The 144,179-nt window shown below is 38.4% G+C and overlaps 2 protein-coding genes and 1 long non-coding RNA gene across 9 annotated transcripts; 1 reads left to right on the forward strand and 2 right to left on the reverse strand.

The window, feature by feature from the left end:
* The first annotated feature begins 276 nt into the window (after window positions 1–276).
* On the forward strand, window positions 277–18,936 carry OC90 (otoconin 90). 2 transcript variants are annotated; one of them, XM_021542317.3, is made up of 15 exons: window positions 277–312; window positions 3,896–3,904; window positions 4,162–4,231; window positions 4,433–4,492; window positions 4,747–4,921; window positions 6,085–6,197; window positions 7,582–7,710; window positions 9,152–9,193; window positions 9,544–9,600; window positions 12,360–12,410; window positions 14,653–14,799; window positions 15,157–15,246; window positions 16,805–16,979; window positions 17,981–18,087; window positions 18,562–18,936. In XM_021542317.3, exons 1-15 carry the CDS (start codon window positions 277–279, stop codon window positions 18,870–18,872), a joined length of 1,572 nt encoding a protein of 523 aa, XP_021397992.2. In that variant the 3' UTR covers window positions 18,873–18,936. The 2 variants fall into 2 exon arrangements, 1 of the variants encoding a protein (XP_021397992.2); XR_013340440.1 differs by lacking the exons at window positions 277–312; window positions 3,896–3,904; window positions 4,162–4,231; ... (9 more) ...; window positions 17,981–18,087; window positions 18,562–18,936 and adding an exon at window positions 15,779–16,032 and having other exon boundaries at window positions 15,205–15,246.
* Window positions 18,937–22,329: 3,393 nt separating this feature from the next.
* On the reverse strand, window positions 22,330–100,288 carry EFR3A (EFR3 homolog A). 5 transcript variants are annotated; one of them, XM_021542365.3, is made up of 24 exons: window positions 100,213–100,288; window positions 95,797–95,849; window positions 77,527–77,603; window positions 75,599–75,726; window positions 74,108–74,258; window positions 63,744–63,865; window positions 61,887–62,036; window positions 57,332–57,466; window positions 52,683–52,761; window positions 51,587–51,722; window positions 50,244–50,408; window positions 47,883–47,997; window positions 45,977–46,028; window positions 42,467–42,639; window positions 41,942–42,017; window positions 39,220–39,381; window positions 37,886–38,017; window positions 37,348–37,415; window positions 36,032–36,159; window positions 31,527–31,615; window positions 28,210–28,258; window positions 27,118–27,221; window positions 26,459–26,508; window positions 22,330–25,297 (listed from the first exon to the last, which is right to left on the reverse strand). In XM_021542365.3, the coding sequence occupies exons 2-24, from the start codon at window positions 95,804–95,806 to the stop codon at window positions 25,192–25,194; spliced, it is 2,457 nt and encodes an 818-aa protein (XP_021398040.1). In that variant the 5' UTR covers window positions 95,807–95,849; window positions 100,213–100,288; the 3' UTR covers window positions 22,330–25,191. The 5 variants fall into 5 exon arrangements, with proteins under 5 accessions (XP_021398040.1, XP_021398037.1, XP_077638134.1 ...); XM_021542362.3 differs by having other exon boundaries at window positions 57,332–57,469; window positions 100,213–100,287; XM_077782008.1 differs by having other exon boundaries at window positions 57,332–57,469; window positions 77,527–77,667; window positions 100,213–100,287.
* A 6,732-nt stretch (window positions 100,289–107,020) lies between these two features.
* LOC110476979 (uncharacterized) lies at window positions 107,021–126,996 on the reverse strand. 2 transcript variants are annotated; one of them, XR_002466498.3, is made up of 5 exons: window positions 126,747–126,996; window positions 126,458–126,648; window positions 109,496–109,542; window positions 108,846–108,880; window positions 107,021–108,701 (listed from the first exon to the last, which is right to left on the reverse strand). It is a non-coding gene; the product is annotated as an uncharacterized LOC110476979 (long non-coding RNA). The 2 variants fall into 2 exon arrangements; XR_013339683.1 differs by lacking the exon at window positions 107,021–108,701 and adding an exon at window positions 118,316–118,398 and having other exon boundaries at window positions 108,759–109,542.
* Window positions 126,997–144,179: the final 17,183 nt, after the last annotated feature.

Below are 144,179 nucleotides of genomic sequence, written 5' to 3' on the forward strand. Positions count from 1 at the left end.
AAATATTGTTAGTCTGACTTTTAGACAACATTGGTAAAATAAGGATATATAAGGTTCATCATTCTTGTAATATATGCATTTATATTACTATGAAAAGGGTAAAAACTGAATTTTATCAAGCAGAAATATATCCAGGCTACAAAAGAATGATTTCCCAAGATATTGTTTTCTCACTCCCAGACTGAAGAGATAACATTCTGTCTATTATTGTACTTAACTCACCAGGCACACCAGTCTGCTGTGTGACTTTTTTCTTGTCTTTGGATTAAACAAAAAATGATTGTAATTCTGCTGATGTCTATGTCCATGGTGGTGTACACTGGTAAGTGGCAATGTATTTTTATGATTATTTGATATTATGTCAAAATACTATTTTAAGTATGAGCATTTGGAAACAATCCCTTAGAAACACACCTTCTCTCTGCTCAAATTTTGGTGTTCAACACCCAGATGTGCTTGAAGACCTTTCTTTATGAAGTACTCATAAAATATTTTTCTCAGGACTTGTAGTGAAGCAACAAAAAATGTAGTGGGGTTAAAAATACAACAAAAAAATTTGCAACTTCTTTTTGCTAGCACTTTGTCATTATTTAAGCCATTAAGACTCCAAATTTATAAGTTTCATATAAAGAGATTCTACTCATTAAATACATTTTTATTGTCTTAATTCTCCAAAACATTCAGTACATCCTGAAAAATAACCTAAAGCTCCTGTTTTGAATTTTAGTATGAATAGCTTTTTCTTCATATAACTCTTTAGATTTTATTGTCATGAGTGAATGAACTTCCTTGAGTCAGGGATGAACAAATATCTCAAATTTCTGCAGTCTCTGCTCTTTGTAGGAATGTCAGTAAGAGTTATGATGTACAAGTGACGGAAGAACTCTTAGAAGGTCTGTCACAATTTCTGGTCAATCCATGGGGATATTTCTAAAGGGAAGAGAAAACTCAGGACCCCAGCATAGAAAAATTCTGCACTGACCTTCATCAACTTGACCAGTTGCTTCTCTTCTGAGGTGTTGCTTACATTGCAATTCAGAAACCAAACAGGTCTAACATGAAACATATAGGCTAAAATTATGAAGCTGAACCTTAAGACTCCTACAATATGGAAAGTAATCAGAAAGAATATTCACATTTCTCACTGCAGTGACAGCAAATGCTCAAATACCTGCACTATCTATTTATTTTAAATGTATATATTTTTATATTGATACTGCGCTCAAAAATATCTGGACATTCATATATTTTTCTGTCAAAGCATTTGAAAAAATAATTCCCCCAAATCTTAAAAGGATGTGCAACAATGTTTCCCCCTAGCTAAATACAATCAGAACATGAATATTTAAAGTGCTACCATGTTTAGGTTTGGGAAGAATTATTGATTTATATTTCTGTGGGATTTATGCTGCTGATCTCTGCTTTGAGACTGAAGCAAATATCTATGCATGAAACAGCATCTTTGAGAGGAATTAATGTGACTTACCTAGAATAAATCAAATAGTTTGGGTTTGCTGCACCCTGACGTTTTCTGGTATAGTCAAGGTTTTTGCTTCCCAAGGATTGTAAGGAGTGCATCCATGACCTGTATCAGGACATTTTAGTGAGCCATGGCTGAAAAAGACAACTGGAGGTGCAGTGATGTTTTTTGATGACCTTTTTTTTACACAACACTTCAGGAAATTGTTGTCAGGTAGGAAAAACACAGATGCAGTCCAGAAACAATTTTATATGTACCTGAACATTAAAAGAAGTTCTATAGATAAGATGTACAATGGGAAAGCCCAAGAGCTGATGTATCATACAAGTCTCCTCAAAACTTACTGAATTTTTTAACAGGTTTTAGAGAGAGGTGAGACAAATTGGCATCCCCAGAATCTTCTGAGATTTAAAGGATTGATTTTTGTAGCAAAATCTTTCACTGCCTCTACGGGGAATGACATAGGACAGTAGTTCCAAATACATGATACTAAAAGAGGAAAAGATAATAATTAATCCAGAAAGTATTTTCTCCTTGTTCCTCCCACTCCCAATTTAAACAAAAGTAAGCAATCTTGTTAGCAAATATTGGTTCATTGATCTTGACTTGGTGACAATTAGAAAAGTTTGTCTTTGTAATTAGAGGATTAGAAGGGCCAATGATTTACCAAACTGCTGAGCAGACATTCTTCTCCAGAAGAACTTCAAACATTTAAGTGTTAATTGGGTGCACACAGTTCAGTTTGCTCAGAAGAACTAATTGCAAGAGAAGGATAGTGGAGCAATCACAGCTTCCAGTACCCCTGAATATGGTTTTGTCAATTTTCTCCTCTGACATATTTCCACTCCATGGGATTTTCATGTTCTCCAAACATTTTGCCAAAGGGACCAAATGACTAATGGCTCTTCATCAACACTTAGTTTGAGCCATGGTGCTGTGCAGTGTGTCAAACCTGGCTCCAGTTGCACTTACCAGAACCTGGCCCAAGTGATGTTTGTCATTGCAGAGGAAATACAGGCTTTAAGCCAGAAAATAAGGGTTAGTCTTTCTTTAGCAAGCACGTGTACGTATATAGCACTCAATGCTGGTTTTATGCCATTATTTTGCCTGAAGCTGAATTCCTCATGGCAATGTAGCTTTCAACAGACTTGTTCCAGTTCTGTGAAAAGACCAGCTTTTATTGGGAGACTTTTTCTGGTTTGTAGAAAGCAATTTGCTCTCCTTAGTTCTGCTGCAGAGAAGGACACTTTTGGTGTAATACTGTTTATCTAAAAGCTTCTCAAGAATTTCAGGAAAAAGAATAACACAAGAGGAAGCACCCCTTCCTGACTCACTGAATCCTCTATCCATATTCTTCAATTGAACTTGAGAAATTAATTGCTGGGAGGATATGACTATTACCATGAAAATCTTGTTCACATCACAAAAGTTGTGGACATCCTGAGAAAGCACTTATACATCATCTTAAAAAAGAAAATTCCTATTTTTCTTAATCCTTTACTAAACACAGAGTTAAGCTTCCTGTCTAAAAACCCCACCACTCTGCTTTACTCTTTTACCCTATATTTATTGCAGGAAAATATAACAGATGAGCAAGATGACTGTCAGCTCTTTCCCAGATTTGTTTTGGAGAAAAAGGACAGCTTTCCTAATGTCAGTTATTCTGAGACATAAGTTACGCCATGAATTTAACACTATGGGCTTTTTCAGTTTTAAATATATAGATTCTTGAGACAGCAAATATCCTTTACTTACTGCTTTTTTTTTTTCTTTTTTTTTAAGCCAAGGTTAAATAAATCCAAAGTAATACATTGTCTTCTGAAATCATGCAGAGAAAAAAAAAAAAAAAAACAGGTTACAAATTGGAAGTGAGAGAACAAATATTAGATTTTACTCTAATTCAGGATTTGGCCAACAGTAAAAATGGAAGTGTTGAAAAGATTCCAAATCTACCACCTCATCTAAAAAAGGAAGAAGAGATAATTAACTTAAAATATAAAGAATTATAGGAAGAGAGACAATGAGGCAGTGAGGCAATAATAGAATACCCAAGATGGACTCAGAAAAACCAAATCACTTCAAATAACACTGTTTCACATTATATGAAACTGTTTCACATCCACATTATATAACCCTGTTTCACGTTATAGCACAGGGTTACGGAGTATTTGGGATAGGTGGGCACTAAACCAATTTTATATAATTCTACTAATTTGTCCTGTAAGGGCTACTGTTCAGATGAGAACAGGAAGACAAGGGTTAGCTCATCCTCAGCAGCAATACCTGTTCAAGAGACTGGGTTTTGGGCTGAAGTGGGTGTGAATTACCAGTAAACACCAGTCCACACCAGTACAATTCTGACCTTTTCAGGGATGTGGTGGAGCTGAGCAAGTATTCATGTCTTTGATAAATCAGCTTACCAGTGTAGGAAGATATTCAACTGCAGTGTATCATAATGAAATATATGTGGCTGGTTAATTGTGATCTTTTTTTTTTTTTTTTTTTTTTTTTTTTTTGTTGTTGTTGTTGTTGTTGTTTGTTTGTTTGTTTGTTTTTGGTTTTTTGTTTCGTTGTTTGTTTGTTTGTTTGTTTTTGGTTTTTTGTTTTGTTTTGGGTTTGTTTTTTGTGTTTGTTTTTTTTCTAACATTTAAACCTTTTTCTTCTCAAATTTATTTGCTGAGGTAGGTGGCCAAGAACTGGAGCCAGCAGCATTCCTGCCAGAGCTGCTTAACACACCGGAAAGAATCTTGAGTAAGAAAGGTTTAAGCTTTACTTTCTGCATTATTGCATGGCAGTGGGAACCCTTGTATTCTAGAAGCTTCACAGGGAAGCAAATGGCTAGGAACTCATCTCCAAATGGTTTAAAAACTGAAGTGAGACTAGGGAAGTCTGGTAGAGGAAGAAAAATTTATTTTTTTTAAGTAAGCACTGTTTGTTTATTTTTTCATTTAGACAATACCACACTCTTCAATGGAGTCTTTCAAAATGTGGAAAGTGTTGCATTATTTTTTGGTATGTACCTGTTCCAGTTGTACTTTAGCACTGAATAGAAATCCTGTGGGGTTTGTTTTAATATATTTACTAAGATGAAAGAGGGATTTTTGTGGATGCAGATCTCCCCAAAGACCACTGTAACTCTAAACACTGCTGAGTGCCCGTTGTCACTGCCTTGTCTGGGCTCTGTGCTCACGCAAATATCGCCCGTGTGTCACCCACGCCTGCCTCACCTCCATTTACCAGCTGTTTTATGGCTGTTCTCTTTCCAGACTGCCTGGGTTCTCACTTCACCTGGTTACAGTCCATCTTCACCAACTTCCCTGCCCTTCTCAACTTTGTGAACAGAATGAAGTGTGTTACTGGGTTCTGTCCCAGGGATTTTGAAGATTATGGTTGCTCTTGCCGGTTTGAGATGGAAGGGCTCCCTGTGGATGAAGTTGATGAGTAAGTCATATCCATGAGAGATCCTTTTCTGCCCAGACTGGTAATAAATGCCATCATGCTCTGATTGTCCAAAGCATAACATCTGTATAAATTATTTAAAAACAGTAATAAAAAGATAGATTTATTTGTGGGTAAGTAGGATGCACATCATCTGACTCTAGTGAGAGGAAAAGTAATCTCAGTCCAGGACAATCAGATACTTGTTTAATTATATCAGCAGGAGATGTGAAAGGAAATTCTAAAAGAATCAAGATACATCCATGTCTGTCAAGAAAATGGGTTTTCCAACAATGTAATATATTAATTCCCTGAGTGAAGACAGCAGCGGCTCAGAAAGGGCTAAGCCTATAGATAGCTGGAAATTAATCCACCCACTCGGCAGCATGGAATGGCTGGGAAAATGGAGATCTAATTCTGCTACTGGAAAAAAGCCATGGAGTTTCTCTGTGAAAAGTTTTCTGAACAATTGTGATGACATCCTGAAATGGGACCTTGAGTCAGTTCAATGGATTGATACCCAAGAGCTGAGCACCTGGGTTTTTGCTTCACTCAGCTTCATTTTAGTGCAGAGCAGCACAAACCCAGAAACTGCAGAAACGTCCATCAGCAGGTTTGTCCTGAGAATCACCCACACAGACAGTTTGTATTTACAAGTTGTTTTGCAGCCCTGGGGTGAGGTTTCCCTGTCAGCACAGAATTCCTACTGCCATGTGCAGCAGAGAGTGATTGTTGCTTTGCCACTGACCGAGAGGTGTTTTTGGTTCAGGGGAGTCTCCAAACCTGTGGCTTGCCCGGCTCTCCTAGAGACAGTTCCCACAGTGTTGCAGTTTTTTTCACCAATTTTATTTCTCAGAAAATTGTTGTACAAATCTTGGGGCTTGTCTGTGCCATTTCTGTTCCACAGAAAAGGACTCAGTGCCTCACAGGAGGTTTTTAAGGCATGGGAAAGTACTAGTGCCTGTAAGACCAACCTTTTCCCATTTTTCAGAGTAGCTCATTGTCATCTCTAAATTAGGAGCCTCCACAGACTTTGTGACAGAGAAGCAGGCCCAGAAGACTATCCATGTCTTGCAATGATAGGGAAACAATCCCTTCCCTGCTTGCAAAGGGAAACCAAGCTAGGGGAACGAATGGTTTGACCTCTCTGTTATTTCCTTTTTAAGATGCTGTTTTCAGCACCGCAAATGCTATGAGGAAGCGCTGGAGATGGAGTGCACGTGGGACCCATCAAAGATTTCTGCAGATGTCAGCTGCTCTACTAAAAACCTGACTTGTGGTGAGATTGACCTTTCAAAAGAGCTTGACACTGGAGCCTCACTGTGACCAGAAGTTTGTTCTGGTCTACCTACCAAAAGTCATAGTCAAGTTCATCAGAAACCACCTCCACTTCCCAGAGCCCCTCCAACAGGCAGCCTCTTCCTGGGCTTTCCCTTACTTTGCAAGACCACTAAGCATTGCTTGAGATGTCTTTACACATCAGAAATGCAGCAGATGCTGAAGAGAAACCTGAAAAACAATCTTGTTCTGAGGCATCAAGGCCTGATTTTTCTGCACCTTGAGGGATCAAATTCTTTGTTCATAAGGTCACACACACTCCTCAGCTACAGCACTATCACCAGTGAGGGCAGAGATCATGTGTTATAACAGGAGCTATTCCATGCAATGTTGGTACAGGCCTGACAAGAGTGCAGTGGGGGTCTTTAATGCCTAATATCCTTTCATCAAGTATTGGCTCTCAGAAAAGACTATATGCTAGAACATGGTTTGAGGATACCAGCAAAGAGGAGCAGAATCCCCAAACTAATACCCTTACATCCTATTTAATCAACAATCTGATCCAATTTCCATTCCTTTTTTCAAATTAAAAACATTTTTGTTATTTAGGCCAATCTCTAATAGTCCAAGTGCATTTAAGCATTCTCTTTCTATATAGCCCCAATACAAAATAGAAGTGTGGCAGCTATGAAAAGTCAATTTTTTTTATACTCTGAAAGGTAGGAAATTTTGAAGAGAGAAAATAGTATTTCATGGGAAACTCGTTGTGTTAGGAAGAAATTTTTAACTTTGAGTGCAGTGAGGCACTGACACAGATTGCCCAGAGAAGTTGTAGATGCCTCATCCCTGGAAGTGTTCAAGGCCAGGTTGGATGGGGCTTTGAGCAACCTGTGCTAGAGGAAGGTGTCCCTGCCCGTGGCAGAGGGTGGAATGACATGAGGTTTAAAACACCTTCAAATCCAAGCTGTTCTAAGCTTCTCTTATTCTTTATAAGGAGCAAATCACATCTCACATGAAAGGCTTGGATTGTGGATTGTGACTTCGTGGAGTTAGGAGGAATATTTTAATGAAGGCTGTGAAATATTAAATGCAGTATCAGCTGGATTAAGTTTTCTATAGATAAACTAAAGCCTTGCTGTGTAGTCTTCAATACTCTGCAGACACCACCAAAGAGAAAATAATTTATTAACAGCCATGCCAGACTGCATCAACTGGTTTAAAGCAAGAGTTGGACTATGAAACTTGTCCATGTTTTGCATGGAGAAGCACAAAATAAATAAGTTTGGACTAACAAAATACAGACACAAACCTTACAGGGAGGAAAAAGCAGAAGGTGGAAAAGATTTTTCAATAGCACCTTGTTTGGATTTTTGTTTTATTTCCAGAGTTTGTGGATCCCTGTGACCAGTTCCTCTGCACCTGTGACAAAGATGCCATTGAATGCTTTGTGAATGCACAGATCAACTCTTCCTTGAGTGGGCTGGATGTCTCCTCCTGCCCATCTCCAGTTACAGGTAATAAGAGGGATCTGACGGAGTGCCCCCTCCTGCCAGGTTTTCTGCTGGCATCAAATGTCACCCAACGAGAACGAAGCAGGAGCTGGGTGCTTTCCTGCCATAAATCTGGTCTCTGTTTCATGTCTCCTGTCCATTTGCTGCTATTTGGGTGAGTAGCAGGAGAAAAGGTGGAGACAGGTGGATTGCTGTCCTGGAGCAGGGCCAGGAGAGGCTCCTGAGATGGGGAAGGGGGCTGGAGCCCGTGAGGAAAGAGGAGAAGGCTTGGGGAGATCTTTTTGCAGTTCTCAGTACTGAGTGGGGTGTGGTGAGAAGATGCAGCCAGACTCTTCCTGGAGGTGCACAGGGTGCAAGGAACTCAACTAATTCCAGTTAGATGTGAAGAAATTTTTTTCTTCAGGAAGCTTCTGCCACCTGGAATGAATGAGTGATACTTGTGATGATGTCACTAGCAGGAAATGATGAAATGATTGCTACCCAAATCTTCCCTTAAACCATTCAAAAACTGACTGGAAAAGCAAAAACAGGCTTACTCTGTTCAGTTACTTGGTTTCCATTCTGGAAGGAAAAACCCTGCTAAGGATGAAGGGGAGGTTTATCCCCATGGTCACACACTGATCTGAGCTCTGTAGCTGAAATTACAGCCCTGCAAGACCAAATGCCTGCCCCGTGGGAGCAAGCCTGGATTAAAAATTTCATTCAGATGGATTGCAACCAGAGCACAGCAAGGGCAGGACGTCTGGGTCCCCAAGCTGAGGGAGATGTGAAAAAGCAACATTAGCTTTTCTAATCCTTTGGGTCACAGTCACAGCCTCCAGTGCTAAGGACAGACAGACACACACAGCTGCATCACACCCTGGATGTGTGCATACCCTCCTGAATGCATCAAGGGAGAAGAAAATGCCCCAGGAATGTTTGCATCAAAACCAGGTCACTGTCTTTTTTTAAGACAGTAATCTTTCACTGGGATCAGATGTCTCTGATATACAGTATGGTAGATCCAACACACTAAAAATAAGGGGGATATTGTTCTTTGCCAACAGGAAAATTATGCTGATTTTATCAGTGCTGATGAAGACAGATTCCATTTTAGTTCACTGGATGTCTCTGCTAATTTTAGGTACTTGATTATATTTCTTGATGAAAAAAAAGCAACTTTTAATGAAACATTTTCACTTAGCGTTCACTCACATTATAATTCTTCTGTATAGCTGTTCTGTCCAATTCTGACTTTGGGAAAGAAAATAGCCCTATCTGATGAATCCATAGAAAAAGGATTTTGGTAGGTTCTTTATTGCAGAGAAAAATTTGAGTGAAATGTGCATGTATTTGACTAAATCTTTAATAGGAATACATTCAATGCACTCCTGATTTGTGCTAGTCAGATCAAAGAGTGAAAAAATCCTCTTCTCACACTTCATGAGAGATTTTTCTCTTTCAGAAACAACCAGCAAGAGAGAGCTGACAAGACAACACATGGAGGGTAGGTAACCTCTGTAATTCTTTGTCTGGAATGTATTAAATTGAGACCAGTTTATACTCAGAAAAATAATCTGAAGAAATGAGAATTTAAAGAATGCTGACTGACAGCCAATTCCTCTTGTTTAGGTTGAAACTCTTTGGGATTATTTTTATTATTATACTGCATGTAGCTCAATAGACTTTAGTATCAGTAGGGTATAAATACTAAAACAATATTTTAATACTGCTGCTGTAATCATAATAATATTTAGAAATAAATTCCTTTCTGATGATTCTGATCATGTTATTCGAGGATACAGTCTAAGGAGCACCCTATGCCACGAGTTTCTGGAGTAAATATTTTTTTTGCAGAATTGGTTCATCAAGGGACTGATGAAACATGGGCTGTGACTGCATCTGTGGAAGAAGGTTTGGGTTTGCAACTTAGAGTGAAAAGAGTCCTGCTTTCAGCTCCCAAAAGCTGAGAGAACACAAGATGTTTGCTTTCTTCCTGCCCTCCCAAAAGGACTGATGTAAAACTAGATGTAATGTTTTGGTGATGGAGTTCAAGATTGAATGGGAAGGTGCAATTTTTCAATTTGTGCATGTAATGTGTTTAACCAGTGTTTACAGTAAGTTTCCCAAGGGCTGAGAATGCTCTACAACAAAACCTGTTTTCATCAAAACAGCCTTTTGTTTCCCTGGGAACACAGGTTGGAGCAGATGATCTGGCTGGCAGAGATGCCCTCTGTGGGTGCCAACCACTGGACCCACAGCACATTTCTTGTCTTTAAAAGATATTGAATTAATTAAGATCAAACAGTAACAGGAGGAAATTCTGAGCATGGTTTGTGCCAACAAGCCACCAGTTTGGTGTTTTATTTACTTGTAGCAAAGAGATCCAGGCTGACACCTCCTCACTCAGGATCCTCCTTGGTGAGTCTCTAAACCACTTTGTGGCTCCATCACAAGAAAAGTCACACTGCTTCTAAGGGAGAAGAGGCATCAGAGCTGTTTGGAAAATGGACTAAGGGTGCTGGCCCACAGCTGCCTCAGTAGGAGCCAGTGTGTGCCCAGGTAGCCCAGAGGGCCAGGGGCATCTTGGCTGGCACCAAGGACGGAGTGGGCAGCAGGAGCAGGGAAGTGATTGCTCCTCTGTAGCCTGCACTGTGAGGCTGCACCTCGAGTGCTGGGCCCAGTTCTGGGCTCCTCACTTTAAAAAGGACATTGAGGTGCTGCAGAGTGCCCAGAGAAGGGCAGCAAGGCTCATGAGAGGACCAGAGAACATTTCTTATGAGGGGTGGCTGAGGCAGATGGGTTTGTTTAGTCTCGAGAAGAGCAGGCTCAGGGGGACCTCATTGCTCTCTACAACCCCCTGACAAGAGGGTGTGGGGAGGTGGGCACTGGGCTCTTCTACCATCCTGCAGGGAAACAATCAGGGGAAATGTCCTTCAGATGAGACAGGGGAGAGTCAGATTAGCTATTAGTAAGAATTTTTTCACTCTTCAGGTGCTCAGACATTGGAATAGGCTGCCCAGGGAGTCACCATCCCTGGAGGTGCTTAAGAGGCATCTGGATCTGGCACTGGGCAATGTGGTCTGGTGGTTTAGTGGTTCCAGGGGCAGGGCTGGGCTGCAGCTGGGCTGGGTGACCTGAAGGTCTCTTCCTGTCTTGATGATTCCGTGATTGCCTGTTCACAGACCCCATCTCTGCCAAGCACACAAACAACATGCACTGATATGTGCAACCAGGCCACTGCTTAACCCAGAAAATCACAGAGTGGTTTGTGTTGGAAAGGCCCTCGAAGATCATCTCATTCCAAAGCCCCTGCTGTGGGCGGGGACACTTTGCACTAGACCAGCTTGCATGGGGAGACGTGGAAACTGGATTTTTTTGAGAACCTAAGAAGCTGATTTCAAGCTTTATTGTGCTCCTTTATTGTGCCATTGCCCCAAGTGTGAATCTGGAATGATGAAAACCACATGGATTTTTTTTTTTTCTTTTTTTAAAAAAAGGTTTCTGACATTTAAAAGTTTGTTGGTTTTTTTTTTATATTTTTAAATAGCAGCACATGCCCAAGTGTAGGTACCTGAAAAGGCTTTATGCTGAATGTAAGTGCTGGCTGTTCCTTCATACCCGTCCTGTATTATCAAAGTAGTTTTTTTACAGTATTTTTCATTCTCGCCTAGCAGCTGATCCAGTGTTGGTTCATGCTTTTCTATCTGCTTCTGGGACACTTTGTAATAGAAAACAGAACTCCTGAAGGAATGAGAGCACCTGTATTTGCACTTCAGTAAAAATGTTTCCCTTCCTGAAAAAACAACTACTCCTGCTCCCTATTGAGGCACAGTCCATCATGAGGTTCCAAGTATTACCAATGAACAAAACCCTGTATTAGGAATTTTAGAAAGCTGAAAACAATATAGATACTGTTGCTAATCAGTCTTTGAAGGAAACATTTGGAGAACCACTTACTATTTAACTAGTTATCTTCCTGTTTAAGCCCAAATAATCTTCAACATTGACTACTGTGGAAGTTTCATTAAACCAAAGCTAAGTATCATTGAGAAACTCCTTCAAAGTCAAACTATTTATTCTTCCCATCACAATATCCTAACAACACAGAAAAAAAAATGTGGAGATGATTTTTTAGATCATTTGATTGATAGCTATTTTTATAATTGTTCAAAAGGCAACTGACAAATGAAAATCATTTTATCAGGTAAAGAAAACAGGTTAGAGATCAGGGAGGTATTTGGCCTTATGACTGCCCATCCTCACCTGACTCTCAGTGCAGGCAAACACAAGGTGCTCACAAGGAATGCAGCATCCTTTTGTGCACAAGACTGGGATGCCAGACCTAATCCTGTTTAGTCTATTTGGCTGTCAAATGGACTTAATATTGAATTTCCCAATTCATCCATATTTACACATCTTTCATAGAATCATAGAATCCTGTGTTAGTGCTGTTACATTATTAATGCTAGTACATTATTTACATGCAATGAGATTAATTTATGAGTATCACTTTGTAGCCATCAATAAATACACCACTGAGAAAAATAGGTAAATGTCTATCCATGATATATGTCTGTATCTTCCTGTTTCCAGAAAAAGCTCTTCTCAGCAACCTAACTGTTCATAACTGTTCATGTGTTTCCTGAGTTTATATTTTTTATTTTCAACAGTGGTTTCTTTTGAGCCCCCTGACACAGTCTTGGCAACTTCCAAAGCCAGAGGTAAGAGTCATTAAATTTTGTTGACAAATTTGGCACTCTTGACTACAGGTGAATATGGATTTTCATTTATGAAGGTCTGTGGTGTCACAGTCAAAAATCTTCAGCAGAGGATTTCTGGTTAATATTTCTTCTTCTGACTTGCACATCCTTCAGCAAAACACTTCGCTTCTCCTAATTACCATCTTTATAAATCCAGGCTCTTTGGTTAGGCTTTGTAATGCTTTAAGTCAAAGTAATTTCAGAAATGCACGGCAGGAATTCACCTGGCAGGTCACTACCATGATGCCTCTGTTTTTTTACAGGTACCTCAGGGAACCACAGAGGCACAGCTCCTGCTCCCCCCATTCTCTCAATAAAAGGTCAGTGACCCTCATTTTTCCTCTTTCTTTGACTGACATAGCAATTCTTCATCTAAAAGTATCACAGTTAAAATTCTGTGCATGGTAGCAACAGGGCTGCCAGAGAATCAAATTTAGATCAGGGTCAGATAGCAGATACACAAACAATAAAACTTGGCTGAGAAGCATTAGCTGTTCCTTGCCTCCAGCCACTCATTTGCACTCCTCATCCAAGTATTTCTGAAAGCCTCTTCACATAAGGTTTAATGATATAATGGTTGTTTCTGTAAATTACATTCACAGCATCTGCTGCCAGAAGGGTTTATTTTGATTTTGCTTCCTCCTTTATTATAGATAATTCCATGGAACTCTCTCCCAATCTAAAACTTGTTCCAGCTTTTGCAGGAGTCCATGCTTTGAGCACAGCCTCACCAGTAGGTCCAGCTGAAAATGGAGCACCTTGGTAGATCTGGAAGTTTCCTCTGGCCCCTTTTGTGTAGAAAGGATTATCTAGGCAGGCTGAAATCCACCAGAAAAATGTCAGGGAAAATTGATATTTATGGAGAGAAAAAAGCAGTAATTTTTGACTTTGATTCCACTGTCTGAACAATATCCCTGTCTCCCACCCCAATGAATTCAGCATTGCTGTACTAAGCACTGCTCAAAATCACTAAAGGTTCTCCTACATTAACTTAAATGTATCAGAAATTCTGTGCATTGTGTTGCAGGTCTGCATGGCTCCCAGGAGATTATTTGTGATATCTATTCTTAGCTAAGTGTAGAATTTCCCAAACTCTGGTTTTATTTTTTACATCCAGCAGGGATCACTTTCATTTCAACATTCCACTGCCAAACAAAGGGGCATAAAGCGTGCACCTTGCTGAGATATCAAAACCAGTGTGTGACTATTGATCCCTTTCTGCCACCTTTCATGGGCTTTGCTGCGTTCTTAGAGTACTTTAATTTCTTTTAATCTATTCTCTTATCCTATGACAGGTTATTTTCAACACATACTAAAACCACAACATCAGAGGGATAAGCTTAATGAATTTGAGTTTAGTCCAATCAATAAATTCAGTAATTCAAAAGGAAAGCTTTAAAAATATGAAAATACATGCCCATTAGTATTTTCAAAGTATTTCTTTTGTGAAATGCCACATTGTTCTCATTGACATTAAAAAAAAAAAAATGAAACCATTTGATGTGTTTTCATTTACAAATTATTTTATATAAAAAAAGGTTTAAAAAGTAAGAATAATATTTTAGTACCTCCAATTTCAACAAAATATTCCTGATCAACAATAAAGTGTCAGATAATCCAAAAACAAATATCAAATTAATTTTTAGGATAAAGAATCTCATGAAAACAATCTTTCTCAATTTATTTTCCCCTCAATATTTCCTTGTGATTACAACCCAGTAAACCCTTCAGTCACACAGCTCTGCATCAGTCAAATAACTTCTTCCTTTCACTGATGCTACTCAGTTTTAGCAGCTTCAGGTGAACAGACACTTTTTAAAGCAATTTACTCAGCAAATGACATTTCACCTGTACTTTATCTCTCAGTACAGCTGACTAAGCAGCAAAAAACATTATTTTCAGCACCTGGCAAAGTTCTTTGTCTCAGTACACAGAGAATTAAAAAAATAAACAAATCAGCAGTTAAATTTAAATTTATCATAATTAACTACAGTCCTTTCTTCTGAAAGGCAAGAGATGTGCATAAATGACCAGTGTGGATTCTCTGCTTTTCCAATTTTCCTCTTCGATACTCCTTCTCTATGACCATCAATTCACACTCATTCTGCCTGAGGGTATTAGTCTCACCAGCTATCTAAAATTAAAATCTTGCTGTTTATTTTCTATTTCTTCTTCTGCTTTATTTTTTCTGCTTACTTAGAAGAAGATGGATCTATGGAAGCTTTGGTCCCAGTGGAAGAGATAAGCACCTCCCCAGCCTCATTCCCAGGAGACAGTAACTCAATGCAAGTCAAAATTGTCCCCACCAACAAGAGTCCTGCAGGCACACCTGCAAGGACAAAAGGAAAAGGCAAGTGAAAAATGAATTACACCTTTTCTAATGTAGAGCACTCCCCTTTTCCTGTTTACAGCTATCTGAGGAGTCAGCATTTTTCATGGATATGTAGAATTAAACTATTTTGTTACTTAAATTTGGAGGTTACATACAATACAGGCTGAATAGCACTGATTGCCCTGGAAAGGGCAGCTCACTGCCACCTGACCAGGAAAGCTTCACTAACCTTTAATAAACAGCCTCCCACAAAGAATTAGCAAATTTTAGAAGACTGCAGTTGCTAATAGTTTAGAATATGCACTTTTGGACACACTGCTGAAAGAAGAGTTATTCTACCTTCACAAGTCTAATCTATGCATTTGTCTTGTCCAGAGACAAGCCCTGCAAAGGGTGGCCTGAGCACAGCTTCCTCTGGAATAGCTCTGGACCTGGGACTGTCTGAGAGGGGACCTGCAGGAAAAGGTAAATAAAGGAGTTTCTCCCCATTACATCTGATGAAATATTCAGCAACCTCTGTATTGAAAGCAGGTATGTATTACATATAAATATTATAGTTATTTTAAACCAGTTAGCTAAGCACACGTATTGGTATTTAGAAGGAGGTGGAGAACTCTGCAAAAACTTCCATCACTTTAACCTCTTCTGCCAATATGCTGTCAGTAACACTTATAAAACCTAATTATTAGCTTGTAAGGAATTTTTTTCATATAATACAGTATCTAAAATGAGCTCAGGGAATGTTTCTCTCTGCCTTTGTTGGTTGAAAATAATTTAATCACACATTTAGGTTACTTTGTTTTATAAGCAGCAGCAGCAATAGGAATTTTCCTGCTCTTCATTCTCACATTTTGCCACAGTCTTGCCAGTCAGACTTTTTCTCACCATTTGTGATTCTGTTCCAATTCCTGCTCAGGTATCCCAGAGATCCTAAGATATTTCAGACCTTTCATGGCTATAAATCCACACTCAAGGACTGTCTCATCCATCTTTTTAGGCTTCCCAATGGAGAGAAGCAGCACTGGAACTGGAAAAGAGCAGAAGAATCAACCCCACCTTTCACCAGACTGGAAAATACAATTTTAAAATACCAGCTTTTAGAGAGCACAAATCAATTCTCTGAACCTGTGGTTTATTCTGGGAATTAACATGAATGAGTCAAGACCCAAGAAGGCATATGGGCAGTATTTCCTGTTGGAAACAGTAATCCAGGATTGACCCTGACAGGAGCAGGGAATCAGTCTAAAGCTTCAGAGGGAAAGATGGGATTACTCGTGGGAGAAGGGAGGATGCAGAGGAACAGAAACCCTCCCTCCCTCCTCCTCCTGCAATCCAGCCATCAGCCTCTACATCCTTTCCCCTGCAAAGTCCCAGAACAGGCCCCTTTGATGTCTTTTTCCTGATATGGAACACTGTGTTCTTCCAAATCTTATGAATAATTCCCATAATATCAGTTCTTCCTGAGTAGAGGGAGCCACAGAGATATTAGGATTGGGATTTGGTGATGCCAAAACCTCAGCAGCACAATAACCATTACAACATTTGGTCTAGGGGTACTACAGCTCAAATTGGACTATATTTCAAATTAGAACAAAAAAAATATTGTTTCATTCAGGAAAACATGCCCAACTATCACCATGAAAGCATGAGAGGTTAGGACTGTATTTTCCAAATCACCAAGACAGAAACCACTGAATACTCATCTGAGTTTGAATATTCCAAAAGAAAAACTTACCTTTAAAGATGACAAAGGACTGCTAAATATCCTCATTTGTGTCCAATATGACTTGTGTGTTCTATCTTCATAGGAATCTCTCTCCCCTTTAAACTGCCTTGCCCTTTTGCCGTCTTGCTGAGTCAGCAGTACTCTAAGAGCCATAATTCATGGACTGAAGCAATAATTTAGAGGTGGTAAAATGCTGTCCTTCAAAGTTTCTCATAGCTCTGGAAACACTTCTATCTTCACAAGAGAGCCCTCAACCAGTGAAAACATGATGTGTCAAATAACAACTTTGCTTTGTAGTGTGCGAGCGATTGACCTTTGTGCAACAGAGGGGACGTGGAAGAGTGGAGAGGGAGCTGCCCCAGCTTGGAGAAATGCTGTTCTGCTTAACTGAGCAATGCCCAGAGGAATTTGAGTCTTATGGCTGCTATTGTGGCCAAGAGGGAAGAGGTGATCCCACCGATGCACTGGACAGGTGTGGGCTTCTCTCTATGTGCCATTAACTGTGGGTGCTACTGTTGTGTCCATGGACCAAGGAAGAGCAGTACATCATTCTCTGGGCATTCTGTAGCTATGTAGCAGTAGTCAAGTCACATTCTGGGGGAAAAAAATCCACTTAAACCACAAAATATTCCAATGTGACTAAACCACATTCTATTGTTGTGCCAATATTTTGGAGAGGCCTTACTAACTCCAAATAAGAAAGGAGAATGATGGGAGGTAAGCAAAGCAGAAGGAGGAGTACGTCAAAGGGATGAGGATAAGGGTCACTTGGCTAGGAGGAGGCTTGGAAAGTGACTTATGAAGAGAAGAATTAACACCCACCCAGGGCACACTGTCCTCCAGAAGGGAACACAGCTGGAGCTAAGTTCTGTCAGAGTTCTGTCAGAGTTTCTGTCAGTTCTTTTGGCCAAGAGCCAGCACGGCTGACAATGAGGGGCAATGCAGAGAATTCCACAAATAAAAGTGGCTCTGGGAGCGTTGTATTTACAGCTGAAAATCTCTTCCTCTGGGAAGTTCCTAACAGTTGGGGCATGTCAGGTCTAAGGAGAGCACACACCTTTTTCCTGCACTCACACACAAACAAGAAATTTTTTCATGCATGAAAAATTGCATTAGATGGCATGATCTGGGAATCATGATGCAGTTTTCAGATTTCCAGACAAGATCTGAACACTGGAAGACACTTCTCATGGCAGACTAGGTCAATTACAATTATAATTATGACCCTTAAAATTATAACACAACCCTGTCAAACACATGACACAAAAGGAAGAGGAAAGTGAAAGTAGGAACAGCTTGGGTTGTTTTTTGTTCTTCATAGAAAAAAAAATTCCAGGGCATGAAAACTAAATTTTTTTAGTTTTAATGGGTATTGAAAATAAATACAGACAAAAAATTGTGAGCATTCTGCGATTCCAGAAGAGTAAGTATTTTCCATTTCTATTTCTATTTCCATTCTACTGTTTATTTTAGATGCTGCTTCTCTCATCACTGCTGTATGGAGCAAGTTAAGAAACTTGGATGTCATGCAGAAAGAAATTTGAGATCTGAAGTTGTATGTTTTGATCACACACCAAAATGTAAGCTTGTGTGAGAGGAAATTCTCATATCCTGATGATAGTGTGTCAACATGATAGACTGAATGACACTATGACAGAGCTGCTGGAGCTGAAGAGACAAATACTTAGCTTACAAAAAATTAGCAATGTTTACTATAAACTTGAACTTTTTTCCTAGTTGAGATAAAGGTTATTACACTGCTGTGTATGTGACCAGCTCAGGCTGAGAAAATTACATTCAGACATTTTATAATTGCAATCAGAAGTCAGCTTTTTGTGTCTTTACATTCACAAATTCAACTAAAGCCAGCAGAACCTTCCACTGCCCGGCACCTTGGTGTCGGCTTTTGTTTAGGTAATTAATGGTGACTTTGGAGACTAAAATTCAAGGCAGATTTGAAAATTTTATTTTCAAAAGCTCATCTACCCATCGCAAATCATACATGAAGTAAGTTGAACAGCTTTCAAACATGAACTGTGAAACTTCTCTTCCAGGCGTTGGCTGGAGCACGTGTGAGAAGCTCCTCTGTGCCTGCGACATGGCCGCGGCCCAGTGCATGGCTTCTGCCTTCTTCAACGAGAGCCTGAAGCTTCCCCACGGGCAGGAGTGCCGAGAGGAGAAGATCTCCTGCCCGGAGGGTCCTGCTGGGAGGCCCCCAACAGGCACAGAAACAGGCACAGGGGGCTCCAGCTCCGAGGAGAGCAGCGAGGAGGAAGAAGCCCTGCGGAGCGGGTTCCGAAGAGCCGAGAGAGGGATGCAGCATCACGTGGGGAGCTCCAGAGCTGTGGGACACCAGGGCAGATGACCACCCACCTCCATGGGCTTGGGAAGGGGCAGGACAGCAGCCAGGCACTGAGTACCTGCCCTCCTTATCCCCTACACGCTGCCTCACTCTCTCCAGCACACAAATGACATAATCATAGACTAGGATTAGGTGTTAGGCTGTATTAACTCCTTACTGTGGGGAGGTCAGCACTATGGACCATCTACCTAGGTCAGATATTACCTTAAATAATTATGTGACAGTGTTCTATATAATTTCACTTGCTTTCTTATGTAAAAACTGTTGTGATCAGACTGACTTTTGTTAACTGTGCACTTCGTTCAGATTGGATCTTGCTGATGGTGGCCAATATTCCAGGTTTTTAATTAAACCAACCTGCAACTACTCTAACTCCCTCTGCAGACATTTTTCCTTTACTGAGCTTAGCAGGAAACACACAGAAGCAAAGCTAAAGTAATTATATGAAAGTTCAATTTTTCATCCCTGTCTATAGGTGTGTGCCTTCTGAAGGCAACAGAAGGTCCAAAATTCTGGACAGAATCTCCTCTTTGAGAAACCTCTTCCCTCCCTGGGGCCCAAGTAAAGGACATGAGCAGGAAACTTCCCAGCCTGGTACATCCCACAGACTGTTACTATTGTTCTTCCATGTTGGGGGTGATGAAGTCACAACATGCAATCCAAGAGTGATCAAAAGAGGCTTCAGCATCTTAGAATGGCTGATCAGGAAATGTGGAGCATAGGTCATTTTTTCCCCTATCCTTGCAGGAACAGACAGACTCAGCCTATCAACACCTGGCTCTATGACTGGGGTTACAGCAAGAATTTGGGTATTTTCTGTACTGGGGTGATCAGCACATCACCAGACTTGTTTGTGTCAGATGGGATTCCTATTTCTCACATGGGCAAAGGGTCTTTGCTCATGAGCTATCAGGATGAACTGACAGGCTTTAAAACAGACTTGAAGGGAGAGAGGTGTAACATTAGGCCATGAAAATTCTCTAAAAGATCCCTTCCAACCCAACCCATTCTATGATTCTATGAATCACCAGCACTTCCTGGAACAAAAAATGTTGCTACAAACTTCCCAGTCATTCATTCGGCTGCTCTGAAAGGTCTGGATTTCTTCTCCATCAGCTTGTTCTACAGGACTGAACTGTGTCACCAAAGTGTTCCTACAGACCAATGACTATAGCATGTATCCCTAATATCCAATGACTATAGCACGTACCCTCATGCTGGGTGCAGAGATGCTGCCTGTGTTCTTCCAGATCCTGCTGCAGTTCACCAAACCCAGCATGTGATCCTGTGTGAACTGAACAGTGTGAGAACAGCAGGTGAATGTTCTTGGATGAACAGTTTATATTTGATAAACTTCTGGCTGGTGATATGCCCCCTTCAGTATTTTTCCTACATTAAAAGTGCAAAGGATTACTACAGTGCAAAAACCCCCAAACAAACAAAACCCTAAACATTACCACCCCCTTCCCCCCACCAAAGCACAAACAAACCAACAAATCCCACTACACAAACTCCAAAATAAACCTCAAAGGTATTTAGCCAAGTGAATCCCTCTGGATCCCAGTGGCTACATTTTCAGCCTTAGTGAAAAAACCAACAGAATAAAAAGACTTTAAGGAAAGGCAGACGTCAAATAAGTGATGTGAGAAATTCTATTTGCAGACAAGATTTTAATTAACTCCCCCTTTATGCCGTACAGAAAAAGGACATCTCAGAACTGAAGCAAAATGCTAAAACTGCAAAATGTCCATTTTTGTCCTATGCTGAGGATGAGATCTGCATTACACTGCAACTTTTATTATAGGGATGAAAACTTATTTTACATTTCACAGAATTTATAAATAAATACTGCAATGAGAAAGTGAGACAAATGATGAGCTGAAATGTGGAAAACTGGCCTGTAAACAGGTGAATAAATTGCACTGCAGAGTAACAATAACATCAGTTAATCTCTTTGACAAGAGTGGTGCTTCTGCTCTGAACACTGCACCTTAAAATAAACTCCCATTCCTTTCTGCTGATTATTACTACCTTCATGGTTATGCAAACATTCACTCAACGATGCTGAATTTTCTGACTGCAGAAATAGGGATGGATCATTTCATCAATCAGGTAAAAGAGAAATAACAAGATAAATACGCTTTTGTTCAGGCAATGTTGTCATTAATTCCTTTGTGCTTTTCCCCCCAGTATCTCTGTTTCAGAAACAGTTTAACACACAAGTTGTGCCCTAATTACTACCGCATGAATTGTGTTGACAAAGTGAAGTCTTAAATAATCTAGTCATGATTAGCTACATTTATTCATAATCAGGAATCAGTGCTAAATTAATTTTAAAAATGACAAGCAGATCAAAAAGAAACATTTAGCATAGCTTTTTTCTTTCTTCACTCATTCTCATAGTCACTTTACACCATATTTTTCATAGATGTGGAGTACATCTGGCCAAAACCTAGCTGTTTATCAAAAGCAAATAACTAATTTATTAACTACTAACCTACAAATATTTCCTACTTCAATATTTTACCTTTTTAATCATTGAATTCTTTGCCTGTCCCATGGGCACCAACACTTTTCATTAGACCAGGTTGCTCAAAGTTCCATCCAAGCTGGCCATGAACACTTGCAGGGATGGGCCATCCACAGCTTCAGTGGGCAGCCTGTTCCAGTGCCTCACCACCCTCACAGGAAAGAATCTCTTCCTAACATCCAATCTAATCCTACTCTTTCAATCTGGAGCCATTCTTCCTTGTTTTATCACTGCATGCCCTTCCCAAAGCCCCTCTTCAGCTCTCCTGAATCCCCTTTAGGTAATTCAAAGTGCTATACGGTCTCCCCAGAGCCAGTGGAAATCATGTTCCACCAGGATGAGCAGCCCAAATTCCATCTGTCTCCACAGCAGAGATGCTCCAGCCCCTTACCCACTTTTGTGGCCTCATCTGGACAAGTCAACAACTTTCTTGTTTTGGGGGCTCCAGAGCGGGACACAGGACCTCAGGTGGGGTCTCCCAAGGACAGAGTGGAGGGGGACAATCCCCTCCCTTGCCCTGCTGCCCATGGGGCACTGGGTGCAGCCCAGGACATGTTTGGTTTCTGGGCTGCCAGAGCACATTGCTGCGACATGGAGCTTCTCACCCACCAGCACCCCCAAGTCCTCCCCAGGGCTGCTGCTCTCAATCCATTTTTCTCCCACCCTATGTTTGTCTTGGGACCGCCCTGACCCCAGGTGCAGGACCTTGTACTTGGCCTTGTTGAACCTCATGAGATTCTCACAGCTCCACCTCTCAAGCCTGTCCAGGTTTAATAGTAAATAAATGTAGCAGTTTAATAATGATGCAATACTGTAATATCTGCAAAAAACAACTGGGTGTGCAAATTGAGGGCTATTTTAAATACTAAAAAATTAGTAATTGACATATAAATTGTGAGCAATAAAAATTAACTGACACCTTAGAAAATATTAATTTTTAAATTTTGGTTTATTTTATTGCTTAAATATAGAATGCACAGTGTGTTCTTACATTTACTGAAACTAATTAATTACATAGAGTACAGAATATATTACCATTGGAACAACAGACAAATTAGCCCTACTCTGATTTTGGACAACAGGCTATTTCTACCTTTTAGCATGATCATGAATTTAATTTATTTTAAAGTGACTCACTACTAAAAGCTATATGTTTTCAAGATGACATAATAAGAAAGAGAACCCCAAGCAACAGCTGTAATACATTTAAACAATTATAACCATTAAGACAGTCCTCAGTGTGTTGCAGATAACACAGGGCCAGTTTGCATGAGGAGCTTTGAAGTTCTGCAGCTTGTCTGAAGAACATGAAGTGAAACAAAGCAGCTTTGTACAGTACAATAACCAGCATTCTTAATTCTTTTGGTTTCATTCATTGGCTCATATAACAATAACTACCAAACCAATACATTTTACAGTCACTCCCATCTCCCATGTGTCCAGAAAGGCAAGAGTGAACCAAATATCAACTTACAGACTCCCTGAATTTCCATAAAGGAAGAAATTAAATATCATGTGAACACAAAGAGTGTTACAAGCTCTTTACTTCCTGCACTACACCTGCAGAACACTTGCATTTCCCAAACTGAGCGTCTGAAACACAGAAACCTACCATCACCACAAAGGAAAAATACTTCACCAACAGAACAGAAAATGAAATGCTGAATCTAGTTTTTTTCACATGCAGCATTCATGCAACAGAATTCAATCACAGAAACAATCCTGTATTTACAGCACAGTCTCCATATTGCACAAGTGCAAACCGAAATACATTCTGTATTACTTAGACTCCTTTTTGTACAAAAGTGCCAAGTGTTATTCTTAAAAAAAATGACAGAGTGGGTAGATTTTTTTACATTGTATCCCTATGTTGGATTTACTTTTTAAAAAATTACAGTCTTTATACAGGCCAAAAACTATTAGTCTTACCTTAAAAAAAAAGAAAAAATAGTGAAAACTAAAAGCTAGAGTCCTATTTATGTGTAGACTGTGGTCTGATCAGGCTGATACGCTGCAGCAGTAAAAATCACAACGGAATGCTGTAGATAAGGGGCTGTTTCGTCATCCACTAACAGCTGTGATTGCACTGTTAAACTGAAAAGAAGGTCTCAATTACCTTTTGAGCTTTGTGAATGCTTTCTGAAACTCTCAGCATGTCATCTCATAGGTTTAAGTAGCTGATATTTCTCTAGGTCATGCCACATCAGGCTTTTAAATGTAGTCCAGTACAATATTGGACTACTGTTCAAAAAACGTAAAATCCTTTCTACAATTATTAGTAGGGCAAATAATCCTTCAGATCTTGAGTTATGCAATCAAAGATTAATTTAGGTTGGGACTTCTGAAATTCATCTAAACCAGACTCCTCCTCAAAGCAGGCCTAACTGAAGTTAGGTTACTTTGTTCATGTTCATTGTTCATCCAAAACACTCAATTAAAAGTCTACATTTATTACAGATATTTGAGAGCATTCATTCATGTTTGCCCTGCCCCAGTCAGATTCAGACAGATTAAGGGACTTCAAAGTTACTATTCCTGGCATCAATGATTGCTGTTTTTCTTTTTTTACTGGCAGGATTTAGTGAGTCATAAAGACAGCCTTGATAATTATCATCAAAGTCCATTATTTTCTCTATCAGTCTTAATTTATTTACATTTGAATAGCATATGCTCAGATACATAAACCTATGAAAGTTACCTTAAAGGTTTGAGAGATGAAACAAAAACAAACACAGAGATGCGTCTCTAAAAATGCTTTTGCTTGAAAATATATGTAATAAATTCTTGATCTTTAAATGGTTTCATTAAGTTTACTTTCAACTTCTAAAACATCACTAAAAAGCTGTTATAAACTATAGAGAAATGTCTCATAGAATATAGTTTTAGTATTTATGATTTAAAATGCCCTCAGTTTATTTTCTCCTATACTAAATATATCTCTCCTGTATTTATACTAAAGCAGACAGTAAAATACTACAGTGTTTTCAAAAGTACAGTCTGTAAACCATACATCTTAAGACATGAAATATATTGCACAATTCCGTGCTTCAAGAGGAGATTTCTCCTCTCTTATGCAAAGCTTAAGATTTAACTTTTAGCAAGAAACACAGTACATATATTGGATGTATCTATCTAAAAAGCATGTTATGTGATGCATCAAAATATACTTAACAAGTGCCCATTAATTCATTCACTGTATTTGAACACATGTAAGGTAACTGGTTTTTCTATCTATTCCAAACAAGTTGAGCAGCTATGACAGCAGGAACAAGAGGGAGCTCAGGTACTGCTCCCCTGGTTACACTGAATGAGATGACGCAAGCCAAAAGCATTCTAGTTTGACACAAAATTGAGGTGGAGTAAAAAAACCCAAACAAACAATCAACAAAACAACTAACCAGAAAAAAAAACAAAAGCCAAACCAAACCAAAAAAAAGGCTTTAATAGGTTTTCAGTTACAATATCTCAAATTAAAGGAATTTGAAGCAATACAAATTCCTAGAGTAACTGAAATATTTACCTATATGGCAAGACAAGTTTTAAATCTGACATTTACATGTACTCAAATATGAAAATGAAGAAACATGGTCTGTGAAAAACCTAACTCAAAATATATTACAGAATAAAACAATTCAAGACAGTTTAATGAATTTGGCTAAAGTAATCTGTATTTGGCTCATGTCCACCATTATATTAAAGTTAGATACAATAAACAAATAAAATTTGAAAACTCATCTTGTTCTTTCTATTGTACTCTATTCTACATAATGTCCAGCAGACTTCAGAAGACACTTAATACACACAAAGATCTGGAAACTTCATCTCATAGACTGGAACAGAATGGTAATGAGCATGTCCAGCAGTAATGGTCATCGTTCCTGAGGGGCTAGGCGGAGGACTGTGTGAGAAGCACAACCAATATACAGAATTTACAGTTATACGGATTGCTTGCATATAAATTTACACGCTTATAGGAGAGAAACAAGATTAAACTACCCCCCAATATATATACCAACAGTATATCATAAAATAATAAAATACCAACAGCATTTTATTCTAGTTCTTGAAATTCTAATGAAATTATCATGCCCTGAGGATTTTTATTTTCTTGTCTGTATCATCAATTTCACTGATGCTACCGAACTATCAAAATGCATCTTACTGCTAATAAATACTATTTATCCTGCATAATGCTGTATACAACTCTCTATAATAACACCATGTACTACTTGGGGTGCTCAATATCTAATTACTTTCTCAAGTAGATGCAGCAATGGGAAAACAACAGCAATACTACTGATAGACACAGAGATACTGTAAGACAATGATACAGTTTCTGGATATTCTCCACTATCAGAAAGATTCAAAGAAGTAAAACAATTTAAAAGTACTCTTTTTCAGTGCACTGGTTTAGCTTGGGTATTTTTTTTTACAGCAGTTGGTATAGGGCTGTGTTTTGGATTTGTGCTGGCAACAGTGTTGATAACACAGAGATGTTTTTGTTACTGCTGAGCAGAGCTTACACAGAGTCAAAGGCCTTTTCTGCTTGTCACATTGCTGGGCCAGGGCATAAACTGCAGGTGGGCAGGAAGTTGGGAGGGGACATAAATGGGACAGCTGATCCCAACTGACCTATGGGACACCCCATATCATATGGTGCCATGCTCAGCAGTGACAACTTTAAGGAAAGTAGGAAAAAAGGGACATTCAGAGTGATGGCATTTGCTTTCTCAAAGAGTTCTGCTTAGCTGATGGCTGAACCCTGCCTGCCCATGGGATTGAATGAATTTCTTATTTTGCTTTGCTAGCATGTGTGACTTTTGCTTTACCTATCACATTGTTCTGATCTCAACCCATGCTTTTTCTCACTTTTGCCCTTCCAGTTCTCTTCCTCATCCTTCTGAGGAGGGTAAAGCCAGTGGCTACATGGGGTCTACCAGAGTTAAGCCACAGCATTCAATTAAGGCAATTATTTTCTCCCTATTACCATCTGAAAATAGCCACAGGTGCTTTATAAGTCATTTTTCAGGTAAAATATTCTTCTTGCATAAAGCCTTACCGGATGGTGAGTTCCAGTATCTGTGCCAGTCTATCGTGAAGCAAGTTTGCCTAGGGAAAAAAAAAAAAGTTAAAATTGAATTATTAACTCCTAGATAATGACCTGAGCTACAATGGGTGTGCCAGGCCATACTCAGGAGAGTGTTCCACACTGCCACATGTAAATCTAGGCCACATTGCTTAATTTCCTTTCTCACTGCTGCAAGGATTTGGAGTCTTAAAGATGAATTTGAGATTAAGTGAGCCTGTCCTGTAGTGACAAGAATTACATAGCAAATTCTGCTGTTGCAGACAGGAGTTTAACAAAACTGAAATACATTTAGTTATTTAAGATACAGAGAGGGTTAAATGCCGCTCCAGTTATCCCAGAATGAAACAGGAATGGACTGTGAACCTGGATTTCAAAGAGAGCAAGGAAAATATTAAGGTGAAGAATGTACAAGTTATGCATTACTTTCCAAATGGTCTAGGAACAAACAAAAACACACTTCAAATTACTGTAGTCTCCTAACATCGACAGCAGTGGAGACAAAACAAAGAACTGAACTTCTAAACAAGTAACAGCAGCAGCAACACGGCAACTTAAATCCCCTTCAGTCAGCACATGCCCACTAATGCCTACACTGATATCCTCAGTGCTAACATTTTGCAGAAACTCACTTTGGTTTCACATTGAGCTGCGATTTCTTCAAATGGTGCTTTCTGGAACTTTTCAATCACAAGACGCCTTTTTTCCTTTTCCTGTTCTTCAAGTCCACTGTTATCTTAAAGGAATAATAAAAAAAATTAAAGACAAATGCAATCTTTGCCTATGAAGTACAAGAAATATCAACTGCACATTGCAGAAGTGAATAAGGATTGTGCCTGAAGAGATGCAAGCATTCTCAAGCAAGCTGTCATTGCACCTAAAGCAAAATACAAATAAAATTTCAGGGAGATGGTTTGAGGACCCAATTTTTCCCCTTTCTTACCAAGTCTTTAATTATAAGTAACATCCATGCTCCCTTTTTCCTTATTGCCTGCACTTCTCTCTGCACACAGGTTCGGATTCAGGAGGAAACAAGAATTTTCCAATATCACGCTGACAGGTGGCCAAACTTTTCTTACTCTTTAGAATGTGTCTACTGTTCTAAACATCAATGTTTAATCCATATTTTAAACAGGATTTTGGTAGACTGAAAAGCATTAATTAGCAATTACTTACAGTAATATGAAATAAGGAATCTGGGTAATTCTGTGTTCTCGCAGCCAGGTCATTTGTCAGAAAAATGTTCTTTTAAAAAAATCTTAGTACTGTGAAGTTCACAATGTGTTTTATAACCTATTTTTTGAATGCACTGAAGACCAAAAATCTTAATACATAAAAAATACTCAAGTTACCTCACAAGTCAATGGTAACTTGAGTATTTTTTATGTATTAAATTTTTTATGTATTTTATGTATTCAAGTTAATTTATGTATTAATTTGAATATTTCACATTTATAGCTTTGTCTGTACCACAAATGTGATAGATGACAGGCATTTCCAGATACTTTTAATTTACTCCCATTAACATCAGAAAAGGAATTCACTAACATTATCAAGATATAATTTCAGAGATTTAGAAATAAATAACTGGAGTTTTAAATAGATTTACTAGCTGAAAAGAAAAAAAAGTAATATTTTATGTTATTCAGGCCTCTCCCTTTTCTTCAGCAATTTCATAGTAATTGTGAACTTTTTTTCACAAACACAACTGTAACAAATCTTACCAATGGCTTTCTTCAAAGCTTCAAAGGTGATTTCTTCAGTATTATCAACCTAAACACATAGAAATAAAACTCCTTAATCATCACGTATAACATATAAGCTTCTAAAAAATAAGGAATATGATAAAACACAGAAGGCCAAAACAGCCAGAAGTTTTCTGCCTTACAAGTCTCCAATAACTTCATTTGGACTTTCTGTGACAACCAACAGATCACTAATTCATATTTTTAAGCCACTGAAATGAATGTGGAATTTTTCATCCAATGAGATCAAGGAAAACTTTCCAAATCGTACTCAAGATGCTCTATGGCAACAATACTTTATAAATGGATTTGGATTTTGGTAGAAGAGTCCTTTAGGTCAGAAATAAGCTATAGTTTTTCTATACTGTAAAATCTCAGTACTGGTTCTTCGGTAGCTGTTGCCAATAATGTCAGCTGCTTCCTGAGACTCCCTGAGTTACCAGCAATGTGATGCTAAAACAGGAGCTGACAGTGGAGTGCAGAGTAGAAAATGGTTACTGCTTTAGGCTAACTTTGTACCATGATGGATCCAAATAATTTGGTGCTTACATCATAAACACTGGAGTTAAGGGCTCTTCATAACAAGCTATGTCTGATACACTGAGAAAATCTGTTCATCTACTGATAAGAATATCCATTTGCTGCTGCAGATGCACTTCATCAGGAATTGCTTGGGGATGCAAAATTACCAAAGCATTTCAATTCGTTACAGACCTAGTTTCTATATCAGTAAACATATTTATAGTGAAGCCACCTTCTTGGGATGGCTTAGGGGAGAATGTTTAAATGGCAGAACAGTCTTCACCTGAACAAAACATGGTTTCTTGGCTTGAATTTCCCCACTTCAATCCTTCCAACATGTGACAAGGCAGAACTTTTATTCTTCCTGATAAACACTAACTCTTCAGAATGGTCCAATATGATATAAGATAAGAGGTAAAGTAGCAAAAAGTTCCTTTATTCCACTCAGAAGATTATAAGTTCTTTAAATGTTTTAATTTATTGTCTTGAACTACTGTTAAGGGAAAAGGAAGTAGCTGGTTCCTTTTTACATGAGTTATTTCATGAGATGCAGCTGAAAATTACATTTTTCTAACAGGTTTTACTCAATAAGCATGTATTCTCTACTTCTGAATAAATAAAAATTTATAAATAGTGAAACACCTTTTTTCTCAAATATTTCTGGATATGGCTAAAGACCAAGATTATTCAGGTTCTGAAATCATCTTTTATACAACTCATATTTGGTAAATGTTAGTTGCTTATGGCTGCCTTTCAAAGTTAACCTCCACATTAGTTGCTGCTATTACCTAGCATTATACTTGATTAATTAATATCCCAGAAGAATTACCTGCAGTTACAAGTATTTTCACCTTATGAATGGAGATAACTATGGGAAAACTCACCTTCCTGAACAAGATTCACTAAAAGACTTGGCACCACAAAAAACTGACAGAAGAATTGCATTTGTATAGTATAAAATAACGGCTATTTTATGGATAAACAGTCTTCTATCTCAGTGCAGATATGATATCATAGAACATTATGTCCTAAAATTTCCATTAATTAAGTAGGTAATCCCCTCAATATAAAGATTTATGCTTGTTCTTTTTGCAATTGAGTTTTGCTAATGGATATGTGTTGCTATACTGACTAATCTAGACAGCAAGAAAACCAGATTTCATACATAGGTATGAAGATGCAGTCAGCTAACTGGAAAATACTGTTTTCTCCTTTGCCTTGTAAACAAACCTCATAAAGCAAGTAAAGGAGGAATACTTTACTTCCTGTGTTCTTGATTAATAAAATTCATGTTTTAAGAGATAAAAAAGAATTCATTATCTAAGACACTGGACTACATTAAGACCACATTAAGATGAGAACCCATAAAAAGATTTTATCTACAACCACTACATCCACTTAAAAAAAGTCTATGATCTATGTATCAATGCTTGAACTAACATCAGCATAATTTGAGATCTGAAATGGAAACTTCTCTAATTCTACTTTCAAGGGAGTTTTTAAATTACATTTAACCACATATAATGCATGATTTTTAAAAAGAATACTTATGTCAGAAAGCCTAAGTCTCGTGAGGAGCATTTACTTGCTCCAGAAAGCTAGAGATCTGATTGTCTCACTTATTTTTCAAACACTTTTTTATTCTCTCTACTTTTATCTGTATCCTTGATAAAGCTGAAAAGCAAGAAGTGAACACAAAAGATCATCTGAGGTAAAATGAGCACAAAGCAAAAAGGAATAATAGCAATGGTAATAACAGTAATAATAATAATGCAAAACATATCACCTCTATCCAAAATAAAGCTTACTCCTTTGCTACAGCTTAATACTGAATTTTTAACTAACATTCAGGTTGACTCAGTTCACACATTTTGCTTTGTGTCTCTAGGCAGTTTGTGCTTGAAGATGTCAAAAGTAAGAACCATCTGTACTTCATGTGAGGTACAAACACCTCCATTTCAACAGCTAATCTCCATTGCAGCCAGCAGAAATCTACTTAATAAAAATCAGCAGAACCTTGAAAAATATTCAGTAGAAGTAGGAATTTATTTTAAGAAATACTGCAAATGAAGCGTTAAACGATGTGGGATAATTTTAATTATACTGTGGTCTTCCTAAGGGATAATTAGCATCAGCTCATGTACCCTACATACGAACTTTCTGTTGCTACTTTATACTTCCTGTGCTGCATGCCAAACTCTCCTGGAGAGGAACAGTGACACTGGTGCACACAGCCTGCCCAGTCTTCCCCTGTCCCTCTCAGAGACTGCAGCTCTTCCACCAGGCTTCTACTTCTCTAGGCTTGTATCTCACAGCCCCAGGCTGTTGAACAAGTCTCTCAAATACTTCAAATGATACAGGGATACAGATACTGGAATGTATTGTATCACTCAAAAGGCAAAGAAAACACTTTAGAATATTTACTTATAAAATACCAACTGTTCAGCATGTAAATAAATGCATTGCTACACCACAATCTGTAAAAACTGTAGTGACAAAATACTTGACCCTTTTAAACAGTAAGATCTTCATTTTAATATTTATTTTTATATTTTATATTTTACTTTTATTTATTTATATTTTATATTTATTTATACAGTAAGAGTGTCTTTGACAACATATTTCTGCAAGAACAAAACTTAAAAAACCAAACCCCTCAAAGTGTTTAACGTTGCTAGAATAACAAGATATTTGACCTCCTGGGAATACTTGATTTACATTCCCCTCTCCCTCCACTCAAGATGCTGCTTTAAAATAACCTGTGATTTTCATACCTTATCCTCTGTGTTGTTGCCAGACAGAATATCCACCTGAAGAGACACTGTGTCCACAATACTCTTCCTCCTGGAGAGTCTGTCCTCATCTAGCACAAGAAGAAATTATCTCACTTTTTGCATAACACTCTTGAAATATGTTTAGTCAAATTTCTACCCATCAGATGCAGATTTATTTCCATATGCCTGTTTAACCCAAGATCATCTATTCTATCATTTGAATTGTGGAAAATGATACATTTAGAGCTACTGCTCTAAGTTACTAAACATGAAGAAAAATAACATTTTCATAGGTCTCTCATTACAGATCTTTTCAACTTTCCCTTGAAAATCCAGAATTTTAAAAACTGACGTCTTATTCAAATGCATAATAATAACAGAGCACATGATCATACATAGCTGTAAAATACTTTACAAAAGCCTGAACTTTTTTTTTTTTGGTTATGAAATTGAAATATTAAGGTCTTAATTTTAATTTTAATTCTGAAACAGAAAAGGACTTATTGGAATACGAGTCATTGACAGAAGAAACAAAGATTTCTGAATGGAAATGAACAACAATCCTTCCTTATTCTTGTTACTACAAGTACCATATTCAGTAAGTCTAAAAATCTACTGGGTGAAAAAAATTCTCTCCATTTCTCACTTCCTACAAATATTTTAGCAGGTCCAGCTGGCCTAAAAAGTTGTCAGAATAAGACTGTGCTGATACTAAAAGAAACATAATTTAATTAATGCATAAGGACATTATGATCAAATGATCCATCAGTTGATGAAATCTCCTTCTGCGACTGCAGTCCTAGGACATTGCACCACTAGTGTTTTCTCATTTTTGACATTTAATATATTAACAAAAGATTTTAATTAACAGTAAAAATACATTTGAAGACTCGCCACAGAGATCCTCTGACACTTGAGTTCCCTGACTTTTGTGTGTCATTTACATGAATTGCAATGTCACATTTTAGATTTTAGCCAAGATCAAGCCACTTGGACCTTGCTATCTTTATTTGATGACTTGCACTGCATAGTTAGAAGAAGCTACAGGCACTTGATACTAAAAAGAAGAGAAGGACTGTAAAACTCCCCCATGACAATTTATGCTGGTTCTTCTGCAACCTTTGTTTAAACCATTTCTGGCTAAGCAAAGTGCTTTTGCAGTGCAAATACTGAGCATGAATAAACAGAATTCATTCCAGCAGAGCTGAACATTTGCTCAGCTTTTAAAAACCAAGAAATAATTTTCAGAAGTTGCATAAATGAAATGTCATTTTAAGATCAAGAGGCAGTGAAAGAACAAGATTTGTGAAAAACACCTAAATTCTACCAATATTTGCTAGGTTCTCAGAGACCCTGAACATTTCAAATAGCATTCTGAAGGATTTTACTCAGTTTTTAATCCTTGATGGCTCACTGGTGCATGACCCAATATATTCAAAATCTGAGGAAAGCACCTCATCCCCCAAGAGAAAACACCAGACAAAACCACATCTCTGCTGCCATCTTGCTGCTCCCCTCTATAACTGACACACAAACACCAGAAAATACATTTTAGGGACTACTTTGGACAGAATTCATTTTTGTAATGGATGCCTCACTGAACTTGCATATGAAAAATGCCCATTTATCTCTAATTTCAACATATTAAGATGGCAAAAAATTGTGACAATTGTTATTTTTTTTCTCTTATAAAGTACAGTGCTCATCCACCCACATGAAGGAGCCCAGGGACTTGAGGACAGTGAAGGAGCCCAAATAGCCACTGGCCCAGCCCCTGCCAAGGCTGTCCCAGAAGCCTTGGCCCCATTGCCTGGGCAAAGGGAGCAGCTCTGTGTGTCACCTCACTGACCGAGGTGGGATCCATTGTTTTTGACAAGGAACAATGGCTTTAAACTGAAAGAGGGTAGATTTAGACTGGCTATTAGGAAGAAATTCTTTCCCATGAGGGTGGTGAGGCACTGGCACAGGTTGCCCAAAGGAGCTGTGGCTGCCCCATCCCTGGCTGTGTTCAAAGCCAGGTTGGATGGGGCTCTGAACAATCTGGGATAGTGAGGGTGTCCCTGCCCATGGCAGGGGGCTTGGAACAAGAAGACCTGTAAGGTGCCTCTTTTCCTGGGTGAGAGACTCTGTTCTTTGTGCAGTCATTATCTTGAATGGCTAGTGATTTAAGATCAATCATCCTTCTTCAAACAACTGAGAGCTTCTTCCAACTTTCTACAGGTTTTTGTAATGTCACTCAAAGAGGTAATTAGTACCATCACAAAAATGATACCTATGGCTCTACTACCTGCTCAGGGAAACAGAACAGGAAACTACTTTTTGGTAGAGTACAAAGTCATGAGCAAACACAACAGCAAACCCCACAGCAGCTAACATTGCTACAGGCATGTCAAGGAGAGAAACAAAAAAAAGCAAAAGGAAACACTAAATCCACTAAGTACAACACAATTTCTGGCCTAAATATCTTTAGGCCTTCTAAAAGCATTTTTTGACTGCACATCCTATAGGGAGACACCACAGGGCAGGAGAGGAGGCTGACCTACAGCTCATTTTTACCTTTCCACTTGTGTTTGCATTTATGAGGTTTTTTGCCTGATGGAAATAGAGTTGAATTAAATATACATATATATATATATATGTAGACAAAAAAATGACTGAAAGCCTTTCTAATTATTAGTTTTCTCCCTCCCTCAAGTAAGAAAGAGAAACGTATAAAAATGTGCAAATACTAATGTCTTTCTAGTTGTTAAGAAGTATCAAGACATGAAACAAAGACAATGACCTGAAAAAAAGACAAAATTATGTTGTGTAAGTCATTGTTAAGCACTGTAACTGATATTTGGAAATATCAGAAATTAGGATGAAATATTCACTGGCTTTTTGGGTTCAACCCTAGGTTTCACAGGAATATACAAAAAAAGGCATTGTTTCTTTATTAAGATTAATGATCTCTTTTGAAACACTACATTCTAGCATTATAATCTTAATAGCAGAAATGTAGCATTTCATTGCAGTAAGAAATAAAAACTTAGGAATTCCAAAATATTCACTTGGTCCACATTCAGTTAAAGGAAAAGCTTGGGAAACTCAATATTCCACAGGATCAGAGATAAATTAACTTAATTGGCTATGGCAACAGTCTAGAAACAAGTTTTGGTTGCTGCTCTTTATAAAAAATTACAAAATTCCCGAACCAATCTGATTCACATTTACTAAGGATTAAATATGGCAATTTCTCATCACCTGCAGAGGTAGTTACACACTCTCAGCTATACTCAATTAATGTTGATGTCAGAACTTGCGTCTCTTCCTGTGTGAGAACGCATTTTTAGCAAAGTATACAAGAAAATCTTCCTGAGGTCATTCGGGTACAAATACATCTGAGTTTCTAGAAGTGGCTCAACATAAATTTCAAACCAGGCTATCTTTCTCACTCCATTCTCATTCACTCACAGCCTGTAACATTTTCTCACTTGCTGCCCACCTCTTCTACCAATACTAAACTATAATGTTAACTGGCTTTTTAGGTGCCAGAAGAAATAAGCATAGGAACATTATCCTTTTTAGAAAAAGACAACCAGCAACAGAAAACAGACACTGTGGCTGTGCTGGAACATATCACTAATGTGCCTGCTTGTATTTGGAGAACTCTATTCCTCCCACAATAACTATCCAAAAGAGAGATTCAAGAGCAGGCAGCAATTGTCCTTAATCAGACTGCCAGAGAACACATCTGGCATTCACTGTGTATATGTACTTTGGTTCTTTCTGTGTGTGAGCCAGGGAATACAGAAATCACATTTTACTGCTAGTTACTTTAAAAAGGCCATGCTTTGGGTTAGGGTATCCCCTAGTCTATTACAATAGCAACCAGTTATATACAACCACAAAACACACATGGTTAAGAACAAATTCTTCAATCAATTTTTTTTCAGTAACTTGCTCGATTAGCTGCTGAAAATATATTAAAAGTGAAAACCATACAAATGTCATATAGTAGCTAGTCCTTCTCACATAATTCACTCAGCCTCTGCAGCACCAACTCCCACAAACCTTCCTCAGGGAACACTTTATTTCCACTGTTACCTGACACAAAGCTTGCATACATATCTGATGGAGGAAAATATCTCATTCTTGCTTAAATTAACATCTGCTCATTTACAATTTAACTAAGGGAAACAAATCAGCACAAGACCATATGGCAAAAGGATGGAGTATCTTTCATCCCATGTTTACATGAAATGGATAAAGTAAGTTGACTTGTATATTCTTTCCTCATGTTCTATATTAAGTTAGTACAGGTATTCTTTTGAAGCAAAGACTTAATGAAAAAGAATCAAAATGTGTTCTAGGCCCTTCGGCCTCACTTCCATTCTTTGCCGAAAAAAAACCAAACAACCTTGAGAAGACAAAATGATCTGATTAGATTTTGTTGGCACACAATACATTAGGAAAACATTATTAATAACTGGTACTAAGTTGTGTTGCTACTAATCACCACTTACCTGTTACCTGGGGCACATATGGAACTGACAGTCTTTCCACATTGTATCCGCTGCCTCCTAATGATTCTGCAATCTTGTTGGTCAGGAAAAACAGATCTGTTTCATCCTTCTCTAAGGATTTTGGAAGACTGTCAAAACATATATTTGAAGTTATAGTCTACCAATATCTAATTTGTTGGTTAAGTAAAATATTTTTCTAATGCCTGTGAGCAACCATGGAGGGTCAATGGTAATGATTTGATGGAAATAAAGCTTGGTCAGTTTTTTAGGAATGAATACACAACTAAAATTAGTCCACTGAAAACCTCTGCAGTATTTTAGATTACTTTAACACTTCTTGTTTATCTGTTCTTCACCTTTTCTGCTACATCTTGAGATTAATATGATCTCTGTTAAATAAAAAAATCTGCACAGCAACAGTAATATTCATTAATTAATTGTACTATTTGTCATTTGCCAGCAGTGTGTCCCTGTGGCAAAAGAGACTGAGGGTGTCCTGGGCTGCATAAGGAGGTCGAGGGAGGAGATCCTTGCCCTTTATTCAGCTTTGGTAAGGCCACACCTGTGCCGAGTCAAGCTGGGCAAGGCAGGACACGTAGGGAGTCCAACACAGGGCCCCACAGGGTCACTAAGGTGGATTATGGGGCTGGAGCATCTCTCCAATGACGACTGAGAGAGCTGGGCCAGTTCAGGATCTCATCAGTGGATCTCATCAGTGTCTACAGCTCCTTTAAGGGTGGAAAGGCCTCAGAACTAAGCAGCTCTCAGCGCTGCTCTGTGACAGAACCAGAGGCAATTGGCACAAACTGACACACAGAAGGCTCTGTCAGAACATCAGGAAACACTTTTTTTGTGCAAAGGTAACCAAGCACTGACACAGGTTACCCAGAAGGTAGTGGAGTCTCCATCCCTGGAGATATTCCAGAGCAACTGGATGTGGTCCTGCACAGTCTGCTCTAGGTGACTCTGCTTAAGCAGGGGGCTTGGACCAGGCAACCTGGAGATCCCCTCCAGCTTCATCCATTCTGTGATTCATTGAAAATTTATTTTGCTGTTATTGTGTATTTTGCTCAGTGTTAGCACACTGAGCATCCTATTGTGCATAAATGCCTCTGACTACAATAAAAAAGTATGAAGCCCACTTTTTCTCCCCGGTAAGTGTACATGCATTTAATGCTTGGGACTCTTCTGCCTGTCCAGAACACCACAGAAACTCTCATTTTTTTCACATATGGAATGTTTCTCAATGATGTATGATTTTTAATAGCAAAATAGGGACTTCACTGAGCACCAATTCACATTTTGTATCTACTTACTTGCATTTGTCTTTGAAAATTGTTTCTGGTAGAAAATAAGCTGCCTCCACACTTCTGGTTTCAATGACCTGAAAAAAAACCCCATGTCAAATGGAGCAGTTCCATAGTTGCTTTCTTCAACATCTAACCTTCACAAGCATCAACCTCAACACAAATGAAACATTTGGGATTTTTTTAACCAGGGAAAAAGACTGTGGCTCCCACCCTTTAGACTAAAAATCTGGTTCTCACGGTCTTGTGCATGTCAATACTGTTTTATCAAAGATAGTGGGGCTGTAAAGTCTTACACCAGATAGAGATTTGGCCCTTTATATATGGTACCATAAACAAAATAAAATGCTGTATCTTGAGAAAAAATTATTTTGTTTATAATTTTAAGAGTCAGCAAGTAATGCCATGAGAGACTGAAAATCAAGAACAATGTCAGTGGACACAAATAGGGGAGATCAACACAACAAGCAAGACACAAGTAATTCATTGATTTTACAGTGGACTGTGTATTGTTCTAAATGACCTGAACTATTTAACGATGTCTTACCTTGCTGACATGCTGACAAAAGGCAGGAACTGCAATCATCTGACTCAGGAAGTTTAGATATGCTGCAACCAATGCCATGACTCCACAACGATTAAACATTGGCAGGTTATCCTCATTGATGATGGCAACGTCCTGAAATATAAGGGGTAGCATAATGTTTTCCAAAGTTAGCATGCTGTCTTGAATATATGGAAGTCAAAATTATCATTGGTAACACTATCTGACATATCATGTTTATCTGCTATTACTTAATATTTGATATATGTCATCTTAAAATTCTAGTTCTTAAGCTCATTCCTGAAGTAGGAATATATTGATCTAAAGTTAGAGAGCTTAAAAGATTCAACCATTATGAAGAAAAATAAATTTCCTCAACTCAAAATTCTGTTTCTCATACAGCAAGTATAGGTTAATGACTGGTAGTCTCTTGTCCTTACCACCTGTTGATCATAATATTTTCTCAGGAAAATTAGAAACAGCATTTTGATAATAAAGATCACCAGTATGGATCACAGATACAGAACAATAGAGGAAATTAGTTAAAGCATATTAGCACTTCTATGTTTATTCACATTGCATTATTTTTGCTCTAGTAAAACTCCTAATGTCATTCCCACCAATTAAGGATTTGGTTCAATGACATATTTTAAAATTAAGGATGCATACGGCATTTCAGATGTTTTATAATACAGCTGCACATTTGGGAATAAGGTTAATGACAGAAAAAACTGAGAATACAGGGCATGATTTCATCAAGAGTACACGTTAGCACTACTTTATTTTTGATTTCAACACACAAACTTAATAAGTTATACAGTTTCCCTGAGGACTGTATGCAAGTATGAATTAATATTTGAACCTATTAAGGAAATGTTAAGAAATAAAACCTAAGACAGTGACAGAATTTTACTTTAAGGTAAGATAAAATAGCCTGGTTTACTAACTATTCCCAGACAATCAAGTATACAGAAGTTTTCATCCTGGGTGCAGACAGTCCATACATTTTATACAGAACACAAGATCATAGGTTGAGAGAACACCTTGCCAATCTGCTAATGAGTATCGGTGATTCTAATAAATGTTCCAACAAGTTTCCACATCTGCTGTTTTTCCTGAACAGCACATGCTGTGGAAGTTTGTTACAAAACTGATTAGATCAAGTTTCCCCATTAGTAAGTGGTACATACAAAGTGCACTTCCTTAGTGATCAATCAAGTTCAGACTGAATGATGAGATTTCCAATTTGAAGACCAGTATACAAAAACCCCCCAGTTCTTCACATCTCCAACTACACATTTGAATGGTCAGTCAATGAACCCAACACAGACCCATACCTGCAAGGCAATAGCTAATCGGATGAGGTCAATAACCACTTCTTCATTGGCCAGCTCTATTGTAGTAAGAGCTAGAGATGTAAACAGGAGTTCAAAGTTTTTCTGAACATTGTCTTCTTCTTTGCAGCCTAAGTAGATGTGTCTGTACAACTGCTGACCATGCTATAAAAGACATAAATGGGGAAATGCGTATTAAAGAATAGAATAATTTAGGTTAGAAAGGATATTTGAAGGTCTTCTGGTCCAACTCTCTACTCCAAACAGGGCCAACTTTGATGTTAGATTAATTGAGAATTACAAAAAAAAAAAAAAAAAAAGGATAAAATACATGGTGTACACATACACAGAATAACAAGTACATGATTAATCAAGTAGACCTTGAGGTTTCTAATAACAGCTTATTTATAAACACTGTACTGTTCTATTTTATGTACAAATGTACAGATAGAGATGATACAGAGGATTGCATGACTACTGCACAGTATCAGATGCTGGAATTCATTTCCTGTTGAAATATTAGAAAAGCAATTGCCCCTTGATGAAAAGGAGAAACCAAAAAGTAATCTTGAAATATTTTTCAAGAACATTTGAGTAACTGATGAGCTCCAGGTGTTATCCTTGTGAAGACACCAACTTTGTTCATTAAACAACCCCCCTCAAACAGCAAACAAAGAAAAAAATTCTACTAGAATGTGTTTCAGAAGGTGAGCAGGGCTCATTTACTGATGTGTGTAGGGAGGCTGCAGCTCTAGTGAAGACCATAGGTCATTTAATTAAAGACTCTCCACTTCAAAAGTGACTTTCTTCTCATAACACTATGCCTAACCAAAGCTCTGTAAATAAACTATTACCTCAACACAAAAGAAAAATGCAAAGCATTTTCCCCATTTTCTCCAACATTCCTATCTGTAGGGGGGTACAAGTCTGTATCAGCTGACACAAGTAATTTTCAAGATCTAAAGACTAACTTTTTATATATTAATTCAGCTCTAGAAGGAGGAAGAAAAGTGATTTTCAACCTCCCTTTTTCCAAGAGGACATATTTACTTAAGAAATAATGATGACATTGTTGGTCTTTTCATTACTTCTAAAATCAAAGGGTTGCTCAAATACACATTATATTTAAAAATGAGGTAAACACAGCTATCAGCAAAAAGCACAGAAGCTACTACCAAATAAAAGTTAGCTGTTTAAAGACCCAGTATTTGGAAAATAAAATAATGAATTTTTTTATCCCACTGATAAAGAATTGCACTCAAATAGGAAAATAAATGATTATGTGGATTTTATCAATATGTATCTTTCTAGAAGACTGGAAAATGCAAGAAGTTAAATATTTCCCTTCAAAGAAAGGATAGATATAAACTGAGCAACTGGTCTGAGATGAAGAGTTTTGTGCCTATGTTTGGCTCCATTCCACCTGGGTGTGACACAGAATTGCCTCGGGATCCCCATGTAACATCAAACAAGCCCAAATAGAACTCCAGGTATTAATGAACTTCTGGAGATTCCTCATCCCTGTTCTTTGATTATGCAGAGCACCTAGGAAGAGCAGGCTGCCAACATGCACATCTACACCAGGTGAGTAACAGTATCACACAGATAATCATTGACTGACTTAATTTCCCAGGGTTAATGTATTTTTTAGAAGCCTGTATGATCTTTTCTTGATCTGTGAAGAATCTCTTTTCCTCTTTTGTCTTTTCAGATCAATATTAACAATTCAAATACTTAGTCTGACAGCTACAACCTTCATCTAGCAAAATACAACTTATCCAAACTACTCTAAACAATATTAAATTAAATATTAAATAATTAAATATTAGATATTAAATTAATGAAGTAAAATTTAATTAACTTTTAAAATACACATTACTAATAATTGCCAATGTTGGAGTCTTTTTTATATTTGTATTATTCCAGTTGAACATATACTGGAAGAATATTAACTGGGCTAACTTATAGCAAGAACCTTTATCTTGCAAAGTTACTTGAATGCTGTACAACTCTAGTTTGCATATTATTACATATACAGTATTTTGGCTTACTTCAGTATTTCTGGGTTTTGTTTACATACTTACACAGATAAACCAGAGTCAGGAATGACAGAGCACAGTATGTATCTTTCCCACATAAAACCCAAGGTGTCTACTGTAAGCAATTTCACTCCATTGAAGTATCATTTAAAAAAACCCTGTTTTTCTTTAGAACCAAATATACTGAAAAGTCAGAAGTCTTGTGAAAACAATGTTTTATAAGATAGCTGTTTTGGGCAAAGTTAACTTTCTTTGACATCTTTAACCTAAAACATAAGACATAAGTCTCTGTACCACAGGTATAAAAAGATTTCTAAACACAGAATTGTCTAAAAATACAGCAAAATAAAAGCCAAATTAGTGAAAAAACTGCTACCAAGCAAAAATTAAATGCTGCACAGGGATTTAACAACAGGGAGATATTTTCAGAATCAAGGTTTTGACATACACTGTTCTAATTTCATGCATATAAAGGTTTTAACTGAAGACATAAATAAAAATTTTATTGCATGGAATCATCTTTTAAGTATCTTGAGAACTGCAACACTGAAATCACTCTAACTTGATTACAAAAATTTGAAACTGATCTTTGTGACTTGTTGCAAAACCACAGCTGTAGAAGAAAAGCAAAACCACTGGTTCAGTTACTGATTTCTAGATAGAAAAGTGATGTTTCATTCTATTACCTTTTTCATGAAGCTCACGTCTTGCCTTGAAATCTTGTCTCGTTTTATCTTTAGATCAGAAACATCCGGTATTATTCTACAAATGAAACAAATGTGTTGTTTCAGGAAAAAAAAAAAAAGTTGAAAATTAAGAGAATGTGGAAAACAGGAAGTATTCAAGCAGATCTTGACCCAATTCCCATTTTAATTATATCCATCCTTAACAAGGATATTCAAATTTCAGTTGAAGAGGGAGAACCAGAAAGAGAATTATGACAATCATATATGTTTTTATCTACATAAAATAAAAATAAAATTCTGTCTTCTACACGACTAAACAATGATATTTGTAATAGTTATTTAGGATACTGTGCTCTGAGGCTTACCTGTAAAATTCTTGCCATGAATAACTGACACTGAGGATTGTGCATGTACCAAAACAGTACATTAATAATTCACATTAGCAAAAACATTTAAAAATCAACAGTACTTGTCCTTTGGGTAATGAACTGGAATTTCAAGTAGGCAATAAATGAAGAGCTCTACCTTATCCCTCTGAGCTTGGCTCTGTTGTCGTGCCGATCAATGAGGTTGTGCAGGATTTCCAGGACCAGCTGCCTCAGCTCAGAGTCCTCCATGAGTGAAGGAGACAGCAACGGGTCCAGAAAGGCGGCAGGAAGTGCATTACTTATTGTTGTGGCTTTGTACCCTGAAGTCACCTGTTCATTGTTGGAAATAAAATTCATGTGTCACTACTGCATTGTAAGAATTAATTGAAGCTGTCATTCACGTTTTAGTGGGATTGCTTTGGCACCCGCAAGGTAGATTCAAATTGAAGTATTGTATTAATTTTGAAAATTCCTGACCTCAGGATTAATTTGGAAGGACGTTAGCACACATTTTCAAATTAAATCCCTCATGTTAAAAGGATTGTTCACAATCCTTTCCTTACAAACACACCCCAAATCAAAAATAAAGGTATGATTTATGATGTGGTTTTTTTATTAGGCCTATGAAAAGTTGCAGGGCATAAACTGAAGATGACAGGAATTTCAGTTGATAATTACAATAGAGATTTATCCATTTCAGGTTATGAGCTGTTCACATATGATAGAGTAAGTTCATGTTAAATAAAAAATGAGAAACCAGGGCCTATATGTACATCTTAAAGATTTATGGATACTACTTTATTGCAAAACATGAAGTAAGCAAGTATCACTTTCTTAGAAAACTGGTGCCATAGTGTTATTTTAAAAATTAATACTACCTCGCCTTGTCTCATTTGGTTACTTTTAATTAAAGCAAATTCTGCAGGTACACAAAGAAAAACTTCTACCTAACTAATAATTCAAATTTTAATTAGCTGAATATGTACAGTAGTCAGAAATATTTACAATTTACCATATCTTAAATTGGAGGTTACTAGAATATTACAATCTCAGAATATATTACGAAGTATATATAGCCTGTTGAGGATGAGGGGAGCAAAATTATTCCTAATTTAATTATAATAATAAATGCAATCGTATTTTCATCTAAGACTTACACAATAATTGTATCTTCTTTATATATATCTTCCATACCCTTACAGTTTTTACATGTGAGCTGTGTTTTACTGGTTTTGGCTGGGATAGGTAATTTTCTGGATTTGTGACCAAAGCAGTGCTGGGAACACAGAGATGATTTGGCTACTGCTAGGCAGGGCTTACACACCTTGTCCTAGACTGCAAGCCAAGATGTACTTAATTGCCATCTGTTAAAGGTGTGGCAGTTATATTCTCTTAATTGGGCAGTTTTCTTTATCTATTCTACAAACGATCCTCTCTCAGGGGAGACACCTGCTGTTAATGGACTATTGAATGTCACTGCAGGACTGATGAAAGTTGCAGCATCCCATTGTGAGATGCTCCACCCAGAGGGAGAAGCCAAGAAGGAAGACTACACCCTTTTCTACAGAGTTACTGCTCCATCAGAACTACACCTGCCACTCCAGGAGGACTGCAGCCTTAATTCCCAATTGGACTGCTGCCAACACCCTGACCAACATGATGTCAGGTTGTATTCTGACTCTGTCAGTGTTGTTTTGGTTCACTGCATTGCTTATTTTATCTTTTTATTTTCTTCCCTAATAAAGAACTGTTATTCGTGCTCCCATATTTTTGCCTGAGAGCCACTCTTAATTTCAAATTTATAACAATTTGAAGGGAGGGGGTCTACTGTTTTTTCCATTTCAGGGGAGGCTTCTGCCTTCCTTAGCAGATACCTGCCTTTCCAAACCAAGACACACCTCCAGAAGGATATCCCATATTAAAATGTGTCATGTTCAGCAGCAGAACAGGAGGCTGTTTGTGAGGGTTGCCATTGCTCAGGGACTGGCTGGCTATCATTTGGCTTGTGATGAGCAGTTGGCTTTTTTTTAGGCAAAGTTTTTATTTTATTTTATTAATACTTCTTTCTCTCATTTCTTGGTTTTGTTTTTCTTGGCTTCCTTTTTTACTTACTAAACTGTCTTAATCTCAACCCACTTTCCTCACTGGCACTGTCCTGGTTCTCTCCCCATCCCCCTGGGGCAGAGTGAGTAAGTGACTGGGTGGTCCCTGGTGCCTCTGGGTTAAACCACAACACTGAGCAAGCATGGTGGCCACAGCTTATCTGAAGTATTCACAGAGACATGGCTGACAGGAGCACCAGGGAACAAGAAGGTATCTGATCAATCATTCTGAAAAGGAAAATAACTGATATGACAAGCAGCAGGGCTCCAAATCTAAGTGCACACTTTTAATGAAGTGCCAGATTTCAACTACCTATACAGCATTAACTTGTCTGCCTGTGTATGCATGACAACAGACTAATTATGTTATGAAATATTATTCTTTTGTAAAGAATACATGATGTACAATGCTGGATTTTTTCCACATTATTTATCAATGACTAATTTATTAAGAACAATTACTTTATCAGAACAGTAATTTTCACCCTTTTGTGCCACAATGGGATTTTACTTCCATATTCTAAAAGAGATGCAAACCAAAATGTTAAATCCCTTCCACATATACACTCTGATTCCTTTAAAGCATATTTACAGGCTATGTAGCACCTAAAATCATTAGAACAATTCTTACCTGTTTTAATGGAATTTTATCAATGGTGACATGAATACTGTCAGGAATAGTTAGACATAGCTGAGTCTATATTTAATGAAGACAATGTGCAAAATGACCACTTGAGGTCCTTCCTAAGAAGTTTTCTATCCTGAAATTGCAACTCTGAATGCCCAGCTCTTTTGTAAACCAGAGTCTAAGATTTCAGATTTGGACAAGCCAAGAATGTTTTCACCTATTTCCCTAACACCATACATGAGTTTCATGTCAAAGCAGGGACAAAAACTCATTTTCCAGGAGGACAGTCTTCTGCTTTAGTTTGTGAAATCATTCCCCTGTCTGAGTGACTGAACAGTTTTCAGCTTCTGCAACAAGACAGGCCAAGATTCTACTGGCAAGAACCTCCTTTACTACGCACTTTCTGAATTTTACCAGCTGGATCTAGTTCCAGAAATACTCTTTGAAGATTTACAGCTGAAAAGTGTATTTGTGATAAACAATTCAATCATATCTTACAAGAATTTTGGGAAACATTAGAAAGGAAAGAGCAACTGTGTCTGAGGTATCTATTCCTATGGTTTTAAACGTATTGGCCATTCTACTAATTACCACTTTTCCAAGCTCAGAGATAAAAGTGATTTCACTTTGATGTTGCCAGTATTGCTGGCAGAACTCAACCTCCTCTAGGATGTTCTTTTGAATCTGCAGATCCAATTATAACTGACATTCATGGAAGTTCTCCAAGAGGTGGAGGCATATTTGTTGTGCTGTTTGTAATTTAAGTTGGAAAAAAGCTTTCACAATATTACATAATAGAATTACAGGTCTATGTAATATTAATGTATGTTTATTTTCATAATCCAGTGTTGTTATACTGTACTTTTATATGTAAATATATATATATGAAGTGAAACACTGTGTATTTATAACATTATACTGATCACAAAAGTCTTACCATAAGTAAAGATCTCAATAACATGATTTGAATCCTCCTGGGTCCCAAATCTCTACAATTGGGAAAAAAAATTGCAAATTAGGTTTCTTGTATATATTTGAAATATTATTCTATTCTAGACATTATTGTCATTTTTGACAAATGAATACAGCAGTCTTGGAAGGAATGCTGGATGACCATAGATAAAGGAAAGTATCCCCAACTGAGTTGCAATAATTAAATGTTTTTGAAAGACACATTTACAGGAAGGCTTAAAAAATGGAGCACATTCACTTGAAAAAAAAGTTAAATTGTATATGTGAAGCAGGTATAAATATTTATGTTTTACTCAGAAATCTCTAAAATGTTTGACCACTATGAGCTTGATAGCTTGTTATTTTCACAACTATCAGCACTGAAAATTTATTCTGTATTAAAATGCAATTGAGTCTTTCAAGAAAAGTGGACATTTCTTCTTTAAGCATCACCCCAAAACTTTGAGACTGGAAAAAAGTTACCAGCAAAATCAGTAAGAAAAACTGTAAGACTCCTCAGCTTTTGTATCACAGGAAGGTACATGAAACACTACTTGACCTGTTCTTCATCTGTTTTCACTTTCCTCCTGCAGGCACTAAAAGTAGCCAAATAGCTAAAGGTATATAGTCACTATTCTTGCAAGGTCTTAGAAGATATAAGTGAACTTGGAATAAATTGCTCCATTCACAGAGATTCTTTCAGGAAAGTAAAAAAGGTGCAAGGCATTTTCTCCATTAAATAGTGTAAAGGAAGATCAACCCTCTTCACAAAAGTTGGCCGCTATGTAACAGTGGAAACTTCTACCTTAATGAGCTACGTTCCTGGCTGTATCATTCAAATGTCTTGGGTAGCTGAAACCAAAATTCTAAGTAATGCCAGACTTTATCAGCAATCAGAAAGCCTTCTTTGCTCAGAGTGACATATGCACATCATACTAACACACTGTTCAGGCACATGTTTACATAGAATCTCATAAATGGAAAATCATACAGTTATAAAAAAAACCAACCACCACCCCCAACTGTTTATCCAAGTAAGAATTTCATATGGATTCATTCTTGAAATACCTCCATAATCAGTGACAACTGCCTGGCACAGACTTGTATCTTCCATGGAATAGCATCCCATGCTGCAGGGATACTGAATGAAAAGCTGTAAGAAGCTGGAGAATGACAATGGCTTCCTACTTAATCTATTAGGGGATCACTTATGTGGTGCAAAGTGTCTGTGCACATATGGAAAGAACATCTCAGGCTTTTCAGTGACTTCCCCATTTATTGAGGAAATGCAATCTTTTAAACAAAATTATCCCTGTTACAGGGAAAAGTATTCAGTGTAGGGTGACTTTTAAATTATGGATTTATTAAGTCTGCCCACTTATAGGTTTTCCCATTTCTAAATACATAGGGAAAAATCCAAAATTCACTGGAATTTCTGCAGTTATTTCTTAATCTGAAGTCAACTTGTACAGAATTAAAAAAACCAAACAAACCTTAAAAATAGTTTGTAAATTATGCAACTATTTGAAAAAATGTATTTATAATTGAATTCCTCTCATTCTCAAAACCTACATATAAAAAGTTATGGAATAAACAACCATAAAGTATATAATTTCAGAAAAAATTGTAAAAATGCAAAGATAAAGAGTGTTTTAGTGAAAAAACAAACTGCCTTGCAATCAGTAATTTTTACCAGTAAAATGTCTGTAGGTTGATTTCATATTGTTGACACTGAGCTTGTCTTGGTCTTGATTCTGCATAGTATTTAATACAGCCTAGAAGGAGTAAGAATTTGCATTTCATTTTTCTTAATGTTTTTCAGTTCTTAATTTATCAGGATTCCAAAAATCTAGATTTTTAATTTCAAATTTAAAAATGTAGGATATACAAACCCAAGGTTACTGGGATCCAACGATTGTGAAGTTGTTCCCAAAACAGGTACTTTGCTCATAATGAACATCATAATCTCTGATCTCTGGTAGTCTGGAAGATTGCTTCCAAAAAATCCTAAATAAAAATAGAATGAAATCACAGAAGAAAATGAGATATAGGGCCCTTCTCTTTATAAGAAAAGCCCCTAAAATACAAGGAATATATAAACAGGTCAAAGTAGATGAAGAATAAACATATGACTTGTTTTAGGGCACAATCTCATATTTACTTCTGCTGAATGATTTTAGTGAGTCTTTTTCATTATACTTTCATCTTTGAATACTAAAACCTTCTAATTTTATCCTCCTCTAAATATACAATTTAAAAATTAAATATCAGGGGTCTATTAACCTGTACCTAGTGAAAAGTTGGAAGTGTTTATCATGGCACACAGTATTGTTACTTTTGTCTGTGAAGTCTCCAATAAATATTACAAGTGAGGAGACAGAAATCCCAGAGATATACAAGTATTTTATGAGTGTTGCTGTTCCTGGGGAGTGATGAGGTGAGCAGCTTCTGTGCCAGCACCAAGGGAAGAGGAGCACTCCATCATGAGGTACAGGGAGGGCTCCTGGACCAGGGGAACCTCAAGGCAGCAGAAAGAGCCACAATGGCTGAGGGAACCTGGGCAGGGCCAGAAGAAATGTCAGGCACACACACACCTCCCCTGCCTTAAAAGTATCTCTTAGGGAGTGCTAGCATCAGCTGGCAGGAAGGGCACTGCAGCTCTGCCAGCTCCTCATCCATTCCAGGGAGGAATGGTTTCCACTCACACAAGACCCTGTCCTCTCCCAGCTCTGCACACACCACAGGTGAAGCAGCTGCCCAGACACAGCTCCCGTGGGAACAGCTGCCATCCCAGTGCCAGCTGCAGGATGGGCCCTGCTCTTACAGCAGCACAGCCGCAGCAGTGGCCCAGCTGTGGCAGCACTCCCAGGGAACTGAGATAACACTGTTATTCCCAACATTCCCCATGGAAAGAAATCAGGGCCTTTGGGTTAATGGCAAGTCCCGTGTGAATCAAGTGTGCCCTGGCAGCCAAAGGAGCCAACTGTACCCTCTGGTGCACCAAGCACAGGAGCACCAGCTGGTTGAGGAGGTGACTGTCCCATCCTACACTGCAGCTGCAGCCTCTCCTCGAGTCCATGCTTTGGGTGCCTCAATCTAAGAACATCAAACACCTTCAAGGGGGGCAGTGAAACAGGAGATGCTGATCTCTCTCTAGTGACCAGCGACAGGACATGAGGAAATGGGAAGGAATTGCACCAGGGAAAGTTCAGATGGGACATTAGGAAAAGGTTCTACACTGAAAGGAAGGATGGCCACTAGATCAGGCTCCCCAAGGAAGTGATCACAGCACCAAGCCTGACAGAGGTCAAGCAGTATCTGGACAATGCTCCCAGGCACATGGTTTTTTTGAAGCAGTCCTGGAAGGAGCAGAGAGCTGGACTGAATGATCCTTTTTTGTCCCTTCAAACTCCAGATATTCTATTTTATTACAGTGAAATAGTATACCATTAACTTCAGTAGAAAGAAGCTTCAGAAAGGTTGGTTTGTGGAGTTTCTGGGATTTTTTTTTTGTGGGAGTTGAACATTTTAACTTGGGAACTTTACTGAAATGGTGAGAATTAACGTACTACATACTTGTTACTGCTCTTCAAACAAGTGAAGATACAGATCAGTGAACAACATTTAAGCTACATCTCCCTTGTTCTTTAAGAAAAGAATACAAGGAATAAATGCACCCCAATATATAACATCACTGTCATAAAGGGAAAATCTGAGAAAGGGAGAGACACTGTCGAGAAAATAATTTCAAGTGCTGTGCATTAAAGTACTTCAGTTAAGTCATGGTAGCACAACCAGCCATTAGGTGTCATTGTTGCTACTATGTTTAACATTTATGTCTATCAACTTTAAAGTAGTACCTATGAAAATATATATTACTGTATACAAATGTTTGCAGTGATTTTCATAGAAGGACTAATAAGTAGTTCTGTACCAAAGGACCAAAGGTAGAGATTTCTACATTTCAAGGGCCACATAATAACATAATTAAAATTAATTATAAGTCCACCAGCACTTTTAATTTTCATAACCTTCTTGGCTATGTGTTCAACTAAAATTAAAAAAAAACAAAAAAAAAAAACTTTCAGAAATCAAACACATAAAGCAAGCCTGAGAATGAGAGGCAAACACAATTAGAGAAACCACACTTGGTAGTATTCCTTCATGATTCAAGCTGGTCCAATATCATCTCATTGAGGAAGAGGGAAAAGGGGAGAAATTTTAAGTGACCCTCTGTCAATTGTATAACTCACCAATTGTTTGAATAATTGCATTCTGGACAATCCTCTCATCACTCTCCTTGGAGCTTATGCTTAAAGTGGCACTTTCTAATGAACTGCGTCTGTCACCCAGCTCAAAGTCAACGCTGATGCGCAGGTGCTTCAACAAGGTATTAAAAACCTCCAGAACAGTTGGGCCTGGAAACAACAAATAACAGTGATTGCATATGTCAAGGGGGGAGATGTCAGAAGAAAATGATAACTGGGCTTTTCAATCCATTTTCACAAGTAATGAAAGTAGGGATGATGAAGAGAACCAAGTGAATTATAGTGTTTGAAGCATCCTGGCTAAAGAAAAACTTTATAGAGGTGTGCCTACACTTTGATACACTTTAGAAATTAACTTGGAATCAGGAAATACAGCCAGGTATGTATGCATAATCCATTATGATCCACTACTGGGTCTGGCCAAGATGGAGGTAACCTGATATTCCTTGTGCATGCAGCTTTTTCTCCACCCATTGAAATGTCTTTATCTTGATCCATTAAACTTCTCACTTTCTTTCTAGATTATTCCTGTCCTGTGGGAAAGGGGAGTGCAAACAGCCCAGAGTCAACTCACCATGCAAGTTTCAGATACAAAACACAAGTGGTTGCTGAAATTAAGCATCAATAATGGATTTAACTGCAGGTACTTGCTCCTGAACTTCAGATTTTTTTGAAACCTGCTACTAAAATCCAGTTATATTCATTGGATCAAATAATGAACTCTGTTCATCATATGGTAAAAGATTTCACAAGTCTGTACATGCAAGTGGGTCTCTTATAAAGAGGAAGGAGACATTCAGGCTAATGAAGCAAAACAATAATGCTTCAGCAGGACACCAGTGAACATCAGGAAAAGAGCACTAGAGTGTACATTTCTTCAAAACTACTCTTATTTCAAGGAACCATCCTATTTTGAAATGACATATTTCACCTTATTTCAGCTTCTTCAGTGTCAATAAGGTAACATTTCTCAAAGATAATTATATTCCTGCAATACTCCAGTCACTGTATCAGAAAGCAACAGTGCTCTTGATATTTTCTGGTCACACACAGCTCTCTCAGACTTTATGATTTTTTTTATGCCTTTCACAATTTTTTCACTAATTTTTTCAATGCAAAGGATTATATAAGAGTCAAATAACCAAGTGTATATGCTTGGAGTAACTGCAAACCAAGTTAGATTTCAAGCATTTATCGGCACAAAGAAAAAAAAAATTATACACAAAACCTTCTCAAAATGTTTCCAATCAGTCTGAAACCAAAGTGAAAATGAGCACTACCCTGCAAATTTATCCTTTGACCTAATGCTTTAATTTAATGCATCTTACCTACTGATCCTTTAGCTGCTATTGCAACTGCTTCCAGAAGAACCTGAATAATGCCAGCACGAACTCGTGGTGAATCCCTTTTGCGGACATCAAGGTGTCCTAGGATTTCTTGTATTACATGATGGGAATATTGTGCCTATTAAGAAAACAGACAGAAAATCTTAATTTGTGACTTTAACAAGAATAGTTCATACAGCACTCAGCTATGGTCATGACCATGCTCCTATTGTGCAACATTTTAATTCAGAAATTTATCAAAATTACAACTAATTCATGACTAAATATGGATTCAAAAAACTGCCATGACAGATGAAGCAATACAGGTTCATTCAGCCAGCTCAGTGTACAAAACCTTAAGAGTCTTAAAATATCCAGGAACATCTGCAAGCACAGAGGAAGCATAAAGTTGTCCTTCACTCAGCTAACTGCAGTTCAAAGAATTCAGCACCATTGATGTAAATGGTGAGAAAACACGGCTTTCTCCGACAAACCTGGAATTTTACATTTTTATCTTCTGGGCATCTGTGTTTGATGCCATCAAAGAATAATACCTTGACGTTTACAACAGATAATCATAGAGTCATAGAATGGCTTGAGTTGTGACAGGTCTTGAAGACCATCTCGTTCCAAGTCCCTTGCCATGGGCAGGGACAGCTTCTACCACATAGGGTTGCTCAAAGTCACATCCAACCTGTTGCAGTGCCTCATTACTCTTAGGGTGAAGAATTTCTTCCTAATATCCAATCTCTACCTTCCCTCCCTTGGCTTAAGGCCACAATATAGGTTGTCCACTATTAAAAATCCTAAGCATAACAGATGCATATGAAGTTGTTTTCTTCAGTTGGAAAATCAGCACAGCTGTCTTGGCATGGGGAAATAACCAACCTGAGAAATTTCTTTGTCAAGCACCATGTCACACCAGCATGGTTACCCTGCTCCTTGTTCTGGAGAAGGACCACCCCACTACCTACCCTTGGGTCTTCTGGATTCTTTGACTTCATCTACTGTCCACCACTAGCATGGTGAGATGAGCACTGAAACTTTTCTCATGTGTTTGGAACATGTATGCAAGGAAAAAAAATCCAGAAAATCCTACCTGTATAGAATACATTATGATTTTAAAACAGGAAACAGCAAATTCATTAGGATCCCATAGTCTATGATGGTCTAAATGCCTGTAGGCAAAAATTAAGACATAATGAAATAATTACAATCTGCAGATATAATAAATGGTATCACAAGAATTTGTTCAAAATTCACCTCAAAGGGATTATTTACTAACATAAAACTTCTATACAATGACTTATTAACTAGGTGAGAAATTTAGAACTTCAGAAAAGCCCTTGTTTTCTAAGTTTAGGATATGATCAGACAACATTTGGATGAACAGAAATTCCTGTTCCAGAAATTTAAGGAATCTAGTTGCACTGAATATATATAGTTAAGAATATACTCTTTCCAGAGTGCTGTGACATTTGATGCTTATTTACATAAAAGGGCTCTGCTGAAGGTTGTAACATCTTGAAGATATATACTTTACAAAGGATAAATAAGTTGTTTTAAATTACAAACTGCAAAATAATTAGGGCTGAATGCTCCATCCAGAATAGAAACTCTGAGAAATATTTCTGGTTTTGCAATGGTTTAATAAATAAAACATATGGAAAACAAAAAAGAACTGCTCTTCTTATATATATGCCTTTATGCTCTGAAGCACTTCAACATTTACTGCAAGAAATATCAAAATCAAAATCCCAATAAAAAAATGTGTCAGTTTCTCTTTAAATGGAATAAGAACCACAAATGAGAAAAAAATTATCAGTGTTTCAAACAAATACAAAAAATTCTGCTTAAGCAGAAATGTTGAAAGCTATGAATTGGGCACACAGACTTTTGCAAAAAAAAAAAAAAGATCTGTGTCCCTGAAAAAGCATTAAAAAAAAAAACTATGTTTTTTCAGGCTAGAAGATTGAAGAAAAGGTAACTTTGGATGCATTTAAATTGATATAATTTAAGTTTAAAAAACATCAAAACAAATCCACAAACAAATCTGCCAGTGAACAGCAAATATGCCAAATCAACAAAAAAACCCTTTTAACAGAAAATTAATTTAAGTTTTGTTCCTAAATCGATATCTCAGGTACAGAACCATTACTGTTCTTCCTTTTCTCAAAGAACTTAGGAAACATATAAAGTTGCTTGAAACAAGAAACTCAAAAGCTCTGGAGGTGAAAGAAACCAGCACTGTGAACACTGGCTAGATGCTGTAACTTACTCTGCTACAATCTGGACATCTCAATTCCCTCACTGGGCTGCTCCCAGCCCAGTCACCCACATACACAGGTCTCCTTCAAGGCTGATTAAGTCAGATGACACAAAGCATCTCCTGTGCCCTAAATTACCTTGCACTCCATTCCAGAGATTAAAAAAAGTTCTGCCATTTTGAAACATCACATACCTTTAACAGAAATCCCTACAGGAAAGAATGTCAGAACTTTTAAAGGTATTCGCCTGCCAAGATAACAGCAGATTTCCATTACTAAATATCCAACTTGAGTACCTGTTGGGAATAGCTGCTTTTCTTGTGCACAGGCATTATCAAATGGAAAATCATACTCTCCACTATCTTCTCCTGATTGGAACTGATCCTTTAATCTTTCAGGGCATGTGTTCTCTGTTATCCTTGACAGTTCCTATTCATCTGCCCCAAAAATCCATTTAGGCAGATTATGGTCCACTGCATCCCATATCACGTTAACAAACAAAAAATTCCTCTCTAAACAAGACATACAGTCCTATTTTGCCACAAAGGTCAAGTATTAGCTGCTTCAGGTAGATAGATAAACTGCTGGGAAGACAGCAGGGGGCAGATGACAGAATTGGTTAAAACTCTGTGTAACAGCTCAGTGGGCAGCATACCATGTATACTGGAATTGTCCTCCTAAAGACAGCAGGATTAAATTCCTGTAGGTGATGTATTTTACTGATCATAACAAGTGCATTCAAAGTAGTTTTGTTTTTGCAAAAGACAGTAAAGGGTGTTTTTAGTATGGTGCATTTACTTCAGTTAAAATCAAGTCACACCTTAACTTCCTTTTTCTTTTCAAATTACATTTCTTTCAATAAAGAATATCTACTGAAGATTGCAAAACATTCTATTGCTGGATTAACAAATGCCAAACCTTTGGCATTTGTTAATTTGTTCAGCCTTCCATTGAGATCTGCTGCACATATGTAGCAAAAGTGCACAATTATGTCTCTCAATTTCAAAGGAGCAGCAGAACCAATAATGCAAGTTTCTGGGGAAAGAGCTACTAATCATCCCCGAATTCTTTCTCAGTGCCACACATGCAAGTAATCCTTAAAGTAATAATGATAAATTGGGATTAGAAAGCATGACTGAGTCATGCATTTATGGGAATATATAAAATATTCTGCTCATGCATCATGTTTGCTGAAAGAATATTGAGCACCAGTCTGTTAATATTCCAAACCCCTCCACACGTGATGTGATAACTGACAAGAATGGAAATGCAGTGGTTACACTTGGGAAGTTTCACTGTATTTCTAGATCTCTGAATCTAATCTATTCACTGTTGCAAATCCATGCTAAGTATGTCTCAATAGCTTCTGACTGTTGACACAACATAAAATTTTTTTCAGGTAAAATTAATGTAACATTTTTGACTTTCATTATGCAATTAGTGAGATTGTTCTGTAAGATTTTATTGCAAGTTATTATTTGAGAATTTCTAGCTACTGCATGTAGACATAACCATAGAGATTTTCTGCCTAAGGCAAGGGAAATTAATGTCAATCCAAACCTATACCAGGAGACTGACTTCAGATTTCTATTATCTTTATTATATTTAAACCCATCAATCATTGAATAAACCTTGCCTCATGATGCAGGCAGCACGGCTCTCTCAGTTTTGCAAAGAAGTAGCAGCATGTTGCCTGATACTACAGTGTCACATGAAGCAAGCCTTCAGGTGGGGAACTGAACCTGCACCTTCATGTTAGCATTGTAGTAAGAGGCCCTATCTGCATTTCCAGAGTTTCCTTAAAAGCTGTGAAAGAGTTGAACATTGTTAGAAGAAACTGTTTTCTAATCAGGTTTTTCAATCCAGTAAAATGCAATAGACTCTCTATCTCCAACTTTCACTCTAACTGTTCTGTCATTCACAAAGTGAAGCTGATTAGATAGAGTACTCCCTTTATGTTTAGGAAAAACAGCTTGAAATTGCATTTTCTACATCTCTTGTTCTTCAAAAAATACTAAACATTTACAGCAGTCATTTCTAAAAAGACACATTTGGCAATTTGTCCTCAAAGTGGAACACAAAAATAGTGACTACAAAGACTCTCTATTCACAAAGGAGGTAACATTCAGAGTAACTGGTCATTATCTACTCATTTCAGTGCATAAATGCAGCATGTGACACACTGAGGTGCACACAGACCAACTGGCTCCTTACAGTCATAGCATGTAAGAAATAAAAATAGGCTGGAAATAAACTTTAGAGACATAGGCTTCAGATCAGCCACAGGAAAAGCAGCTATGACACCTTCTCAAATGCCAAACCTCTAGTCTGTGGAATCAGGAATTGTTAGTAGGTAATTTCCCTGAGACTAAAATGACTGAAAAGACTCAAACCACTGCAAATAATGATGCATTTTTGAGATAAACCCAGTAAAAGAATTGAGAAGGGGTCAAGAAAGCAGCTGCAGTATAGTACCAAGTAGTCCACCCAGACCGTGTAGTAACAAGGCCTTCAGTATCATCATAGGTATTTTGGAAGAATGCAAATTTTAAATCTAGGAAAGAATGAGTGTTTTTTAAATAAATCACTCAACTTTGCAACAGAAACTCCTCTCAGGCTGGTATAACACATACATACAGAAAGTAAAGAAATGGTACAGTTCTTTGTAGTCAATGTTTTTTTAGGATAAACAAGGGGTTACACAAGTTTTCTGCCTTCAACACTAACCCTATCTTTTTTCTGTTAACACTAGTAACTTGAAAATGGCTTTTGATAACTTGAAGGTCTTTCGGTGTATAAATAACATGCTTAATCTTTGTGGGAAGAACTAGGCCATCTAAGAGAATGTATTCCGATACCTGGGATGTACTTTGAAAAATTTACAAGAAGCAAGCAGGTCTCCTCATCACCAGTAAGAGCCAGGGTTTGAAGTGGTATCACTGAGTGTTAATACAAGAGGTATAATTTGTACTGCATTTTTGCGCATAATGTGCATACTGTGTGCATATCTGCCACTCATCCCTAAACGAGTTGTTAAAGATATTCATTGGAAAATATCAAAATAGGTCCTGGAAGAAAATGGCAGGAAAACATAAATTGTAACTTTATGGGGCACAGTATTCCTTTGTGATACTTGTACTTTACTTGGTTTGTCTATCCACTGATTGTAAGACTCATCTATGGGAAATCAATAGCCTGGATAAAGTATCATATTGGAAAAAAAAAAGGCCAGCTGAAGGAACAACTCACGTAAACTATTGTATTTCACTTGTAAAAATCAGTAAAGCAGGAAATGCATTCCTCCATAACTGCCTTCAAGTTTATAGATAGAGAAGAGAGAAGACAGATTAAAAGAGGGGCAATTTTTTTAAGAAATGTGAATGGAAACCTTTGAGTTGAAACGTAGGAAAAAATCTAATGCAACAGAATTGAAAATGAAATAAAGAAAACCTCTTAAGATCGTCCACAATTTTCAACTTACGCAAAAACTGGTCTGACAGCATTATTCATATTTCCATAGGTTGCTCGTCCCAGTAGTTCCCTGAAACAATTCTCAGCCAGCACAGAAGGATTTTCTTCTTTCACTCCTACTGTAGGAGAGGATGGGGGACCTGTTCTGCTGAAATAAGACAAAATGCATTGATTATATTACTGACTAATATTCACCTTTTCTTTACTGTATCCACCCTTATTATTAAACATTCATGAGTCACAATCTTGAACTAGGCAAGAACTGCATTTCAGATATGCATCAAACCAGAATTCTGAATAACATATTTTATTCTCTTATAGAAGGACCATAGATCATCATCTGTTCACTCAGTACTGATCACTGTATTAGTAAATATTTATATGGCAAACACAAAAGCTGCTAATATTCAATTAACTTGTTACCTACCACATTTTGACAAAACACTATGTATTGCTAATAATGAACAAAGGCTGTGAAACCACTAAAAAAAATTTAGACAGAATCTTAGTAATATTGCTCAGATTAATGATCTAATTCACCTGCCCACTACTGCATCCATACTGTGTGGGTGAGCATTAAATGAAATTGCAATAGTTCTGCACAAACAGATGACTTGTGAGTTGAAAAAAATGTCAATGAACTGATTAGAACATTATCACCTACATAGTTACCTCTAAATAGACAGTGCAAAAGTTGGTCACCCTCTACCTGAGTGTCTCCCATCATTACTATGGACAGAGCACTGCTGAGTCCCTCCCTATGGGCACCTTGGTGAACACAGATTTCAGAAAGAAAGCAAACAGCTCCCCTTGAGGTACTTCCATTATTTACCAAGAGTCACTGGACCTGCAAGTGGAAATCTTTTTTTTCCTCTCACAAAATACATTATAGGAACTTAAGTGAGGATTCATTCACTTACAATAACATTATGCATCTTTCATTTTGGACTGCAGAAACCAGTACACTAAACCCTTAAGTATAATTTCAGTTCTGCAGTGCAAGCTTGTGTGTTAAATACATTTGAAAGTGTCAACTAAGAGCATTCAGTTTGCTTAAGCATCATAAAAGCTTTAGAGCATTATAGAAAGTTGCAAATTGAAATATCAGTAGTCAAATAAACATGTTAACATCATAGTTGTAATATTACTTTTGATAGCAAAAGATTTTCTAGTGTTCCAATATTACTGTAATCTAAAATTGGCCATATGAAAATCCTGTTGCCTCTGGAAACATCAGTGTTTCAGAAGTTACTACAACAATGCTAGCTTGTCAGATTTTAGTAACAGAAGAGCCTCAGGAATTCTGTTAGATAAGGAAAAATAGTTTTAGAAGCGCAGCATGATTAGAATTTTAAAAGGTATACAATTTGTATGTAATCCACGAGTACCACAAAACTCCAGCTTTATCAACTCTGTGCCACCCATCCTCCCTTTTTTACCTTCCCCTGTACTGCCTGGACTCTGATCTAGGGAGACGGGCACCCTTCTCAGCCCTGAGAAGGTACAAGAGACAGTGTAGGACTGTCATTTCCAGTCCTGCTGGAACTGGAAAACTGCTGTTTTGACACAGATTCCCTAAAATACAAAAGCATTGCAAAGGTGAGTGTGTGGGGAGGAAGGACGAAAGCAGAAAGCACAGCACTCAGAGCCTAGCCTGTCTGAAAGAATTCCAGTTAAAATGAAGTAAAATAAATTATGTTTTAAGTGCTTGTATATGCAAACCTACAGAAGGTGACTTTTCAGCACTGCCTGGGAGTCTATTTTTAAATTAATCTTCCTATTATAAAATGTGACTCTTTGCATCAAAATGTCTAAAATTATCCTGTGTCATCAGTGGGAGTAACATTTTATTTGAACTTTAACAGCACCTACCTCAAGGTATTTCTCAGTAAGCATTCCTTGGGATTGCAGATCATAGACAATGAATATTGAATACTCTCTTTAGTTTTATAGGAAAGCATTGTACAGCCTCTTAAGTTTCTATATTCAAATGAGTATCTTACACTCATTTTGTTTCACTGACTTGGTTTTTACAGAAATATCAGAAAACCTCTGAGAAATCCAACTGCAACAGTTAAGAAAAAAACAGTAGTATTCCTCTGCAACCAAACCTTTTGTACTACCACAAAAGGGCTGAAAATGTGCTTTACAATGAAATGGGCAAGGACAACTCCCTTTAGCTGCTCTACTGGCTTTTTTGTAGGTAATCTCTATCAGAAGTAGCAACAAGGAACTGGAAGAAGGATGTGTTGAAGTACAGCAGTTTCCATAGCAAATACCTAATCACAGACTTAAACTAGCTCACAACAACTCAGCAACTTAAGCATGAGACTTCTTAAATGTCACATAGCCAGGACTGGCCAAAGATACGACAACACACATAAGTACAACTTAACCACCATTTCTGAGCGGAGTAGGAACAGGAATGTTTGACTATGGTTCACACACCCTGTAACTTTCCTCTGAAACAAAACATTATTATATGAACATTACAGATGTATCAGAAGGATCTGAAGTCAAGTTTACATTAAATGCTAGTGTCCCTCTGCCAGAAATAAGGCTGGTAGGTTTAGCTCCACAGTTATGAAGAATATGTCACAAAGTAAGGGAATTACTAATTTCATACATCCCTTCCCTACTTTGGAGATGCACATAAATAGATAAATACATAATGTCTGATAGGCACATAACTAGAATGTGCACTCAGATACATGAACAAATAATGACATCCACAAATACAATTATATTTTTAAAATGTCATTTAAATAGTAAATTATTGACTCCAGAAAGTGTCTCATCTTGTATGTACTCAAAAGAATCTTGAATTAAGCTGTGAAGTTCCACGAGCTAAAATTACATTGACTTCCAAGGTAAGTACCTACATTTATCTCAGCTTTAACCAAAAACAATTTTTCTTCTATGAATTTAAGTTTGGGATATTTTTTGGAATTTCTGCTCTTTCTCAAACCATGCTTTGTCTCCGTCTGCCAGAACAATATGCTTCCTACTCCTACACTTCAAGATGTCCCTGTGCTCCACAAATATGAAGTCACACATAAAATACAATGAGAAATTATCTGTAACATCATTAAGACCAGCAGGTAACAATTTAAGAACACTGTTTTCAGCTTTGCTGTCATATGCACATCATAAAAGGCCCCTTCTTACAATTTGGAAAATCATTAGTCTTTTTTTTTTCCATGTTCAATGTGCATTATAAGGCAAGTTTAAAGAACAACAGTTCAGAAATTTAAGTTGCTTTTTGACAGATTTGTTTTTCTACCACTATTATTGCGTTGCTCCACAGATGATAAAAATCATTCCTGCAGTACATATAAACTGATCCACTTTAAGTGGCTAATCCAAATCCTACTTCAGTCAGTTTTCCACCAGTAGTTAATTCACCTAAAGGAAAGTGTATGCTCAAGGGCACTGTAAAGAGTACCAAAGGAAAGGGCCCACCTGCAGTTAGAAGCCCTGTAAGACTAAGCAAAGGCAAACCACGCTCTCCTTGTTCAAACAGCAGCTTCAGAAACCTTTCTCTCTTACTCAGCTCACTCTTAAGACGTAAAATTCAAATGGATATTTCTATAAATATTGTGTGGGCCCTCAGTTAGATACAGTAAATAGATAAGGCATGAGCAGACAGGGGAACTATTGATTTTAGCTATTTGGTCTGAAAATTTGTTTTAGAGATGAGACAGGTACTGGCAGTCAGAAATAACACAAAAATAAAGTCAAGGAATTGAAAAATAAATGTCAAAACTTAAATAAAAAAAAGAGAAACTGACAGATCTAGGAAGCTGAGTGAAAGCATGAAAAGCTTCTTGTTATAGGAAGGCTGCTGAGCCTCTTAGAAGGCAAGTTTTGAAGCAGCCAGAATTGGACATGGAATTAATATTTCATTTGCTTGCACTGAAGTTTGTTTTATGGAAATTTCCCAGTGCTACCAATAAACAGTTTTTACACCTACACAGTGTTTAAACAGGGACGAAAAAAAAGGGACTTTTCAGTTGTAAGGTCACTGGCATCTCCTCAGCCTTAATTGTCACTTTGCAAATGTGGCAAGTAATATGCCTAGGAGTCACCAAAAGCAAAAAAGAGAATGTGATCTACCTATAAATAAAACTTTCATTCCTTACTCTAAGTACTTTTTTAGCCAGGACAAGCAGTTCTTACTAATGGCTAAAGGAATTAAAACCTCAATTTCTAAGAAATCTAAGTAGCAAAATCATTTCAGTCACCTAAAAGCCTTTGCTTACTCATCTCTGCATCTGATCCACTAAAACACAGAGTTTACGATTTTTATCAAGTCAAAATATGAATATATAATTTCTAGAATAACTTTTAGGCCAACAGAATCTTGAACAAGTGAATAAATGTGGTTGAAAAGATGTTAGGAAACATTAAGAACCATTATGCAAATCTATACTATCAATTTCAAGGAGCCCCAGCTGGTAAAGGTGAGTTGCTGCTTCCACTGAAAAGAAAAAGGATATCCATCATAAAAACTTAGCCTAGAGATTGCTTAAAAAAACCACACCAGTGACAAGGAATATAATTACCTGTCAATATCTTCTATTTTCTGCATATTGAAGAGCAGTGATGGCACTATCTTGTCCATGTGCTGAGGTTCCCATATAGTTGCTCGAAGCTCATCGTTAACTGCTTTTCGAACCACTCCCTGAATGCCCCTGATTCCAGCGATTCGGATCCTGAGGAAGGAAAGGAGGAGTTACTGAAGCTGAGCAATACAGCATCTCCCAGCAGGGCTCTGGGCAGCAGAAATTAAGTACTGTGGAATTCCAGTAGGCTCTCACAACCAGCAACTGGGAAAACTGGCCAACCATTAAGATTGCCTGTGCTTTCTTTGAACACCTTTAAAGCCAGTAAGGAAGCTGACAAAACAAACAACTGAACAGAAGATGGACTGTAAGAATAAAGCTGACACTACTCAATGAAGACTCAAATTTTGTACATCATGTCTGACAAAAGTCCCCTGGATAAAACCCACCAACTCTACCCAATCTACCACCCATCAATTAAAACTTCACACAATATCAGCCTCTTCCAGAGCTGAATAAAAATGAGAAACTACCACAACACAACAGAAGTAGTATCTAGCACAGCCATGTGATTGCGCCATTAGAAGTTGTAATTAAGGCTATGGATTAGTCAGAAAAGATCTTCAAAGATTTCTGAAAGATACACAAGATGGAAAGCAAAGGATAATTCTGTCTACTTCAGTCTAATGGACAAAAGGAACCACCACTTTATTTTAAAACCATTTGACTGAAATCAACTGGGAACTAACCAACAACAATGAAAAAATAAAAATAAAAAATTACATCAGTTCAAAAAAAGGACTTGGTCTAGCCACTAGCTATTGCAATCATTTTATTAAACAAAAATAGCTTGCAGGAGAATCTGTTCAATGACATGAATAACAAAATACTATTTTTTGAACTGATAATAGCAAACTGTCCATTATAATAAAGGGTAGGAAGAGAATTTACTTACTGAAAACAAGTAGAAGCTAGTACATCTATCAAATGAAGTACAAGCCTCATTAAAATTTTTAATTATTTCTCTTAAAATCCACCCCTCATGTTTTAAATATTGATTCAAGTATGGACAACACTTAACAAGCCCTTACTCAGTCAAATTCGCTGAATTAAAACATTTCTAAGATGAACTACAGAGGTAACCAAGTTCTCCAGTAATAACCAAGTAATTATTTTTGTTTGGATTTTAATTTGTAAATACCTAAATCAATAGCTGCTTATATCTTAGCTATTTCTGAATGAGGTTTTGTGCATTCAAGATGAACACGATTTCATTCAAGATCTTCTGAGATAGTTTCAATAGGATTACACACAAAGTAGGAGAGAAGAGGGATGTACAAACAAGGAGGAAAAACTGCTGCTGGGAAGGACACATCATTCAGGGGGAGTGGCAGGAAAACAAACTGTGGCACTTACATAAGAATGGGAAAAATAGAATTCCCATTCATGGAGGCTCTTGAGTTTGACACACACAAGCATATTTCAGACATTTCAGAAATCACAGTTTTAATGAGTAATTCTCAAAGAACAGACTTAATATATGCTTCTGCTTTTCATATAGGTAGCCTCGTTAATATCTCAAGAAAGTTATGAACTCGTGCATTTACAATAATAAGTGGTACCTTTCTGGAGAAAATCCACAAAATCTAACACGCATTATTAAGGCAAAATTACACCTAAATATCCTAGGAGTTCTAGCTACCTAAGATTTGCAATATTCAGTGCTACTCAAAAAGTCAGACTGTCATTTTCTTCATATGGAGTGAATTAGTCCAATAAACACCCTAATAAAAGCTGTATTACAGACAGTATTAATGTGTCAACAGTTTTCAGTAATTCCTGTAGAATGACACTTACTCATTTTGTATTTCTGGATCGGGGTCACAGGAATGACACATGGCACTGAACCGGGACACAAAGAAGTCATAGCGTCTGTGATATGAAGGTGTGTCTTCTTCAATATTGGCAAATTTGACAAACTGGAAAAATGAAATACATTTAAAACAACTGTTAATATCAATTTTCTAAAATAGAATAATGAGTAAAGCTTAATTTAAGCTTAATTTAACAAGTAACATGAAGTAACTGCATTAAGAACCCAATTTTGATAACACTTTAGAACTACAGCGAATTAAAATCTCAATAGGAGGGTTTCCTTTTTAGAGTCTTCCCACAAGAACTTCATTTAGATAGCTATGGAAGTGTGAAACTGTATGAAATGCAACATAGCATGCACTATGGAAACATCTAACAATCTAACATTTGAACAGGAGTTGTCAACTGACAGAATCACTTAGATTGGGAAAGACCCTTAGGATCATCAGGTCCAACCATTTCCCTAACACTGTCAAGTCCACCACTAAACCTTGTTTTACATAACTCCAGAGATGGTGACTCAGCCACTTGCCCAGGCAGCCTGTTTCAATGGTGATAACTCCTTCAGACAAGAAATTTTCCCTAATATTCAGTCTAAACCTCCCTTCACAGAACTTGAAGCCATTTCCTGTTGTCCTTACTCTTTCAGCTTGAGAGGAAAGCCTGACACCTACCGGAAACCAGGCAACCCCCGATGGCAAGAAATTATGATGTCTGGCTGTAGATCTGAAGGCTGGCTTTATTAAAACTATACAATTACATTAAAATACTATTTAAAGAGATACTATCCTATTCTACGTACTTACTTCTAACTTACCTAACTACAAACTTGTGACTCTCTGCTGAGAGTCTGAGATACAGCTGGATCCGATTGGTCATTGAACCCAAACAACCTTCACCAGAATCCAATCAAGCAATCACTTCAGGTAAACAATCTCCATACCAAATTCCACATGGGGAAAAAAAGAAGCAGAGATAAAATTGTTTTCTCTTCTTTTCTCTGTGCTTCTCCTGAGAGACAGAATTGTGTCTCTCTGTACAGAGAATGTGAATGTCACAGACACCTATCCTGCTACATGCTCTCTCAGGCAGTTGTAGAGAGCAGCCCAAGCAATCAAACACAATCCTGTCACTACCAGGTTACCTAGCAACATTCTGAGGTACCAAATTCAATGGAAATGAACTTGGAGGCATTCTGTCAATTCTATCTTGACAAAAAGGAAAAAGGAGGAGTCGGGCAATTATAATACAGTCAACTCTAGTCCATTCACAGAAAAACACTAAAAAAATGTCAATTTGCCAACATCTAAAATGTCTCAAAGAGGTAAGTAACAGTCAACATGGATTTGTCAAGAACAAATCGCAGCAATCTGTCTTATTCCTACAAGTAAATAACTTTTGTGAATCCAGATGAAGCAGCATCTGTCAAAACTTCAGTGATACTTCTGACAAAAAATACACAAAATTCTTAAAGGAAAGCTAGAAAAACACTGTCAAAAGAACACTTCCCGTAACAGAGTGTCGTGGTTTGACACGGAAAGATAATTTTTCCCGGAAGGAAGAGGTCAATTTAGATATTGACCAAGTGAAAGTAGACACGCCTCTGAGAACACAGAGGGGTTGAAAGCAGAATTCCCAGGGGAACTCGCTCTCTTTAGTTCCAGTCAGCGTGCAGTGCAAACCTCCCCTGCCCAGCCACGAGCTGGGTGGGGAGGGGAAGCCCCATGGCCTGAGAAAGGTAGGCCGAAAGCCCCAAGGGTGGTGAAAGGACTGGAACCGGGCTGGCCCCTGCAGATGGAAGGGTGGAAGAAATCTGGGATGTCTCCATTTCCCCCCCTCAGAGTTCCTCTCCCGAGAGGGAGAGAGAAAGCTGCAAGGAAGGAGGAGCGGGGGGAGCTGCTGCAAAGTGCCCAGTTGTGTGGGAGTTGCTGGATGTCCGGGCATCGAGCCATCCTGGGAGTTCGGACTTTTAACCCTTCCTTGAGAAATGAAAGCTTTGTGAATTTTCCTTTCCCCTCCTCGGTTTGAAAGAGAAGAAGAGGGACACCTTGGACCCTGGGATGGGATGTTGGAAGGAGGAATTCTGGATGGGAGGGGGACAAGGAGTGGCTTTTGGCTGGACTTTTCCATGTTAGCCACAACCTGAACCAATCTTCTCCTTCAAGAGGGACTGTGTTTTGGGAGGATGCCAGTGAGTCAAGAGACCTGCTTCAGCTGGGAAAAAAGACAAAAGTGGAGTGAGCAGAGAAAAGGTTAGGGGGTTTGTGGTGGTGCCCCCTTGCCCTGGAAAGGAAAGAGAAGAGAAGAAGATCTCTGTTCTTGAGCCCTCGGCCCCAGGGGAAAATGGGGGGGACTGTGTTCCCAAACAATGAAAAACTGAACTGTTGTTTTCTCCCCTCTTGGCAGGGCATCCTTGAAAGGAAAAATCCTAAAGGCAGTCTGACCATCCATGCATTGGTGGTGAGAGCACTGTGCATGGAAAGGAGAAAGGTCACCATGGCAAACTTTTTCTCCGGGCGGTGCCATGTGTGACATGGAAACACAGGATGTGGAGCTGTGTTTCTTGGGGGGGGGTCTGTGGCACAGGAGAGACTCTGTTCCCTCGATGGACTGAGTGTCGATTGTTTGGAGGGTGGAAACCTGATTGGGGTCCAGATTGTGTCTCACTGTGGTTTGTTGGAGTTGGGTGGTGGGGGGGAGGAATGGTTTGCAAGGTTTTCATTTTGATCTTTGTGTGGTTTTTTTCCCTTCTTTAGTTTTCTCTTTTCTTTTGTAGTGGTAGTTTAATAAAGTTTTTTTTCCTGTTATTAAGCTTGGGCCTGCTTTGCTCTATTCTAGATTCCACTTCACAGCATTCAAGGTAGGGATCACATTTTCATGGGGGCACTGGCATTGTGCCAGTGTCAAACCATGACACAGAGATGTACAAGAGTTTGGCAAAAATAAGGAACACTTGTAAATCATCACAGTACAAAAATATGGTTTGAGCTTCACTAGAGACTTAGATGAGCAGACTGGACTCATTGAATTTGCAAAGAACAGTAAGCTGGCCAGAGTTGCAGGCACATTTGATTTGATGTCTAGTTTTTGAGCAATTGGAAATAGGATCTGAAAAACCAAGGAAGCAATTTGGGAATGGTTAATGCAAACCAACATTTTAGCCACAACAGCTGAATGAAGAAAAGAAATTTAGTCAATGCCAATATAATGGCATGGAAAAGAGAATAATATACTAAGATACATCTGCATTACTCATGGCACCTATGAAGAAACTTTTTCCATCTAACTGGGCCAAATAAGCCCTTAAATGAAGTGGTGCATCCACTTGAAACATCACAGCCTAAAATGGTGAATAACTGATACAGCTCTCCAACTATTCAAGAGATGGACAAAGCTTTAGATAAACATCTGTAAAAGAAGAATGAAATACACTAAATTACCTAGACTACAGCTGCCTAAAAGGTATCAGTCTTAAAAGGTACAGAAGACAGCTATAAAAACATAATAAATTGTTTTCTTTGTCCAATGGTAATAAGCACAGCAATAATAGACTTATATTCAAGCAAAGTCTAAGTCAGCCATTAAAACTCCTCCTTTCTAAAGCAAGCAGACTGCCTAAAGACCTTTTGGATCCTCCATCAGCGACAGTTCTAAGAACAGACTACAGAGGGAAATAAAAAACAAAAGAAAACATTGTCAGGAAAGGTCAAACACCGTGCTGGTTCTGCCCTGAAGCGGAGTGATGTTCTATTAAGATCCCTCTGCTTTTACTCACACCATTTTTATCAATTCCTAAGCACAGGCTGAGGCATTTCCTTTGTATTTTTCATGATGTAAAACCTGCTTTCATCAGCACATTACCCACAGACATCAGACAAGCCCAAAGCAATTGAGCATAATCTACAGCACACTGATTTGTGGAGGGTTTGAGGTTTTCAAGCTGGAAGTGAAAGCTGTGAATTTCAGAAAAAAAAAAACCTACAATTTTTTTTCCTACTCTTTTGTTTAGTGTTTTTTTCTGTTTTATCTAGAACACTTATCCCTTTCAGCTCCACTATCAGTTCACCCTCTCAAAGCTACAGGAACATACAGTAGTTCATAAAACTACATTCTCAGCTGTTACTGAGAATGGAGCAAAACTGTACAGTACAAGTCCATTTTACAAGTCCTGTTAGGAATATCCTGTACGTCAGGTAGTAAAAAAGTCACAGAAGTCAAAATCTAATTCTGTATGTTTCACTGCCACAGACTGAAAGACAATCTACAAACAGCACCCATATGTTTTCCCCAACAGAGTAAGTTATAAAAATGATCATTTCCTTCCCAAGAGACCCTGGCAAATGCTTCATATATACTGTGGCTCCCTAGTTTGTTTCATGGAACTGTTAGTAGCAAAACAGAAATAGATTTTTTTTTCAGACAAGAATTGCATTAGTCCTTACATCTCAATAAGGCATGAAGACTAAGGATTTAATAAACACTCAAACAATATTATCTTAATATTTTTCAGACATTTGAGTACTCAAGTCTACAAATGCTTACCCAGAAAACCTCCATAAAAGCATGAAAATGAATGGAAACAATGTCTGAAGAAGACAGAGCACTGTGGGAGTGGTTGTGAGAGTGAGAACATTAATTGGTAATTAATAATGTTGGTAATTCATGTTGCATTTAGTATCAGCCTTTAATATTATTATTATCTGAAGTACTAATTATTTGATTGACAGGATCTCCCAACAGGAACGCTTAATACACTCTAGTAAACTGTTTTGCTAGCAGAGAAATTTATTGTACCAAGAAACTGCTTTGTAAGAACAAATGATGAATTTAGGTCAAGGAAGTGCCAGGGCCTCCCTCATTCTCAGTAGTTCTCCTGTATCAGGATGCAGCTTTGCAGCAGGGACACAAACACATGAAAATCACACCTTTCAAAACAGCATGCACAGTAAGAGATCCAGAAAGGGCAAAGGTTTTTTAATGTCTTCTTGTTTATAACAAAACAATTTCACCCATTGAACATACAGCATTTCTGAAGCATAATCCAGGATTAGCATTCATATGACTGAGCATTTAGGCCACAGGAAAGCTGTCTGTGGTAACAGTTTTGAGCTGTGCATTGTCATCCAGTAAAGTGTAAAATACCGTTCCATCACAGAAATTTTAAGTTTTTACAGTAGACATCAGTCTGTACTTTGCAGTGGTGGTGTTGTTATTGTTGTTAAAGGATATTTTACTCCTAAGCACGTATTTTCAAACAAACTTTAAATATAACAATTATTCAACCTAAAAAAGGATAAAACTCTTATGAAAGTCCAAGCACTTGCCTAAGAATTATTTACAAAGCTTTTATAGATTTAAACATGTCATTCAGTCACCGTAAATTCTTTCAAGTATCCAATGGTAACTTACTGAAGTTTTTTACCAATACAAGCATCTTCTATATTTCACAATACAGAATACATTGGTAGTACCTTATTTCCATTTATTTTGAAACCAATAAAATTCAATCAGTGTAAAAACATATAAATCTATCACAAAGTAAAGAAATGTATTATATATTCAGAAGCTGTTTGTTCCAGACTGAGTAGAGACATTTGGACCATATTACCAGCGAAAGAGAGATTGTGCAAGCCCTGTAAATAAATCCTACAAATTATCAAGGACAAAATTTCTTCTAAGCATTTATGTTGTTTTATCACTATTAGGTAGCAAGTATATTAGGAGAAAAACTCTAACTTTTAATGGTCCCTGGATGACTTTAAAGAAGGTCAGTTTTATTCAATAATAATCACCATGCATCATATTTGAGTTTGAATTATGTTACTTGAAATATCTCCCTGTAAGAACACTAGGCTCAACCTGAGAATTTTTTTTTTTCATATCTGAGCTCCCCAGTCTGTCTTCTGCAGCCTGCATTTTTCTCTTGTTTCAAACACAGAGTGCTGATACTGGCAGTTAGCACCTTTCATAGGCCAAAGTACTGTATTTCATTATTACGAAACTGTCACATGGGAAGTCATGATCTCCTATAAACGTCAAACTTTTACAAACCACACAGTACAACCTTAATGAGAAGTGTGAATGTTCTGTATGCACTACAGCAAACAAATGCCAGAAGGACAGCGCTTCAATTTTCCTAAAGAGAAAAGCTTCAAACACTGGATACATTAACTTGACACTGGATACATTAACTTTAAAAGACTGTTTGAAAAAAATCACAAGGTTCTCAGCAATGAAAACTGGTAATTTAGCTATTTAGTAATACCTGGGGTCACCTGACACTTTCAGTTTTATTAGAATAGGATGGATAATTTCACATTCAATTTTAGTTTGAGCCCCTTGGATAAAAATTCTTTTGCTCATCACATTTTGTTACAGCTGTGTAACAAAATCAGCAATGGAATGTTGGCTTACAGGGCCACAGTAGTGTAGCCATGGAACTGCAAAACCAGAGAGCACAAGTATGGGTGGAGGAAGAAACTTAATTTGTGAGTGACCCTAAAAGACTTAAATTCTAGCAGATGCAGACACATAATTTCTAACATAATTTAATAACCCAGAGGATGAGAAAGAGTGCTGTGTGTTAATCTGTCTCCCCGAGATTTAAACCCTATTAAAAAGACAAAGGAGGCCTCCTAGAAAAGGAATTGTTCCATTGTGCATTAAATCACCACCAGCACATAATTCTGTATTGGTACATGGAATGAAATAAGCATCCTGCAATAAGGCTAAGTTTCCATTGCCTACTTCCAGATGAGCAAGCTGCAGACAAGGCAAACAAGTACTCTGCTGGGAATATTAACTCTGACATAGCTTAGTTTCAAAGTGTTAACATTTTATACTATTTTTACATACATATGCACTTAATTCTGCCCAAACAAACTGCTTTTATAAACCAACACTAACAAATATGAAAGTCTTGTCTCAGGCACCGGTTAATCACTTTTCCACGTGGGAGTCTGTTTATCTTCCTTTAAATTACAAATTATGACAACCAGCAATAACAGCAACCTTCTCATGCACAGGAAGCTCAACACTGTCACTGGTGGGATCATTACTTCACTGCTCCTACAAAGAAACTGCCTTTATAAAAGGAAGCACCCAATCAACTAAAGAAGCATTTGTGGTAGGTAACTAAAATGTGGCAATATTGGGTTCCACATATTATCTGCTATTTTGCACACGAAACCCCAATATCTTACTGACAAAATACAAATAATTCATAATTCACCCCATCAGAATTCCAAATTAGCTTAAAATGTTTTGTATTTAACTGAGTCTTGTAAATATGGATTAAGATGAAAGTTTTACTAAATTATGTATCCAATTGCTCTTGACCAGCCACCCACTAAAGAAATTTTCTGAACCTTCTTTAAAAACTTTAGAAATAGACATAAACTGGATATAGATTAGTAGATATAAGTTGGATCTTTTATTCAAAAAAATTTTGACCACAACATGGAAGATTTTAAAGCTTGTCAATTCTATCCTAGTAATAAACACTACAGACCTAAGCAATACATTTAATTCTTTGTACATGAGCAATGGAGATGCTTTTCATGATACTCAGTTACTGAAATTCTACAAGAAAATTAGAGAGAGAAATACAGTATTGTCATAAATTTCTAAGGAAAAGCTTATTGCACTCAGTCTTCAGATCCTTAATGCATAAGCCAAGGAGATACCACTTTTTCCCACCACATTTTTTCAGTTTCCTGACCAGCATATGCTATCCTAGCACATGGTCTATAGAAACATCTTCCATGCTAGAAAAGCTATTTTTAACCTCACAGACATTAGCAATTAGAAATTTGGCCTATATAAAAAAAATCCCAACACCTATTCATTATATCCACTATTGATTTTTACCGTTTTTAAGTATCTGCCTTATATAAATAGATTTACAATTATGTTATTAAAAAAAAATTAAAAACACTTGCTGTAGGAAATAAGTTAACATAATTTATAGATGCAATATATAAATGCAACAAATTAATTATATGTAAACTGAAGATCAGGCTTGAATATGCATAAATAAACCCAAACAATTATTTATCTAGTCATCTTCAGGTTTGCTTTTCAAAAACAAATTGGCTTTTTATCATACATTAAATGAAATTTAAATTCCAAAATTAATTTAAGATGACATCTAAGTGAAAATTTCATTTTTTTCCCTAAAATATAGGGCACACCAAGTAGAGTAAGTTCTGCATCCAAAACCAAATACCTGGAAGTCAACAAAACACAATCAGGAAGCTGTGGGAGCTTCCATATCTTTCCAACTACATCTTTCTAAATACATCTTTAAACTACTCAAAGATGTTCTGTACAGAGATTTGCTTCATTTGAAACCCTTTTAACCCATCACAAGAGTCTCTGCAGCTGAAGCAAAATCTGTGAGGATGAAAAACCCTACAGCTCAAGTAAAGAGGTTTGAATTTTACTTCAAAGACATTCCTGCTTTTCTATCTCAATGAAGCTTTGGATAGGAAAGAATCAAAATCTACTTAGAGCCATAATCATACTCCATATATTTTAAATGTAAGCAGACTATAAATTTGTAGGGGCCTTAAACTGAGTTTCCTAAAAATATTATGTAAAATTTTCCAAAGGTTGCCTGACTTTTCACCAGTTTAAACACATTTACTTCATATACAACCCATTCTTCTCTTCTAGACAATACCAGTTTGCACTCAAAAGTGATTCATCAGCAAAAGCACATGACGTTATTATTCAGTCACCAGACCAGCTCATCTTACTTTTTGGGTTTTGTTTATTTACTTATGGAAAAGAGAAAAAAGGTTGACTATGATAGTAAACTTTCTTCATTAATCTAACAAAATTTATTTAAGAACACAGTAAGGCAGTGCCCTTGGTAACAGACAAGCTGTTACCCTCGTTTTTTCCAAGTCAATACAAATAGTCTTGTATCCTTCGTCTTCATTAACTCTAGAATGCATATAGTGAAATTAGCAGAGTTAGGCTAAAATAATGTCTTGGAATGATGTTGAAGTGCCATAAAAATTCTCTCTCCTCATAGAGTTTCTCCTCTCATTTAGGGAAACCTTTTTTTTTGTGAGTTTTATAGAAGACGAACACAAATTATCTCCTAATTAAGGAAGTCCATTAATCTCCTTTACTCACAAAACACTTAGGAACCAACAGGAATATCAAACAGATTACCCTAAATGGAGTCCTGTTCAGTAATATGCATTTTGAAGTGACATATGCCTTGTACATCACAGTGGAGGCTGGCACTAACCACTGATTGTAAACAACTGGAAAGTGATGCACACCTTGCCATTTGGCAGCCTAGGAAACAAGTTCCAAAGTAATTTCCCTAAAAGGACTTGCCCAGGTATTATTATACAAACACATCAAAAGAAGCAGGATCGCCTGGCTCAATGATATTTAAATAAATAAATAAAATTTTATATGTACAATGAGATATAGATCTTGTTATCCTCAGTAATGCTGCCCTCGTAGTGGGGAAACAAGGGTACACTTATGCCCCACATTACAGCAAAACTCTGTTTCACCATAACAAGAAATTCTGCCCTGGGGTAACATCAGTTTACTGTCTTCCTCCTGTCTTCCTGAACTGCAACTCCATTGAATTTCATCAGCTGGGAACCAAATCCAAAAGCCCAACACCTTTACTGATTCCACAAAGAAATCCCCCACTGTTAGCAACAGCAACAATTTACACGAAAAGCAAGTACTCTGTACTCATGTAAAGGCAGTAACTCTAAGCAGTCCACATCACAATCCTGGAATTTATGAGATACCAATTCTACCAGCTGGAAAATAGTGGTTAGAAGGCAAGTATGACAGAGCTATACCCTTGATTGTACCCATCACTCTAATTGGAAAATCAGATCTCTAAATCTTCATTTTAACACTTTTAGTTATGTTCTTCAAGCCTGGATCTGAAATATTTAAACTGATAAGAGGATGAGGTTGCAATACTCAGAGCTTTTCAGCTAACAAGAATCTTTCTGTTTAGCTCAAGCTGCCAGACAACAAAACACTGTCTTACCTACATACTGGCTCCAGGAGGGCTGCTTAAAGATTCAAAACATGAACTCACAGCACAGCTTTCCTGTTCCTTCCAGGATTATTTTTGGACAGAATGAGTCCAGATATCAAAAGAATTTGGAATACTGAAGGGAAACAGTTTATCTGCCTCCAGCTGGTATCTGCTCTGTCTTTAGGCACAAAGGATACACCCTGCTACATGCAGCATCTTTCAAGTGATGAGAACTTGAACACCCTTTAAGACTTCTCTAACTACTTTCCCAAGCAAAGATATACTCTGATTTGATTCAGCATCTGAGCTTACTTACAGAATTAGTGCCAAGGACTTGCAGCTTTGGTTCGCCTGATTCCAGAAGCTTGGCCACCATATGAAGGAAACTTTCGACAAATGGTTTTATGCTTTGAGAATGGCAGGCCATTAGAAGTTGGTCCAGTGCCTCCATGGCAATTAAAACATAACTGAAAATTAATTACAGACACATAAAAATGTATTACATTTATCATGAACTCAACTAATGTAACTTACAATCTTACCACAAAAAACAGAAAAGAAAGAATGGAAGGTGCATATTTCCCACTGCATAAAAATGACACTTGGAGCTATTTTCTACATCCATATTTTCTCTCTTTTTTTCTTTTTTTGAGGAGGAGATGGGGTGGTGTAGGAGGGAGAGAAGTATAGAATTAAGTGCTGGCTATTTACCCTTTCTATAAAGTTATAGAAACAGATTTGGATGTCATGAACGCCAAAAAATGGTGGTCTGTGATGGATATTGCTTTTCTTTAAGAATTCCTGATACTTCTTAGACTTGCTATTTCTCACTTAAATATTTGATTTAGCCAAAAGGGCTGAAAAGAAAGATAATGCTGTTTTCCTATATCCTGACTGACATTCAAGGGTGTACTTGGCTTACACAGCCAGGTTGTGTCAGCAAGGGGCTGTGGGGGTGGTTTCTAGCAGAAACCAGGGCAGACATAGCCAGGTCCAAGACCAACCCCTCACTTCCCAAACCTGAGCCCCTCAAGGACCCTGGAAGTGCCCACAGGTAAGCAGATATCCACAGTGCAGAGCATGGAGGACCCCCTGCTGGAGCAGGTGGATGTGCCTTGAAGGAAACTGCTGCCCACAGCAAGGCCCTGCTGGAACAGGCTTCTGGCAGCCCCATGGCTGTTCACAGCAGAGGAGCCCCGCACAGGAGTTTTTCTGGCAGGATCTGTGACCCCATGGGGGACCCACACTGGAGCAGCCTGTTCCTGAAGGGCTGCACCCTGAAGAAAGAAGCCATGCCAGAGCAGTTCTTAAAGGATTGCCTACAAGGACAGACCCAAGGCCAGGGCAGGGTACGAGTGTGAGGAAGAAGGAGCAGGAGACACAGGATGGTACAAGCTGACGACAGTCCCCAGTCCTAATCTGCACTGCTTGGTGGGGGTGGAGGCAATGGGCTGGGGAGTGAAGTTGAGCCTGGGAAGAAAGGTGGCTAGAGGAAAGATGTTCTTAAGCTCTGCTTTAATTTCTCATTATCTTATTTTGTCATTATTTGGAAGTAATTAAATCATTCCTCCCCAAGTTAAGTCACTCAGTTCCACCATGGGGAAAAAGCATGAACTTTCCATTTTATTTTCTTCTCCATGAAGCTGAGCAGCAGGAGTGAGAGCAGTTGGATGGGCAGTTGGCAATCAGACAAGGTTAACTGACCACAAAGGGACTGGGTCTGTCTGGATTTCCAGACTTGATCAGAACAAACATGATGAAATTCCATGACTCATTAGCATCTATTTTTCATGACTTCTCTCCTTACCCATAGCGATGTCTGGCCACATCCCTGGTCAGTCTTTCTGCCAGGTAAGCCCCAATTCGATCCAGCTTCTCTGGTGCAGAAACTGCATAGAAAGTCAGTTTCTCCATGTCGGCTTTAACAAGACCATCCTAGAAAGAGAAATACAAAATTGAAAATTAAAGAGTTCATAGGAAATACAAAGCTTTCCAAGTACTTTTCTTTTTTTCTAGTTAACATTTAAAGATCAGAGTCTTATAGATGGAAATAAGCTATTGAAAAAAAAACCCAAACTACTGAGCAAAATTGCCATAAACTTAGCTGCAAAATTCAGCAACATGAAACAACTAAAATATTTTTAAATGGGTATTCTAAGAGAAGGTACGTAGTGAGATATGTGACCAGTTCTAAGACACACTTCTTTCCTAATAGCACAATGTAATTTTTTTCTCTTCCCATCCCCCCACAAAGTATATTCAATGCATAGTTTTGATAAAATATACAAACAAGATTGTAGTTTAAATATTTAATATTGTAGTTTAAATGTTTTACTTCTTCAGTGTCAGATATTGAACAAGGCTGACCCCCAGGCATCTCAGGGCTAATTGTCAGAACAAGATCAAAGATTAAGATATTAGTTCCAATATGAACACAGATCTGCTCAGATGAGGTTATAATCATCTGTATCTGTTTACCTGTAATTATCAGGTAAACAAGATAAGGCTTTTTGTATTTTTTTCTTGAAGTTCATAAAAACATTTATTTTGCAAATAAATTACATAAAAGCTTCTAAGACGTTCATTATTGATTAATGAATTTTATCAAGCAAATCTTCTGATGGTATAGAGAAGGTCTGCAAATCAAGGGAAACATTATGAACTGGCCTGTGTCCTCCAGTGACCCAATGAATACTAACCAAAGCAGAGACGAAGAAGTGCCAGCTCAGAGCTACTGAGTCAGATTTAAATTAAAACACTACAGCTGTAGCATTTCCAGGTGTTTCTACACCTGTATCAAAAACTATATTAGAAAACAATAACTATATTAGAAAACTATAAAACCATACTCTTCCATGCACTCAATATACTGTATTCACAGAAAACATTTCCTGTAAAGCCAGTATTATGCACTTACATAATACCTGGCACTCAGTACAACATAATTTAAAAAAAAGCCAACATACTTTGTAAACATATAAGCCAAATATTAAGTAAATACTGACTGTGCTGCTTACTTCTACAATAACAAAAGACATAAAAATTTGGTAACACACTTAAAAATACAGAGCAGCAGGAACATAAGCTCTTGATCAGTCTGAACTGTCAAATGATTATGTATAGACACATGCATTCCTCCATGGTAAAGAGAAGTTATTTATTTTCACAAAGAGTGAGAGTTAGGCTTTAATATAGCTCCAAGACTGATACAGTAAAATAAAGAAATAAAATTGTAGATGAGTATCTGGAAAAATTTGTAAAAAATACCAGAAAAACCTTTTTGGGTCACAACAGCCTACCAGAACTATAAAAATGCTCACAGTCAGTAAGTCAAGAGTTAAAAAATTAAAATCCTGTAGAAAACCAGTAAATGTTCACATATGCAACCACAAGAAAGCAATTGTTTGTGGTTCTAAAGAGTGATGAAGTGCTACCTCTGCAGCAGAATATCTTGTTTAATGAAACCTCTGTTTCTCTGAGCAAAACATACAATTTTTATTCTTCAGTGTGCATCCCTGCTTTGGAAATGGAATTAGACCAGATGATCTCCATGGATCTCTCTCCAGATAAACTATTCTACTAATCTCTCTTAAAGCTATTAAGCGCTAAAGCAGAATTTATGGTAAAATATTAAAAGATAAAAGAAAAAAGTAAATTTTAAAAAATTGCTAAAGCACAAGGTATATCACAGATTTTCAAACACCAATCCCTTAAAATTTTTCAGTCATTACTCACTTTTGGATCTTCAGGAAATATGTTGTCTACCAGACGCTTGTAGCGAGGTCGCAGCGCAGCACAGCAGCAGCAAACTCCTGCAGAGAGATTTACCCAACGGGATTTAGGATGCAGTTCTAGGGACTCATTTGAAGGGACAAGCTGACAAGCATGGAGGAAGAAGATAACACTGTTTTCAGCTTGCTGAATTATCAGCAATAAAGCAAAACCAAGGGAGTTGAAAGTAAGTACAATTCAAAGAAGCAAAACGACTATCACACTGCAATACATGAGAAAATATGCAAGGATCTCGAGTACTGGAAATGCACCTGCCACCCATACTTAAAAACATGCAGAAAAGTCAAGGCATTTTAAAATTGAGTCATATTAAAACCAAAGCTACTTCATTTGCACGTTAATCGTCATTCTGAATGACTGTTTCAAAATACCCAAATGTGCATTACTCTAAAAAAAAAAAAAAAAAAACAAAAATGAAATCTATTTTAAAGGCACCCATATAAATCAATATAAACCATAATATACAAAACATGCTCTGCCTTCCTTATCCCTTATCTTTCCTTTTACTGGGCATCACTGAAATGACAGTCACTTGAAGCAGAGACATGAGGTTTTTTGATCACATTTCTACTCTACTACTAAACCATATAGTCAGAACAATGCACATAACTTCAATTTTATTAATTTTAAAAGTCAAACTGCCTGCTTTAAAAAGGCAACAAACCTGAAAAGAAATGTTTGGTCCTTTTTCTAGCACTAAGAACTACTAGAACTTTGGAGTTAAGTCAAAACTCAGCACAAAGGAAAAAAGTTTTTAGGTATTTGTCCAATATCTGGTATTGGTATATCCAATCTGTTTCTAGGTATCTGCTTATCAGGGTAGACTTACTCCTTTGTTTTTAAAAGTTTTTGACAAATCAGTTTTTAAATGTTTTAGTGGGCATCTTATCAGATTAACTAATTGGTCAAGCCTCAGATCAACACCAAAGCAGCTCTAAAAGTCACTGAGTTAACAATTAGACACTCAATAATAATGCATCAAGCATACATGCAGATCCTGTCTTTCCAGTTGCAACACCTGAAGAATTCAGAGTAGCTAAATACCTTACAAATGTCTTATTCAAGATCTCCATTTACATACTCAGAAAAATCTTTTAACACTGTTAAAAACAGTAAAAAATGCAAACAATAAAGGGTATCTTGGCAGAAAATTTTGATGATTACAATTTCTCTGCAAAAGCATCAAGACTTGTATTTCTGTACTTAAGATACCTACATAATCTTTGTAGCTTTTAAACATACTTATTGGAACATATGGAGGTTCATAACAAGGATTTCACTGGCTGTAATTTCACTTAATTTTAATTACAAGACTCTACAGGAGTAGACATTCTCCCTCAAATACAACTGTTTTCTGATACTATTGTCTCTTGGACAAAAAATGTATTCTGCTTATACTTCGATAACTTAATTATTGCCACTTATTTAATCAAAACAATTATCTAAGATAGGTCTATGATTTTAAAACTGTGCATTAACTCCAAATTCTCCCCAATGGACTTGAATTCTGCCCAGCTTATGAATTAAGAGTCCTGTACCACCAGTAACATCAATACTGACTTATGACTTCAATACACAATAATGATAACAAAAAGTACTTAACAACAAACAAGAATATTGAGAATTTTTGTGTTAAACAATGCTTTGTTACTACTGTCAATTTAATTGTATCACTGCTGCTGATGTCTTACTCATGGAGGTCTAACAAATGTAAAAATCTACATTTACATAAAAGCTGTAGGTATTAAGTAGATAAAATCTAAATTATTTAATATGCTGGAAAATGTAGGTAGGAAAGGAGGTGAAAATCCTATTTGATTTAAAATAGAAATAATTTTTGCAGTTCTACATAAATATTCTATTGAGAACAATTATATTCAACATCTTAGAAGTAAGTAAAATCATAATAAGAAAGGAGTATTGTATTAGTGTCTTGCATACCATTCTGTATTGGGAAATTCAAGTAAGACCATCAAAATCCACCAAAACCATGAAATATTGCTAAATATTTCTTGAGGCAGGTATGCAACTCTGCAGCGCTCTTTGGCTCAGCACTCTATGTATCTCTTGTTCCTACTTGGTTTCTACCTTATGGTTGACCATTAACTTTGGTCCACAGTAAACAGTGTGTTTGATTACTACTAAATACAGCAAAATATTCCAACAATAACTGTATCATACAACAACGTAAAACATAAAAAGAGCAGAAAAACATTCTAAAATACTGCAAGACAAGCAATTAAAAATACTTTTTAGTATTACTTTCTCCCTCTTTAAGTGACAGAAGAAGAAAGTCTTTGCAAAGAACTTCAATTTAAATCTTAAAATGGTGTTTCAAACCTGCGTTAATTACATAAATTTAACATAAAATCTGGATCCAGTTACTTCTTGGAGATGGATAAAAAAGATCAGATAACAGTACCAACTCGTTCTGGCAGCCTTACAAGATGGTTTCACTTAATGGAAACATAATACTGCTCTATTGAAATACTGCTCTCCAAATTTATGGAACATAGTGAATTTTGACACCAAAAACAGGCCTAACAGTAAGTATGCATAAGATTTGAAATTTCCTCCTCATCTTGGATTTCGGTAGTATCTTTACATTACTATGTATTTAATTATGTAATTGTTTACATGGAAAAAAACCCATTAACTTGTCAAAAAATTCTTCATCATCAAAGTATAAACTTAAAACTAAGACGTTAATGCTATCAAAAGAACTTCTTACATTAAACAGAACATTCAAGTACAAGAAAATGAGATTTAATCTGCCAAAATTTTCAGCCTCCAAGGAGAACACGATCAGAAGCAAAACTGACAGGCACTCCAAACAACACAAAAACAAATGACAACCAAAAGCAAAAACCAGAATAGTTAACAGTCACGACACAGATTTTGTGGGAAAACTAGTAATCATTGCTGAGTTATATCACTCTGAGATAACCATGAAAGATTAAAAAAAAAATTAGGAATAGGTTTACAGAATGTATTAATATATTAAAAAAAAACAACAACAACAAAACAAAAAAAATAAAATCCCCAAAAGATCAAGTCAACAAACTACATTAAAAGTAACCCATAAAATTTAGGAACATTTTACTACATAGACCAAAAAGATGAATCTTGTCAAAGATGCATAGAAGCTGAGCAACTGAAAATGGATTCCCTACTTCTTGGATACCAATTTAAATCAGATAAAAATTTATTTGGATAAACAAATTCATTTCACATAAATAAACTGCTTCACAGGTCTACAGAACACAGGTAAAAAAACCAAAACAGTTCCATTTTATGCAGGTTTATTGAGGAAGAATCCTATGACAATTCCTTTTTAGTGTCAGACAAAATTTAAATTTTAATGGCCTCCCTCTTGCACACATCTTTACATCATTTTATGCAAGTAAATATAAAGGTTAAAGCAATATCTACAGAGAATTCTGCACTGTAACATGAAAGTTAATGTATAAGGTTTAAAAAATACTGTTTGCTTGTCCAATAGCAGGATTTTTATCAAGTTCAAACATGTACATTTCTGCTAAAGAAGTCCTATCATCTGCATTTTTCATGTTATAACTCTACACATTTACCAGCTGCACAGGTACTTCTTTTTACACATATTTACACAAGAGCAATAAGACAGCCCCCGCCAGCAGAAAATGGTAATTTCACCTACCCAAACACATACACGGCCTCGGTTCAAAAGCAGAATTATAATCATAGGCTTTTTCTTGCTCAACAGTTGGAACCTGCACATAGTGCCTCATCCTGGATATGGATTCACTCTAAGGGAACTGACTCCTGTCCCAGAAATTTGCTCTCTCACACTCCCATAGCTGCAAGGGCTCTGCAACACTGTAAGCTTATCTGATCAGCTCAGTGACATCTGCATAAAGCCACCAAACACGTGAAAAACTTCAGTATCAAATTCTGTTAACAAGGCCAGACACAGGAAAAGAGAAAAGAATAAAAGATATATTGCTAATGTGTGATTCACACACATTCCTCCAATGAAACTGCAGACAGTTTCATTGCTTCCATTTGCCTGGAACACACAGCTCATCATTTCTCTGACCAAAATCAAAAAATGTGTATCGTTTCAGGAAAAACTATCTTCAGACAGCTGCCACGTATCACTGCAGAGTGATAAATATTTTAACAAAACCTACTTGCTTAGTCCTCCTGCAGAACAGACAGCAAGAAATGTATTTAAGGCAGACTACTGGCAAAAAAGACATTTTTAAACAGAAATGTTTATGTCTAAAATTAAAGAAACAATCTAAAAATAATGAAATTAACATTATCTCTAATAATACTTCCTAGTTTAGGAAGCAAGGGTTACAGGATTTAAATCATTAACATGATTATGATCCATTAGGTAGAAAATCAATTTTCAGTTAAGCAATTCTGAAGTTACTTTCCAGCTTCCAATTAATTCTCAGCATTTTACTGTTTCACTTCCTGTACTATATCCACTTGGGATACACAAATACAGGATTTTCATAAAGACATTTTTATAAACCCTGGAAATTATAAGTACTGTTTTTAATAAAAATACAGCTAATAATTTTCAGTACATAAAAATTCCATATCAATTCAACACTTAAGAGATCAATACCAATAAACTCAGAGAAAGCATTGAGCTGCACAGAAAAGTGTCCCCACATAGTTTACTACAAGAAACCCTACGTTGTAAATTAGAAAAACTGTATTAAAATAAAGCTGTATTTCAAAAATAGTGTGTCTGAATATTTAAATTATATCTTACTCATATAAAATTTCAGGAAAACAAAAGTTTCAAGGTGGTTTAAATATAAAAGACTAAGTTTTGCCAATTGAGTTTAAAACTGCCACATTTTCTTCTATCAAAACCTAGGAAAAATAAACCATCTGTTTTATCTAATGCTGGTATTTCTTCCACATTTTTGTCATGTCTAATATTGCTGTCAACTGTTTACATTGTATTAATAACCAGAAGTAAGATTTCATGTTCACTCACTGAATATTTTTATTATGTCCCAAGCTTGGATGTGGTCAGCACTAACATTATTTGCAATCAGCCAAGCTTTTTTTAAAAAATCATATTCTATCAAAAAATGGTGTAATTAACATAGAAGTTTCAATCGACAGAAAATGCATGTTTTGCTAATATCAAGTAACGCAGCAATATTTAAATTGTATTTGGTTGCTTAATGTACTTAAATACAACCATGTAAAAATTTATTTGACTGTAATACATTAAACTTTCATTTACTTATTTTTCTGTATCTGAGATGAGAAATATAAATAAAATAAATTTCTTTCAAATAGCCTGATGAAAGTGCATAAAATAACACTTTAACCATAACCACTTATTATACCAGGTTATTTCTGAACTGTTAATATCAGTTGATGTGTTTAATTCAGGACTAAAATGACTTTCAAGGGTATTCTCATTCCACTATGAGATCAGACATTTTATAACAAGAAAATTATTCCAGCCATATAAGGGAATTAATTAAAAATATTCTTCAACCTGCTATAAAAAGAGCAACTGCTATAAGGGCACGCTGATCAGCATTGCAATGTCCCTGGAACGCCCTCCCAGAGGGCACGGTGGGCTCATCATTTACACAGGATGAAGCCTCATCCCCTCACCCAAAGCCAGCTGATTTCTAAGGGGCTGCTTTCCAGCCTCTCTCCACCAAAATGCACCCAAGAAAATGTCCAACATGCTGATGAAATTTTTGTCTTAAGAACAGGATAGTCATCTGGTGATGTGAACTTTTGGCCCCCATGACAGCAAACCCTCAGTAACACCTAATGGGGAAAATTCCATCCATAACTAGGTTTGACAATTTTATACTTATTTTTAAAAATATTTTGGTGCTCAGTTTATTTGAGACAAATGAAAACAGCATGTAAAAAAAACAGCTTCCTGCTTAAAATTTCTCACAGTAAGCTAAAAAGTTCAAGTTAATTCTGGTGTGATATGACTTCAAGAGTTCTTCTAAACTGGAATCATATAATCATTAAGGTTGGGAAAAGACCTCTAAGATTATGAAATTCAACCATCAACACAGCACCAACACCATATTCATCATTAAACCATGTCCTGAAGTGCCATGTCCATGTGTTTTTTGAACACTTCCAGGGATGGTGACTCCATCACTCCCTTGGGCAGCCTATCCCAGTGCCTAACCACCTTTTATGTGAAGATTACTTTCTTAATATCCAATCTAAACCTCCCCTGGTGCAACTTCAGGCTATTTCCTCTTGTCCTGTCTCTTGCTGCCTGGGAACCCACCTGAGTACAGCCTCCTGTCAGGCAGTTGTAGTGGTAAGGCTTCCCCAGAGCCTCTTTTTCTCCAGCCTGAACAGCCCCAGTTCACTCAAGTGCAACTCAGACTTGTGCTCCAGACCCTTTACCAGCTCTGCTGTTCTCTGAACACACTCCAGCCTCTCATTGTCTTTCTTGCAGTGAGGGGCCCAGAACTGGGCACATCTCAAAGGTGTGGCCTCAGCAGTGCTGAGCACAGGGGGAGATTCGGTGCCCTGGTCCTGCTGATGACACTTGCTGATACAGACCAGGTGCCACTGACCTTCTTGGCCACCTGGCCACACACTGGCCCATGTTCAGCCACTATTGACCAACACTCACAGGTCCTTTTCTGACAGCTTTCTAGCCACTCTTCTCCAAACCTGTAGCATTGCATACTGGAACCAGCATGGAGAGATGCACATTTTGCTATGGTGAAAGGCATGTAAAAATAATTTGAATATAAAATTTTTATAAAAGTAAGAAATGACAATGCACTTTAAGTTACTAATATGAAGTAGGAAAAAAACCCAGGCTAGTAAAATAATGCTCACCACCAAGCTTCTTCAATGAAATATTTTATTCAGAACCAGCGGTAATTAGAACAAATCTTCCAGGAAGATACTCTCTTTGGGATGGATAGTGTGTTTTGCAGACTTGCAATCCATTAAGAGGAAGTTTTCCATTACATCACGTTTTCCAGTTGCATTCCTTAGGTTCCACCACTGGCAGTGTTTCTATACTATCTCTCCTTTCTCCCACCTTTGCTGGTTTCACATAGTAACTTTGCTTTACTTGCTCATTTCTGCTCTCCTCAACATGGTCTCTTCCTTTCCTGCTTTGAGATAGTACTGTCACTCTCTTATGTTTAGTATAACATTAATATTACCTAAAACTAATCTGGTTCCAGTGGAAGAAGCTCTATGATATGTTTTGCTTCTAAATTCCTGTCCTTATTTATATTCCTACTAAGCCGGCCAATGTAATTTACTTCCCTGACTTCTATCACTGAAGCAATACAAAAAAGAGACTTTAGGAGACAAGAAAGGCACATTTACATAAATCTCCTTGAACCCTCTTCCTCACAGCTGGCACTGATAGGGAATATTTCCCCTGTTCAGGGAAAAAAAAATGAGGCAAAGTCCATCTTTCATTCCTGCTTTCAGTATTTGGTTAGCAGTTAGGAAATGAGTTCTAGGTGATAAATCCAGTGGATGGAAAAAAAACCCCACAGAGTCTTTGTTTAATTGGACCTTTATTTCTAAAGAAATACTGATTTCATAACAAGGTGTTCCATAAATCAGTGAAAAATGTGATGTAAATAAACAACTGGACTAAAGGAGAGAGAGTGAAAGAAAGGCTCATCGTGCTTTGTGTGCTCTCTGAAGACATCAGGCAAAGAGCAGAGCATGGAGCAGACTCCTGACCTGACAAAACACCCACTGTGCACATCCAGTAACACACTGAGCCCGCAGGACATTCGTTACCTACTATTAAATTCTGAATAAAAGAAGTAAAGAATGATAGGCATTATCACAGTGACCTCATTCTACTCCTACTGTTTAACACACTTATCTCTGCTTGTCCAAATGCCTGGCTCCTCCCAGCATCCATGGAATGGAAAATCCCCAGCACAGTGATGATCCTGGCACAGAGGCAGCCTCTGAGTTCCAGACAATTCTGCTCAAAGCCTGCCCCAAGCTATTCTCTTACCCAGATGAGTCATTTTCAGAATTCTGCATCCTTGAACACTTTCCAGGTGCAGAAGACAGTTGGAGGTGACAGAGAAGAGTACTGTAAATGTCATGTGTGCTCAAAGGCCAAGCCACCTAACTTAATTAACACTCCACTGAGAAGAGGGGCTGCAACACCTGCACCTCTCCTACCACCTTGCTCCCACTTTGTGGCAGATTAGGGAGAAACAGATCTAACACAGAAGACCAGAAGAGGCTGGTGCACCTCTGGACTGAGACAGATACTGAAGGAGAGGAAAGGCACTACACAAGGCATGGCTGAAAGGTAACAGGCCAAGCAGCAACACTTAGCCTATCTCCATGGGGGTCAGAGGTGAGTAAGAAGCCATTCTAGAGGGCTGCCAGAGGCAAAACTATTCCAAAAGGGTCACTGTCTGCCTCAGGAGCCTTCAAACCATACTTCTGATCAGCAGGTTGGCCAACTACTGGTAGAAATATATATACTTGTCTAAAAGGCTCAGTACTTTGGTGACTAAATCCAGGCTACAGAATGCCACCCAGATGTTTGATCTGGTTATACCTTTTCTTCTCAGTTCCAACCCCAGGCAGCACAGCAGACTGCTGACAGGGACTTTCTTTGTGCCTTCCTGCCCGTGCCCAGTTAGCTGTAAAATTTCTAGTCTAGATGTTCCACAATTCCCCCTCCACTGCATTTCCTCATACTACTGGACACAGACCTCTTTCCCAGCAATGAAAAGAGTTATTTTAACACTTACTTTTCGTTTCTGTTTTGCTACAGGAACTCATGTGGATTAAGCTATTGCCTTTACAGTAATACCCCCTTGTATACGTGAGGATGAGAGGGGAATCAATGGGAAGCTGGACAGGAGCACAGATTTAGATACAACTCTAGGAGGTACAATGAATGGAACCTTTAATTTCTCAAGCTTAGGGCAGCAGCACATAGGGATTACTTGGCATCTCAGAACAGTCACTCAAATACCATGAACAGTTCTGCTTTTCAGCAGTTGTTTTAATTCCAGGGTCAGCATCCCAAAAGTAACTGGAAAGGCTCCTGACACAGAGGACAGCTGCCAAGATGCCTAAAGTATTATCTTCTTGGTCAACTGAAATCTGCATTACAGAGTAGTGTCTTCTGCTTTAGAAACTGCTGCTTCCTGCTTCCCTGCAACAAGAAACTGATAGAAAATTGTCACACACTCTCTACTTTTAGAATTTTATTAAGATTTTGTCAATACTATACATCTTTATTATTTGAAGTGAGCTATAAGGATGGCACTGATAAACTATCACCTGCCCTACAGACAACACATCCACTTCAAACCAATGAACTGGTCAGCCAGGGCCCAGGGATTCAATTCTTTGAGGGAAAGCACCTGAAGCTTTGCACATTGAAAAACTTGAATGTAAAGCCACATGAAGAATTCTTCCATTTCCTTAAGATGATGCAGTTTGCTTTCTTAATCCAATCCACAGGGAAGGAACACAGCTGTAATGGTAAGAACTCCCAGAATCTTATGCTGCTGCCAATCTTTTTCCTGAGAAAAAAGGATGCTCAGAATGTTGCATCACCTCCTCATCGCAGGTGTCCTATGACTGCAGTACATAGGCCGGGGGGATGTAATTCTCCACTCCTGCCCAACAGTGCTTTGCAGCTCACCTGCCCAAACACACAGGGCTGAAACACAACAGGGGAGTAGGCATCACACTGCCACTTGAAAAACAAGGCACAAGAATGTTTTTGTGAGTGAAACATGCATGTATGTCATGATTCAAAGTCCTGATGATGAGGAAGCAAAGGTTCACAGGCCTTCTCTTTGGAACCCTCAAAGCTAATGGAGAAGGTAAGCTTAGCTCAGGAGACTAGATTTTAACTAGTCCAACATAAACCACCGACCTGTTCATAGGACATGTAAGACTGTGTTGTTCTATAGATCTTTCCTCTATTAAAACATCCCAAATACCAACATAACCATAGCCAGAGCTTCAAAAACAAGTTTTACATTCATCTGAGAAAATCCAGTTACAAGGTTCTAAGATTTTGGAAAATATTTCCTAATTAAAAGAATTTAAAATGTTCTGTTCACAAGTAGCTCGAAACCACACTGCATACATTCTATTTCCTGCACACATACACAATGTACACAGAAAGTAACATAAGAGTGGATGAAAGTGTTTCTGTGACTCTAGAATCATACTGTGATATTTTCACTGAGAAAACAGTGCAGCAATTCTGCTGAGGCACATACACAGAGCTCAAAATATGACAAAGCATCTGTTCCTGTTCAGTACCAAAAGTGTTTAAACTGTATTGACATTAATGAAAAATAAAACGCTAAACAAAAATGTTATAATGTTACTTTTAAAAACAGTCACAGAGGATACTTAGGCTTCAGAACTCAAATTCTTGTTTAAATATCACCAATCTTCAATTAAGTGCTCTGCTTGTTTCTATTCCTAGCTTGATTTTCCCAGAAAGAATTTACAAAATGAGGTAGTGCAATTTGGACATGGAAATGTACATGTCCATTAAAATAAAAAGAACATTAAAAGAATATGGAATCAAAAATTTGAAAAAAAATCTCTTCACAAATTATCAAGAACAAGTCCTTGGAGCTGCCAATACACTCCATTTTACATGTCTCCCTTTCTCGGCAAACAGTTTTACCTCGTTCATTCTGTCCTCACAGAAGAGCAGCTGTTGAACAAACCAGCAAACAGAAGTATATGCAGCACAGTTTTAAACATAGATATGAGAGATGTAAGTTTCACTGAAAAAAAAACCCTCCTTCTAGGTCAATATGAATTACAAAATATTCTCATGGTTGTCATCTTTTCCATTAGCTCTAAAGAGTACTTCATCTTGAATTTGGGTTTCCCCCAAGAACTGAAATGCAGCTCTTCTCCCAGGCAGTGGGATATAAGGTTAGAACATATCCCTGTCTAGAACCACATATCCCAGCTTATTAAAATGCAAATTCTTCCCTCCTGTAATGTCTAATGAGTTACACAGGACCACAGACACAGTGGATTTGCTCTTCTGGGCACTTCCAGTACCTACAGACTGTGCATGTCCCTTTTCTACCACAACTTCTGTTTCTCACCTAACTGAAGTGGCCAGTCTAGCAGATGGCCAGTGTAGGAGACAGACAGCTTCCTGTCTATACACAAAGAAGTCATTTTATAAATACACCTTGTTAATCAGTAAATCTTGAGTGTCTCAGCTTTCTGTACAAACCAGACAGGACATCTGTGGGCACAAAGGCTCACTGGTTTCTGCAGCAATCCAGCAGTTCTTGCCCACAACCAGCACTTCTAACCACACTGCAATTCCAACATCAGACTCAATTTGTAAAAATTATGTTTTGTCAGTTCTGAGGAACTTCAAGGTCACGTCCAAACCAATGTCAGTAATGAATCAGAAACTCATTTAATAGAAAAACCACAAGCACATAGAAAGTCTTGAAAACAGCCTGCACAGCATATATTACGAGACAAGAGAACTCTGTTAGCTGAATCATGTCAGACACAGATCAATTATAACTATTCATATTTTATTATATATAAAGTTCATCACTAGTGTATTACCATCCTAAAGTCCTTTTCTAATTACTACACAGTTACATTCTAGTCTAACGAACACAGGAAATTTTTTTTTAATAGCATAAATTATTGAGTATTTGTTAGTGCACTTCTAACAAAATATCCATGAAGCATTATCTTCACCAATTTCAAAGCATGAACAGCTCTACAAAAGTATCAGGAAGGAGCACTGATTTAGCATAATTATATAGCTTAGTGTTAGATTGGAATTCCTTTCTCATTCCCTTACTAAGGAATGAGTAAGTATTCTCAAACTACAATTAAAGACTCAGGGTGCCCATTTCCAGACAAAGTACAGACTGTTGTCAACAAAATACTGTAACAGGTCCAAGTGCAATTTAGAATCACAACTGTGCTCTTCTTGAAAAGTGAAAGGACTGAGACCTTTAACACACCTCAAGCACGACATGAGTTACACAAGCACCAAGTATTTTTGAATTCTTGGTGTCTGCAAGTCATTAGACAAGGCATCATAGAATTGTAGAATATTCTGACTACAAAGGGTTGCAATAAAGATCAAATCCAACTCCTGGCCCTGCACAGGGCAGCCCTAAGAATCACACTGTGTGCCTGAGAGCATTGTCCAAATTCTTCCTGGACTCTCAGCAGACTTGGAAGAGTTTCATTCACCGACCTACCCTACCCTCTTATTAATTTCTGTCTAATTCCTGCATTAATTAATCCTGAATAATGTAACTTTCTAGAAATGAAACAGCATTCTTCAAAAGCCAAGAGTGAAGTACACAGTTCATTTTCATCTTCAGCAATCCACAAGAAACGTGATTCCCTAGAGAGCTACTGAGGTTCATAAGGGCCAACAGTGGAAAGGAAAGTCCATACATCAAGGAAAGGGAAACACAAAACACTTTTAAAAGGAGTTCACCCTGGCTTTTCCAGAGACATGCATTTAATCACATAATGGAAATCTTACCCCCACTCCTAAAAATCAATTTTGCTTTGTTGCCATGCACAAAAAAATAGGACACTTGCATGCACAAACAGCATGAGCCTTCTTACCCTTTTTCCCCATGATTCAGAAATCAATAGCAAACAAGGCTGCACATGAAGCTTAATTGACTGATAGCTGCAAAGCGATTTCTGTAAATAACAATGACAGCCATATCGTAATAAAGCCCCCAAAAGTTACTAAGCTACATTTTAGTATTTGGGGAAATGTCCATGTACAGTTTGAAAGGACACAAAGGCTTTGATGGGCACTGAATGAAACTCATCTCTAAAGAATTTAATTTTTTATGTTAGATGCCCAGATTGTGCATACAGAAGTAACAACAACTGAAAAAATAAATTCTTCAGGTTTTAACAAGGAATGGATAAAACACCATTGTTCATTTCTTGGCTATATTGAAGTGTGTTCCAAAATAAATGGAAGAAATGGAAGGGTGAGTGATGATAATGATATCACTTTGTGATATTGTCTTATTATGAGTAGTTTTGACTCTCTATGGAACTGCTCCTCAACATTAACTTTCCCAAACGGGGCTAGGATGATGTGTACATAGAAATGACAGCTAACAGAAAACAATAAAAGGAACACCTGCTCCAAATTAACAAGTATTAAAGAAACCATGAATATTCATTAAATGAGGAAGCATCAGTTTGGTGGCAGACAAAGTTGTTTAAGGTACCAGGAGTTAAATAAACAGATGCACAAAGAGCTACAGTTTTCCAGCTGCAAGTTCCTGTTTTGTTTCTTTTCTTAGCTTAATCAAGGATACATTTGGAGAAGTTACTACTTTTTCAATGTAGAAAAGACAGTCACCTAAAAATCAGCTGAAAAAACCTGTAGATGTTTTTTTGTATTGAATTAATTTCTTGCATATTATGCAAAGAATCTATTACATATTCTGCAAACATACCATTATATTAGTCACAGACATTCTGAAATACAGTTATTTCCCTTTTCTGGCCTAGTCCTAGCACATGGCAAACTGCCAAAGGAAGCCCAAAACCATGACCTTCCCCTGGCAGCTGCTTTCCAAGTTCCTGTGGTCCCTTAGGTTAGTAGTTGAAAAGGACATGATACCAGGCTTCTGATGTGTCTCATCCTAAAATACCAGAATCAAGCAGCAAACAAAAATTTCAGACACCCTCTGATGTAATTCTTCTGTAATAGTCAATATGAAAATGCTACAGAATGATAATCTATTGTCAATAATGCTGTCATAAAATTAAGAGGGTTTCTCCTGCCTACAAAATTACAAAAAGTGCTTTATTAAGTAGCAGGTCCCATTGTAAAGTGTGAATTCTACATGAGAAACATATTCCAGATGAGGAAAAAAGTATGCTGGATGGAAAGAGTGGAGACAGTAATAAATGAGAACTATGGCTTGATTTTCACTAAAAACATTAGAAAGCTTAGTCCTCGAAATATTTATTTAGGAACACATCTCCAACCACTGGTATTTCAGAATTTTATTTCACAGGGCATCTTCCCTTCCCATTACCAATCTTGTTAATACTTACTTATTATACATATGCAATAAAAACTAAAATCACAAAACACAAATAAATTATATTCCCAAAATTGTTGGGAGGGGAGAAACCAAAATGAGGAATTTATCTGCCTCTTAAAATATGTTGAAAATGTTAAATGCCAGTTAAGAATTCACTCATTTCAAATTCCTTTTCAAGTGCTGCTTTCCCTCCTACACTTGGAAAGAAAACTCCATGCATATAAAAAATTATAATTTCAAAAGTTTGTTGGGTATTTTTGGGCTTGAGGGAGGAGTGGGTCATTTATTTGTTCTAAGACCATGAAGTAACACAAGGAAAGAAGTAGCATGCATGAATACAGACATTAACAAGCACTACTCAGTTGTTCCAGCTCCTGTTTGTTTTCACTTTGCACAAAGCAGGGAAGCCACCAGCGTGCTCCACCTGCTGTCAGAGGAGCTGCCTCTGCACAGACAAGGGGCAAAAAGCCACACAGTCTTTGAGAAGCCAAGGAAACAAAGTATTATGTAATTTCATGAGCATGCTTTGAGTCATTCTGAAGTAACCAAAACTGCCTCTTCACTGCTATCAAGAACAGGCCAAATAGAATATTTTCCACATAACTAATATATGTACCTCTTAAATCAGAATGGTCTGACAAATATCTGACAGAAGAGTGTGGGAGGTGTTAATATTACTACATTTCACAGCCATAAATCAAAGGAAGAATGTGGGAACATTATGTTTGGCAAAATCCTTATTTTTGTTTATTTGTTCTCTTAATTTATATGTTAAGAGTCAGCCATAAGAACTGTTATCAGTTAAAAACAATTTAACTAACAATTATTATTAAGAAAACCTTGAAAACCAAAGATACAGTTATGTTAATGGTATAAGTCAAAGGAGAGAAGAATAAGGTACGAAAAAGTTAAAATATTCACATACAGAGCTACCAGAAGTAAAATACATTTTTATAGTCAACAGGTGCTCTCACCTGTGCCTTATATAATTCTTCTAGTTCAAGCAATTTAATTTTAGTATAAAAGCTGCCTTTTAAGTTAAACATTTCACTGAAGTCAGGTTATATATCCAGCAAGTAGGTTAGCTGTTTCTAAAAAAGTAAAACCTCATTTTCTATCAAACTGTGTTTCAAACATCTGATTAAGTGTGAATATCCAGTACATAATGTTCAAAAAGAGAGTCTTCAACAAATATTTTTATATGACTTAGCTATCACTTTTTCTCCACAGCAGAAGCATTTTTAACAATCCAAATGCAGCCAACAAAAAAAACCACCAAAACTACCCATGCTCCATAACAGAAGTATGAAATTATCTGCACAAATTATTCAACAGGGAAACTGAGAGCACACGAGGCAAGTGAGAAACATACAGCCTCTATTGCAGAGACTATCTGGTTATAAGTTCTTTGGCTTCACTTCTAAATAAAAGCACTATTTAACCTTTTACTCCACAGTTTCTTTGTGATTTAGCACACCTTAAACAGTTACTAAAACAGCTGTGGTTCAAAGCTAGTCCTACTCTACTCAATCAGAAATGAGAAAACACATTCGCTTCCTCAACATTTCAGAATTTGCATTTCAGCTTCAGCTGAAGCAACCATCCATGTCAGTAACCATTTGCATCAATATCCATGCTATTTGCACAAGAAAAACTTGTACCATAAAGTTAAACAAGTCCAGGGAAAAGCTACACCTTGGCAAGGTTGATCCAAGTGCTGCAGCAATGATAGAGCACCACACCTCCACTGCAGATGTCAACACAAATGCCATGTCATGGCTGGTCAAAGCCAAGCATTTTTACTTCTCAAGGTAAAGAGAGGAGACTGAAAATTTTCTATTTTGGCTCCTACAATGGCACTGAGACTAAAATCATAACACTTTTAGTACTCAATGCAGCACTAAATCCCCACATTCCTAAGTAGACTTGCTAAGCAGAAACATCAATAGAAAACGTGATAATCCAAATATGCAAAGAACAATTCAGGCAGAGCCCTGCAGCCATAGCTGAGCTGAGGTTGAAAGAGAAAAGTATCCATCACCTCTGGCTAATGAACTTTGTTCATCACTCCCCCTCTCAGTACTGCAGCCCAATTCTGACTAATGAATACTTTTCTGCAGTTAACATTAAAGAAATTAAAAAACATATTGTCCTGTCAATGTTTCACTCACAGTAACTTCAACACTGACCTCTAAAGCATCACCAGGTACAGCTGAATTCCCCAGAAAGACTAATTAAGCTTTTATTCAGTCTTTATGTATTACAAGTTATCTGGATCTCTCATGATATTCCAGAACACTGCCTTTAGACCTATGCATTCATTCAACTACTGTATAAAGTGCGGGAGGGATAAAACTACCACCAGGAACTGCTACACAGACCCAGGAAACAAAGCAGGGCAATAGTGGATAAGGCAGTTGGTCAGTATGACCCAAGAACTCCATCAAAATTTCCTGTTACCTAGATATTGTTTTTCTACTTAATTTGTAAAGAACTCATTGTAACATGACAGAAAAGATTTTTGGAAAATATCTCACCATAACAGCCTTTTGTTTAGGAATAAGTTTTATTCCTAAAGACAGTGAATGCACTTCTTGATGTGTGGGATGAATGTGAAAATAAAATAAAATAAAAACAACACACAAAATCCCCTGACCTTTAGAAACAACTGAGATTTTTTAGATTTCAAGGACAAATAACTTTAAGATTTCAAAGTAATACTGTAGCAGCAGCCTGTTTCATCAATATGCTCTGAAAAGAATGCTATGGAACCTTTAGAGAAGCCTGAATTAGCAGGCAGAAGATTTCCTTTCCACATGCAACAGAGTTGAATTCCTGAAGGGTCTATCTCCATTGATTAGAAGTACAACCAGCCACAAAAGGACGCTTGCATGCCTTAAAATCCCATTCTACATCTTCATTGCCATCACTTTTAAAAGTAAAATATTATGAAAATTCTTCACAAGAACTGCAATGCACCCATCTGTTAGGTTCCCTTTCCTTCACCCAGGCAATGAGTTACACTCATTAATACAGGCAATGATAAATAAATGGCTGTTTAGTTCTGAGTGTTTTGCACAGATAGACACTGCAATCAGCTCTTCTGGTCTACTTTAACTCCCATCTGACTGCAGTAATGCAAAATCTACATGCATTGATATGAATGACCACAAATATAAGCACATCTGGTTTAAATGAAAAAAAAACCTTACTTTTCCAGTTTAACTGGTTAAAAAAATTCCACTTCACGTGACAGGTGTGACACATCATACTTACAGTAAGGTATTTTACATGACCAGGGTTCAAATGACACAACACAGAACTACTGCAAGGCATTTCTAGTGCCCACAGACACAGCTTATTACAAATCACAGCACAGAACAAATGCTCAAAGACTTCCTCATGAAATTAAGCATCCATGAAATTCACTACAAACCTATATTAGAATGCACTCAGTATGAGTGGTACTGTAACTTTTTGGATAAAACAGATTGCTTTATCCAAAGACTGGTGTTGATAATGTTACTACAGATCATGTAGAATTTTTTTCTAAATGGAAAAAATCATTAAAAATAGTTAAATTTATACTTTTCTAACACATTTTATAACAGTCCTTTGAGTTAGAGAAATTTGATACTCTTGAAGGTAAATAATTTGATTCTTAGAAACTTTTGCCTCAAAAATCTCACTTAACTTTGAATGTCAAAAATTTTAAGTCATACCACTTTTTATCCTAAATAGTGATTCTATCTTCTATAAACACTAGGTGTCATTTTCCAAAGATAGGATTACAGCTATATCAAAACACAGATTTATAATATAAATTTTTTTCAGTTTTTGAATCCAACTATTTCAGAACACAGTCTAAATCATGAAATTCAATGTTATACTGTGAAGCTGTAATCAAAAAGGCAAATGCAAAGCTCATATAAAATATATGTTACATATATGGAGATTTACAAAGGCAGAGATTAGACAGTATTAACATCTTAAAATTCTTATAAATGACAGCAAGTATCATGTTTCTTTTTCCTTTTACTTTTTTTTTTAACCCCAAAGAAAATACCTTAACAGTAAACACCCCTAAATATTGTCTTAATGTACTCAAGATAATAATACTTACTGCCAGGCATTGTTAATCAGGGATGTCTTCAATTTTGCAAAAAACATAAGAAACTATGAAGAAAACAAACAAAAAAAACAAGTCAAGACTACAGTTTAAGACAATTTACATCCAAATATGCTCAGTAACTCATGCAGAATGAGCATTCTTCAGCTCTAATACCAAAGAGGCTGTTACCACAGAAATCCAGATACCCTCTTAGCTGACCAACTAGATGTAGATTTTGCCAGTTCCTGAAATGCAGTCATCCTGTTCTTGCCTTAGATGCTGGAATAAACATTTTTCTGTTGGGTACTGTGACCTTCCCAAGTGCCACTGTTTAGGATGAGAAATCCTGAACATCTCACAGGATGATTCCACTTCAGCTCTAAACCACAGCACTTCCCTGTTAAAATGCCTGAGAGAGGTTTCTGTTCAACACTATGAAAAACAACTGAAAAACCTGTGTGGCACTTTCTAGGGCATTTTTCTCACAGTATCAGAAAAGGCAGATTTTAGATCAGAGTGCAACCTCCTATACACAATAGCTGCTCACAGGATTTTTGATGCAATTAAATATATTCATAAAATGAACTCATCTGAAGTTACAACAACAGTAGCCAAATCTACTGTTCCTTTACTTAGCACTAAAATACAAATTATTTGGAGATTTTTCTGTATTAAAGCAGTGTATTTGGCTTTTACTAATTGCCAAATGCAAACTCCACATAAATGTACTTTTCCACAAGAACAAAATCTCAGTTAATGATACTGCTTTCTTCAAAAATAAAATGATTTTTAAATAAAAGATATTCAGCTAATAATTGTATGTATACATAAACCAAAAATTTGTAATTCCATGGATGGATAACGTGCGAATAAACATTTCATTTGGTCAACATATGTTTTAATGACCACATATTAAAGCAATGCTCATAGTTGCTAAAAATAAACTTTATTCTCATATATGCATTTCAATTAAAGGTTCCAATTTGCTGACAGCAACTGGGATTAAATATAGTACTTCAAAGTAAGTTATTTAAAATATCCCATCTAATAGAAAGCTGTAGGTCCCTCTCCAAGGGCAGCATGAAAAGCAATGTAATTTGTAAAAGGAAATGTGCTGCAGGTTGTCATATCCAACAGACACATGGAGAAGCAAAATCTCTCCTTCAGAATGTAGTTACAGACTTAGCTGAAACATTACAGAAAACATATTTACTGGTATAAAAGAAAATAAAAATGCAGAGAACCTGGTGAGAGTTTCAGGGAGTCAAGTGCCAGAGACTCAAGAGTGTCTTACTGACCATCTCTGGCAATGCATTTTTCTAAAGCACAACCACTGCTGTCAGCAAAGTCAACTCACTTTTACAATACTTTTAGAAGAGTTTTCTGCAGAAATTACTAGAAAAGTTGTATCAACTAAGACATATAGAAAATACCTATTTTAAAATAATTCACTGGGTTTTTAGTCATTTTATGATCTGTAAAAGGACCAAAATTCCACATGAAGGTGGCCTGGCCTCTACATGCAGAACAGAGCACAAAATTTCCTCTCCATAAAGTCTTCCATCACCGCCTCACTTGGCCTAGGACAAAGTTTAATCCACAGATGCTGCCACCTGTTATAGCAAAACAGAACTAAACCAAGAAGCTTCCCACTGAGTCTGCTCAGCTATTTGTCACTGAGCAAAAATTTTACCTAACAAAAGAGGGAAAACCCCCCCACAGAACTTGATGAAGTAGAACATAGCTAATTAAAAGAGCTGTGGAAAATCATATGATACCATTTAGTTTCCTAGCCTAACACTTACTGTTTAACATATTCCATGTCAATTTGTGACATGTGACAGATCACCAGATGCAACTTATGGATATCAAATACTAGACACTTTTCTCCACCAAAGCAACTGACTTCTGGATATTAAGAAGGTCAACAAAATCATACCTACTTTTCTGTGCAGGACTAAAAGTTACTGTGTTTTTCCTAAGGATATAACAATAGTTCTAAATGTAATTATAATCAATGGCAAAGCTAGTGAATGTACCTTAAAAAACAGTGGAACACTTGCATGACACAAGTTCAGTTTTCTTTTGAGATGATTTTACACCATTTGGCTAGGAAACCCCATGTCAATTTATTGTTCATCAGAACAAGGATAAAAAAACAGTTTTTTCAAATTTTTTTTCCATTAACTAACCCAGGATCTGAAATTAAAGCATAATTTATGAGCACAAAAATTTCTTATTATCACAAGATTCCAGAAATGGCATTGAAAGCCAAAGAGAAAAGCAGGGATTGTTTTCCTGTATGCCCTAAAACAAATGACCTGTTTAAAACACCTAAAATGGAAAAAATTACATAACCTTGTGCTACAGGTAAAGAAAGAGAAGTCAGCACACCTGAGATTTTTTTATTTTCTTCCAATAAGCCCTCTGTTATGTTACTATGTAATACCATAAATATTTAAGTTGATTTTGAGTCTCCAAAATGAAATTGCCAGCTGGGCTTCTTTTCATTCCTCCAACTTAAGCCAAATAAAGGGAGAGGCTTAAGCACCTCTCACAGCCACACAGGCATGAACTGAAAAATTAAAAATCCACTGCACATTTACTTTTTAGATCACTCTCATATTTCCTCTTTGAAAAATTAACCAATGACTTTAGCTTTCAAAGTAGGCAAATGGCCAGTGCAATGCAAGATTAATAAATCACATGTTCATTCCTAAATATAGACTGTTAAGCTACAACTAAGATTCCCAGAACCCAAAAAAATGCAATATAAAATGGATTTACATACCACAGTGTAATTCTGGGAAAGGACCTGACTTTAATCTGAATTACCTTTCTCAGATGGAGAAGCAGTGCTATGCATGAAGCTGGATGAATTAATGAGACTATCCTGTTCTCTTACCCAAGACAGAATGCAACTACAGAAAACATTATTTGCTTTCACTTAAAAACATTACATATCTTCTAATTGTTAAAAAATTGTGTGGTAACTTTACAAGGATTACTTCCTTATGGAGCTAGGCTGGGCAGTTAAAAGTCACTGACATCAGTCACAGCTGTTTCTAACCTGTACTCTTTATAATTTAGATTTTATGATTATACTTGAATTGCCAACTCTGAGTATTTTCACACCGCCTTCAACTCACGTGTAATATAATATTTGTTCATTCTTTTCTACTGCACAAGTTTGGATTAGAAGTAGAGAGAAGTTAGTGTCTATCATGAACTGCAAACATTGGCAACATCTAAAACAGGTGTTTAATCACAAACTGCATTTTAATTACATTTTTGTAAGGTTTTTTTCCTGAATCAGAAATTAATCTCATTCTAGCAGTCTTTTTTAGACAAATATTAAAACTGTTATCAAAAGGCTTAAATAAAACCTATGGATAAGCCTTTAGGCGTATCAGTGCACTACAATCAAGATTTCAACTCCAAACTACCAATTTCCCAAAGAAATTTTACCATATGTTTAAGAACACTAACATCAAGTCTTCAGGCAAGATGAAGTTATTTGAGAAAATATTTCTAAATATTTAGAATTAATTATAAACGCTTTAGGAGGTAACTACCTATAAAATCGCAAAGCCTTGGCTGTTAACTCTCGGTTTAGCTTACCTACTCGGTTTGCCCAGCAAACATTGATGTAGCTCTGCAAAGTCTAACACCTGGGCTAGCAAACTGGGATTTGATATAGCAATTAAAACCCCTGTTTAAAGCTATAGGCTTTCCCACAAGTCCCACAACAGCATAGAGACAATGCACACCACAATGTTTTCCTCCTTGTATCTCAGCTCAAAGGACCACGGGATACCTTTCTAGATGTATCCAAAAAGAGACGCTGTACTATGGTTTCCAGTAGCAGGATTTGTGAACCCACACCTCCATGATCTAAAGCACGGCTCCGTGATGCACAGTTAATTTTAAAGACGAAGCCAAGAAAGCTCGCAGTGTCAATATGCATTGTGTTGGGTTAATATCTCGACTGATAATTGATCTCCTGTCAATGCGCATTGTGTTGGGTTAGTATCTCTCTGTCTCAAGGTCCATTTGAAGAAAGCCCGCTGAGGGAACTCCCAAAGCCACAGCCCTGCGCGGTAAAAGGGGGATCCGCTCGCTGTGCCCACAGCTCCCGTCCGGAGGGGGAGAGCCAGCCTGCCAGCCCTCCTGCCGGGACCAGCGCCCTCAGGGACCCCCGGGCCGCTGCCACAGCGGCTCCAGGCTGAGGCGATGCCCTGAGGCTTCTCCTCCCGCGCCAGCCTGGAGGCCCGAGCCTCCCGCCACTCCCTCAGCGCCCACCCCTCTGGCGCGTCCTCCTCGTTCCCCAGCGTGCAGAAGGGGAAAGAAGCGAGAGATCGCGACGAGGAGGCGACTGCGAGGGTGAACACGAGCGGCCGGAGCACTGCCCGGCTGCCCCAAACTCACCTCAGCCGCCCCTCCGGCTCGGTTTAGCAGCCGCCATCTTCACCCGCCCCCCCCCACCCCATTGCGTGCTCCGTAGCGCAGTGCACGCCGGGAGCTGTAGTTCTAGCTGGAGTCGTTCTGTCTCCTTTTCCGCCAATCTTTCCCACACAGAGAGGACGCCGAGGGGTCGCGGCGGACGAAGAAGCGCACCGACACGGCACGGAGGGACAGTCCCGGGGCATGGGGCCGGCTGAGCCCCGCCAGGCGCGGACCGGGCGGGCGGAGGCCGCCGCAGCGGACCACAACTCCCAGAGGCACTTGCGGCGTGGGCTCGCCGGCTCCTGGGGCGGCGCTCCCCGTGGCCGCCCCGCGCCGTGAGGGCGGCTCGGGGCCGCGGGCGGGCGGGGCTGCCGCTGTCCGTGGACCCGGGCTCCTCTCAGCCGTGGGCTGAGGGAAGGGAGGGGAGAGCGAGCGGTGCTGGACGCTGCCCTGAGACTGGAGTCCAAACTCACCTACACAGACCGCGATGCCAAACCCCGGTGAAAATCAGTGAAGCCCAAGGCAGCACAATCTCTTAGTCTGTTTTCCATGAAATAATGCTGCCAGCTTCCAAATCTGATGCCTCTGATGCCAGATTTTCCAGACAAGCAGGGGGAAGCGGAAGTCTTTCTAGAATCGTTCAGATTGTGAAAGACCTCCAAGATCAATGGACCCAGCCTATAACCTTGTGGAGCAGAGCATGGCACTGAGTGGCAAGTCCAGCGGTTGAACACCACCACCACCTCCCTGGGCACCCTTTCCCAATGCTTAACCACCTTTTCAGTGAAGAAAGCCTCCCTGATACCCAACTTGAACCTCCCCTGATGCAACTTAAGGCCATTTTCTCTTGTCCTGTTTCTTTTTGCCTGGAAAAAGTGACTGACCACCTCGACACAACCTACTTTCAGGCAGCTGTCGAGGACAAGAAGGTCCCCCTGACCCTGCTTTCTCCAGGATAAACACTCCGAGCTCCCTCAGCCGCTCCTTATCAGATGTGTGCTCCAGCCCCTTCCCCAGCGCTGTTGTCCTCTTCTGGACATACTGCAGCATCTCAAATGTCCATTTTTGTCATGAGGAGGCGACAACCGAACACAGGAGCTGAGGTGTGGCCTCGCCGGTGCTGAGTACAGGGCAACAGTCAGTGCTCTCACGCTATTGCTGATACAGGCCAGATGCCATCAACCTTCTTGGCCACCTGAGCAAACAGTGGCTCATGCTCACCCACTGTTGACCAGCACTCCCAGGGCCTTTTCCACCAGCATCTTTCCAGCCACTCTTCCCCGAGCCTGCAGTGCTGCATGCAGCTGTTGCATCCCAAGTGCAGCCCCTGGCACTTTGCCTTGATGAACCTCATGCATTGGTCTTGGCCCATTGATCCAGCCTATAGCCCTAAAAGCCCATTTCCAGTTGTAGTAGCTCCTTCTAAAGGAGAACATGTCAATCCATTTGAATTTATATCTTTCAGTGACTTCAGTTCTGCTTATGTTGCATCTGCTAAAAACTAGCATTTTATTTTCTTATGCTTTTGAAACTTCTTGAAATTTTCACCAATAGGGGAAACAGGATCAGTGTTTCACTTGTGTTCCTTGAAAATAATCCCTAAAAATGTGAAACTGAGGAAGTCAGATGTCTACACGTCTCACAGTTTTTAGCAGTATCCAAAACATGTTAATTCGTGAAAATTGGACAGACTCACATGTGGGTGCAACTGAGCAAGTTAAAGAAATAAACTGTAGTCCTTCTTATATAATTTCTGAAGTACAGCTTATGGTTTTGAACTCTTGGGGCCAAACATAATGAAAGTGATAAGACACAGTGAACATTCAGCCTTCTATAAATATGTGTATTGAGTTACTATCTGCAAAGCAGAACATGTTAGCATTAGCATAGAAGCCAATTTCTTAAGGTCTCTGCCAACAACAGTCAGAACTACACAGAACTATATTTGCCCTTTGTCCTTTAAGTACAGCTGGTGATAATAATCCTCCTAATTTTCTGAAACTGAGAGGAAAGTTGTAATTTTTTTTTCATCAGCCAAATATTCAAATGCATTATTATGGTTTTAACTCATGTCAGATGCAGCTTTAGTTCAAAGATCATCCTTCTAACCATCAGCTACAGACAGTCCTCTCTTTACTGAAGAGTTTCATTCCAACTATTTGTCTCATTTTTCTTTTCTCTGTGCGTAAGGGCATGCAGGCTCCAATGTTCTCGTCATGCCATATGGTTTCAGCAGAATGCTGGCAACTAGTGAAGTTGATATATCTTACTAGTTGTCTAAAGAAAACAAGCAGCAAGTCAGGTTGGAGCCACTGCTCACAGATATTAAATGTAACACTATGAGTAGCATCCTGATTTCTCTAAAACCGTTTAAAACCAGTTTAAGTTGCCTGACATTATAGTTCCTCTTTCTGTGATTAATACTTTTTATTCTCTGAGGGTTTTCAAAAGGTTTTCCCCCATTTTTATTGTTTTAAACATATCTGTGTATATGGAGTAGCCCTACAAAGCTCAGATAACAGAATAAATACAGTGGTGGGATTGAGGTTTGTTTGAGAACAGTTGATATGTTTCAAAGCAAGTTTCTTTTATTACATTATTACATAAGCCATGTGCTATGGAATACTCAATAAAAGTCAATAAAGCCCTTAGCATAATTGCGGTGCTGTTGTTTAAAACAACTGTTTTCCTAATTCAGTTTCAAAGCAGAGGAAACAGCTGTAGTCTATAAATATATATGTGTTGATCTCTTTGAGCTTCCTTATGTATTAAGTAATGGGCAGCAAATGTAGTTGTGAATTACAAGAATTTCTACTTTTAGTGAGGACATCAGAAGAGTATCCGGACACCTTTTTGTCCAACATCAATTTTTCATTTACCGCCAATGAAAGATGGACCTTTGACCATATCTAGGCTGACAATCAAACTACCCAGTAAGATTAAGAAAAAGTTGAATTGCATTAATAAACCACTGCTTCATGGGTAATTTGCAGCCAAATTATCTGTTTTTACACCCCTTCCACCCAACCCCATCAAAGTGGACTGGCCAGTTTTGCTTGAATATCTCCTAAATCTGCCGGGGCAACAGTTTCTACACATGCTGGTCCACATATGCACAAAACTCCATGGCCCAAGTTCTGTAAAATGTGGTGGTCATCATTTTGGAGCAGGTCCAATGGGTGGCAACAGAGGTAATTGGAGAAAGCTGGGCCTGTTCAGCCTTGGGAAGAGAAAACTGAGAGGGGACCTCATCAATGTCTGTAAGTGTCTGCAGGGAGGTGTCAGAGGATGGACCAGGCTCTGCTCAGTGGTGCTCAGCAATAGGACAAGAGGCAATGGACAGAAACTGATGCCCAGGAAGTTCCACCTGAAAATGAGGAAGAACTTCTTTACTGTGTGGGTGATTGAGCACTGGAACAGCTTGTCCAGAGAGTTTGTGGAGTCTCCTTTACAGGAGATATTCAAGAACCATCTTGATGTTCCCCCTCCCAACCCCCCGCTCAGCCCCCTAAATTATCAGGCTAGCCCAGAGATCCGAGCCTTTGAGGGGAGGAATATCAGGAGATGGCAAAGATTTCCAAAAGAGGCTCTTAGCCCAATATATGATGGTGCAGCTCTCTTTATTCTGTGAGTCCAAGGGGAGAGCGGGGCAAAAGAGGACTAACAGGAAATGCCAGGGGTTTATATAGACTTTGGACAGGGTGGGCTTCTTGGCTCTCTGCCAGCCCTGTCAGGGCAGGAAGGAGGGGTCCAGGGTTATCTTGATCAGATCACAGGGTCCCGGGGAAGGGGGAACAGAATGCCCATGAGCACAATGTAACAGAATCTGAATACAATCCTTTGCCATGTGCTATGGGATGACCCTGCCTAAGCAGGGAAGTTGGACCAGATGACCCACTGTGGTCCCTTCCAGCCTTATCCATTCTGTTATTCTATGATTATTATATTAGCAGAACTTTTAGAACTTTCACTTGAGAAGTATCTGAAGTGTGAGACTGAAACATCTTGTACAACAGCCAATAATAAAATGTGAATTGCATGAGTAATTTGGCAGCAGCAGTTCTACGTTTTCTGATTGGATTACTAAATCACCTAAGACTGCAATCAAATGTTCAGTATTTACAGCAAGCAGCAAAAAGTAATTCAGTTTGAAGTATTGAAGGAGGTTCAGAGGGTATCAGGAATGATTAGTTAGCCTTAAATGGTCTAAGAGAATGAGCTCTTAAATGAGTTTTAAAGAAAAAAATAACAAAAAGTAAAAAATCCCAAAGAAATTAATGTACTCCAGCAACAATATAATGCAGGAATAATAGAATGCTGATGATGCTTTTATACCTGTGTAAGAAGGATACTGTTGATTGTAAAATGTTGCAGATAAAGCAAAGAGATAAGGAAATATTCAGTACTTATTCACAGAAATTAGTAATGGCTGGATTAGTGAACATTAATAGTCCAGTTGCTGAACAATTATAATCCATTATAACATTAATTTCAGCTTTTAGTAGTGAAAAAACAGGAGTTTTCATAGCAATGACTCCATTGCTTGCTCAGCCACTCACAGGTATTTCATGGAATGAAAATGAAATGTTATAACTATATAATGAGACACCAAATAATAATTTTGTTAATATGTGTTTTTTGTTGTATTTTGTCAACCTTTCATTTTTATGGTTGATTCTATAAATGGGTGGCAACTACAACATTTTATTACCATCCAAATGTAGCTGATGATATGTTTCTACCAGCCCCATGTAGCCAGTGCAAAAGTCTAATGGGGAATAGAGGCTGATAGAGACTGTTGTGGCCTGAATGAAGTCACGCTGCTTCCGAGTGCTGCTGTGCTGCATGTGTTGGAATTCCAATATTAACAGGAGTCAAAGGCAGCTAAATGGTGCCACAATTTATATCACTGATGCATTTTTCTCAGTCACTCAGGCAACAGAGTGCAGGCCACAGTTTGCTTTTGCTTGTAGGAGTATTCAGTATACCTGGAATTGAGTATCCCATGGGTGGAAACACAGCCCAACCATCTGCAATGGACTCATCCAGACTGCACAGGAAAAGGGTGGAGCTTCAGAACACCTGCAATACATCAATGATATCATTGTGTGGGGCAATACTGCAGAAGAAATTTTTGAGCAAGAAAAAAAAAAATAATCCAAATTCATCTGAAAGCTGGTCTTGCCACAAAACAAAGTAAGCTAAAGGGACCTGCACAGGTGTGGCAGGACTGTCCTCCCTACCACAGAAGAGCTTATCTATTCTATCAGCAGTTGTGACAGCTCTGGTCATTCTCCCCCTCACATGATTTGGTGAGATAACCAGGCTGGACATTTGTCCAGTAGGGAATTATCTCTGGTGCCAGAGGTGGAATTACCAGCTGACAATAAATATCTGGCCTTGTGAACAAGATGCAGGGAGATAAGCTGGAATTTCTAGCATTTCAAGACTGACAAGACTGACAGACACTTCACTTTACAAACTATAAAAGTCACACAAAACTTTCACAAAATCAGAAGTCGCCTACACACACCCTGGAAATGTGTAGGGCTTTTCCTCAAAGTTTGGATGCAAACTTTGTGGTTACTTCCCTGGAAATTGAGTGAAGGGATTCTATGTGTATTCTGTATGTATTCTCCACCATCAATTTGGTGGTAACCTTTTTGTCATGCACTGTATTTTTTATCTACATATAGTTATTTTTGTTTTATCCAGCTTAGTAAGTATTCTGTTTAGAATCTTATATCTTGTTAATCTTGGGTCTATTCAATAAATAATTCATTTTATAGTAGACCTAATCAGCCATTCTTAAGAACTTGAAAGCAAGAGCAATCTGGGGTGCAGGCTGCATCAAATAGATCGAGTTCTTGCGAGAGAAAATGGCAGGATGGGTGTAATCGTGTGCCTATGGAGGTGGTTAACAAAATAGCTGCTATGTCCCCACTGGCTAAGAGGAAGGAAAAAAAAGCTTTCCTAGGCCCAGTGGGGTTTGGGAGAATGCACATTCCAGGTTATAGTCAGCTTGTTGCCCCCTTTATCAAGTGACCCAGAAGAAGAAGAAATATTTTGAGTGGGGCCTTGAACGAGGAGGACTTTGAGCAGATCAAACTGGAAACATCTCTTGGGCCCATATTGACAGACTAGCCATGCAGAATACCCTCTACACTGCAGCAGGGGAGCAGGGTGTCACCTGGAGCTTCTGGCAAAGTGTGCTACTTTGAAAGCTATTGATTTTTTGAGGTTGGGATTGAAGGCACTTGAGATGGTATTTTATGTTTGGACTGAGGTGTTTATTATTTTTATTTGTTACAGTCTCACTACTGTGAGTTTGGCAGCTTTTTCATTAGTAAGGCACAAAATGGCTAACTCTTGCTTTAAGGTCTTTTAAAACAACACTATTTAATTAAGAAAGGACACTTAGATTATTTTCTTTTTTAACTTAATAACTGATCTCCTGAAGTCCGCAATGCAGACTTTTTTGTCTAATCACAAAATATCACTTAAACCTATGAAGAAGGAAGAAGGTAAAATACAACCTACCTCCGCCCTAAAACCTCCATCTTGCTTCATATTTATTTCTTAAAATCCTAAACTCTAAGTTTTCTATTTTGTGATATTACAGATTTTTAACTAACTACACACTCATAAGTTTAATGCTAATTATTAGTTTTAAAAGTTTGTTCTACGACTATGTCAAATGCACTGTCCTCTTGTGGGTCTGTGCCTTGAAGCAGAGCAAGTTTAAAATTTTTAATATTTAGGATTCTAACAGAAAGCGCACCAGCTGGGAGATCCCAAGTCAGAACTACAATTTAATAGGAAAATTAAAGTAAATGCTATAGTACAAAACACTGACACAGTCAAAATACAACATGAGAATGCTGTTGGTCAGGGTTGGTAGCAGTCCAGTTCAACAGTGTCTGCAATCGTCTTGGGATGACCAATGTGGTTCTGTTGAAGCAGAGATCCTGTAGAAGGGTGTGATCTGCCTCTGAAGGTCCAGCGATGGTGCAGATGGGCCTGGTCTTCCTCTGGGAATCCCGTGGATAAGGCTGCTTTTGGTGTTCCAAACCTCAGGAGATATCCAGGTAGGAATGCTTAGCTCCTCCCCTGGGTGGATCATCTCACAATGGGATGAAGAAACTTACGAGTCATACAATGAGATTTGATGGCCCATTAACAGCAGGTATCTCCCTCAGAGGCAGTTACGAGGGATGGGTCATGGAAGAGATAACGAACACTGCCCCACCTGGTTTTAACAGATGGTGATAGAATACATGCTTTTGGTTACATTTTACATTGTAAGCTAAGACACAGAGCCCCTCAGGGGAAACCCGAGGTCACTCCAAGAAGCTGGAGTTATCAAGGATCAGAAGCCCATTGTACTCCAAGTCCTGGATCTGGAGGGGTGAAGGAAGCCCATGAAATGGCACAATAATATTTATGTGTGAAAGGATGCAGGATAAAGGTTAATGAAAATCTGTGTCAGGTAAGGAGATGGTTCAGGGACGTATTTTAAATTGTGTGTATGGGTAAGAATGGATTCCAGTAATGACAAAAAAATAGAATGGAACACTTGGAAGATATATAAATTATGTGGGATTTCAGCATGACTCAAATGATATGAAATAAGGGATGGAGACTGTATTTGGTCTGACTGAGGTATAGTTCATTTCTTTTAACAACCCTCTCAGTGCTATGCTTTGCATTGGTAGCTGGAGGGGTGTTGGTAGCACATGAGTGTTTTGGCTACTGCTGAGCAGTGCTGGCACAGCAGCTGTGCTGTCTCTCTAACATTCCTTTCCTGCTCCCCTGTGAAGGGTTTGGGAGTGGGCAAGATTCTTGGAGGGAATACAAGCAGGCCTGCTGATGCAAAATATCCAAAGGGATATTCCATACCATATGAAATCACCTCAGATATAAAAGCTAAGGCAGGGAGGAGGAATGGGGGGCATTTGCTATTTAACCATGTCTGCCTTCTAGAGCAACTACTCCATGTGTTGAAGCCCTGCTTCCTGGGAAGTGGCTGAGCATTGGGAATCACCAATGGGAAGTAGAGGTCAATTTTTGTTTCCCTTTGCTTATGCACTCACAGACCCTAAACTGCCTTATCTCAACCTAATAGTTGTTTTCCATCTTATTTTTCTCTCCCCTGCCCTACTGGAGAGTGATAGAGCAGCTTGGTGAGCACCTGGCATCCAGTCAAGGTCAACCCATTACAGCTTTGTTAAACTGCAGAGATAAAATCCCCAGGGCTTGTGTTAGCACTTTCACTCTGTCATTGTTAATTTTGTCAGGAGCCATGGTGGATGCAAAGTGACGATATTAACCAGCCATAAAAAGCAAAGCAGAGAGTTTGTGCCAATTCCACACCCCAGACCATCCACAGTTCCTGGTTGATATCAGTTTTTTCCCCCAGTTTCATCTCAAGTGAGAGTTCTCAGTGACAGCTCTGCTCACTGGGATGACATCTGTCAGAGGGACAGAAAAAATAGATTAGAATGACTACATTTTTTTTTTTTAATTCCTAGGAAATCTGAGCAGCCACTGACAGAAAAGTCACACAGATGTCTTAAAGCAAAAATCTTAAAATTGGAGCCCAAATCCCCACATACCTTTCAAAACCACATCATGCCAGTATTACAGAATCCTAAAGGGAGTAAGAAAGGAACCTCATATGACATATATCTACATATCTCATATGACATATATGACATATATTTACATATATCTCATATCTATAGCTACACATATGTATTTGGTAACAATAACTTATTATTCAGACATTTTATTTTTAAGTCATTAGTTGTCTTAAAGGTGCTTTACAACAAAATTATTCAGAGGAAACATTCTTATCTCACTGGATTACATATTTTCCATCCTTTCTGTCATCAGGAATGTTTATGATTATGATTTTTCTGGCAGAATCAAGCAATCTTGATAGATTTTATTTTTAGAATAGGCAGTGTTTCTATAAAGTTAATGGGGTTATAGTACTATATTCAAGTGAGGTGTGTGTGATTAAAATTTAACTTGTCCAACTGAAGGCAGTAGGAGTATGAAATACAGAGCTTTCACCAAAGGAGTGGATGGCAATGGCATGCCTCAAACATTCCATGTGAAACTCTGATTTCCTGAAATGCTATCTGTAAGGAGAGCTAGCCACATGCACAGGTGGCCACACCTGAAATATTTTATGCTCCAAAATCAGTGACTTTATGTATTAGCCAAGTTCCCACTCCATTCTACTGAGCTGCTGATGTACCTTGGTATATTCTGTGGATCCTCACTTGAAGTATTCTCTTTCCTTTGCTGTAAAATAGGAAAATAGTGTCAAAATTTTTGATTACCATAACATTCAAAAATAGAATCTAATTATTCTCTTCCATTTTCAGTGTTGCCTAGAGTATTTTTTTTTGGGGGGAACCAATTAAAACCCACTAGAAAATAATGAATGTGCTCCAAGAATCTTTGCTTTTGCTGCAAAAACTATTTATTCTGTGTCATTTAAAGTACAGACAACAAATAATGCACATTATGTCCCATAGCATTTTCTTTTCTTTTTCTTGGTTTCTAAGGCTTTTGCAATCACACTGACCAGTCTCAAAAAAGTTGGGAACCAACAGGTCAATTTTAGCCACATTAGACTATGGTAGAAGTCTCACAGGTAAAATGCTTCTGGAGATTTTGTGAAGATCTGTAAAATGGTAGGCAAAAGTGAACTGAATTAATTACCTCACTGAGAAAAAAAAAAAAGCCTCACATGAACTCAGTAATTTTTTGTAGTTTTTGGCCTGGCCATTCTGTGCCTAAGAGCTACAGACACAACCAACAGCAGACAGCACAGATACAGCACCAAGACAGATCTGACTGTGCTTCTTTCTTCCCAGATGGCAGTGAGGGAATGGGGTGGGGAGGAAGGGGCTACTAAAATATCATGGAATGAAATCCTGATGAAAATAAGAGAAGAATTTGAATTATCACAGTGCAGGTACAGATACAGGTGTGCAAAATTAAGATTTACTGGTTCCACTGTTCACAGAAAAAAAAAGTTTTTCATGTTGATACCTTTTGCATAAAGATATGCCACATCCATAAAAATAACCAAAGACATTTCTAAATGGCCTGTGGGTGACAGCCTCCACTGCCTATCACAGTGGGCCAGATTCTCAGCCTGTGTGAACTGGCAGGATTAATATGAAATTAATTGAGTTGTACTGACCTAATGCCAATTTGCCCATTGGTTTAGGATGTTAAAAATACTTCCTAGGAAATATATAAAATTAAAAAAAAAATTGGCAGGAATAAGTCTTAGGGAAATGGACATAAAATTATGTTAAGGAAGTAGAATATTGACTATTTTAAGAGTATCAAGACTAAGTAGGATATTTACTCCTTTCTATCCCAAAACATTTCTCAGGTTTCTTTACCCTCTGTCAGGAAATAGGGTCTGTTTGGAGAGAAGACCTGGGCTGAGGTAAAAGCTGGAAGCGTGGACACGAGGAGGAGGCTGGGGCTGTGCAGAGGGGTTGGTGATACCAAGACACACGGAGTGGCACTGGGAGAGTAGAGTGTGGGAATGTAGGAAATGCTGGCTACCTTGAAATACTGGGGTTAAGGGTAGCTAATGAATGTCTTGGGTCAACTCGCTTAATTGAATATATTTTTTAAAATAAATTTTAAAAAATTTAATATATTTTTTAAAAATATACAATTGCAGATAAATCCAAAAGATTTTTCATCTGTGTTATAATGTTTAACCCACTCCGTCTTTTTAGATAAATTTTGAAATAATGCTACATGGAGCAAAAGCTTCAGGAGATTTTGTTTTGAAAATAACAGTGTAGATGTAATTTTTTTTTCTATTTTTTTGCAGTCATTATTATTTGGCACATATGTGTCAGATTTACATTTTCCTGCAAAGTTCCAATGTGGGCAATAGATAAATAAGTCACAAGCTCTATTTAAGAAATGCCAGGAGGTGGCGTGTGCCTACTTAATTTCTTCCCTCAGATTCAAGCACAGAATTTTGCACTGCACATACCTGATCATACAGATATACATTTTCTTCCACTAGGACTTCTGCCACATTTTAGGTACATAGGAATTAGTGTTTATCAGATGAGAAACTTCTCTAATTTGTTTGCTTATCGCTGTTTAGTGTATGCCCCAGTGGAGTATTTGTTACGTATTCAGATTTTGCTTTTGTAACTTAATTTCCTGGTGGACTTTTGCCTTTGTGCTCACCAATACTTATTTCTTCACTAAATGTACATGCTAATTTGCTTTTACAGCCCCTTTTTGAGATTAATAGATAAGACACTTTTACCTCATTTGAATTGAAGCACATGCAGATTAAGTTTTGGGACATAGAGTTTGCAATGCAGAAATCTTGGGTTTTTCTTTCTGGAATTTTGTCTAGAAGGGCAATTGTGGCTGCTATAGCAAGTGGCCCCTTGCAGAAAAGCAATTACTGTCAATACCTATGCACTGATTTCCTGTGCATCCAGAGGCTTCCTCTCTAGTCCTGTCTCCTAGATCATCCTGTTTTTTAATCCCTCTGCACCACCAGGACTGGACAGGAGTGGGTGTTGTTGCTTCTTTCCTTGAAAAATTTTCAAAAATGGAAGTAGTTACCGAGGACAAGATAGGGTTTTTGTGTTATGGGAGAGGTGGGGAGACCCTATAGTTCAGGGCAACTAAGGAAGAGGAGAGTAGGTAGAGGCAGAGCCCCTGTGGCCTGCTGTATCTCAAAGCCTTCCAGAGTCACACTGGCATCACTCTCCTCTCCTCTCCTCTCCTCTCCTCTCCTCTCCTCTCCTCTCCTCTCCTCTCCTCTCCTCTCCTCTCCTCTCCTCTCCTCTCCTCTCCTCTCCTCTCCTCTCCTCTCCTCTCCTCTCCTCTCCTCTCCTCTCCTCTCCTCTCCTCTCCTCTCCTCTCCTCTCCTCTCCTCTCCTCTCCTCTCCTCTCCTCTCCTCTCCTCTCCTCTCCTCTCCTCTCCTCTCCTCTCCTCTCCTCTCCTCTCCTCTCCTCTCCTCTCCTCTCCTCTCCTCTCCTCTCCTCTCCTCTCCTCTCCTCTCCTCTCCTCTCCTCTCCTCTCCTCTCCTCTCCTCTCCTCTCCTCTCCTCTCCTCTCCTCTCCTCTCCTCTCCTCTCCTCTCCTCTCCTCTCCTCTCCTCTCCTCTCCTCTCCTCTCCTCTCCTCTCCTCTCCTCTCCTCTCCTCTCCTCTCCTCTCCTCTCCTCTCCTCTCCTCTCCTCTCCTCTCCTCTCCTCTCCTCTCCTCTCCTCTCCTCTCCTCTCCTCTCCTCTCCTCTCCTCTCCTCTCCTCTCCTCTCCTCTCCTCTCCTCTCCTCTCCTCTCCTCTCCTCTCCTCTCCTCTCCTCTCCTCTCCTCTCCTCTCCTCTTTGCATGTATTTAGTTACATGAATATTCCAAGTTCATAAATAGAAAACTGTGCTATAGGTGTTGCTTTATCTAGTCTGTGTTGGATGCAGCAGCCTGGGAGGAGGTCATGCCCTGCCATGACATCTGTGACTGCCAAATCTGGCACTGGTTTCAGCTTTGCTCTCAGGTGTTCCAGCTGGTGCTGCATCCTTACAACCTGACTCTGTGAGCCGAATGTCCTTCATTAAGGGTTCACATTAGGGGCCACCTTGAAGACAAAATTCATTAGGGCCAAAACTGATCAAAAAGTTGGCAGCCAGGAGGGGCAGCAGTTCCACAGCTGGGTTACCGCTGTCTGTGAAGTGGCCTGATGCTGTATATCATTCACATTCTTTTTCTTTTAGCACTGGAATTTTTTAATTTTTCCCAGAGTCATCTAGAACTTGCCCAGCCAAGTGCCATATTGTGCTGTGTATATCTTAGTCCTCTGAAACTTAGTCCTGCTGTCTGGGAACAAATTAATCTGATTTTACCAAGCTGACTGAAGTGACCAATGCAAGAGTGAAGGACTGAATATATATTTAAATACTATGCAATCTATGAAAAAACCAAACCACACAAAAGATATAAAGAGGACATAGTGTTAAAATGCAGCTTCTTGATTTTCCTGAACTCTAAAACCATTTCAAGAAATGCTGTTCAGAAAATCACTGACAGGGCTGCTTTCTGACATTGCTTTGCCTGACAGAAGGAAATTCAGTGAAATAAGCAAGATTTGTATACATGTGAACAGACAAAATTTAGCTCTGAGTTGTTCATCTGCTGTGACTGCAGCAGAAAATATTATCTGACCATATTCTGTTCTTTATCTTGGTATGATTTTGACAGAAGAGAGATGACATTTATCCAGTATTTAACACATCTCAGGAAATTCTGTAAAGTTTTAAATAGAAAAATATCTATAGCCCTTTCTAACCAATCCTGCCTCTGTGAATAGGTAATTACTGAGATTAAACAAGTGTCTCTAAATTGCTTATCTATTCCAATTGCTTCTATTTTCTGCTGGCTTTATGATTTGCTGTCTAAAGAAAGCATGAAAGAGATATTTATTTTGCTTTTGAAATAGCTTGCAGAAGATATGACTTTCATTTCAGAAATAGCAACAATTTGTTGTTTCTGAGGAATAAAAACTATATTTTGCGATCTTAAACTGGTTTTCACTTCAAAGTTTCTGAAGCAAGAGAGCTTGTATGTATTTTTAATCTTCTAAGTTTAAAATCTCATATTATTCAAGAAAATAAAAGCAGCAAAAATATCTAGTTGAGTTAAAATAACAATGTGACTTCTTTCTCCAAGAAAAGTGTCAGTAATGAAAGAAATTGCTGTGCCTGATCCTCAATCCTAGTTCTCAACACTTGCAGCAATAATAGCAGTTATTTTTTTTTTAGTCCTTTATATTGTACTGTTGGGGATGTTCTGTCCTTAATCTAAGATTGTAAATATGAATAAACCATGATCCTGCTGATAGATATTCCTTTGACTTTAGCAGAGCAGTGATTACATTCACAAGTCTCTGCAGCCAAAATGTGAACAGGACTAAGCACAAACCTTAGGTCTGCTTATTTCTGTTTCTGAATTTTACTGAATTCTAATTACTGAATTTGCCAAAAATAAACTGTTCATTTTCTTTGTGACCTTTGTAAAATTTTTCTTAGTTTCATTCGTGAACCACAAAAAACCATAAAAAATGCTGCACAGTATTTGTAGTACTTGAGCCTAAATTCCTAAATATAATATACCTGAATATATAAATTTAATACACCTCTGCTTGAGTGGAACTTAAACAAAGGATGAAGGAAGACTATTTACAAGAGCATGTAGTGATAGGACAAGGGGAAATTAGTTCAAATTGAAAGAGAGTAGGTTTAGACTAGATATGAGGAAAAAGGTCTTCACTGTCAGGGTAGTGAGGCACTGAAACAAGTTGTCCAGGGAACGGCCCAGGCTGGATAGTGCTAGCAGCCTGCTCTGCTGGAAGGTGTCCCTGCCCATGGCAAGGGTTGGAACAGGATGATCTTCAAGGTCCCTTCCAACCCAAACCATTCTATGGTTCTATGATAATGCCTTTTATCTAAAGAAGCTGGACAGATTTTACAAATATAGACTCTTCAAGAATTTCTTCCATACTACTTTGTCTTCTAAATATTTGTCAGGTGCCTTGCACATGATAATAGTAATTTGAACTGTAAAGGGTCAGGGACTAAAAGGCAGTTGTGTCATGTTCCTTAAGTATCAGATTTTTTTGTTTAGAAGTTATATTTCTGTATGGAGATCAGAAAAAGGTGAATATCTCTTTGCTTCCTTTACAGGTTATTGTTCACAACCTGTTGATATATGGAGAGAACATAGACGTGACCATTGGAAGCACCATTCCTTGTTGATCACATGAATTAATTTTTTTTTAAGTATAGACTTGAATCCCTATGTAATGTTTTTGAATCTTTAGAAGAATAAAATGAAGTAAACTAAATATCTACTTTTATCTTAAAGAACTTCTAGAAGCAGTATATCCTGTTGTAACTATTGCAATATCCTTACTTTTAATTTGTGGAAGTATAACTGGTTACTCTAATAGCAGTTATCTCTTTCCTCCCACTATCATTGTCTTGTTCAGATGAGTGGATAGAATCAGCTGACAAAAAAGGTGTGTAACTTTTACTCTCTGCTGTATTTTCACTCCGGCGTGCAGTGGTTTTTATGTGTCACCAAAATGTGTGGTTCAAAGACAAAATATACTTTAATGATACACTTTAATTAGGAATATTACGTGGGAAACATTTGTGAAGACAAGTGTGTGTCACCTGGAGCTAAAAGGTTCCTTTTCAGGACCTTGTTAAAATTTTTTGTAATGTTACAGAAAGACCTGTATAAAATGCTTCTGTGTCCTAGACACAGGAGTGGGATTCTAATTTACGACATAATCACTCACTTGGTGATTGCAATATACTACAAGTGAGAAGCATCTGATTTTTCACTTGTTTGCCTTTTAATGACATTAATCAAATCTTCAGGACTACAAAATAGTTCTGAAGACGGATCTGTCAGATTTGCCTTTTTCCTTCCCTCAGTCCTTCCCTCCTTCCCTTTTCTATGGTGACATTCACTCTGCAGTTGGAAAGTAATTCCATCATGTGTTGCAGTAGTATGACTAATCTTAGGTGACAACACTATATCCTTATGGTTTTTGAAAACAGAAAAGCTAATTTCACAAGCAATAAAGCTTGACAAAATAGAAGTTCTGTTTTACACTTACATCTGGTCTTTCATGTTAGGTTTAATGGATCTTGTTATCTATATTCTAGTGTAAAAGAAGAACATTGCCTATAGGAAGTGTTTCTCACTTAGGCCTAACCTAAAATTTGCTCTGCTTGTAACATGGAAATAATTATTAGAAAACAGTTATTTAAAATAAACCACAATTATCAACATGCATTTTGAAGAGTAATCCACAGATACAACCAAAAATAATGTGCCCTGGTGTAATTCTCAGCTACGTCAGTAATTTCCTGACCACTTTCAAATGTCTTGCAACTAAAAATATACTTGCAAATAAATCTAGCCAGGTTTAGCCTCTACAGGCATAGGATGAAGTGTTTGCTTGTCACTACTCATAGCTGATGTCTGTCACCCACCAGATGTATTAGCAGCATTTGCAGTCAAATCCATCTTTAGTATGATTTATACTGGCAATTTTATTATCTCTAAATGCAGGAGCTCATTTTGGATAGTGTCCAAAGAATTCATTTGAATGTTTGATCTGACTTCTGTCAGGGAGTCTGAACATGTTCTGGTCCCATACAAATGGGTTGTGGTCTCAGGCATCATCCTACAGCTGCAGTGTTGCTCTTTTTGTATTTTAAAAAGCTACAGAGAACAGGTCTTAGTTTACAATTAGTGCTTGCACACTTGATTCTTAAGTTAAAGCTGAGTGAAATATATTTTTTTGTATTAACAATAAAATATTTAATGGCAGTATTGAAAGGAAACTGTACTTTTCTTTCCTGGTATTGTATAAAATGCAAAAGATTAACATCTTATTCTACTATTTTTAGCCAGATATTTCTCATTAATTGCAAACTTCTGACACAATTACTCAGCCACTTTCATCTTGCCTCTACTTCTTATTGGCTCAGAAGTTGCTTCAATATTCCCTGTACTCTTGTACTATTTCAAAGGGTAGATGGAAAGCATTGCTCTCACATAATCAACGCCTTTTTGATGGGAAGGTTTTAGCTCCCTATTTGACCTTTTTTAAAGGAATAGTTTTGCATAAACCCCTCTTCCCTTCCAGCTATAGTGCTATAGAAGCCATGTGCTGTGAGACTTAGTATTTCTTACCTCATCAGTCCCATTCCACAGAGAAGTGGTCCATAAAATTACACCTTTCCACTTGGCTGACAGCACACTATCATTTTGCTCCCTCTTATGGAGCAAAACTTCATGAACTGAAAGGAGGAATAAAAATGAATGAAGGAACATGTTTTTCTCTCCAGGAACTCTGTGTAGTGACAAGAAGCAACTTTATTTGCGAGTTAGAAGAATCATAGACTCACAGAATGGTTTGGGTTAAATTGGAGCTTAAAGATCCTCTCGTTTCAGCGCCCTGCCATTCGAGGCAGTATCCTGAATTTGAAGAAAGTTGAAATTGAAAAGATACCCCAACAGTGCTTTGGCATTTATCCTTTACTTCAGCATTCATTTTACATCTCAAAAAAGACTAAGAAACTAAAGGGCTCTAGCAACCTTTCTAGCAACCTTTTACCTTCGGTCTCTTAGGCTTGTGTTAGGGAGCTCTAAAATGGCTGTTCAAAGCAGATGGAAATGGTTGAGGTTGTCATCTGAGATTGCTTTTATTCTCCCACAGCACTCATTAGAAATGTATTTATGTGATTACCTGTCCAACCTGAAGAGTATTTTTCCCAAAACTCTCTATGTATTTGAAACTCTTGAAAGATAACAATTTTGATCAGCAGAGCTTGAAAAGGTCCTTTCTTTAATTCTGAGGATAGATTACCATGATATTATTAACTAAAATATAGCTGGGTAAAGCTATAGCAGGGACAAGGTAGGAGACAGGAGGTGGGGTAAAGGTTAGTTGGAGAACTTGAGGACTAGGAATAATTTCTCTGTGCTGCTCTCTGAATGTTATCTCAGGCACAGCATTTCCTCAGCTATGTCTCCAGCTGTGATGGCTGTCTGGAAAGGTGACCTACTTACATTCCCATCTCATGCCTTGCTAAGGAATAACACCCAACAGTTCAGGAAACTGCTACAAGAAATGAAAATCTTAGCTGAGCACTCATGCTGTTTAGGTGATGGGGTGGTAGATTTCCTGTGGTGATGAGCACGGTGAGAAAAGAATTGAGGGCAGTAACTGATGTCACCCAGGCTGCTCTGCTGTGGCTTTGAATTCAAAATGACAAGCAGCTCAAAAAGGCCACCCATTAAAGCTTTCCCCTAATGTGTGAAGTCTCCTCAAGCTAATTCAGCATACTATGGGATGTGCTAACAAATCCTGTATTATAGACTTCTGTGTTTGTAAAATAAACAGTTATGGATGCATTGTTACACCTGCAAGAGTGAATGGAGCATATTGATTATAACAGGTAGACAATTCCTCATTTGTAAAACACTGACTCACCCTTCAGTGTTACATTGAGTGTTAGAACACTTGAGATTATTCTGATAACTTCTGTCTCTAGAGAGAATCCAAGAAAGATGAATCTGGGGTGAGAGAAACATAAAGGATGAAGGGAACATCAGTACCATTCTTTAATCACCCACTTCTAGTGATCCCGCAAAAGCCTGGTTTTGGCCCCATCAGCAGGTCTCAGGTGCCAGGGAGGTTTAAGACCATCCTCTACAGTACTTCTTGCACCCTTCAGGGGCTGCTGTTTGATGGGAGTTAGGCAAGGGGACAGACAGGCGACAGGACACTGTGCCCACAGGCTGTGAGCAACATTAAGAACTGGCAGATCAAAAGCGGAAAGAGTCGCCAGGCTTCGAATATTTGCATTTTACAGAATAAATCCCCAGTGTTTTGCCCTCAAGGAAGAACTGAATTTCCAGAAATATTTAAGGGATAATAGTACCCCTCTTCCAGGCATAGATTCAGACTTTGCTAGGGCTGACCCAGTTCTGTTCCTCCTTTAGTGAGTCAGTATCTCACTAGAATAGCAACATGTTTCAGTTCGTACACAACGTCCCTTGCCATTGCTAAGATTCAGAATATATAATTTAATTATAAATATAGCTATTAATTTCAGGGTCTCTAGGGATATGCTGAGACACTGATGCCTAGTTCCTGCATTACTTTATATGATATATTTTACACAGATTGCAGAAACACTTTTATACATTCTGCAGTTTAGATTAATAAGTGTATTTGCAGGAAATAAACTTTAAATCAGAACATTTTGCTAAAAACTTACCCTTCCCTTAAATTTGTGGTCTGGCTGAAAAATTTAGTTTATATAAAGCACTCTTGTCACAAATAAACATATTGTCCATGAGCAGGGACTCAGGACTGTGCCCCTTCCCTTCTATGTTCTTAGGGGCATCAGTTCTTAGGTTCCCCATATTTAGGGCAGGACCAGTAATTACAACATCAGGTATAATATTCTCTTCCACTAATGCAAAGAACTTGCACCACAGCAAGATACTCCAATAATACTGCAAACTGGCAATCCTCCTACCTATCTTGGCTGTTATGGAACACATAGTGTCAGAGATGCAAGGACTGGAAATATATTCATCTGCTGTTCTTATTTTCCTGCTTCTGCTAAACCATGAGGTTGGCTTAATTGCCATCAGATTTAAGCAATAATAGCAAGAATTAAATTCTTCTTATTTGCCTCAGATATTGGGGACTTATTTTTACACCTATGTCTTATTTCAAGCTTTTATTCATAGCAATCAGAGACATCTTCTTATGTGGAACTTTATTTCTAAAATCCTGTAGTCAGGACTTTGCCACATAAGTAAAAGTATAGAATCACATAATGGTTTGGGTTGGAAGCAAACCTTGAAGATCATCTGCTTCCAGCTCCACTGCTGTGGGAAAGGGACACCTTGCACTAGACCAGGTTGTTCAAGCCACTGTCCAGCCTGGCCATAAATTCTTCCAGGGATGGAACAGCCACAACTTCTCTGGGCAACCTGTTCTGGTGTCTCAGCATCCTTACAGTAAAGAATTTCTTTATAATATCCAATCTAAACCTACTTTCTTTCAGTTTGAACCCACTTGCCTTGTCCTTTCTCTACATGCTCTTGTAAAGAGTCTCTCTACATCTTTCTTGTAGGCTCCCTTTGGGTACTGGAAGACCACAATTTGGTCACCCCTAAGCCTTCTCTTTTCCAGACTGAAAAATCCCAATTCTCTCAGCCTTTCCTCTTAGGAAAGGTGCTCCAGCCCTCTGATCATCTTGGCTTCCTCTGGACTCATTCCAACAGGCTGAAGTCCTCCCTGTACTGGGGCTCCCAGAGTTAGACACAGCACTGCAGGTGGGGTTGCACCAAAGCAGAGCAGAAGGGCTGAACCCTCCAGCTCACCTGCTGCCCTTGGTGCTCTGGATGCAGCCCAGGATGCATTTGGATTCCTGGGCTCCCAGTGCACATAGCTGGATCATGTCCAGTCTCCCATCCACCAGCACCCCCAAGTCCTTCGTGGCAGAGCTGCTCAATCTGTCCACTCATCAAATCTACCTCTCTCCAATTTAGAGAGAAGGAAGTTGTGGAGGTCTGTTGTGTCAAAGCCTTTACAGAAAGCCAGATACATTACATCTGCCTTCCCTTGTCCACTGATGTAGTCACTCCATCATAGAAGGCTACAGGGTTGATTAGGCAGCACTGAAAGTTGAAAATGTGCTGGCTGTCCCAGATCACCTCCTTGTTTTCTATGTACATTAGCATGGCTTCAGGCAGAGAGGTGAGGCTGACAGGTCAGTAGTTCCAAGAAACCTCCTTTGTATTTTTAAAGATGGGGATGATGCTTCCCTTTCTCCAGTCACCTGACTGCCATGACTTTTCAAATATCATGAAGAAGGACTTGGCAACCACATCAGTCAATTCCCTCCAGACTTATTTCTGCTTTCACCTTCTCAGTGATGCCCACCAGATGCTGGTTGCTCTTCAGCATCCCATTGGGCATCATAAATACTTTGGTACCCTAAAGCATCTCTTCACAGTTTTCCAGTTTTTACCTTTTCATACTTGGCCCATATCTAGGCCATCATAGCTGTGAGAAGCATTGGGTCTGTCACTAGGAGGTTCATATCCAAATATATTTGAGGTCATTGCTATTCAGGAGAGGCTCCTTAAGGAATTCATTGAGTTCTACCAGCTTTTTTGGTTTGCTATGAGGTCTTCAGCCTCACTCATGATCCACTCCCTGAAGGAGCCCACCTTGAGCTTCGCCTTGTATCCACCTTGAGCAGCAGGGTACTCCTGAAGCCCATGGTTGCAATCTTATTCACTGCCCTGCTTTTTCCTCACCTGGAACTAAACTCCACAATCTTACTCCAGCCATTTGCAGCATTTGACTCCACAATGGTCACTGCAGCTAAGGCTGCCCCCAACCTTCATGTCTCCAGCAAGGCTTCCTTGGGTGTTAGTGTGAGGGAGCAGCACACCATTCCTTATGGGATCCACTGTCTTCTAAGTATAACCTCCATTCTTCTTGTGTAATAAAGAGACTTAAATGCCTAAAATCCAACCTTCTATCTTCAAGTTTTGAAGACGAAAATCTGCCTATAATGATTAACTATGCAAAGATGATTATGGAGTATCATTTCATTAACAGAGGTTAAAATTTTCATCTCTGACAGCAAAAATGTGCTGCTGAAGCTGTAGAAGAGCCCAATCGAAAAGAAGGGTTCAGAGGTCATTTTGAATTTGTAACTGATGTGAAGTTCTAGTGAAAATGAGCTCATGCACACTTCATGCTGCACAGATCTCACCTAGTGAGAGTGGGAATAAATTCTGTTGGCCACAATAAGGAAAACAAATACTGTACTGCTCTTGTAAAGAAGTGGTTTGATTTTAACGACCATTGGAGGGAGATAGCACGTGCCTCCCACCCTCTGTTCTAACCAACACTTAGCAGAAGAGAGAACATCAGTCTAAAGTGGACATGCAGCACCACCTCTCGTTGGGATTGCTTTCTGCAATGCAATCCCTGCAATCTCCCTCCTTCCTCTTTCCTGCCCCCCTGAAAAATGTAACAACAGACTGGGACAAGTAGCACAGTATTTTGCTTTCATGGATCTGTAAAAGTACAATTATTCTGCCTTCCTTGAAGGCTACGGGATCAATGTGCTCACACATCTCCTGTAGAGTGTTAAAATTTACATCCCTCAGATTAGATGGAACTGTCCACTTGGTCAAACTGCCTGCCAGAGACTTCTGCATGCTGGCATCCCAAGAGTACTCCAGACATGCCAAGGTATATGCCATATAACCTCTGCCGTGGTTTAACCCTGGCCAGCAGCTAAGCCCCACACAGCCACCTGCTCTCTCCCCCTGCTGGATGGTGGACCAAATGGGAAAGGTGGAAGTGAGAAGACTTGTGAGTTGAGATAAAGACAGTTTAATAGGCAAAGCAAAAGATGAGCGCACAAGTAAAGTGAACCAAGGAATTCATCCACTGCTTCCCATGGGCAGGCAGGGGTCAGCTATCCCTAGGAAAGTAGGGATAATAGTGCATAATAGTGACTTGAGAAGACAAACACCGTCACTCTGAATGTCTCCCCATCCTTTTTTTTCCCTAGCTTTATATGCTGAGTACAGCAGCATATGGCCTGGAATATACCTGTGGTCAGTGGGGGTCACCTGTCCTGGCTGTGTCCCCTCACAACTCCTCTGCACTTGCATCTGTGAGTTGCAGAAAAGGCCGTGGCTCTGTATAAGCCCTGCTCAGCAATAACTAAAACATCCCTGTGTTATCAATGCCATTTCCAGCACAAATCCAAAACCCAACCCTATATCAGCTTTGTTCCAGCCAAAGCAGCAACATATCTTTAATGAAACTAGGACTGGGAAAAGGAGCCATTTCCTCTATTGAGAGGTAAGAATGCACATTTACCTGCTTTGCCAAGGAGGTAGAGTAGCACAGAAAGGAAGCTCTTAAAATTGATCTGTTAATATCAAAAAATTGATATGGATAGCAGGCTTCCATGGAACTGTATTTTTCATATAATTCAGCCATCCTGATGATGTTAACTCACAGTAATTTTAATTTTTTTTTTCCTTGAAAGTCACTATTTTGGTATAAAGATAGATCCTTGGTTTTGGCTGTAATTTCCTTAACAAACATTAAAGGAATAAAAACTCTCTCAATTAAGAGTAGTTGTTCTTAGAAAACACTTAAAGCCAGTTAGCATATAAACAGTAAAAATTTCAATATGGATCAATGAAATTTAGGCAACTACAGCTATAAACAATCAAAAAAGCCTAGGAAAATTTAGAAGTTTCTAGAGACTATGTGAGAATCTCTTTCTATTTTGTCTATTTTTGTGTAATATTGTCAAGAACTGGTTCTGTTTTAACAGCAAAGGTTAACAGGTATAATCGCAGACTGACTGGCCCCTTCAGTATTTTAGGCAATTTCTTCTCCCACTTTCAAATTTGTTAGTGGTCTTTAACAAAATTAAAAAACAAAACCAAACCCTCAAAGATGAGGCATTATTATTATTGTTATTATTATTATTATTATTATTATTATTATTATTATTATTATTATTGTATTATCTATAAATAATACAAAATGTGCAGAGTTTTTAGAGCACTGAACTCCATGCTGACTTTCACTTATGGAACAGAATAAAATAATATTTTCTCTTAGTACAGAGCCTGCTATGGGAAGAGGTAAATTGGTGCTTTTAGGTAGCATGAATGGCATTGTATAATGATATAATAATAATTTTACTCTGCTAACAAAACAGGACAGTGTAGGAATTCAAAATTCTTTGCATATTATTTGTCACAATCTAGTCTTGTGCAGATAACAAACTAAAGTGCCACAGACTGATTTACACTTCAAAGGAAAAGACTGGTTTTGAGTATATGTACCAAACTTTTGGCTGTGGGCTTAGAAAAATAAATCACTTGTCATTTTTGTTTTGTAGGCTATTGAAAATATGATGACTAATTAGAATGAAAAAATGCAGCTTCATTATTGATTGAACTGAGCTGCATAATAATGCACTATCAAAAGTATTTGGGAAGAAAATATTAAATTAGTATTAAATTAGTAACGCCAGACTTTAAAGTTTCTAAAAAGTGCTTCTAAATAATTAATCTCAGAGATTATAAAAAATTAAAAATAACTCCAATCTTGTGAATATGTGCAGTCCTTATGCAATCAAAAATCCCACAGAAACAAGAAGTTTGCCTATGAGAGAGAAAACTTCAGGTCCTAGGAAATGAAATCAGATAGAGGAAGGATATGCATTTGTCATGGTTTGACACTGACACAATGCCAGCGCCCCCCACAAAAACGCAACTTCCCAAATGAATGCTGTGAGATGCAATCAGGAACAGAGCAGAGCAGGCCCACGCTTAATAACAAAGGAAAAACTTTATTAAACCACTACTACTATAAAAGGAAAAAGAAAGAAAAACAGATACTAAAACCAAAATAAAAACCTTCCAAAACATTTCTCCTCCCCCTGTCCCAATTCCAATAAACCACAGTGAGACACAACTTGGACTCCCAATCAGGTTCCTACCCTCCAGATAATCAATACTCAGTCCATCAAGGGAGAGAAGAGTCTCTCCTGTGCCACAGACCCCCAAGAAACACAGCTGTGTCCTCTGATGTTTCCATGTCACACATGGCACCGCCTGGAGAAAATCTGCCCACAGTCCCCCCCATTTTCTTCCTCCACTGGGCCTGAGAGTCTCAAGAACAGAGATCATCTTCTTTCTGAAGACAGAGGGCATCACCACACCCTCCTCAACTTTCCTCTGTTCACTCCACTCCTGTGTTGGTAGTCACTGAGGCAGGTCTCTTGGCTTACGATTGCATCCCCCTAAAATACAGTCTCTCTTGGAGGAGAAATTGGTTCAGTCTATGGCTATATAAGAAAAGTCCCACCAAGGCCACTCCATCATCTCCTCCCACCTAGAATTTCTCCATCTAACATCTCAGTCCCAGACTGTCTCTTGTCTTCTCTTTCAAAACAAGGAGGAGTAATATTTCACAAAGCTTTCATTTCCCAAGGAAGGGTTAAAAGTCCCAACTCCCCAGATGGCTCTTGGGATCTCTGCCCAGACTTCCAGCTCCCACGACTGGGTACCTTCCCCTCCCCTGCTCCTTCTCCCTTCTCCTCCTCCTCCTCCTCTGCTGGCACCATCGCTGTCTCTTTCTCTCTCTCTCTCCAGAGAGACTCTGGGGGGAGGAACGCAGACATCCCAGATTTCCTCCACCCTTCCATCTGCAGGGAGCTGGCCAGTCCAGCCCCTCCACCCTTCGGCCTTACCTCAGCCAAGCTGCATGGCTTCTCCCCATGGCTGGGCAGGGAGAGTCTGCTCCCTTTGATGACCGGGACCAAAGAGAGAGTTCCCCTGGGAGTTCTGCTTTTAGCCCCTCTGTGTTCTCTGAGGCATGTCATGCCTTCAGTGGTCAGTCCAAATGCCAATATCCAACCCTGACCACTGATTGGTTTGACCCTCTTCTTCCTGAGAAAATTCTCTTTCATGTCAAACCACTACAGCATTTTATTAAAAATTGTCCAATCTGAAAAAACATTTCTCAAGTTGAAGCTGTAGTCTAATCCTTCCCAATAGACATTTATTATTTTCTAATACTGTTTTTTGCACCTTTTTCTCTGAAACAATAACAGTGCTTTACAAGGGAAGATGATGCCATAAAAGCTTACCATTCTAACTCCTCTAAATTTGTTTGACTCCTGTAAAATTGATCCATTCCCATGACTTTATAATCTGTGTTTTGTTTTCATGAAGCAAAGAGATAAGAGGGAAGTATGAACTGTTTGATTTTCCTCCACTGCCCAGCTCCAGGGAAAAGAGAAATTCCCATCTGTCCAAGGGTGATGGGCTGAGGCAGTACTCACATGGGTGTTTTGCAGGGCTGGTAACTGCAGATGAGTTATGTGCTTGAGACACACCACAGACCCCTACTTATTTCTAGCTATGCTTTGTGCTGTGGTTCATGCCTTCAGCACTTAACTTACAACTGTCTTTGTCCAGAACAGCTCTAGCAAGTCTAGCAGAAGAAAAATTTTAATTGCAAGAAGAAAGCTTAAAGTGCTGAAGATAAACCTGGTTAGCAGAGAAAAAGGACAGCAAGACCTGTGATTCTCCCCATCAATAGCAGCTTGCAGCAGGGCTTGAAACAGAGAATCTGTCAACAGCTGCTATGTGAGCTTCAAATAAGTGTTGAAGTGTTCAGCTCTTATTGAATCCCCTGCCACTGCTGTAATCTTCCTCAGTCATTCTCCTGCTTATTTATGGCCCTGAAAATTTCCTGGTGGGTCTTTTGCTGAAATGCCCTTGTAATGAGATTCTACCAGCTCTTCTCTGTTCCTTGTTCCTCAGATGAGGAAAATGCCACCCTCTGAAGGAACCAGGTTTGATCACTCAGTAGAAAACACTGAAATTAAGAAATAATTAAAAAAAAACCCAAAAACAACCAACACTCTCATGCATACATAGGACTGTACTAGGAGAAAGGTTAAATTTTAATTGTATTATACATACTCACTGACTTTGCAAAAAAAAGAAAATCCTCATCATGTCCAGTATTGCAGATATGTGCACTCACCTTCAGTGCCAGTTTGCTAAGAGGAGCAGGAGGATGGAGTTAACAAGCTCAGATGTGCACAGAAGAGAAGCAATGCTTCCTCAGTCTTGTAGCTGTACCTTTCTCTTGCACCATTTCCAGGTTGGTTTTCCTTTGTTTGCCATTGAGGTAGAGGAACACATTCTCACTGTCCCTTCTGAAATCCTCCAGATCTAAGGCAGAAGCAATAGGATTCACAAAAGAACACAAGTAAGGTTCAGTTCAAACAAAAATCACAACCATATCTAAAGAGGAATTATAAAATTATTGCCTTTTACTGTTTTAAGTGATGATAGAGAAATCTATGCAGATACAGCCTTAAAAAATAGCAGAAGAACCATCTAGTTATTGCCTCATAAAACATGATGTTTTTCATTGCTACTTGAGATTTTAGAAATAACTGTGAAGACTTTTCTGCTTTGAAGTGCAAAATAAATTGGATTGTATAGAGCGTCAGCAGTCTTAGGCAAAATTAAGCTTTCAGGGAAGCTTAATGGCAGAAAACAGAATGGTATTTAAATTACAGGGCCATAAAGGACAGAACTATCAACAAGTGAACAAAAAACAGAACCCATGAAGAAATCTCCCAGAGCAAAGTACAGTTATTTCATTCCATTAAGGGATTGAGCTTCTTCTCTAATTTTTGAAACAGATGGTATGACAAGATTGGCAATGCTTTGCAGCATGAGCATCATCTAACTCAGAGCCAAGCTGAAAATAACAAAATGAAACTCAGTATGGAAAAAGACTCAAGCTAACCCATGCGTGGGGAAAGAAATTCAAAACAAAGAGATGGAAGCAAAAGGAAACCTGGAAAGCAAAAGAGGGCCAAGGAATGAGCGACCCACAGATCCACTAAGCCAGGCAAGGGGTTTCAACCGTGCAGGCTCAAATTATTCAAACTGGAACATGACTGGCATGTTGTTACTTTAACTTTTACATTTAACTAATAAATTAGTTAATGCATAGCTTTTAATGATTAGAACTCACTGGAGCTTGAGTTTCTATGCCTTTGCTAAAACTTTACATACCCTCCTGACCTTCTCCATGGCAGACATGAAGCAACATATTTTATGGTTCAGAAAGTTTGTAAATTCTGTCAGAGTTGCAGATTGCTCTTTTTCCTCTTTTCTTCCCCCCAGAAGGTCTGATCCAGTTCCACAGTGTTGCCTTTGGAAACATCAGCACTGAGAACTGCATATTTGTGTGTTTATCATGAGCAAATAAATACTTATCTGGTCCATCTGTGTGATTAGATAATGTGACAGAACCCTCCTTTTCTGTCCAAAGTATTTGGAGGAATTTCTGTCTTTCTTGATTAATTAAAAATAAAAAAAATTGCAATGCAACAGCACTTGCTGTACATTACGTTCCCTCAATATATTCAGGTATAACTGCTTATGTGTAGTAGCCAAACATAGCCTTTACTAATTTTCATGTGGGTGAAAAATTGAGCTAATTATAACTCATGCACAGATTTGATGGCTGTGAGTAATTCCAATTCTTAAGTTTCAAGACTTGTGGTTTTGTCCTTTTACTGTTTGCCTCCTTAACATGTGAGCTTCACATTGATATCAGACAAAGAAAAATCAACAACAAAATGAAGGAAAAGTGTTTAAACCAAAAAGCACCAGCCCATGGGATGGAACTGTCAACCTTTAGGAAATTTGTTTTGGATATTTATTAGATTTAATTTTGTTTTGAAAGAAGGATTATAAACATACACGGTAAAGAATCTGAGTGAAAATTATTTTCCTTTTCAATTCAAAATATGAGAATAGCAATGATTATCATGTGCCAGGGTTTAGATTTTCCATTTAACACAGGAGTTACCAAAGAAAATCTTTGTACTAGGTTTGTAAAGAATCATTGCATGAGTAACAGATATTTGATACTTTCTGAATAATACCTCATGTTCCAAATTAAAACTAGCCTTTTACAGAAAGTTTCTCTTTTGACTTGGTTTCAAGTCATTACAGTGACTCATTAAAATACATTGTTTTTGAAAATTCCCTAAAGCAGTAAAGGAAGTGTTATTCAGCCAGATCATCACCCATAAGGTACAGGTTTGTAATTTATATGCCTTCTATAACACAAATCTATTTTTTGTTTTTAAACTGACAATGTGTCCCAGATTTCTATTTTTTTGCAACATTACAGGCAACTTTGAGATGCTGGGAGTTGCTTTGGGTATGTGGAAAGGGATGATCATGGGGATTCATCCCATCATTACCTCTCAGGATGAAAATGCGGCATGTCTGCCCTTGTCAGCATGAAGTTTCACCAAGGGAACTCGTGTGTACACATGTAAGAAACTGCTAGCAAACCCTTATGGTGAATTTAACAGAATGTAGCATATGTAATACACTGGTTGCACAGGTCCTCTGTGGATAAATGCCTGTGCTGAGGCAGGTGTCCTGGACAATGATATCAGAAGGTTGCAATGGTGTAACTGCAACAGCAGTGCAGAGTGGAGAGGAACATCGGGTTAATTTTCACCTGGTGCTTGAGGAGACTTTGGTCCAGCTGTGTCCCATCAGGAGTATGTCCTTCTACCTTCCTAGAAGGTCTAGAGCCTTTCATCTCCCCTGCTCATGCTTTTAAATGTTCATTATATCCCTGGACATTGATCTAGATTAGTGTCCTGACCACAGTCACTGGAGAATGTTTCTCTTAGTGCAAAGTATAAAAAGGTCAAACTGAAGTCATGCTAAATGAGGATATTAGGTGTACTTTCTTACAGTCAAACATAGCACTTGCCTAATAAATCCAAAACTGTTCAAATACTTTTATCATGCAGATAATTTTATTAAGAAGAAAAAGATACTGATTTGTTTTTCCAAACTGACATGTTTTCCTGATGTGTTCATTCAGCTTATATATACTGATCTGCAGTGTCAAATGGGCATTCATCAAGGCTGAGCCAACAAGTCTGTGCTGAGGATGGCACCTCCAGATACCCTGAACTGCCCCTGGGAATGCCACTGTCCCGGCTGCCTCCCTCCCCAGGCAGGGCAAATCAGCCTGGAACAGGCAGAGCAGACAGGGTAGCCTTCCCTTGCTGCAGTCCATGCTCCAGTGGGGCTGGGATCCCCAGGGAATGAAGCCATGCCTAAAACTGGTGATGTATCAAAACTCACCTATGATCTTCTCTCCCATTAATAAATAGCTGGACCATCTGAGGTGCTGCTGGCACTGTTAGACCTCTGCTTGCAAAAGGAGCTGGTATCTGGCAGGTTTGCTTAAGTGAATAAGAAGTTATTTGCTTGAATTTTTTATTCCTGCTGCTTTGAAAGTCTGTTTGTTCTGACACCATTACCAAGCAGTGATGAAATGCCCTCAGTAAACACAATGATTTCAGGACAGAGGGGAATTTCACATCATAGTGGCTGGACTGTAGTCTTTCCCTTTCCTGCTGGCTGCCTGTCTGCTTTCTTCCTCTTCCCCCCTTCCCTCTCAGTCTCCAACTCTTTTTCCTTCCCTCCTTTCCCTTATGAAAGGATAAATACTCCCTCTCCAATTCTTTCTAAACTAAGGGGAGATATTGCATACTAAGTTACATTTAGTATTTTGGCTCTGATCTAACCAAAACACAACCAAGGAGGGTTTTATCCTCCTCTAGAGATCTTTATGTGACTCCAGGGACTAATAATAAATATTCAGCAGCTCAGTTATGTACTATGGAAACAGGTGGATAACCCAGGGGGAAAGAGAAATAAAAGGCCTAATCAAAGGAAAGAGATAACTTGAAGATAAATGTGATAGAACCATGAAACAGAGAATTACAAAAGGCTCTTCCATATTGCAGAGGTGTGGAGGAGAAAGATTTTCCCTGCAAAAGATAAAACACTGTGAAGAAGAGTCACAGAGGTTAGGAGAAAATATTCCTGCTGTCATAGGTATGGGCCTCTGATTAAATGATACTTTGAGATTTGTCCCATTGGGATGGAGACATCCAGCTACTACCCTGCTCCCTAGATCTGGCTCAGCCATCTCACCTAGCACAGTTATTCAGGAAGCAAGAGGCTCCCTAATCCTTCAGCACTTCCTTTCCAGCCCAGGCTGTCCCTGAACTGGTCCTGCCTCTGCTTCCCTGAGAGTGTGAAACAAGGAGCAGACACCTGCTTGCACCAACAGCTGCATCTCTCCTCGCTGAAATGGCCAGTGCTCTCACATCCATGTGATCTGCAAGCAAAAGGAACATGCCCTGCCCTGCAAATCTGACCCCACAAATAACATATTTAACCCACTTTTAAAGCTGTTGAGTTAGATTAAATGGATTGTCCACAACAAAACCAGCAGCAATGAGTAAAAAGCTTTCCCAGATGAAAACCAGGTCTCTGTGCTGTTCTGTAAGGTGTCTGATTTGAATTCTATTTCCTTAACACATTAATAACATGCCAAAGCCCCAGATAATTACTCTTTCTTTTCTGTTGGAAATTAAACTGGAACACTGTGAGCTTTCTGTGCCTGTGAAAGGTTTCCTTGCTGGATCTTGGGGGACTACACTGAAATTACTTTGCAGATTCTTCTTCCTTGGTTTTGGAATTTGTGAATAATCAGCAGGTGGTTTTGGACATCAGTCAGGAACTGTACTTTAACTGAATTATTTAGATGAGAGACCCAAATCATGGTCTCAATTTTCTTAAGGAAATCTGTAAAAGTTCTTTCAGATTGAAATACGATGTTTCAGGTTTTGGCATTGCTCCTGCATAACCTTGCAACACACATTCACCAATCAGCTACACATCTGGGGAGCATGCCCCCCAGAGCCTCTCTGAATTTAGAAATTAAAAATCAAAATAATTTACTCAAGTCCCCAGGCAAAGCAATTTGGACTTTGATTTCTTGTAGCATCTTTTGGCTGATTTATGCTATGATTAAAATTTTTGTTGCTGATGATGCATTATGCATGCAGTAGCTGATGAAATAACATCACAGTAAAATCTAAAAATAGTCATTCAAGTATCCTTTAAAGAAAACCTGACATGAATACTAGCTCATACATCAATGAAACTGAGCTGCAAAGGCACATTCCTCTTACCCACACTTCATGCAGAATTGAAAGTCCAGACAGATACCTGTTGTGCACAATTCTGCCATCTAAACCTCAGAGGTGATTTGATTTAATTTAATGAGACAGTGAGAGTGGTGAGGTGTACACTGAGTTCTTCTGTACAGCACAGGTTGATAGTTTTACCCATTTTGTCCCTCTCAGTTAAGGTGTAGCAGTTGGCTGGTTGTGACTGCTCCTCAGCAGACCTGTGGGTACCACCTCAAGGCAGGGGTAGCATTTCAAAACACCCTTTACCTTCCCTCAAATAAGAGAATGAAGCAGCTCAGCCTTATTGATATCAACAGAGGAAAATATCTTTCTCTGTTTCACACTATAAGCAGCCGTGTCCTAAACATCTGCTCTCTGCCTCAATCATTTATTCTCTCCTTGATTTGAAAATGTGCTCAGGAGGGCTCAGGACTTGAGGTCAATACCTAGATACTGTTTATTGGGGTCCTAGCAGAAGGACTGGCTGCCTTCTTGAGTCACTGGGGACCCTAAAATCCATTGTTGTGTCCCCTTCCCATGGAATGAACACATTTGAGGAGGGGGGAACTTCATTCATCCTCTTTCAGGATGATGAGGAAAGTAATGTGTGTGTATGATCAGCTAAAAAGAGCTGTACACATGTTTTAATCTGTGTATTCACTGAGTGAACATGTTCTGTGGGTGTGATAGTGGTGCAGAAGATGATGGGGATCCACTCATCCTCAGCAGCACATCACTTCAACTGTGCCCCCTTTTTGTAGCTTGAAAGGGGAAGAGAGATGTTAAAAAATTACAGAAAAGGGATTCCTCAAGCTCAGGCACAGAATAATAGAGGTGAAACATACAGAAAATGTGAATTACAACCAGACAAATAAAAATTGTTTGGAAAGAGAAGAGTGATGGAAAAATCAGTGTGACATCTGGACTCTTCCCCTCCTGAAGCCCAAGCAATCTTCAAAGCTTTTCTGGAGTGTTTTTTTAAAGTTTGACTCCATTCTGAAATTGCTTGTCTCTTCCATGCAGTTAACCCTGAAGGATGCAGGTCTACTTTTGAAAAATGCTTGGTGAGATTTATTATTTTGGCTTCAGTGTGAGAGTAACTGCTGTCAGCACATGGGGATCAGCAGTGGGCTTTGGTTTTCAGCACAGCAGTTATAAACAGACCTGCCTATAGAGAGCAGGGAGTTGACCTTGCAAACATTGTGCACTGTATTGAGTTCAGCTCGCTCCTTAGTGACAGGATTTATTTGTTTTACTTCTCTGTCTTAAGCAGTGAAAGACTCTGACAGAATATCAATGCAATGGATTATTTCTCAGGCATTTCAAGACAGCCTTCCCCTGCAATCGAGATTTCATCACTTTGAGACTTGAGAAAAAGGAACTTTTTTTTTTCTTTTTTTACCTCTGCAGCACGTAGTGTCTCTAGCTGGATCATCTGAGGCGCATTTGGAGCATTTAAGTAAGCTTTCACTACTTCACACACAGAAAAGGTACATGCTTCCATTAAATGTCTTTGGGACAATTAGTCTATTAACATTCAGCAAAGCAAAGCTGACTTTAATTATTTCATTTGCAGTTGCTGCTTCCAGTGTGGTTTGTTTGGATTTACAGAGCCGTGGTAGTTAATGACTACAGCACAGCCAGGGAGAGCCACAATGAGGCAGACGTGCTTGCGAGCAAAGCCACCAACAACCTCTCCTCATGCCATGCCTGATTCCTACCCTTTAAAACTGATCAAATGAGGGCCCCACGGTCTCTGCTGGCATCTCCACATTTAATATTATAAACAGTGTTTAATACATGCAGATTTGCCCTCCTGATGGTGAGTAACAGCAGCTGCAGCAGCCGGTTATTGAATAGAATGTGACAGAACTGCTTCTTCTGCTCACATTGTGTGGGTCTGTCCTTGCAGAGCTGAAAGCTCCAGGTTTATTCCCAGTTAATGACAGCAGTACTAGTGCCTGTGCATATGCATTATTTACACAGAAACAAAATTAAAACTTTGACAGAGGAGAATATTTTAGGCAGATTGTTTCTGCTTTCAGCAAACAGTGGGAAGCAGTGATGCCATAACTGAGAGAATAACACGGTTAAATCTGTCTTTGATACACACAGAAGTGACAATGCAATTTTGCCAAGGGTCCAAGTATTCCAGACCCGTTCCTAACTAATGAGCTAGAGAGCCATCTCCCATCAAATAAAATACTTTCACACTAAGAAATTTTGAGGATTGCGTGAAATCCATAAAATGTAACTGCATTCTGATAATTCTTTTCAAATTATTCACATCTATAGGGGAGATAAATCCATCAGGCAGAATGTAATTTATTTTTCTGTGGATATGACAATTTAAACAGCATGCAGTTGAGATTGCAGTAAGTTGGATTGTTTCCTGGCTTTGTCGAAAATTTATAGAAACCAGATAAAAGCTCCTTTCTAGCCTTAAAAAAGCAGTTCTTCTCATTATGTACACTCTTAAACATTGGAGGAAAACATTTCCTTTAAAGCAGCCAGGACAAGAATATCAAATATCTATTGCGAAAATAAATTGAACTCCTGAAATGTTAATAGAAACATAAATCCCTCTAGTATTAAACTCATATAAAATTTTCAGTAGCTTTAGAAGTAAAACTTATGAGCATATTTATTGGAAAGTCTAGCCTATTATTGGGAAAGTAAAAAAAAATAGTCACCCATGCTCATACTTTTTGTGTTTTTATATTTGGACTCAGCTATTAAATTACAGCTGTTTATGTAAATTTGCATTTAAAATATTTTACTGCTATACTTCCTTCCCAGAAAATGGATTTTTTTAGAATAAATATGTTCGTAAGACTATTTCAGGTAAGATGCATTTCCACTCAATGACATGAGACCCATTCCCCAGGAGTCCTCAGGGACATGACAACCTAAACATTGTTCTTAAGCATAACTGATTCTCACTAGTGTCCTGTGTTCTGAATGTTTCTCTTGTTTCTCTCTTCCTTCATTCCTTGTACAAATCTTGGCTTTATTATGACCTGAATTGATATAGTACTTCAGTTTTTGAAATAAAACATTTTGCATCCATTTTGAATTTACAAGTTAAATCCCAAACTGCTGAGAGCAGCCAGAATTTTACTATGGTTTTAAAATATGTACTACAGCTCAGAAACCTAATGATACAGTCTATGGTCCAATTTCATTTAAGGTGCTACTTTTGTGCTCCAACCTCATTCCACTTAAATGATCTTTGTTATGGCTACTCCACCAATTTTGACTATCTGAAAAAAAGAGAGAATAATTTGCTGTTTAAAAGCAAAAATATTTGGACTGTTGGAAACACACCTGCAGAGAGGATTCTGATGCCAAGCAGTCCTCAAGGGAGAGCAGTGCCCTCTGACTCCTCCCCATAGGAGGAAGTGTCAGCACCTCTGAGTGCCCCAGCCAGGAGGACAGCAGGGAGAGTCCTCTTGGATAGTGTCTTTCAGTAATTTGGGGAGATAAACATCAAATCCAACACTTCATCCCACAAAATGCAAATGCCTGACAGTCAGGTCACAGAACCATGGCTTGGTATGGTTCTGTAATTGTCATGTAGACTCTTTACCAAGCTTTTAGTTTTTGGTGTAACTCTAATAATATGAGGGGAAAAGAGTGGAACCCCTTGTCCTGAATTAGAGCACAAAGAGTTTAACTAAAACCAATCTGAAATTAGCCTGAGCCTGTGGGGTGCTTTAGTACTGCAGGAACACAATGAAAGGGAACATTTTCAAAGCTGATCTGCCCAAAAAGTCACCTGTGTATGGACATAATTAGCTATTGCCAGCCCAGGAAAGCACCTGTGTGTGTGATCACACAGTAGCAGGTGCTTCAGAGTGGCCCCAAATAGGGACAAAGCTGCAGACCTGAGGTTTCTTTGGGCAGTTGGGCTCTGACACAGCACTTAGCTCAGTGCTTATGAAAAAAAACCAAACAAAACCAAAACAGTCAGGTATAACAAAAAGTATCAAATTATGTTTATCATGGAAAAGGAGATAAATTCCCTCTTTTTCTGAGTAGTGCTTCAGTTTCACTGGATGCTCAGCACAAGTCAGAATTACACTGGAGGGCAGAAGTCTGTTGCTGCTGCAACAACCAAGCTTCTCTGAGTCTGATAGCTGAATAACTAAGAAAGACAGTGCTTCTGTCAAGCTTCTTTTAACCATTAATTGCTTTGGTGCTATATTTACAGCTGTTACATAATATTAAAGGTTACTTTTGATATAATGAAGAAACCCAGCAGGTTGCCAGCTTAAATAATATTTCATGTGTGTGTCAAAATGAGTTAGCCATCCCTACACATTTATGTTGTTACAATCCTGGGACTTGAGTAATCTTCATTTTGGTTTATTTATGGTTTTATAATAAATTTTGGTGCAGTATGGAGCTGAATTATTTTTTAAATACTGATGCAGATTGGATTATTACTCAAAAGTAGAACCAAAAGTCAACAGATGTAAGAGATATATTTAAACTAAGTCCCATCACATCACAGCAGAAACAGGCACATGGCATGTGGAGTCTTTTTCCTCTACCAACCATCTGATCTCTGCCTGTGATCATTAATTTAGCACAAACTGAATTGCATTTTCAAATACATTTCAAAACAAATGAACACATGCTTCTGTTTTCAGACTCCAATCATTCTGTTGTAGGTAACCTTTATTTTAAGGCTATCTGTACCCTGACAGCCAGCAGCATTATTTATCAGTGGAATGTCTAATGGCCCAGTTCTGCAGATGTTGAAATTACTACTTGATGGTTGCATTTTGCCAGCAATCACTGAATGTCCAGGGTGGACTTTAAGAGCTGCTACAAACTGATCTCTGTAATAGGAGGTAGGTGCTGGGACAAAGGGAGAGACCATGCCCCTGCCAGTGGGTTTGGTGAGCAGCAGCTAATGAGTTGTTTTTTAATCTCTCACCAGCTGGACTTCTAGCAAATACCCAGCAAAAGTATAAAAATGCAGATTAAACTAGGACTTGCACAGCTAAAAGTTGTGCTATAGCTTCATCTTAAAATGTGTAATTCTAAAGAACTAGACAATAACAACTCCTGAACATTGTGAAACAGAGCAAATAAAATATGAACAAATGTAATTCTATGAGCTGTTGCCTTCACATTAGCAAGATGGCTCTCAGGTGTCTTGTTACTTGCACTAAAAGGATTTGCAGTTTGCAACTGTTGTTGGAAAGGAAAACTGTCTTTCACATGCACAAATGCATATTTTTACACTTATTTCAGGTCCTGGCAGAGGAGGTTTCTGAGTCATGCAGCTTTTTATTTCATTAGCAACAATATTGCCACAATGAGTGATATTAAAACTACATGAAGAGCAAAAAATATTTGAAACATTATTGACAGGAAAGACAGCAAACTTGGTGCTGCTGGTGCCTGTTCTAGGGCCTGAAAAAGACTGAGCAGCTGCTGCTGAGGGAGTTGCTGACATTTGAATAGAGGCTTGTTAGTAGTTACTGTTGGGCAGGCAAGGTGAATTTCTAGCAATATTAAATGCTACCCTGCCTTTATAACTTCTCTGAGGTTCTAAGCTTGGTTCTCTAATGAAAACACAGTTCTTTATCTTCTTTTTTTAGCTACCACTCAGCTACTGAGATGGTGGCAAAAGAATGGATAAAACATGGAATCATGGACACCAGTGAGATTTTCTAAGGGCTCTTAATGCAGCTGCAGTCAATGGCATCACTGACAGATGAAAGGCAAAATAAAACCTCAATTAACCCAGTCACATATAATGGACCTGGGTTTGTTTTCTAGTATCTATATGAATGTAGTAGTGTAGAACCCAGAAATATAGACTTTAACAAGTTGAGCTTCATAATGAAGGAAGGAAGGAAATAAAAAAAAACCATTACTCCTGCCTTATTTACAGAAAATTGAGATATATGTTGAGATATATAATGGTGGCATTGAAAATCTCCCAAAAAGCAAGGAATAAGATGTAGATTAAAAGATATTCAGGCTGTTTTAGAGAGTTGGTGAGATCTGGCAGAAAGGCAGCTTCTCCACAGCCCAGCTGACTACTGTGTAAATAAATGCCTGCCCACCAGGCAGAGCCCTGTCCTCCAGCTTGGGTGGGCACTCTGGAGGCTGTGGGGAATGAGAAGGATCCATGTGTTTGTCAGCCAAGTAGGGAATTATTCCTCCAAGCAGCACCACAACACAAACCATTTTAAGCTCACCCATTGCCTCCTGCAGCTCTTTGGTGGCCTTTGTGAGGCCATCTCAAGACCTCAGCCTTACGAAAGCACAAACCTCACAGTTTCTCCAAACTCTCAGCTTTCCTTAGCCCAGGGGAGCTGCCATTTCCACAGCTCTCCCTCATTGCAGGTTTCCTGGCTCCTCATCAGAGCAGGAAGGGCTCTGTGTGAGGAGAACCTCCACTATACACAACGTGAGCATTTAGCAGACCTGCTCATAGCCAGGGTGGGGCAGGAGCTCTCGCTGCAGCCATCCATGGCTTTGGGAAGGATGGATTGCTCCTGCTGCCTGCTCTTCAGGAACATCACTGGGGCCAATTCCTCTGCCTCAGACTGGCATGGAGGGCTTTGCTCTGTGCCCTGCAGCCCCACAGCCCACATGCACCAGGGACAGGAGGGAAAGGGCTGTAGGAGAGCAATGTTCCAGACCAAGGAGCTGCTCCTTCCTCTCAGCCCAAAACCCACCCAGCACCAAATTGTGACAGGAGTGATCTCATTCACCCCCAGGCTCTGCTCAGGATCTGCCCCTGTTAATACAAACCAGTCTGAGAACAGCAGGCAGGAAGGTGGGAGGTAGCTGAGGGGGAAGATTAAGAAATGACAAGCTGAGGTTTCAGAACAGTTAAGAGAAAATGTGGGGTCTTTGATATTTTAAAGTACAGTTCACAAGGAGCCCACAAAACCATAGTTTCCCAGGCAGATGCAGCACACCGTAATCCTGTACAAATGCTGTAGCCTTTCTGAAACACAGAGATAAATTAGAAGGAAGGTATATTAAGTGTCCTGGCATTGCTTTTTTAGCAGCTGTGAAAACCTCTTTGCATCTCTTCAAAGAATTGCTGCTTATATGGGAAAACTGACTAAGCTGCCTTTTGTTTTCGGGAGAGCTGTGCAGTGGATCAGGCTGTGAGGCAAGCAACAAACACCACCTCCACATGGCTAGGCTACAAACATGCTAATATGTTAGTATATCCATATCCAAAATTCCACAGTACGTAGTGCCATAAAGGCTGTGGACTGCAAGGATGTGACAGCTAAGATCTGATAAGTTTTCAGTGCCAGAGTCCACAGCTTTCCACTAACAGCCCTAAACATAAACATCCCTTCCCTTCTGTGCATGCCATGCAGACTGACTGCTGGCCAGGAGTCATCCTACTGCACAGCAGGATGATCCAGGCACCAAGAATGTGCCTCAGTTTTCAGGGAAATTATAACAAGAAAAGGAAATTAATAGCAAGCAGTAGTGGAAAGGTCTGAGGTAAGGAGTAATGGCAATATTTAAGACAATTTAAATGTTCTCTAAATTCGCAATCAACAGGTTTTGTTGCAATGCACAAACTGGTGGTTTTTCATGGCAGCTGCTGTTTTAACCCAAAGTGGGTTTTGGGGTGAGGCTGGGCTGCAGACAGGTTGATAGGCTTAAAACTTTTAAAATTATATTTATCTCTCTCTCTCACACACACACACACACACAAAAAAAAAGTTAGAAAGGAATTTGGGGCAGGGAGAAGGATTTAAATAAAAACCACAGCCACCTAAAGAGTAAAGGAAGGAGCTAACCTAGGTGCTATAGATAAGAAGGACAGGTAGGGCAGAACTGGAGATCTTTGGAAATTAGGAATATAAACCGTGGTATGCTCTTGGGGAAGGAGGATGTGAGAAGAATTGGTAGACCCAGAGTAGCAAAACAGGATGGTAGTTGCAGCATTAGTTATGCTTTAAGCAATCCTGGAGGTATCATCAGGTCTGGATGAAAACCAGGCACACACAGCTCCCCACTCTCAAAGTTCCTCACAACAGTGCCAGACTGAGCCCCAGTGCAGTGTTTGCAGTAACTGCATTGCTGATGAAAGCTCATTCTGAGCAAAGTAAAACCACCTCAAAATGCCCAGACAAAACTCAGTCTCTGGATATACTCATCTCTTCTTCCTGCACTCCTGTTATGGCACAAGGCACTGTTTTTAACAGCAGGCTGCAGACAGCTTCCAGCCAGATTCTCCTACGGTAAGTGCTGTGGCTAAAGTAAGAGTAAATCATTTAATAAAGCTTCTTTCCAGAACTTGCATGAAAAAAGCTCTATGGAATTGTCAGGTTGGCACTTAAGAGACCATTTCTCCATGCACACTCCCCAGACTCTGATGCCCTCATTTATTAATAGAGAATTAAATTCTGACTTGCCCAGGGCTTTCAGTCTTGGAGCTTTTTTTTTTGGTTTATTGGTTGGATTTGTTTGTTTCTTTGATTGTTTGCTTCCTGTGAGGACAAAGAACAGTATGTTCAGTTTAAAAGAGAAAAACAAATGTATTTCTTAACTGTACATGTGAAAGGAGAACCTGCCTCTCACAGCACATCATTGCCTAGGGAGTTAATACTGCTGAATCATTTTCAGGGCTGTTTTACTGAAGTGGGAGTTATACAAGAAGAACTAAACTAAAAAAACACCAAAAAAAAAAAAAAAAAGCCCTAACAACGCAAAAAAAGTGTTTTACTGTTTACTCTTGGATACTTTCTACATCATATTGTGGGATTTTTTGTTTGTTTGTTTGTTTTTTTTTTTGCTTATGTGGATGATGATTTACCATCTCTTCATTTTAAAAAGTAAGCTCTTTATAGATACTCTGTGTAATGTGTTATATAACACTTTGTTTCAGGCAGGTTTCTTTGAGTCTATCTACTTACTACTGGGCTTACTGAGAAAAGACTAAGAGCCCCTTTCAGACCTTGAAACCACACAATTTTAGCAGTGTAACTTAATGTCTTATTAGGAGGAAACTGCATAGTCATTCTGGGAATGAGTAAAGGTCCCTCTGCCTGTCAGGGTTTGTCCAGTTCTTGTACTTGACTTCCTTGAGGACAGCCTCTAATCTGTTTTCAAAAATCCCAATTTTTTTTTGCTTTATCCACCTAGATTTGGAAGCAATGTGCACATTTATGGATATGTCTGCCAGCTTCACACTGAAGATTCTTTTCTTTGTTTTCTTTGACTTTCTCTGAAGGAGAAAATCCCAGGGCAAAATCTTTACTACAAAGCACATACTAAGATATGCAGGTGACCTTTCTCTTTCATTTTTCTGGAATTTTTTTAAACCTATGCAGAGTAATCAGATGTTTGTCTTGACTTTTTTTTTTTTTTTTTTCGGTTTAAAAAAGTAAAGGAAACATGATACTTATTTCTTCACTTTCCTTTCGCTTGAATGACTATATGGTACCCTCTAATATTGGAAATCTTATGGCACTGAGACCCTGACTAGTTACCCTAGGAAGGAACTGGGTGTTGAAAATGTGTTACAACAGGGTAGATTTTTTAAAAAACAGAACAGGAGCATTGAGCTCTGAAGGCGTGAAATACATTTTTGCTTCTCAGATTTACTATTGCATTAAATAAGTTACTTGACACTATTTATGGTTAGTCTTTTTTTGTTTTACTGCTATCTTTTATAGAGCAGACTTTCTTAAAAAAACACTCTAATTAAGAAACAAATAGCAGCCAAAGTCTCATTTTATTGAATATGACAGGTCCACAGCACGTAGTCTAATAAAATCCAGACCTCATGCAGAACATGTGAGCTCTGCCAGTCTCTGGCCCCAGAGAACTGAATGAGGTCTCCAACTGTTTTTTGCACCAAAACACATTCCAACTTCTCTTCTTCAAGACAAATACTTTTACTGGTTTCCAGATTTTTTCAGATTAAAAATACTCACCTGAGAAACTTCTTTCAGTTTAAAACTGACAAAAGCTGCTTTTTCTATGACAGACCATAATCTACAGCTAAGAAGCAGCCAGGCTCTATGGGGCAAACCAACAAAAACCCTGATCATATTAGGTTCAGAAATCTCCAGTTATAGCAGATATAAGGATTAGTCCTCTAATTATTTTTTCGGCTTTTAAAAATACTATTAAAAAACAGAATGAAAGAAGCAGTGAAGAGAGGTTTTTGAGATTCTGCATAACTGTTACTGAAAAAGATTATTATTGAATGAGACCATTCAGTTTGCTTACATTGTCTTCACCTATCCTTAAGTTCTTTTAGTGTGATTACTAAAATAAAAATATAGTTTCACATTCCTTGAATGCCATAATGCAAGGTCCAAGGAATGTCCAGAGGCAGCTTCTCAGGCTGGGAGCATCCAAAGCATTTTAACCAGGAGCTGTGAAGAAGGAAGGCTTTACCACAAAGTGCTGCAGAGTGTGTGCCCCAGGTGGTGCCAATAGGGAAGGCTGCAACTTCCTTGCACACTTCTGTCAGCCCATTCTCTTTATGGTTTCATGGGTTGGAAATGAAACTTCACATAGAAACCAGATGCAGCTTGTGTAAGTCCCAGAATGCCAGCTATGGCCAGATACTTGCATTTGTGTGAAAAATGCACTTTTAGCATAAGTTCAAAACTTTCCCTGCTCTGAAGTTCTCTCTCTGCAATGCAGAGCAGCTGTGCAGACCTGCTGAACAAGCTGGTCAAATACTGCAAGCTCCTCACTGTTTTTCCTGTGCCATTTGAAGGTTGGTTTATAGGCACTCAGCTGTGCTGATGTCCATTCACAAACCTGTCTGGGACACTGCTTGGTCCTGTGTCCACTGACACCCCGAGCTGTGGTCATTGGCAATGGCACTTTGTGCAGCATTGCTGATTTCACCTTGGGCTTTGAGAGCACTTGGAGGAAAGTTATTGGTTTAAATCTGGCTATATAAAACTAGAAATATTTGTACAAACAGCTGTTTATGCAAAAATGAAAACAGCAGGTATGTTTCAGTAGGGAAAGAAAGAGGTGTCAAATAATATTTTCCAATTATGGACCTCATTTGCACTGAATGCATTTCTATGAAAAACCATTTGACTTACATCAAGTGAGTTTAATTGTGACTTTGCCATGGCCCAGTGTGTTTCTTTTCCTTCCTTTCTTAATTACTCCCTTGTTCAATATGATTTCTAGTTTTCAATATGCAGCACCCCAGTTGAGCTATTTGCATTCATTAACCTTTCAGCCTGAATTTTAGATTTTGGTTTGACTTTGCAGCTTTAGTTGTATTCTTCCTTTTCTCTTTCTCTGCTAGATTGTTTTCCTTCTTTCCCTTCCCCATCCCTCCCATCTTGAGCTAAAGAAAGTCAGATTTGGCTAAAAGGAGCACAAGTTTTAAAAAGTAACTCTCTGTGCAAATGAACCCCTCAGACAAACCTACTACTCTTTTTTAGTACATTTATTTCTTGGATGTTGTCAAGCAATTTTTTGCACTGCTATACCTTCCCTAAGGCTTTTCCCTTATAATGCTCTCATATTTTTCTTTTCCTGCTGATCCTCTGTCTACTGGCTGCAGAAGAATAGGCAGAATTTTATACCACTGCATTTTTCTTCAGACCAACACAGTCCGAATGTTTCAATCATGTTTCCTCATCCAATAATTGCTATCAGCTCCATCTGTTCTTGCAGTTGCATGTCTCACCTCAGTGAGAGCTGCAGGGACATAATTGTCCTTGTCATCCTGTCTGACTTGGAATGCATCACTGGCAATAGGGAACTAAAATTGCATTTGGACTTCATGCAGATACCTAATGACCCTGGTCCTCCCAGTCATACCCCTCTTCCCATTCACACATCCAAGTGTTTTCCTTTGTGTATTGTTTCTCACTTTTGTTCAGGTTTCTATTGTTTCTCACTTTTGTTCAGATGAAATCTCAATCATCTTTGCTGTACCTGCTATACTGAAAAAGGATTTGATGCAAAACTCAGTGCAGCAGAAGGGTTCTGACTCATGCATTTAGGATAGATCTATCTCACCAGTGACAACAGGCAGCAATTACACCACTTATGGTAACTGAGTTAGTTGAAGGCACCTCTTCTTTAAAATCCCCTTTTCTCTAAAAGCACCTCTTCCCATGAGGAAATGCCATGGGCTAACTCCAGGTGGGTACTTCCATTGAGGAAATCACATCAGCCCTCTAAAATATTTCCCAAGTGTCTGAGAGTTCTTCTTCTGTTTTATATTGTTTTCCTGTTCCCTGATGTATGAGATTCTGAGACTGAATGTTGATGAGTGTGATGAGTTCTTGGGGCTGGTTGTTACAGATTGGGAAGGGCAAGAGAGGAGAAGAAGACTGATTATGAGAGGGTAACTGTTTAAACCTAGTTCTCAGTATGAAAACTCCCTCCACAAACAACAAAACCCTCCAAAGAACTTTTGGAAACCTGAAGGAGGAGATGTGAAGATCAAGCAAGTTTTCAATCTGTAGAAATGCATTTATACTCGTTATGTTTGTCATTTCTGCACTGAAATTTCCCTCTGGCTGGCACAGTCTGACCTGGTGTGATTGCAATCCACTGCGAAAAGCCTTTCTTAATTTTCTTCTGCTCACATCTCACTTTTTCTTCACTGCTAATGGACCATTCCTCTTCCAAGGGGGAAAAAATATTTTTTTATACTGTCTT

This window comes from Lonchura striata, chromosome 1 (genome assembly GCF_046129695.1).
Source record: "Lonchura striata isolate bLonStr1 chromosome 1, bLonStr1.mat, whole genome shotgun sequence".
NCBI lineage: Eukaryota > Metazoa > Chordata > Aves > Passeriformes > Estrildidae > Lonchura > Lonchura striata.

Coding starts and splice junctions, on each gene's coding strand:
- EFR3A (XM_021542362.3), bottom strand. Junction 57,470..61,886: donor AAAATAGAAGATATTGACAG/GTAATTATATTC, acceptor GTCTTATTTCAG/CAGAACAGGTCCCCCATCCT. Junction 47,998..50,243: donor TGCAATTATTCAAACAATTG/GTGAGTTATACA, acceptor ATTTTTATTTAG/GATTTTTTGGAAGCAATCTT.
- OC90 (XM_021542317.3), top strand. CDS start 277: ATGATTGTAATTCTGCTGATGTCTATGTCCATGGTG. Junction 6,198..7,581: donor TACTAAAAACCTGACTTGTG/GTGAGATTGACC, acceptor TTTTATTTCCAG/AGTTTGTGGATCCCTGTGAC. Junction 16,980..17,980: donor CCCACCGATGCACTGGACAG/GTGTGGGCTTCT, acceptor TGTTTATTTTAG/ATGCTGCTTCTCTCATCACT.